Raw genomic sequence first — 134,440 nt, forward strand, 5'->3', positions numbered from 1 at the left:
ATTGTCTCTCTTCTCAGTGTTTGAATGTCTTTCTTTGGTTCTGCTTTATCTTAATTTACCCTTTAAAAAAAAGCTCTTTCAACTCAATTAAAAGCATTGAGCCCCAATATCAACATTCACACGAGAAAATGTGCTGCAACTCATTCAGTTTAATACATGCAGTCACTTGAGATGAAGTCTTCGACCCTCACTGGCTGCCAATCTCATCTCTGCTTTATTTCTTTCTTTGGATTGGTTACTCAGATAGTGACCTCAGAGGGTGACCTGTGGCGCCCCGGGGTCCCCCCTCGCTGGCCCTACGCTGGCCCCGGACACAGCTAAATACAGAGGAGCGTCCGTCATCTCGCCGGACAAAAGGGCAAACATACCATGCTCGCCCCTCATGAGTCCAGCCAAGCGCACAGGGAGCACATTAGGACCTCTGGGTTTTATTTACCCTTTCTTTTTGGCCCTGCAAAGAGTCGACTGGGGCGTCAAGTTTGTCAGGTGCCTCAGCTGTGACCGTCTGACCACATCACACACACACACGGCCTTTCACGTTCCCAAAGAGCTTTATGAAGCATTCTCCTGATTCATGTTGTCGGTTTTCATATTCTCCGATCGCCACTGAAGCGTTATGTTCGAGAAAGATTTCTGGCAGGAATAAACCGGCCTGAGTACAACCTAAAGACTTTCAAAAAGAAACCTTCACACGTGAATGCAGCCTCACAAGCACGAGAGTGATTGAAGCTGAAAGGACGGCTCTCCTCATTCAATCCCAAGACGGGAATTCTGCTGGAGATCTTGAGCTCGACTTGCAGAATAGAGGAGAAAGAGGCGACTTGAGTGTGTGATGCTCGGAAATGAAAAGTGAACTGACAACAGACACGAGAGCAGTTTGCAACTCAACACAACGATTGAATTGTTTCCCTTTTGAAGCAAAGACAAAAGTCCAGCTTCTTGTAAATCCTGCACAATTTACCTTAAATGCATGATGCTTGATCAGGAACATAAAGACAGTTTTTATGAACACCTGTTCCATCTTTTAAAGGACCGGTTCACCTAAAAAACAAGCATATTTTGTTCACTTACTCTGGTGGTGTCCAACGATGATGATAGTTATGTTATTTATCTGCTCCATCTGCTCTCTGCTTTCATCTTTGCTCGTCAAGATGTATGCTTATTTTCTTCTAGAGGAAGTATTAGTACCATAAAATTGAAGTACCTCCAATTTTTACTAAAATAACTAAACTACAATAAATATATTTACCTTACAATTTCAGCTTTTGGCCTGATTCACTGGGTTTTTCTTTTAATCTCTTTCCAGTGAAAACCCAGTGGGTTTATTTATTTAAACCAGAAAGGGTTCATTGTGTTACTTGAAGCATTTTAATTGTGTGTCTAGATTAATTTCGGTTGTCAAACCGCAGCAAAACCTTTCAAATCAATAATACGGTTTCAGATCAACTGTAAATTGTTTGGTTTGAAAAACATTTATTTACTAAAGAATAATCTGAAAATGTAGCAATATGGTCTGTCCCTATTCGTTGTATATTCAATTAAGAGTCAGACATTACCCAATAATGAATCTTTGTCATCTGGAGAAGAGTTGCGAGACGTGTTTTGCTCCTAACTGTGTGTGTTCTCACAGTTAGATACCACTGAGAGCAAACAGTCAACAAAGACAAAAGCAAACGGTTGCAGGAATTATTTAAAAATTGAATTTCTGCTGTTGATTTCTTGAGATGTTAGGGGGGGGGGGCAATAGGCTGATATCTTTATTAAAGGTTCTCCAAATATGAATAATGTATTGATGTTGTCCAACTTAATGCCATTAGTCTTTAACAAAAAGGCCTTAAATCATAAATGATGCCACTCTATTGCAGACGTCTTGTGAAATCACTCACATGGTGTTATTGTTACATTTGCCTCCTCTTAACACAAACTCCCTTTTATAAACGCACTCAGGAACTGGAATGTATGGCGCTCTTTGTCTAACTACCATGCAAAATTACCTGATTTATCTCGAGCACTTTCCGATGTCACACTGTCTGTGCTCGTGACAAAAGTGCCCCTTGTTGTGGCACACCAGATAACCAAACCCACCCTGGAACTCACAGCACAACATCTCAAACACGCTCGTTCAACCTTTTGTCCCCCAAAAACAAAGAACTTGGCAAATGATGCCTTAATTGTGCAAGTTAACAAGCTTGCTCTTTTTTCCCATGAATAACAAAGAGTTTGGTCCCAGTTTGTTTCTTTTTGTTTGTTGTTTTTGTTTCTTTTACTCATTTCTATGGTGTGTTGTTGCACGCTTGTTGGACTGTTCCCATGCTGCCTCCATATTTCTCAGATTGTCTTTGGCGGCTGTGCTCTTGACAGAAAAACTTGACAAAACAACAGAAGAAGACAAAGAGCGAGGGTGCGACAGAAATGATGGTCCACAGTGGGAAACTCTGTACAGTATTCATTATGTTTTCATTAATATCGTAGATGTCTTTGACCCTCCTTCTTAAAAACACTGCTTCTTTTATCACTCTATTCATTTTTGGCTCAAAAATCTCAGTTCTAAATGGAGTAGTGTTGAATGGGACATCACCATGGATTTGCATAATCTGGTGGCATTGCTGGTGAGCACATAGAGGGTTGTGCCAAGTGCAGAAAGGTGAAGCCCCCATCCCTTAGCAGGGGGCAGAACACTGTAAAGAGGCAATTTAGTCAGATTACATATCTGTTATATTGGGCCTAACATCATTTAAAAAAAAAAAAGTTTATAAGTGTGCCAGAGTAAAAAATCAAAAGTTGTCTTCAAATTAAAATTCTAAATTGTCTTGAAAATGATCATTTAAATATATTTATTTTGTGTGTTTATGCCCAGAAACATACTTTGAAAAATGCTCATCATCCCATCAAATATTGTCTCCTTTACACCCAGCTCAGTGATTTGCTCTCACCCCCAGACACTCAGAAGGCATTGATATGTGCTGTTTTCTTTCTCCTAACAGACTCCATTCATGTCTCTCTTCTTACAGTGCCCTTCTTTCTTCAGACATCGCTGGTGCCAAGGCAGAGAGATGGCTGCCTCTCTCTGATGGGAAACTGTTGCTCATGTGCTCTGGGTTGGTTGCCAAGTTTTGGCATTATTGTTAAGAGGGTGGGGGGGGGGGGGGGGGAGAGGGGGAAGAGGGAGGAGGAGGAGGAGGAGGAGGTGGGGGGAGGTGTACAGAAAGGGGGCCCTTTAAACCCTGTGAGATAGTGGTATCTGTTGTGGGAATGATCTTCATCCCTTTTCCCCCCTTTTTCTTAACACTCCCTCTATCGCTCACTGTTTCTGTTTCTCTCACTCTCTTCTTCTGTCCCCCCCCCCCCCCCCTGCTCTCTGTCTCTTTTCATGCTGGAGATCAGACGACCATCCTGAGGTGAGCCGGCAGAGATCCGATGCCACTGGAAGACTTTAAATTACCAACAGACTCCTGACTGTTGGATTTCTCACAGCTTGTGTACTTCTTCTTTGGCTCCAGTCCCAAAGCTTGACTGTACCCCCTTCACACACACACAGACACACACAAAGACACACACTGACATCACAAACACACTACACCATGATAGGAGATTTGCCGGTGCACTCTCAGAAGCTTAGCAAACCGTCTGAGCCTGACTTTGAGGCTCGTGCGGGAGCAAAGATCAGAACAGCACCTATCAGACATCTATCAGACACCTATCAGACACCTATCAGACACCGATCAGACACCGATCAGACACCTTATGGGTGTCCCTTTGGGTGACAGCAGCCAATCGCTGGGCTAGTGACCCCTTACATGATTAATTTTACATTTTGCCAAACAAAAACATTCTTAATTTCATGAGAGATAGATGAGACCATTGATGCCACTGTAATGCCTGTCCATTATAGATAATAATAATAATAATAATAATAATAATAATAATAATAATAATAATAATAATAATACACTTTATTATATTGCACCTTTCATGCTTGACGCAGCTCAAAGTGCTTTACAGAGTATGACAGAAAATGACAATAACAAGTGGGGAACATTATAAAAAAACAAGGTATAAACAGAAAGAGTCATATCACTGAACCATAAAAGAATAAAAGAATAAAACATGAACAGTGATAATACTAAACAAATTACAATTGCCCCAAATTATAAGCCAAATTAAAAAGATAGGTATTTAATTTACTTTTCCAATTGAGGTTGCTGATCAAATGGGATTTCCCCAGTTTTATTGTAATGCACTCTAGGTACTTCTAAAACTATAATAAATACAGCCATCAGGTGGTTAGCTTAGCTTAGCTTAGCATAAAAGACTAAGCAGAAGCTCCTGAGAAGATGAAACAGTATGTAACATAACATCACAAGATATATCACCTTGTGCAAATTAGTATGTTTTTGTTTTTCAAAAAATACCTACTTCATCGCAATGTTTGATCAAAGTCCAGATTGTGATTGTTGGCTATAATCACTTTTTTTATTGCTTAAGTGCAAGCAAAGGATCTCTTGGTTTGGTCTTCGGCTGCAGGCTTTAGACTCTGTGGTGTGATTTATTTATTTCATTTAATCGTTTATTTGAATAGGGACAATGCACATTAATGAACACTTTAGACAAATAATGCTTCAAGTGTAAATATGCAGGATTTTAGCTTTGAGCTAATTTCCATCCGTAGTCCCTGACATACAACATATAAGAACATGACATTTGTAAACATAGGAACAAATAAATACATGATATGCAAAAGAGCAAGAGCAGCACACACAAGTATTTACCACATGGCAGTACACTATAGCAGCAACGACATATTAAGTGCAAGAGAAGATACAAGAGATGCATAAAGTGACAGAGGAGATACCCCTGTGTTAAAGTGCATTTAGCGGTGATTGCACGTCTGGTTGTTTCTCATCCATTCTTTGAGTTGACCTTTGAAGCTATTGAGAGTGGGACAATCCTGTATCTCAGTTGGGAGGCTATTCCACAATGAGCTGCCTTTAATGGAGAGTACATTTTGTCCAAAAGTGGTCCGTCTACGGTGGACTTCACAGTCTCCTCTGGTTTCTGACCTAGTGCAGCGTCCAGTGTGTTTTTTGTGGATGAATTCCCCTAAGGGGGGGGGGGGCAGTCCATGTAATGATGAGGTTTATCCAACGTTACAAAGTGAAGCGTCAGAAGCGATGTGGTTCCTTGACAAAAAAAACGACACTTTTTTCTGCATTCTTTCTTGTAATAGTGGCACTTTGATCATAGAGGATGTTTTGCGGCATTATCCTAATCATTGTAACATTTGTATTTCTTTTAACTTTTGATTTTTATTACAGTTCTGTCACATTAATGTAGTGCAAGTACAATACTTGTGTAATTTAGTGCATACAATGGAAATGGAAATACTAGAGTAAAAATGCATGCATCTTAACATTATTATTGAGTAAATAGACTTAGTTACGTTCTACCATTGTCTCTTGCTCCATAAAATACAATACAACTTACAACAACATTTACTTTGCTTAAAAAAACAACCTTTTAACCTTTACATTTAGATGAGCTATTCAGAACCTTTAAGTGTTTCAGTAAGCACAAGAACCGAAGAAAATAAAACTTCTACTGTTTTTAAACTTTTTAAAACAAGAAGACTTGAAACATTATGAAAATCTACCATATATTAATAATATGGAGTGAAAGGTTTTGAGTTTTAATGAACAAATAATTACAAATATTTCTATAAACTGAACAAAGTTGGCAGGCAGTTTTAGATGTCTTGCAGATAGAAGTGCAGCTTTAAATAAATCAAACAAAAACATTTTTATTGTTAAAGATCAAATGTAGCTGGTTTTGCTTTGGTTCACCAATAAGAATGCATTTAGTTTCATAACAAAACATCGATGTCCCTCTTTCACACGGTGATGAAACTTGTGTTTTTTCTCATAACTCTCCAGACTTCACGCTCATCAAAGTTAAAGTTAGACTGGGAGTGTGAATTGCATTTCCTTTGACATTTCAGTGATGAATAATTTTCCAAAGGAGCGGATTGTTAATGTTCACCATGTGATATTAATGCGAAAGACAAACATTCTCAAAGTGAAGCCTTACCACAGCGGCTCAGTTTACATGACAATACATGTGCTTTAGAGTCTTTATTTATTATTATTCATGTGATGTGCTGCAGCTAAATCTTCTCATCTGGCTGAACATGAGTCTTTTTTCCCCTGTTCAGAGTCAGGATTTAAACCAATATTGGAGCTGCAGGGATCCGAGTATTCCCTGAAAGGCTTTTCTCTTTTATCGCATTGTCACTTTTCCATCTGCGTGGACACTTGTCTTTCATTTCTTTCATTTGCTCTCTTGTTGCTTGTCTTTTTGGTCAGGGGCTGGTTAATGTGGGTTTATCCAACCATCCAGGCGATTAATGTGGGCTAATCCATGCATCTGTACCCATCCACCCAGAGACGATTCCTCCACCCATCATATCTGTCCATACGTGACAACATGAGGACACCTACTGCACACCTTGCCTGTTGTCTTATAGTAAGGTAAGGTATTATCACTTAAGTTGACACAAGATAAGTGTATGTGTAATGATTGATTTAGTTGCTTCTGAAAGAAAACTGGGAGGAAAAGGTGTTTTCTTGAACTCCTCTGAGAGAGAAACTTGGATTTCATGGTGTTGATGATTTTTATTCGCAATCACTCAAGGATAAACCACAAGAGACGTAGAGATTGTTCCCTTTTCAGATACACAACAATGGGGCTCCTTGGTTAAAAAAAACACCCTGATCCCTTTTTTAACTTCTCCAACACTATACAACTTACTTAAAGAAAGACAGAAGGAGCCTGGAAGCAATTTAATGCATTCATTGAGACTTTGTGGTCTCACACAAGCTTGGCAAAAACAACTCCCTTTTGATCAGAGTAATTTCTTATTCAGTTGGAGGCAAAGTGCCCTTTCTATCAGTGACTACCAATATGGCTTCCCTTTAGAGAGTAAGAGAACATTTTAAAGGATTATGATCTCACAGATCTCACAGATTGTATGTAATGCTGCTCTCTAGATTACATTTTTTAATGAAGGAACTGGTAAGTTTACATATAAACAAGCAACTTTTAATATGCGTATATCTGTCATCCCTCTTTATAAATTGCCAACCTAATTTTCCTAAAATAGATGAAAATAAAACTTGGCTAATGTTCAGAAACTTTTATCTTGTTTCGACAATTTCTTCTTTGTCGCTTTCTCTCAAACCCATGAATTCAACTTTTTATAAAACAAGATGGATAGTAACTTAGTTTTCTTTATTGGGAAACCATTACCTTATTTTCCCTTGTGAGGTCCAAAACAGTTTTTGTATTCAATCAGATTTTTGAATGTCAATAAGGGGGAGTGTTGGGTGACTCAATGGTTTTGTTAACTGCAAGTTTGTTTAATAAGTCAGGAGCGGGTGGCCCAGTGGGAATCAGGCTCATGTCTGCCCCCTGGAAACCTGCTGTGACACCCATTAAACCCACAGATCAGCCATTAAACAGGTCTGTGGACCAGACTCAGGAAACTAGTGTTAGTCTGAAGCAAATAGTGTGGCTTTTGATAAAGCTTGAGCCCATCCTGCCTTGATTCACTTTAACATTTAAAATTACTCATTAAATGTAGTATATAGTAAACCTCTGTTTGAGCATCTGTAACATTAGTTTGTTTTCTGTATATTTCCATTAATCAGTAAATACATACATATATCACTGATGATTGAACATTTGAGATAATTTAAACAAGTTGCACTTATATTATATAATGTTCTCACTCTCTCATCTGTATTGCTTTTCTATGCACTTTTAGTACAATAAAACAACCGGACTGTTGGTTATCATGCTGATCTCAGGATGTACGCACTTAGAGCGACACATAACCACTAAAACTGAGTGTAAATGATGACATAAATAAGTTGAGTTTTAGTATGAAATATTTATTCACAACATGTACAGAATCCATTTCCATCATTCACAAATATATAAATAAAAACAATAGCAAAACTTTTTACATGGCGTGTTGCGCACTGTGCAAACTAAACGTGTTTGCGTGCGTGTGGCCGATGAAGTTGAAATAATGGTGATCGAGTCCCTGCACCGGTGACAAGTATCCACCGTGCTGCTGTGTGTGCGCAGAGAGCGGCACTGTTGGGTACGAGATGGCCGGGCTGCGGGTCGAGCTGTGCCAGGAGAAGTGTCCCGGGGGGCTCTGCTGGTACACGGAGTCGGACGGGCTGAGGCTCTGGTGCTCCGGGGAGGAGTGCAGCTGGCTCAGGAAGTCGCACGGTTCAGGCATCGAGGCGACAGAGCCGAATATAGGCTCGGTGATCACACGAGATTTAGACTGTAAGAAGGCGAGGATCCGTGCGTACTTGATGTCTTTTGTTTCAGCCCTGTCCTCTGTGGTCAGGTAGTGCACCAGGTTCTTCATACACTCGTGGTATCCGTAGTGGAAGTAGTTTGCAAACTCAGCCAGCAATTCACCTGGAATGAATCAGAGCGAGACAGCGATTACAACCCAGAAGATAGTTTGTGTGCGTAAAGCTGGACTTTCAACAATGTTTTACGAATATAAATTAGATTAAACAGAAAATACTTAACTACACAAATAAATTAGAGTTATATCTAATCAGCATTGTAAAAATGTTCACACAGTCGCTTAATAGAAATGTGAGGTTGGGGTGCGTAAAGTGCCGGAGCTCCGTGAAAAGTGTTCTCACCTTTTTCTCTCCCACGGGGGAAATCTGCTGAGTGGAGCGCTCGGAGGTACTGAACTGTCATTTCCAAGATTTCAGCTTTCTCCAGTTTTCCAGAATTCTACCAAAAGTACAACAAAATTAAAGATTAGACGATGCTTTAAATCAAAAATGACATGCCCAGATTCTTCGTTGAACATAATACATATGGTCTTGCTAAAGTATCAATGTTGCAAAATATATAAAATAACTCTTAAAAAACATATATATTAGACATTTGACAATACCTGTTTTGCTAGTGCCATTGGTACAGTTTTCCCCAGTTCATTAAGGCAGCGGTTAATGCGGTCCCGTCTGCGTTTCTCAATGACTTTGTGAGAGATGGGAGTTTTCTGAAAAAAAAACAGGGAGAGAGACAACATGAGCATTCAAAGATAATATAAAACATAACATTTACAGCTCATTCCTACCAAAAATATGAACAAATGAAGCATTGAGGAAGATATGTGAGTGCAGCAACGAAGTAAATATAGAGATTTAAGGTTGAGATATACACTATAACTCCCTCAGTTTTGCGCGCCGCGCGCTTTGCTGCTCCAGCGCGCGCAAAGGACATCTGCGCTCCAAGAAGTTTCTTTATACCTATAACGTCCTATAGGAACTGTTTGAAAACTCTTTTAGCAAACAAATCAAAGTAAAAGTATTTGTAACCCAAATAATGACTCTATGATTCCCTGATATCCAGTATCTGTCTGATAAGCTGTTTTAGTCAGTTTTGCGCGCGTAGTTATCCTGTAATGTGTGCCACAGAGGTTGTGGGCGATATTTTCCCTCCACTAGCATCAAAATTACTCCAAGTTGTACTTCAACAATTTTTGATATAATTATAAAAATAAAAAATTCCATAAAATGACCCAAAAGTGTTAAAAGTGCTGCCTCTCCAAAGTAGTTCAGTCCTCATAAAGCAGTGCGCACAAGGAGCGCGTACCTTTCTGTCTTTCATTTTAGATGCCATCGACGAAAGTCCAACCAACTTGTTAAAAATCAGTGCAGCTGGACGTTGGAGAGATGTGTTGCTCTGGATGAGATGAAGCAGACTGAGGTTCGAGGGGAATGATGGTCCTTATAAAGGGATCATCCAAGGGACTCTGGCATTCATGGTGTAAATTATTCCATGGGATTAGAGCCATGCATTTGGTAAATGTGTGCATTTAGGATCAGTTAAAGAAATAGTTAAAATCTAAAGCCATGGGCTAGCAGGGGGGCAAACCTGCTTTGTTAATCCACGTGGCTGTTCAAAAGACACGTGATTACTTTTGGAATATTATTTGCATAGTAACAACCCAGGCGGGAAATAAGAAGTGAGCGTTGGGATCGCCTGATCCGGCGGGGCGCACTGTGCGCACTGAAAACAAAGCCGGCGAAAAAAGAACCCCTCTTTCTTCCAACTCGCGTTTCTCACACGATCGCCTGTTTACAAATCCCAGCAAGCGATCTTAACTCTCATCCGAGCCCGGTCCGAGTTTTAAGGCCTGTCCAGTGTCATTAGAGTAATTAAGTAAGCCTTTAATAGGCTGTTCCGCCAAGTTCAGGGGAGATCTTTTGGAGACGGAGTCCCCCCGTTTGTTCTCGGCGTTTCTCACACGACTTGGTGACACGTCCATCTTTTATGAGAGATGGCAAGCTTTTTGTTTACATTCTTTATTTTGTTGGACTCCTCGGCAGGTGTGTGATTAGCCCTGGCACACGAGCGTCGTCTGCGTCAGGGCCAGCGTCTCCAGCAGCCTCTGGCACACGAGGGTTACCCACCACTGGAGACTCTTTGGAGAGGCTCAATTTGTATCCTATTATCCTATAAGAAAATGTCTATTCAGTCGAATGAATAGTTTCATTGGCCTAAATTTAATAATGCTGTGAAAGAAAGGGAGAAATAAAGAAGAATGCAGCTGGTGTGAACGCGCATTATGCCCCGTCACCTGCAAGATGGGTAGCCTGGAGACCCCTATTCATTTGCCTAATTTCGGTCAACTTAACAAACTTTGGGAGAAATTATACTGCCATTGTTATGAAGGGTGAAGCTTTCTGATCGAATTAAGAGCATGTTTTGATCCGGTAAATGTCATTAGAAAGAAAGAAACAATCGCGTTTAAAGGGGCCTGGGTAATGCGCCAAGTGGAGACGCCAAAGCGCAAACTGCACAAAGGGTGCTAGTAAATGCCACAGGGGACTTTTGTACCCTCACATTGCTCAAGTTTTTCCCCCCAAACAAAGGGCATTATTTTATACTTGAATACATTTCATACAACAATTGGCTGTTTTCTTCAAACATATTTTCACAGCAAGGTTAACAACAGGTTTATTGTGTGCGCTCCTCACAGACTCAAACTGCTCTCATGCGCCAAAACACTGTGCTCCGATTCTTTTTGTCACTGAGAACGTTTTAATCTCGAAACTTTCACCGTGTTTAGATATATTTGATCCTGTGAGCGATGTAGAAGAATAAAAAGCAGCGGAGGTTGAGAAAGAAAGGCTCACAAGACATCTGAAGCGTTTGGAGAGTTTTCAGAGCACCATGGAGAGAAAAGCGCGAGCGAGCGGGACGGGGGCATAAAATCCAATTACTCAACTGTGCAGTTTTAACACTTTTTATGTGTTTGTCCTTTGAAATATAGACAGACTTGTGTGCTGTTGCTTTTTTTTCAAACCTGAATTAAATACTGGAAGTTTTAACAGACCGACTTTGTAACGCCAAGTGTTGCGTAAGAGGCCTGGCTATGCGTCAGGATTAACTCTACAACTTTGTTTCCCTATTTGGTATCTTATTTTACAAAAAAACATTTAATTTATTTATAGTTAAAGGCTCCTCCGAGTAGTATATGTGTCTCCAGTCACTGCATATCCACATTTTTCCATTTATTTTCTATCTTTTTTTCTTCTTTTGGCAGCCACTATTAAGCTATTTCATTATTTATATGATTTAATAAAACATCTTATTGTTTGGGAGTTCTTGTTATACTTATATTATTCATAATATAAAGACATTAAAATATTTCATTATTGCTTAAATTTGACGGATGTATTCAGAATGGTGCATGGATTGCACATTATACTTCTGTATCGATTTTTACGACATGTATTGATTGCATTGGACTTATGGACACATATAGTATGGTACAGTATGGTAAACATTTAATAACATACTGAATCACTTTTTTACACTTGGCTTGGTAATAAAAGGTTACAATAATTGATAGGATTTACAGAGATCACAGCTTACCCACACAACCAATATGATGTACCAGAAAGAAATTAAGCTTTAGGGAGTGGGCTGTGATATGAGTAGGCTATATAGAAATACTCTGGTCAAAACCGTTCTTTCTCCTGCACATGTATCTGCTGTCTAAGCTTCTGCATGGATACAACTTGGATATTAATACCTTTTACAGTCTTATTTTGTATGTTTGATGCCTTCACTCTCAGACATAGCTGCACATTTAGCTTGAATGGTCCTTGTACCTGATGTCACTTAGGTATTTTGTGCTTATGGTTATATTGAAAATATCCTGAAATCAATATAAGAGCACATTAACATATTGCATATTGCTAGTTTACTTTTGTAAATAGCTGCAGCATTTGGTTTTGATTGGGGAAACAAAACCTAACACAACATCCGTATAAAATAACACTTTTAGAATATGACTGTGTATGAAAAAATGTCTCTGCTCAGTGATTTTGTGGTGACTAAATTGCTAGTGTAGTTCCGGAAGTATAACAGCACCTGCCACTTACAGGGAAAAATAAACAAGCCCCTAATTTGTGACAGCAGCTCAGAGTGTGTCAGTGTGTGTGTGATTTCGTGTGTGTGTGTGTGTTTGTGTTCGCTTGTGTGTTGTCAGGCGCTGCGCTCTGACCCGTGGTGACCTCTGAGGGTCCCGGACACAATCCTTTGGTTCGCTGCGCCACCCTCCGCCTGAACCGCAGCAGTTCACACGGTCCCATTGAGCCTGCAGCTGAGTGCTTCAGCTGCCACAGCACCCTTTGAAAAGCAAATACAGCAGCAACACAGGCTGAAGATTTACTCAGGAAAGCTTGTTAATATGGAGGTTAAAGTTTATTTCATAGCTCTCACAAAAAAAGTCTAGAAATATATCAAAGTGTCCAGAAATGATCATGCATCACTATAAACTAAATTAATTTAACATTTACAGGAACATCACATTGATTTGGTATCTTGGGAGCATCTTGATTTACATAAATATGAATTACAACTTAAAACTGTTTTACCACTTACTCCTGAGGTTTAGTGATGCCTTTTAAGCATTAAGAATGTATATGTAGTAAAAGCTGTATTATCCTCTCTTTTTAAAGTGTAAAACAGCTCCCTCTTGTGGTACATTTGGGAATGTTCAATGAGCCAAGTCTGGGAGAGATTTACAGATGAGCAGCTTCACAGAGTTATAGTTTATAAAAACGGACTTTACGAACAGTTATCTGCTTGAAAACCTATAAACTATAATACATATATTAATAATTTTACAGGGATATTCACGCAGATATTAGATCATAAATCTGAGGTCTCGGAAACAATAACATTAGTCACACATTTTAGGATCTTTTTTGGAGAATATGATTTTTGTGGCTTTGGGTAAAGGTTATAGCCCACAATAATATATGTCTAGATCAATATCAGACTGATAAACAAGACAACAAGATTTAGTCAATGTTTTTTCTGACAACATAAATGTTATATCTTCTCAAAACCTTATTGATCAATCTCTTCCAAACATATCACAGTGAAAATTAAAAAGGAATACAAATAGGAATGTGTCAGAAAACAAAATGATCCCAACTTTATGGGCAACATTTAGATTTAAAACAGGGTTGTGTGGAGCAGAAATGTGCACTTTAGGACAACAGTGTATTTTATAATTGGATAATTATAATCATAGAAGATAGATAGAAATACTAAGGTCAAAGAGAAAAAGTGGCACTCTTTTTATTTATTTTATTTGAAGTTCAGTTATATTTTTTTCAAATGCAGTAGACTAAACATATTAATAGCTCCAGTTGTAGGGGAAGAGTGTAGCAATACATTATATAAACTCAAGAAGTATCTCAAACGTATTCCTGTATATGTTACAACTTGAGTGAATGTACTTTACTCTTCTTCTTTTTTGTAATAACGGGGTGTACAAGTCCTGCATCTGTGTGATACAAATGTGTGTAAAATGATACCGGGCGCTGTAATCACGGTATCATTTTACACACATTTGTATCACACAGATGCAGGACTTGTACACGCCTGTTATCTAACCGACAGGTCCGCACGCACTCTCCAGCCGAAACTCTCGTTTTATTAATTTAAGCATTTTCTTATTAATTTATGCAGACACACCCCCCCCCCAAATGCAATACCAGCCGCTCAATGCGCAGTGCAGATTCGGTAATGAATAAAAAAGAAGCATTCATTCACAAAGTAAATCAGGAGACCTTTAAAGTTTTATGTACACATCAAAGTATCAGTAGGCGTGTATGAAACACATGAATTCAAAAACAATTATGTACAGAAACATTTGCATGCGATAGTCCACCTTCTCTTCCCTTCCCTTTCTAACACACGGTTATTGATGATGTGTTGGTATTCTTTTGCTTGTTGATTAGCTATACTGTATACGTCTCCGTAGCTTTATACATCACAGTCATTTGAACTGGCTATAATGTGACTGATGCTATTAATAGTTTTCAAGTTAGAGAAGATGAAAATATATGTAAGTAACTTTCAGTTTACTTTAAGATCTTTAACTTGAGTATATTTCCCTGCAGAATAATGTAAAACTACAAGTCTTTTTTTAACTTAAAATTCATACTGAAGTTGTATTATCAGCAGGATGTGATGAAAGTATTACAAGTTTAAGTACTCATCTTGCCAAAAAAAGCCCCTGTGACTGATATTCTTTTATGTTTTATTGCTGTTATTATAAATAGTGATGAATCCGCATGTTAATATAATTTTGCTATTATAAGTGGTTGATTAAGCAGGTTTTAACTCCTTTATACAGGCAGCAGTGGTAATACATTTACTGTCAGAATCAGAGTCGGTTTTATTAGCAGGTAGATTTACACATACAAGGAATTTGCTTTGGTATAAATTGTGCATACAGAGACACAGAAAGAAGGATACGTAGCTACAAATAAAAAGTACTGTTACAAATGTTATTTAGAAAAACGTTATACTTGAATACATTTCATTGGCTGTTTTCTTCAAACATATTTTCACAGCAAGGTTAACAACAGGTTTATTGTGTGCGCTCCTCACAGACTCAAACTGCTCTCATGCGCCAAAACACTGTGCTCCGATTAATTATGTGGGGAACTGAGTACAGTAAAATATAATAAAATATGACAATATGTACTATATTCAAAGTGGAGAGTTATGCTGATTTTAAAACAGGGTTGTGTGGAGCAGTTTAGTCCTGGATTTAAATGTGTTTGTATGTTTTATTACTCCATGATCTGGTAATCTACAACATTTATTTGAGTATTTAAAGGGGACCTATCATGCAAAATGCACTTTTGTACGTCTTTTATACATGAATATGTGTCCCCGGTGATCCAGGGAACTCACCAAGTGTCAGAAAACACAACCCTCTCTATTTTCCTCCATACCCAAATCTCTAAAAAAGGGGCTGCAACGGATCTGATAAAAACTGATCCAGATTTGAACACTGTCCTGACGTCAGGACAGTGTTCAAATACGGCTATTGGGCCAACTCTCCAACTATCAGGGGAAAGTGGGGTTGGGCCACGGCCGGCCATTGCCGCTCGAAAGCGCTGGAGACGCTGTAGTACATATGCCAGGCCTGTAAGAGGCGCTGTAGTCTGCCACAAAAGCACAGAAGAAGACTTCCCGCGCATGGTTACTATGGTTACCCTTCTGTTTATTCTCCGCTGTGGCTTTTTTTCCTCCCTCCCTGAGGCAAGCGTTTGCTCCCGCTGCTGTAATTCAATGCAATCCCTCCCCGTCGAGGCAAGCACTGTAATTCTCTCCGGTTAGTCCACCAGCAGATGACAAACACCCACCTCTCCGCCTCTTCCAAGGAACGAGGGGACCGTGCGGCAGAGTTTCAGTTTCAGTTTCTTTCGCCGGTCAAGATGTCCGTTAAAGTTTAAATCTTCCGGACAAAATTAGAAAGGTGCCGGTCAAAGGTCTTCTTTGTTATTTATTGAGCTTTAAAACAAATGAATAACGACTCTATAGGCCTATAATAATATAATAAAACACGGAGGACGGAGATCTTTTTTTCTCCCCCTCTTGACTTGATCAGAGCGGCTCCCCTCTCCTGCAGGGGGGCATGGTCAGCTGCAGCTCACAGAATCAGCCCCCTGCTAAAACAGTGCTGGAGAACAGCACATAGAGCGAAATGAGGCATGGCTAAAATGCATGATCTGTTTGGTATTTTGAAAACAGAAACGTATAAATATACCTTATATAGGTATGGCCCTACAATATATCATTTAAATATAGCATGATAGGTGTCCTTTAAAGTGGATCTATCATGCTATATTTAAATGATATATTGTAGGGCCATACCTATATAAGGTATATTTATACGTTTCTGTTTTCAAAATACCAAACAGATCATGCATTTTAGCCATGCCTCATTTCGCTCTATGTGCTGTTTGCTGTCTACGGGGCTGATTCTGTGAGCTGCAGCTGACCACGCCCCCCTGCAGGAGAGGGGAGCCGTGCTCTGATCAAGTCAAGAGGGGGAGAAAAAAAGATCTCCGTCCTCCGTGTTTTATTATATTGTTATAGGCCTATAGAGTCGTTATTCATTTGTTTTAAAGCTCAATAAATAACAAAGAAGACCTTTGACCGGCACTTTTCTAATTTTGTCCGGAAGATTTAAACTTTAACGGACATCTTGACCGGCGAAAGAAACTGAAACTGAAACACTGCCGCATGGTCCCCTCGTTCCTTGGAAGAGGCGGAGAGGTGGGTGTTTGTCATCTGCTGGTGGACTAACCGGAGAGAATTACAGTGCTTGCCTCGACGGGGAGGGATTGCATTGAATTACAGCAGCGGGAGCAAACGCTTGCCTCGGGGAGGGAGAAAAAAAGCCACAGCGGAGAATAAACAGAAGGGTAACCATGGTAACTATGGGCGGGAAGTCTTCTTCGCTGCTTTTGTGGCAGACTACAGCGCCACTTACAGGCCTGGCATATGTACTACAGCGTCTCCAGCGCTTTCGAGCGGCAATGGCCGGCCGTGGCCCAACCCCACATTCCCCTGATAGGTGGAGAGTTGGCCCAATAGCCGTAGCGCCACTTCTGTGACGTCATTGAAGTGTTCAAATCTGGATCAGTTTTTATCAGATCCGTTGCAGCCCCTTTTTTAGAGATTTGGGTATGGAGGAAAATAGAGAGGGTTGTGTTTTCTGACACTTGGTGAGTTCCCTGGAACACCGGGGACACATATTCATGTATAAAAGACGTGCAAAAGTGCATTTTGCATGAGAGGTCCCCTTTAAGTTACCAATTACTTTTCAGATTCAGAATGAATTCTGAAGGTATTCAGAGTACAGTATGTATTAAAGTACATACATATTTTCAGCAACATTGACAAAAGGTAAATTAAGTAGTATTTTATTCAAATGAATAATTGTAACTTATAGTAGTTAAAAAAAATTGTGTGATATTTTAATTACAATTCTGTTTGTACCCTGGGGTCCTTAAAAGTGTCTTAAAGCAAGTGAAAATCTAGATATGCACTTCATTTGAACATGTAAAGAACCTGTGTAAAGAAACAATGTGAAATGATACATTATTGTAGTATGATTGAAAAATATCCCAAAGTATAGAAAAGCATAACATTAAAGTAATGAAGTAAAGTACTTTAAACTTGCTTCTTGTCCAGGGGGGGAATGAACTGCAGTAAAGTTCTCAAGTTTTTTTACTTATGTACAATTTTAAGGTACTTGTCTTGTACTTTAAGATCTGAATATTTTCTTACTACTTTAGACTTTGACTCCATTACATTTAGAAGCCAATATTGTACTCCCTTCACTACCTTTTTTTTTTTACAGCTATAGTTACTAGTGATGTAATAGATTCACATTATTAAGTTACATAAAATATACATCAACAAATGATTATGGAATTGTATGCAGCAGCAGCAGCAGCAGCAGTATGCAAATTAATAAAAGTATCTCTACTTTTACAGGGATAGACAGTAATCATCAATAATCATAACCCAGTAATTGAATTCTGAAAATGGGCCATGTAACACAATAACTACTTTTACTTTTGGTACTTTAATTACATTGTCATGGCAATACTTTTGTACTTTTACTTAAGTACGATTTGGAATGCAGGACTTTAACCTGTAACACAGTATTTTGTCAATTTGGTATCTCAAAAATGTACTTAAGCGAAGGATGTGATTTCTTCTTCTACATGTGCTGGTTCCAGTTCAAATACACCTTTTTTCCCCTTTACATACATCAAACATTATATACACACAACACATTGACATCAGGGGTACATAGGTGCATATACAGAGTAAAACAAATTAAATAGACGAATATAAAGAAATAAATGTAAAGAAAATAGTGACCTAAGGTACCATTTCAAGTTTAATATTTATCAAATACACAATCGGGTTTGATAGCCTTGTTATTTTTAATATACGTGGTGCCATATTGTTGTAATTCTAAGGAAACGTTTGGAAAATGTGGTTAAGAGTTGAAACCATAGGTTAAAATATAACAATTTTGTATGGGATAAATGTACAGTTAGTGTCACATCATATTGACCAATGACAGCACGCCTCTCAAACTTTAGGCGATGCAACACGTGTAGCTGCTCCTGATTGGCTGAGAGCTGTACTGCTGAGTAAAATGTAGAGAGCTGCTGCTTCCTCAAGATTTAGGAAGTCTCCGGATCTGCTGCTGCTCACAGGTCAGTGCAAACATTTACACCGTCTGCCTCAAATATTCATAAACACACCACCGTTTACTAGCAGTATCTTATTCAGAGGTTGTTAAAAACGTGATGCTTTAACGAGCCCTCGGAGAAAAAGCTACTCTTCGCTAATATTTGCATTCCAATAGACCAGAAACAAGCCACGTTTTGCTTTTTTTCCCACTCATCATATCTCCACTTCCCTTTTATCTAATCATGTTCACATCCACAGTGCGTTCAGTTAGCAGTGTGTCTTTTGAAACGGAGTAATGTGTCCATCCCTTATCTGTCACTATCGAAACTGCGTGTACGTCTGAGGCTGATGCTCTGAAATAACAAGAGATATGGACACGTAGCATCAGGTCGGACTACGTATGTGCAATAATACTCTGCTTGGAAAGTTTTTTTTGGTTAATCTCCGCCTCACCTACTTAGCTGCCTTGCCCACTGACGCCATTCTGGGTTTAAACATAAGATTACAACAGGGGTAAAGAGGAACAATGTCACGATATCAGACGCAGGTTGTGGCTTGTTGTGGCATCCACGCCATTAGTGTGTGTGTGTGTGTGTGTGTGTGTGTGTGTGTGTGTGTGTGTGTGTGTGTGTGTGTGTGTGTGTGTGTGTGTGTGTGTGTGTGTGTGTGTGTGTGTGTGTGTGTGTGTGTGTGTGTGTGTGTGTGTGTGTGTGTGTGTGTGTGTGTGTGTGTCATCCAACAGTACTCATGTACACACTGAGGAGTAGACCTGCCATTTTCAGATGGTAGCCACTCCCATTCAGTGTTTCATTTATGAACATCTCGTTTGTAAACTTTATTGTGTGTAGTGCAGTTTGGATTTGTTTCTTAAGACTATTACATTGTCAATGTGATGTTTCATAGTGTTGAAGTGTCATATGCTTTTTTAGGACTGGGCAAAATTCAATATGATCAATATTTCAACAAATCGTATCGAAATTGATCCTATTGAGGTATCGTGATACGCAGTAACTTTTTCAAAATTAATGGTTGCAAAAACATACTTGCTATCATTTTCTCAGAAAATCTGATGTGAAATATTTGAGGTAATATAATTACTTTACATTTCTACTCAGTTTAACTTGATTTCTACTGTAGCTTCAGTTAAATCACTATTGTATTGTAATTGTATGTTTATAGGACATATTATATTAAACCATTGTCTTAATCTTATTACTCTGGATTTATCAGCAAGCATGTCAGCAGTCAATGTTCAGTATGTAACCAAGATGTGTACTGAGACACAATCAGCTTTATTTGCCAAGTATGTTGTAAAATATTAGCGATTATGTGAACATATGCCTGCCTGGACTTTAGGACAACATCTAATTTATTTGCATTTGATCAACTGTAAAGTACCTTATATATATTTAACTCACTAGCACATGTACTGTAGGGTCGTTTTAAACTTCACTGCGTAAATAAGAGAGACAGATGTTAATACTATTGAATGCAGGACTGCTTCTGTGATTCCCTCAGAAAACAGAAACTTCCAGAATGAAAATGGAGTCTGGCGAAGGTCTGACTCGTCGTGTTTCGGGATGAGGCCACTCTAAAAGTTAACACCATGCTTAAGCAGATCACAAGTCAAAGTCAACTTTATTGTCAATCTCAAAAATGTTTACTGTAACTGAACACCTAAAACAGGAGGCGTTTTTATGGAAAACTTCCTAGGAATGTATGGAATGAAGCTCCTGTGGGTGTTTGTCATCTCCCTCCCTTTTTTATAAACAGCCTTTTGAAAATGCTAGGTGATGCTCTTTTCCCCCTGCTGTGCACTGTGTGTCACATGAGCATGGGATGATCTTAAAGGACCATGCACAGTTGAATCAATCATGTCTTTTTTGCCCTCGAGTACAGGAGGAGCTTTCATTCTAGCGAACAGAGAGGGACAGTATGAGGTTTGTGATTCAGGAGCACACTGCCACCCTGTCACCACTCTGCTTTAGTCATTTGGGAATACCAGCATCAGCTTGCCAGCCTGTGTTGGGTTTGATGGCATGTGAACGACTTGTTGTTTACACTACAATCACTAGCGGCTCTGATCTGGGACCTTTTTTTAAAGCAGGAATTTCAGGTCAGAGCAGGATTTAGAAAAGTCATCCCAACTGACTTTCACTGATGTCACTAACTGTCTAAAGAGCAGTTATGAGAGTCATGTGAGCGCAGCAAGTGAAGGATCAGGCAACCTCAAATTCATCATGCTTCTTCATGGAGCTTTACCAGAAAAAATGAATTTATTTGAATGCTGTTTCTCTCAAAGGAGTTTTCATTATCAGAGACTATCACCCTGTTACAAGAAATCATCTGATTCTGTGGGAAATTAGCTTCAGTCGTCACCCCAGAGTATGATGACGGAAATCTTGAACAAGTTGGTGAATTGCGCTCCTGCTTGTTCCATTGACCCTAATGTCTGTTCAGGTGTTATGTGTTCACTGGTAACACCCAGGGCTACTGTTAATGAGCTAAACCTTCCCTCAATTAGTAATCCTTTATGCACATGATCTTCCCTAAAGTCGTATTATACAGTCTAATGCTACCAAATAATATGTTTAGCAACTCCAAATATCAGCCTGTAGTTTTTTTAGTCAACAAAAACATTGTATTATCAGATCACTATGAAGAACTTAGCATTATGTTAGCGCTAACTATGTTTTAAATGATATCGTATGAGCAGAGGGAGGCTCGTAAACAGCTGAGCAGCATGTTGTGTGTGGCGCACTAGCCTTTAACGTTACTCAAAACAAACAGTGCTGCTTCAGAAATGTGTCTTTGTCTGAGCTGCATTTATACTGTCAGTGCTGCGAGATCAACGTCTACTTCTGTTCTGACACGTCCGTGTGCCTCGGGCTGCAGATAGCAGGATGTAGGTATATGTAAATAGAGTGTAAACATGTTTGTTTACACAGTAACATTGGCGTCTGCATTGCCTTTTTCTATTAGCTCACAGCAAACATTATTTAGGTCATCCACAGATACTCTCTGTGATGATCATGATTATGGGTTGTTTGGACAAATAAGGCATTTTGCAACATTTGAGTGATGTGATTCTAAAAATAGAAATAGAAATAAATAAAGTGATAATTTTTCTGAAAGCACTTTTTTTTTCTAGCTTTGTTTTAACTGAAGAACTTGTGGTTTTTATTTTTCAAAGTCATTAAAACTGACCTCAGTGGAAGATAAGTAGTTTAAAGGTAACCTGTTAAGTTGTTGACCTCTACCAGCAGTATAAAGTGAAGTATAAATGTTACGTGTGTCAACACTGTTTGTTTATGTGCACATGGATTGATAACTATTCTTGCTGATAGTTTGACATTGTTCTTTATGATTGACAGTTGGTTGTAGGGCCGAATAAAACATATTATTTCTATTATTTTCACTGATATTGACAGTTTAAATATAATTCCGGATATTGGAGAGAATCATCGTTTATATATTATTATTCTAAGTTTCATAGAAAAACAAATTTACGATGGTGTGATTTTTGCGAGGATCTGAACCAAACAAATACATTTTTTGGACGTCTCTGCAGCAACCCAATATTAAATTCACATGGTATTTTGTGCCTCCTGCAATTTTTACATTTATGTAGGCCATGTTGCGATTTTGTTCAAATGTTTATTTATTGCCCTAGTTGCTTGTTGTGGTAAATGCAACTCATAAGGGCAATCTACAAGAAGGCTACCTATACTGTAAACATGGATGCAAATGGTGCACTTAAAGTATTTAGAGAAATAAGCTTTGCAAATGTTTAATCAAGAAGGACTTGCATCCGAGACATTCGTAAGACCTTTATGAAACTCTTAATGGAGCAACATTAAATTAATACATAACTTGTTTCTTAATATCAACAACAATCTGACCTCTAAAAAGATTTGCAGCCCACATTTCACTGAGACTCGTGCACAATGATTTCCAAATGGCAGCACGTTTTCTCTGACCTTCAGTGTAGAGGTCATGTGTCGTGATGCTGGTAGCTCTGTACGGGCGTGCAACCTTTGTTCCACTTCACAAATCCCATCCTCCCCTCCCTCTCCCTTACATTTCTCCACTGTGAGACCATGTGACTGGGAGTGTGCGATTTCACCAGGGAGTTTGGGACCTGCAGTCTGGAGTGTGGTCGTCTTGTGCAAGGTCAGCCCTTTGTGTCCTAAAACCAGGGTCACATGTCCCTGGAGGAAGATGGACATGAGACAGACAGAGGGGTGAAGCAGATGAAAGATGTCACAATGAAGCCACATGGGATTCAACAACCAGCCATTAAGCACACATTGAGAAATATATGCACTGAGCGGGCTTACATCGTCTCTTCCTGTTCACGCTTTCACGTAGAGTGTCGCTCATCCTCCAAAATAATCAAGAAAAAGCAGTCGATCAGAAGCCCAGGATCATCATACGCTATTTCCCTGTAAACTTATGATATCAGTTGTGCACAGGAATATATTGACTCGTCTTTCTATTTAAATTACTGCTCAAATATCAATGAGGTATTGCTTTGGAGCCGCACTGAAGCAACCGGATCAGATAAATCAATCAACACGTGAATTTCAGATGTCAACATTTTGCGTTTTTAGAACTGTATGTGTTAGTTACTTAACACATCTGGTTTCAGGTTTTTAAAAAAAGGTTGCGTCTACCTTTTTTAAAGAACTGTAATAGGCAGAAAATCTGTAAAATGGTGTCTGTCAATGACAAACGAACACGATGTGGAGGAGCCATTGTTTCACAGTTTGATCAGGGTGATACAATGATAATTTGTGTCCTCTTTTTATCTGCCCAATTGCTGTTCCGTAAACTTTCCTCTTGTAGCTAAAAAATGTACCACTTTCCTCACTTCTAACGGTCGACTATTGTTTTTGCCGGCTTAGAATAACAAATGTCTGGCAGATTTGACCTCTCAGTGCAAGCGAGCACTTAAGCTTGCATTACATCATGAGTTGGTAGAAAGCAGTGTCTCTGGCTAAATTAAAAGATTTCCAGCTGACTTCATAAGCACTTGCATGACATCGTGCTAAAAGTCAGCATCGTCACCAGTGGATGATGCATGGAGAAGACGTGTGCTGTAACAGTAATGCCTCGCTGTGCTCCTTAGCCTTGGAGGTACTTTCTTGATGATGGAGGTTGTGAGATAGCAAGCCAAACATGATAATATAGAACATTCCGTCCATTTTTGCACTTGTGCTTGAGGTGTCAGTAAGTCCTAGAAAGTTGACTTATCATAGCTGTGCATGACATGCATAAATGTGCAGATTTGTGTTACAGCTGAGAGAAAATAATCTGCAACTGAGATTTGTTGGTGATCGTCCGGTCTAGATGGGATTAAGTACAGTTTGTTTAAAGGCTCCCTGCGTTAACCCTGAGCTGATACGTTTGTAATGACGAGCTTAACTCATTTAAGCTAACGCTCAACACTCACTAGCTGTCGCACAGTTTTTGGATTCAGTTTATTATCAGTGCACTCTTTCACATGAGGAACTAAACATTTATTTAGCAGAAAATCCAATGATTGGCCAACCCTCTGGGTGCTTTTGTTACTTCCTGTCTGTGGTTTCAGTATTACAGCTGCAGACTGCTTCAAGCTGCAGTCGTGGTGTTCTGTTCTGTGTCAAACGGACCAGCTGCCCTCTCCCCCACTTCTTGCCAGTGTCTGTGTGTGCTGGTGTGGGGTGACTGGAGAGCGGGCTCTGCCATTGGCTTCTCATCTTCCCAGTCCAAGTATGGAGAGCAGAGGTGGTGGAGGAGGGTAGTGCGCCTGGGGGGGGGGGGGGGGGGGGGGGAAAGTTGCATTAACTTCAACAACTCTCTGTCAATCATGCAATTAATGGCATGTGCCCGATGTTGGCTATTTGACAGAAAGACACACAGCTGTGGGAGAGCTGGAACTAAAGCCCATTGATATGATTGCTTTGTCACTGTTTTGATTAATAATTGTTCAGTCTGTGAAATGTTGGATTGGATGTTTGAATAGAAAATATGTTACAAAGAAAGCTATTTCATAGACCAGGTTGTGTTGAAATTGAAAATGTTTTAGTGCTAAAAGAAAACTATTAATTTCAGCGATTTTCCAGTAAAAGAAAAGTGTGTTTTGACTCATGTTTACACAACATTTCTTTTTTTTAGACGTCATCTTGGGCTCTGTAATGTTGTGACTGCCAATGTTTCACACTTGTTCATATCCTTTGATATATAAAACAAAAAATTAAATAATCCAAAAAACTATTGTCAAATTGACTGATGGTGAAAATAGTTGAATCTCTTGTTTAATATAAAAAAACATAATTTTTAAAGCTGCAAAGTAACCAATCAAAACAAATCTTCTTGATATTTATTTACTAAAATAATTGGCTATATTTCTGTGGATTTCATTAGGAGTGGCAATATGATGATTGAGCATCTATTTGGGAAATATCTAGACTTTTGTCAGGTATTTCTTTAGGATGAATTCACCAAAAACTGATTTGACTTTTTTAGTATTATCTATAACATCCAGGTTGAATGGAATCTTACTGTATTATCCATGATGGGATTAAAACAAATATGTTATCCATACTGCCCTACGATACGTCTCAGCATCGCTATATGTTTTATCTACCTACACACACATCCATGTGTATTTTGCACACACAGCTGTTTACACTAAGTTCACTCTCAAGCTATACCTATTTTGTAGCTGACAAGAAATGTACGAATCACCCTTCATTCTCCTCAATTGAAACACAAGACATGGAAGTTGTAGATTGTACTTGAACTGTATTTAATTAACAGCAAATGAAAGCTTATTATTCATCTTAGACTCCAAGGAATCTGCAGATATGATCAGGTTTGTGTGTATGTTGGTTAAGTGCTTAGATACTGCGTGATATCAGTTTACAAATCGAGGGAATAGTCAACATTATGTGGAATACAAAGTCATTCTTTCTTCAACTAGTTTCATCAGTTTCGACGCTCGGCAACACATGAATTGCACACACTGTCTCCAGATAATATGTATGATAAGATATGCGTCATTTAGTCTTGAACACACATTACTGAGGCTCATTCAAACCAGATTGAGTATCAGTGTTATCTAATGAATGTGTGGCCACTATTACATTTAAAAATATTTGACACTGTTTGTTGTGTTTTTCATAATGTGAAAAAGCTTGTGTGTGTTTTAAATCGACATGCTACTAAGATGTTGCCATTGAGTGGGTGGGTAGCTCTGCCTCACGCGTCTGTGTTTCTGTTTAGGAGGGGCGTGTTTTTGCTATTCATAGTTGTGAGAACCTCAGAGGTCTATTAGAGGTCACTGTGAGTCCTTCTAATAGCAACTGCTGCAGCTAAGGGCCTGTCAGATAACTGCCTCTCTGCCCTCGGACACACAGTTTGTCTGTACGTTTCTTCATAATCACTCCGTGGGACTGTGAGTACAGAGATCTTTTATTTCTTAATCTGTCAATTATCAGTGCTGAAGCTTTTAGAAAATCCATTTAGCTGCATTTGGTGTGATCATGTGGTCTTTCATAGTGTCTCATACAGTAGGGACACCTGTAAGACGTACAGTAGAGGAGCATGTGTGAGGTTTCATGTTTATGAAATGTTTATTTTTACTTGAATTGAGCTCATATTGAATTCTTTCAATGAATCATGTTAGTGTTTTTATAGTTGAATATCCAATTTAAGGAGATTATATGAATGACTTTAAATCTTTTGGCATTTTAACAATTTATTTTCATTATATCTCAACACGTATGTTGTCTACAGTACCTTGTCCCAGTTGGCACGGATCGCAGTAGCCATGAGACTGGTGTAATAATAGAAGTAGGTGAGAAGTCAATTGTTGCCTACTGTACTGTGTGGCGGGCGGTCAGCTGTCCGTTTACCTACAGTCTGTTACCGTCTGATGTAAAGGTCAAAAGAGTTTCACAGGATGTACATAAAGGCGCCCAGCCGAAAAAACGAATCAAACAAAGCATTACATTTTGCAAGTTATTTAAATGTTTAGTGAAATTTCCCTAGATATAACCATCGAAATGTATATGCTACTTATCTAACCAAGTGCTTTGAGGGTTTGATAAGATTAGTTGGTGAGTCTGAATGGGTCTTTCTTTCCACAGGCTCTTTCTTTATGAAGTGTACATGAACTTGTCATTTGACTGTTCTATTCAAATGTTTGTGAAACAGAGCAATATATCCAGGACTTTAAAATGTTACTTTCCGGCCATTTCCAAAACATCCAGAGCAGAAAGCCTCACTTCCCTCCAGACATGAGGAGAGTTGTTGTCAGTGCTTAGCGTCTGTGGTCGAGACGTTGTATCTCCATGGAGGCTTGTGATCAGAAAATGTGTGCAGAGTCATATTTCCTTCCTGTGTCGTTGTTCCCAAAGCTGGTGGATGGGATAGCATATCTTCCTTTTGTGTTCATTGTTCATAAAAGTGCAGAACAAGAACCATGGCGAAGATAAGCAGCGTACCTCGCCCTACCGAGTCTTTAGTTAGTCAGTTTACCTTCTGGATTTTAAACGTAGACACATCTCAAAGAAGAACTAGTAGTATATGCTTTCTGCTCTGAGTAATCAAGTACTTCTTCTGTATGCAAATCACTTCTTAAGATCAAAACGAAATCAAATCCACTCAGTGTTTTATTATCTATAAAGAAGGACTTGCATCTTCAAAGCTAAGGTTTCGTCGTATCTAAGGATTTGAGGAATTAAACACTCAATATATGCCAAATAATCAATAATGCTGAAATGGGGGGTCATGTCTGAGTCACAGTGTGAACACAGCTGCTGCTGCATCGCTCTGTGATTCACGGGAGATCTATCCTTGGAGCTTTTTTTGGTTTTAAACCTTATGTTTCTCTTATTTTGTCATTGTGCCAGAAATACATATTCATACCAAGGCCGTATTAAATTCCAAATGTTCTTCCCTTGAAAGGGAGGAAATAAAGACTAAGATCAGATATAATACAGAAAAAGGAGAACACTTTCTAACATGTGGCTCTTACTGAGATTAGTTTAGCTGGGCAGCTGCTGTTGTTCAAATGTTTGTCCTCCGAGTGTAAACATTTGAGAAAAATGTGGCTTCCTGGCGGCCTTAGCGTGAAAGCACAACTTGTTCTGTAGTTTCTGCTGTCCGATTCCAGCCAGGGACCTTCGATACATGCGAGAGGCGGAGCTATCAATCAGTTTCATATTTGTTTAATCAGCAGACCATTTTTGAGAAATGCATTAATCCGTATAACAAAGAAAGGCTTAAAATGCCTCTTTCCTTGAAACCAAGGGACTAGACCGTCTTGGTTTGTCTGACCAGCAGGCTAAAACCTAACAATACAAGAATTGATACTTTTAAGAGCTCTAATGTTGGGATTTATTAGATGGAACATTGCTATGAATCATCTAATCGTTGCAGATTAGATGATTCCTATGCTTCCTGTCTGTACATTTCTGCTGTCAAACTATCCAGTAAGAGAAAGAAGATTCACATTCCATACAGTACCTCAGGGTATGTTCAGTACAGCATGTATTTGTGAACACATTGACACAGATGGTAGTAAATTGCGTGCTGCTCTGAATGGAACCACTATTCTTCTGCAGTGTGAGCGGCTCTCATGTCGTTGTGTAATTGTCTAACACAAGAGGCCCATTCATAAAAACATGGAAATATTACCTGCTGTATCCCCACATTCCATACTTATCCTATTCCATTACGAGACATGTTAAATAGCAGAAACATTTTTGATACTGATGATAGAAAATGTTGTGCTGAAATAAAACGTATATTTTCCTAATATATATCACACGTGCAGAAGCAGTGCAGACCTAACGTTTCCTAATGTACTAACGTTCCTCTCTGTTCCCTGCAGGCTCACTGCAGAACAGTCATGCAGGCTCAGGAAGTCCTGAGACAGCTGCGCTTCCCAGAGCTGGAGGATTTTCGGCATTACATGCGCGGCCTGCCCACCAACGCACTCATGGGCATGGGAGCCTTCGCCGCCTTCACCACCTACTGGCTGGCCACCCGGCCGAAAGCCCTCAAACCGCCCTGTGACCTCGGCATGCAGTCAGTGGAAATGCCAGTAGGTGATCTCTTTCATTTTCTTCTGGTCATATCGAAAGTCCTCTTGCAACACAGGAAACAATGATGCATCTGTCCCTCCTCCGCCTTGTAAGCCCCTGCGTTGGAGAGGAATAACAGAAGCATGAGCAACCTCTGGAAGGAAACTGGTCAGAAGACCTCATTCAGCAGGAATGTTGATGGATCCTTCCCACAGACTGAAATTACAGCTGAAGCTCTTTGAAATTACAAGCTACATCCTCACTGCTCGTCACATGTCAACATTGGCTTTTCCCTTTTGATTTGAGAATTGAATTTGAAAAACATTACATTGCATTTAGCTGACGCTTTTATTCAAAGCGACTTACAATAAGTGCATTCGACCAAGAAGATACAAACTTGAAAAAAACAGAATCATATAAGTACATCAGGTTTCATAGAGCCAAAACATTTCAAGTGCTACTCAACTGGCTTTAAATAAGCCAGTCCTTTATTAGTATATAAGTGCTTTGTTAGTCATTTTATTGCTCGAAGTGGAGTCGAAAGAGATGAGTTTTTAGTCACAAAACAACACTTACTAAATGCAAACCTGGCAAGCTGTGCTCAATTGATCTGTTGAGTCTGTTTTTAATTAGAACCTTTTTATAATTAGCTAATATTTGAAGCATATGTTGGGATTTGTTTCCCAAAGCTTCATTTAGGCTGTTGATAAGAACAACTCCTGAATTGCCAGGGTTTTGAAAGTTCCCTTGGCTTGGTGTTTATCCTCCTTCCTGCAGGACGACAAACCCTTTATTAATAATGTATTGACATTTACTGCACAGATAATGGCCTATTAGGAAGTGACTGAGTGACTTTTAATAATTTAGTCGAGAGTTGATTTTTCACAGCCTAGCATCACAGTGGTTCTTCTAACAGTATACATGATGACTGACAACTGTTATAGAAGGTCATAATCAAACTCATGAAAACAACATAGTGTCATGTGCAATGAAAAAAGTCTCAACATTTTAATAGTATAGTTTGTGAAAACAATAGTTTAAGTATGATAGTATGACGTGACATAAAGGAAGGAAAAAAAACGTTGTTCCTAAAGTTTAACTGTAGAAAATAGGTGTAGCTGTTTTTTATGGCCTACACGTGTCAGACTGAATCGAGAATCCTTGTAGAGTTGGGAATCACCAACAGCTTTCATTCCACATGAGCAACGATCGGCTTAACTCACAGAGTTTCCTCCGCCAGAAGACATGACGGGACACGTTAAGAAAACAGTGTGACTCCACCGCCTGTCTCGCGTCTTCTCTATTCACAGACCTACTACTGAAGTATGTGTGTCTCTTAAAGTAACAGTACAACGTTACATAGAAAATGTACAGAACAGGTTGTTCTAGATGGGTAAGAAAACACCTATAGTCACATCTCATTTAAAGCGTACTCCAGTATGATTCGTTTACTTTTAAAATCCTAAACTTCAAAAGAATTCCAAATATACATCTGTGGGAAAACTGTGGAAAAGATAACAAACACACCCTTGCCTCAAACATATTGTATGTCGTAAAAATGTCATAGCAAGTAGTATAGTAACAAAATAAAACCGTAACAAAATGTCATTAGTTTGTTTACATTTCACAAAAAGTCATTCTATAGTATGGACATGAAAAAAGGCATATTAATAGTATCATATGTCATAATAAGTCATAGTATAGTACTCCATAAAAAAACAAACATACACATACCGTAGTATAGTATGTCTTTATATGGAATATATAGAATTTAAAAAAAAAGTATACTATTTTATATTAATAAAAACTATACTATTTTATATAAAAAAAAGTCAGGGTCCCTTTTTCTGTCTCCTAACTGAGTTCCACAAAAATAAATAATAATAATTCCTCACGTGTGCTCATGTGGTAGAGGTGCTGAATGTTTGGTCAGTGCTGATCATAACTCCTCATGACTTCTTCTTGCAGGGAGATGAACGCGCACGCAGGTCGGTTCTGAACGACAGCGACGAGCACTTTGAATATTTCTACAGCGACGCACGCACCATGTACGAGGTGTTCCAACGAGGGCTCCGGGTATCAGGTGAGTGTCTCTCTTGAATCACCTTTTGATGTATTTATTTCAGTGAGTGTAGATAATAAGAAGCTTTATTTATTTCCTTTCGCAGATAATGGACCTTGTCTAGGAGCGAGGAAACCAAACCAGCCGTACGAGTGGCAGTCCTATAAACAGGTGAGACGTGGACAATGACGTGGAAATCTAAACTAATTCAACTTATCTATAATTCAAACCTAGCAGAGTCACAATATATTTAGAAACAGACTTTTGTTTTTTTGCGCAGGTGGTGGACCGAGCGGAGCACATTGGCTCTGCGCTCCTTCACAGAGGACACTCCAACACCGGAGACAAGTTCATTGGGATCTTCTCCCAGAACAGGCCAGAGGTACAACAAAATGCATCATCTCTAACGTTGCTTAAATCTAAAAGAATTTCAGATGCAAAGTATAAAAGTTTGTCTTCAATCAGTACTTAGAAGCAAAAGTTCATTTCCATCGTCCATAGCAAAGACTGAACAGCTGTAACGTGAGAAATGTGTTCATTAGTTTCACAATTTGAGACTCTACATGGAGACTGGTTCCACTCCTCTAAATCTCATCTCAGATTTATTTTAGTGAGTCAAATAGATGATTAAATGGATTCAGGATGAATAACAAACACATTATATTCCAGTCCACACATTATATTCCAGTCCACATTATATTCCAGTCCACACATTATATTCCAGTCCACATTATATTCCAGTCCACACATTATATTCCAGTCCACACATTATATTCCAGTCCACACATTATATTCCAGTCCACACATTATATTCCAGTCCACACATTATATTCCAGTCCACACATTATATTCCAGTCCACACATTATATTCCAGTCCACACATTATATTCCAGTCCACACATTATATTCCAGTCCACACATTATATTCCAGTCCACATTATATTCCAGTCCACACATTATATTCCAGTCCACATTATATTCCAGTCCACACATTATATTCCAGTCCACACATTATATTCCAGTCCACATTATATTCCAGTCCACACATTATATTCCAGTCCACACATTATATTCCAGTCCACACATTATATTCCAGTCCACACATTATATTCCAGTCCACACATTATATTCCAGTCCACACATTATATTCCAGTCCACATTATATTCCAGTCCACATTATATTCCAGTCCACACATTATATACCAGTCCACACATTATATTCCAGTCCACACATTATATTCCAGCCCACACATTATATTCCAGTCCACACATTATATTCCAGTCCACACATTATATTCCAGTCCACATTATATTCCAGTCCACATTATATTCCAGTCCACACATTATATTCCAGTCCACACATTATATTCCAGTCCACATTATATTCCAGTCCACATTATATTCCAGTCCACATTATATTCCAGTCCACACATTATATTCCAGTCCACACATTATATTCCAGTCCACATTATATTCCAGTCCACACATTATATTCCAGTCCATACATTATATTCCAGTCCACACATTATATTCCAGTCCACACATTATATTCCAGTCCACATTATATTCCAGTCCACATTATATTCCAGTCCACATTATATTCCAGTCCACACATTATATTCCAGTCCACACATTATATTCCAGTCCACATTATATTCCAGTCCACATTATATTCCAGTCCACACATTATATACCAGTCCACACATTATATTCCAGTCCACACATTATATTCCAGTCCACATTATATTCCAGTCCACATTATATTCCAGTCCACATTATATTCCAGTCCACACATTATATTCCAGTCCAACTATTGTTTACACCTTTTCACACAAAATACATTTAAAGTGTTTTAGCTCATTGAAACGAATGCACCAGCACTTACAATTGTTCGGCCTATTTGAAGTAAATGTACCTGCATGTTTCTTGCTGTATCTTCATGGTTTATCGCACTTATTGTAAGTCGCTTTGGATAAAATCTCTAATCTCTGGGTGTGTATGTCTTGTGAGTTTATCCCCTTCAAATGAACATTTAGTGATGTCTATCTGTTTCCTGTGTTTGTCTCTTAGTGGACCATTTCGGAGCTGGCCTGTTACACGTACTCCATGGTGGCCGTCCCTTTGTACGACACACTCGGCACCGAGGCCATCGGCTACATTATCGAAAAAGGTACACAAAAAGTTCACCTTCAAACAAACACACACCACTTGCAGCGCACTAGATCGTGGACACTGATACAAACTAAGTGGTTCAACTTGTGCCGTCTGTTTTCCCAGCTGACATCTCCACGGTGATTTGCGATGTACCTGAAAAGGCTGGGATGATCATGGACTGCGTCAAAGGGAATGGGCGGACGGTGAAGACCATCGTGCTCATCGAGCCGTTTGACAGCGAGCTGGTGACGCGTGGACAGGACTGCGGCATCGAGGTTCTGAGTTTAAGGGAGTTTGAGGTGAGAATACCAGCTAATCTTCTTTCTGTGTATTATTACAACATCTGTTTACTGAACGCCCAACATCAGCAGATCTGACACAGTGACTAGTTGTGGTTATAACTAAATGGAAATTAGGACCTGAGGCGCTGTTTGTTTGAAGCTAGATTGTTATCAGCTCCCTCTGCGCATGTTATATCTCACTGTGCTTTTAATATTTGTTCCAGGCCCTGGGTAAAGCAAACCTCCAGAAACCAATGGTGAGTAGTAACAGCACACCTCATTTGACCTGATGATGACATGCCGAAAAACTGAATTTCAACAAAAGAATAATCATTTAAAAGTAGATCATTCTCCTATAATCAGCAGCACTCTGTCAGACCCCTGTACTAAAACAAAGGATTGCACATTTCTAATGAAATAGCTTCATATGCATGAGTGTAGACCTGTGATCTGATTACAGCCCCCCAATCCAGAGGACCTCGCTCTGATCTGCTTTACATCTGGAACCACAGGTGATTACACAACTTGTTTACAACGTTAATCCTTTGGAAATGTTTTTCTCATGTATAATCACAATCATCGTTTTCTTTCCAGGGAACCCAAAAGGTGCAATGCTTACTCATGGAAATGTAATCTCCAACACTGCAGCTTTCATTAGAATAACGGAGGTAAACACACACACCAGCTAAACCTGAAGATACAACATTTACGCTTTGAAACTTCAGATAAATGACATAATAATGTCTAGTCACTGTGCTTGATGTTAGTCTTCTTCTTTGTAAGGTGGCGGCTTCTGCTTTTCCTAAATTATTAATTTTTTCATTAATGAAAAGTTACATTTCCACTGGTGTTCCCCTCTCTCTTTTTCCTTTATGTTTGTGTTCATTTTGTCTCAGCCTGAGAGTAAAACTGCAGCTGTTGGAGTGCTCCCGCCTCCTCTGCATAATCCCTTTAAACGGTTTTGCTTACAGTCTTTCTATCCCCCTATAGGGACATCCAACACAAAGCAGTAAAGGACATTCTTCTTTGCAGTAAACGAGCAAATACTATTTTCTGCATTAATGAAACATGTGATATTGAGTAGGATTTATTCATTAACTTTGCATTATTTTACACAGCACATAAGATAAGATAAAGCTTTATTGACTCCTGTAGGTGTGATAGCAGCAACAGATCACGAGTGAAACACAGGCAGTTCAGACAAGAGTTCACTCAAGGATAATACAATCAAAAAATAAGATTAGATATGCAAGTAACAGTTTGAAAACCATGATCAAAATACCAATTTAAAACACTGATCAGTTGACACTACAGACATGCGTTAAGATCGCTTTATATATTTAAATGTATGTGTGCACATGCGAGTGCAAACCTTATATTCATATAGGGCAGGTTGTGTATACATGGCTTACCTTTGATTGTGCAGCATCCTTTGCACTGTCAAATAAATCAATAATATAAAAAACATTTAGTCAAATTGTACTAACCCAACTTCTTAAACCATCATGAGATTTGTATCGCATCAAATGTAATCGTTAAAATCTAAGATGGCTCCGTTCAGGTTGGAGCTCCTCTTTTTGCACCTTTTTTTACATTTTCCTTTCCTCTCACATCTGTTTCTCTCCTCTCGTGTCTGTTCGTCGTCGCCGTCCTCCTCCTCCTCCTCCTCCTCCTCCTCCTCCTCCTCCTCATCCTCCTCCTCCTCCTCCTCCTTCCCTGCGTGTTGTCGTCCAGACCATTCTGAAGCCCAGCACTGAAGATTGTCTTATCTCCTTCCTCCCTTTGGCCCACATGTTTGAGAGGGTGGTGGAGGTACAGTACGCCCTGCCTGACCTGCGTACCTGCATGTGTTTTGCTCTGTGTGTCCTCCGCAGGTACACTGCATGCTGGACCTCCATGACATTCATGTGTCCTATCTCCCCCTAGCTCACATGTTTGAGAGGGTGGTTCAGGTAGGTGTTGGTCTTGTTTACATTCAAATGTTCTGTATAAGTGGAGTTTTAAGAATCAAAGCACTGCTGTCCCAATTACTGAAATGTTATCCTTTTAGGCTGTGTTCCTTTAGTCAATTCATATTGCAATGTATTATGGATGGTGAACTGTTTCATAAATAAATTGCATATTGAAAGGAACAGTGCTCTACTTGTTGTGTTAACACAGGTACCAAAGGACTTAAAATAAATAGGTGTTCCTAAATATGTTATGCATGTGGGACAACTTCATGTCTTTCTTAACTGTTTTAATGATTTGTGACGAGTAACAGCTTTTGTGGTGGTTTTGAATAACAAACACTGACTATATAGTGAGATCTTACCAACATTGCCCTCTTGTGGTTACATTGTCCCACTGATTTATTTGCAACAAGGAGTAACTTCCTCTTTCCATCAGGGTGTCGTCCTCATCCATGGGGCTAGAATCGGCTATTTCCAGGGGGACATTCGACTTTTGATGGATGATTTGAAAGCGCTGCAGCCAACAGTGTTTCCTGTAGTCCCACGACTCCTCAACCGCATGTTTGATAAGGTCAGAGTTTATCTAATGTCACTCATTGTAAAGTCTACCAAAGCCATATTTAGGAGAAGAGCATGTGTATTCACTATTTCCTCTTACATTTCTTTCAGTGACTTTCTTTTGTGACTGTAATTACTTCTTTCTTTTTTATGAATTTACTTATTTACACAAGTGCCATTTCTCTGGTTTGCTGCCCTGTTTGTTCGATATATGTTTTAAAATAAGGTGTCTCAATTCTCCACAGATATTTAGTCAAGCCAACACGCCGCTAAAGAGATGGCTGCTCGATTTCGCTTTCAGCCGGAAGGCGGCAGAGATGAAAACTGGTGTGGTCAGAAGGGACAGCATCTGGGACAAGATCATCTTCAAAAAAGTGCAGGTAAAGAAAGCACCTATTTAACTTACTCATCCACAAAATAAGTCTGATACTTAGATATTACCCTTGCTTTGAATGAGGCTTGGTCTTACAGAACTTCGCTTACCCTTTTTAAACATTTTATATTTGAGTTGAAAAGTCATACTATCTTATTAAAGGTTAGATAAACACCTGTCACAAGCCCATAAGATATTTCAACAATTGATTTACCATTGATACGATGTAATCAAATGATGGTCTTCCTGTGTTTGCTCTCTGCAGGAGAGTCTGGGCGGTCGCGTCAGACTGATCATCACAGGAGCGGCTCCGGTGGCTCCGACCATCCTCACCTTCCTACGAGCCGCTCTGGGCTGTCAGGTGAGCGGCCTCCACTCCACCATCTCACATTCGTTTGGCTAATCTTTATCAATTAGTTTTATGTTCATACATGTCACTAAAAACCCGCTCTGCTCTCCACAGTTTTATGAGGGCTACGGTCAGACTGAGTGCACCGCTGGCTGCTCCATGTCCATGCCCGGGGATTGGACCGCAGGTAAAACCCCCGTCTGTTCTCGTGTAGTAAAGCCTATGAGAGAAATGTAAACAATTCTTTCTGTGAACTTTGAAACTGAACTGTGATGATTTTGTGTCTCCAGGTCACGTCGGGCCTCCTCTGCCCTGCAACGCTATCAAACTGGTGGATGTGGCAGAAATGAACTACATGGCAGCCAATGGAGAGGGAGAGGTGAGGAGTGCTATTCAGTAACAATCAAATACATGAAGTCAGTGGAGGAAAAAAGTATGTATTGGCTTTGTAATTAACAACCGGTTTGGATAGAAATAATGAATGCAAAGTACAATTTATTATTATTAACAGAAACAACAGTGACTTCACTTGAAGCCTCAATGCCATACCAATTACTTTTAAGAATACAAAAGCAGAAATACGATTTGCACGTGCGTGACATTTATTGTTTCTTCACTATAATGAACATGGTCATTGAAGCTTACTCTACAAGCTGCATATCGGGCAGAATTAATACAATTACAGTGGAAAATGTACAATAAATCATTAATTAAAGTGTAGGATATGAATGACTATTATTATTAAAACACTTTTCTCTGCAGCAGAAAGATCTTAACACATGGATAAGCACATTTTTCATTAGGTTAAGAGTAAAGACAGCCTGTCAACCTACTCATTATGACAATGCTAACATGCTGATGTTCAGCTAATATAATGTTTACAATGTTCAAATGCCATGTTTTTGCAATGAGTCTTAAACACAAATTACACCTGCAAAATACCAAATAACTACACAACTCAAGTGTTGTACAAATATAACTGATGGTGGCGCCACATTAAAAGGGGATCCCTAAAATGATAGCAATGTATCCTTCAATAAATTCTATGCAAATCCATCCAGTAGATACTGAATTATTTCACAGGTTTAAGTTCATATTTGCCCTGCTGGTGGTGTTGGATCAAACGTCAGATGATAACCGATGTCACATTTATTCTCTAGGCATCATCAAATCTGTTTGGAAATGTCAGAAAGATTCCCCTCTTATATTTTGTAAGATATTGCAGCCTGTACTGAAATGGTGCTGTTAACACAGTAACCGTTATTGCTCCCTAACAGTTGATATAATCTGCATGTGTGCTTGCTTCTAAATATCTGTAAAATGTGAATTTCATGAACTCTATCATCTCTCCCTCCAGATATGTGTCAAAGGACCAAATGTTTTCCTGGGATACCTGAAAGATGCAGAGAGAACTGCAGAGGCCATCGACGAGGACGGGTGGCTGCACACGGGAGACATCGGGAAGTGGCTTCCTGTAAGTAGAACATGTTGAAGGGCCCATTCATCTTTAATTATGAGTACATGTAACACACCTCGTGCATTATATTGTTGTATGCAGTGAACTGGGGGCAGCAGCTAAACCTATGACGTCATCAAATTGTGAAAACAGTGTTTGTTTAAGTCATAACAAATATAGCACATCCCAGTATATGTAGTATGTGATGAAGATATAGTTAAGTCAGTATGTTGTAAAGAAAAGTTATACAATGACCATGGATAAGTGTATCTCATAAAACCCTATTTTTTGTGTTTTTTTGCAGAACGGCTGTCTTAAAATCACTGACAGAAAGAAGCACATTTTCAAGCTGGCACAAGGAGAGTACATCGCCCCCGAGAAAATAGAAACGGTGTATAATCTCAGTGATCCAGTGGCCCAGATATTTGTTTACGGCGAAAGCTTACAGGTGAGTTCATGAATGTGTAAACATCAGATATTCTTATCATAATGTGCAGTATCAGTTTCTAGTGTGGTTCAATGTGTGTGGCTCTGATGTTCCCGTTGTGTTTCTAAGGCATGTCTGGTGGGGATAGTGGTTCCTGATCCAGACTTTTTACCTATTTGGATGAAGAAAAAGGGGATCGAAGGCTCCTACTCTGAACTGTGCAGTAACAAGGTGAGGTGTCACTGTCCGCTGCTCAGACACACAGCCACAGGTGTGATATGTGAGCTAACGTGTGTGTGACTTTTTGTAGGATGTGAAGAGCGCCATTCTGGAGGACATCCTGAGACTGGGCAAAGAGGCGGGACTCAAGTCCTTCGAGCAGGTAACTGTTGCCACGTTTTATCAAAATGCATCATTTTTGATTCAATAATTATTCTTTATTTCAAATGACATCTGAAATGACAAGTCGATTCATTATTTTCATTGACAGACCAATTGTCTGAGTGTTTTTTAAGACAATAGTTACATCGAATCAGTTTCTGAAAGGATAATGAATATTTTTTTACTTTTGGACTACATTTTAATAAGATAAGATAAAACTTTATTGATCCCAATTTGGGAAATGTTTGTGTTGCAGCAGCATAACAAGACATGGCATTGTACAATACAAATTAAAAGACAAGAAAGGAGAAAATACTTTCTTGTCTTGACTGTAGTTGTGAGAATATACAGTGCAATTATTAAGTAGTCTTTATTGTTCACTTTATTATCCTTATTTGCAGACATTATCTTGTAAAACACTATTTTTGGTTGTATTAAAATAATTCACAAAGTAATTGTAAGTTGCAATTACTAATAGATGTTAGTTGTACTTGAGACACTGCATCAAATGTTGATTTTTGCCGCTTGTTGTTCCTCCTCTGCAGGTGAAAGACATTGCGTTACACACCGAGCTGTTTTCTATCCAGAACGGCCTGCTGACCCCCACCCTAAAGGCCAAGAGGACTGAGATTCGTAACCGCTTCAAAGAGAACATTGATGAACTTTATGCCAAAATTAATATGTAAACTGGGATCGAGGAGTAGAGAAGGTGACCGTTCAGAGCACACCGCCAGAACCAAATAGTTAATGGAGGGGAAGTATGTATTGTTCCTGTACCGCTAACGGTCCCTGCTGTCACCGACTACACCGCCACCATGTTACTGGAATCATTGATCTAAGGGTTGAGGTTAAAAACACACAAAGGGGAAATCTGACTTGCTCATGCCTTAAACTGCGTTCGACCTCTCCACCGTCAGAAGGTAAAAACATTTCTGCCAATTTTGTATTCTTGGGAGGCAGAAAGAAATCCTATTAACACGCTTTTACATCTGTGACTAATATTGAGGTCTATCTATTTAAGTCGGTATTTAATGTAATCATTCAACTGTAAATATTGTATCCGCTAAAAAGTCTATTTGTATGCAGAGTATTTTGCCTGATACTCTGCGGTTTAAATTTCCTTCATTCCCGTGTGTCTCCGTGCTGAAGGACTGATGAACCCCTTCCTGTGCACAACTTAGAAATTAGAATTTTGGGAAGCTTTACAGACTTTTTGTGCCTTTTTGTGTTTTTTTGTTTAACACTGCACAGGAAATAGGGAATGTTACTATTCTGAACATGATGTTGCTCTTATTTCACATTTGGTTGCCACAGGTCGCAGGATAAAGCTGCACTTCGTCAGTTGTATAATACACTTGAGGTTTCTGGGTAAATATTTGAAACAACAAAGATTGAATGGATCACTTTTCATTTGAAGAAGCACGTTTTTAAAGAGATTTAATGTTCTTGTCAACATTTCACGTTAACTTTTTTGTGTAAAACGGAGCATGAATTCAGATGTTAAGTCTCAGTTCTCACACACATTAAACACGTCGAGGCCACCTTGACATTTCAAGCCATATTGTTCTTATGTTTTTTTTTAAAACACTCAAATGAAAAGGACAAAGGTACAGTTTTCTGTTAAGTACAGTGTCTTTATTTTCTCAACTGTACCAAATAAACACTTTCTCCAAGAAGGGTAGTTTTTCTTTCATAAAGAGAGGGGAAAATAATAATTATGATCCCTAAAAAAAGACATCCCTCATGTCTATATAGCTGCCCACTGCTCCTAGTACTAGACTCCTGGCACTAGGATGGGTTAAATGCAGAGGCCAAATGTCACTGTGTGCTCTGCATGTGTGACCATTAAAGAGGGTTTCATCCCCTCCCATTCTTCTTCTATGTTTTGGTAGCTAGAAACCTATTTTTGAGATGTTAAAGAGCATTATACAGGAACTTTGCAAAGTCTTTGCTCCCCCTATTAATCATTCATCAGCACCATTTAAACCTTTTCTCTAAATGGTTAATCACTTGTATAAAAGGCAGCATTAGGGATATTTTAAATGTTTATAAATGAACAATTGACCTTTCCTCTAAAGGCCTATATTCAAACTGTTTTATTGTCATCCGGATATACAGGCTTCAATTACAAAAATACTTTTTGACAAATCAATAAACATACGTAGCTTGCAAAATATAGTGGCTTATAAACTCTTTATTACATGTTATACTGTTGGTCAATTATAAATAGGAGGACATTTGGTAAAGTGGGTAAAAAAAGAACATAAAACTCACCCTCTAATGGGAGTCAAAGTCTGCCATACATTTGAGCAGAAGCAGATCAGGGATATCCCCGCTTTTTTGTTCGAAGTCGTCCAGGCTCTGTAAATAGTCCTGGTCGTCCTGCCCGTCCCCCCAGCCGTCTGCAGGTCCCTGCTCTGCACACGCTGTCCTCTGGGGGGTCGAGGCCTGGCTGAGTTCAATGTTGCCGGCATCGTCCATTAAGTAGGCCTGGTCCTCCTCGTCCTGTAAGAGAAGATGAGACACGATCATACACTGCTGCATGTTGAGGAGAACAACATGGGTTTGAGATTTAGAAGAAGACAACATTATTTCATGGCAAGTTAAGCGTAGTTAGGAGTAAAAAAAAAAAGAAGCAAACCAGTGTCATGATGTAGCTGACGCAGATCTCCTGTGGCAGTGGGTAGCCTGCAACGTCAAAAGACACGTTCTCAGACACCATTTTGCAATCTGTCAATCCAAAAACATCACGTGTGCTGGAGTTGTTTGTTTTAAATGCGGCTCTTAGGATCATTGCTTACTTGAGGACCTGAAGTTCCTGCACTCAGGGTCGAGACACTTCTGGTACCACGCTTCCTCTTTGAGGTCAACAACAATCCTGCAGAGGAAGGTGAGACAGAATCAGAAGGGAAGTGGAGCGCACTTTAAGACTGTCAACAAATAACCTGAAACATACATACATGATGTTGTTGCTTTTGTGAAACCTTTCCACGTTTGCACACCAGCGGTAATTTGCGATGTCGTAGACAATCAGCTGTTCAGCAGCAAAGTAGTTCCACCGTCTGATGCCTGTTGAAATAAACATGAAAGGAAACTCCTGACAAAGTCCCGGAAACAAATATATTGCATCATATTTTTTGACCATATACTACGTTTTGATGTACATTTAGTTGCCAGGTACTGAATCAATCCATGTTCAATTACGTTTTTTCTTGTCAATTAAAATGATCAACCATGAATTTATTAAGAAGCGGCAGTTTGATCAATAATAAAAAAGCTGGATTCAGCTCTAGGTCTGAACCAAGACATGTAAATGTTTGGAAAGTGACCCACTTTTTCTAAAAGCATTTCATGTATTAGTCCAAACACTTACTTCCATGTACGCCGTCCTTTTTAACCACAGTTAATACAAAGTTGTCCACTTCTGGATAAGGCGATGACAAGTGGCCCGAGAGTGAGCCTGCCACTGATGGATGGGGAAATAAATATTGCTTTTTATAAAGAGACATATGAGGTCAATTATGGCTGAGCTAATTGTACAATACACTTTGCATGTTTGCATAGTAGAGACAAGGCTTCTGTCGTCAGTGTTACCTGGGTCTGTGGCTGATTCCTGCTGACAGGGAGATCCCAAGGTTTTGGATTTCTTTGTTTCAGGGATGTCTGACGTAAGAATTCTCTGACCTGTGAAGCTAATGAGACACAGTAACAAGCTCTGAGGATGTGGCTTTAGGAAAGTCATATTTATAGAACAAAGAAAACATATGAAAAGTGTTTTACCTTATATTACAGACTAAAGAAGCCAAGAACGCGCTTTCCTCCGCAGAAATTCCCTTCTCAGGTTTGTGAATGAACTCGTTGTCGTCTGCCACCGTGAACGCAGCGTTCTTTCCCACTTTTGATGACTTGTAAAGGCGGAAATTTCTGTTCTTGGTGTAAACACCTGTTTTTGTCAAATATAACGAGAAATATGTATTCATTAAAAAGGTACATACTGGCAATGTTTACAAAAAATCATCCAAAAATGGGTTTGCTGAGTATATCAAGAGAAGCATTTAACCCAAGTTGTTGATTTAGGTTAAAAAATGAAAAATAAAAGCGTATGATTTTCTTACCAAGATCAACAAAGAGACAGTGTTGGCCATCTTTGTTTTTCACCTGGAGGAAGCTGAGGTCTCTCTCTTCCTGCTTGCACCTCTTGGCCTCTGGACTCTCAGACGTCTGCCCTCTGCTGCCAATATGTCATTAAGAAAAGTTACACAAAATGATGCTAGCTAAGAAATGTATTAAGTTATTTTCACAAGTTAAAAACACAGACCCTGTTTCGCAGTTTTTCTCCTCTGAATTCATCCCAACGCTCAGGCTGCTTTTGGGTGTGCTCAGGACCGATTGAAGAATTGAATGGATAAACCTGCCTAAAAAACAACAACAAGGATATATGAATTGAAATTGAGGTAAACAAACAAGTGTTGTTACCTCAATGCAAAACACTGACCTTACCCATATGCAAGTTGTCTTTGAAAGCTGCATTTTTCAGATTAAAGATGAGATGCCGACTGAATTTGTCCTCCGTGCTGGAGTCGAGATTGAGGATATTTTTTGCAGAGCATTCAATCCCATAAACTTCCATTAACTTCTCGCAAACATACTGTCAACACACAAAACACAGACAGGTTCAAATACTGTATCTCCTTCATCTTTAGGTAAGCAAGCAACAAGATAAACTATGACACATAATATATCCAAATGATTTAAAAAAAAAAACCTAACTACTGCATTTTCTCACAAATTGAAAGAAAACTAGAGTCCCAACATTCTCTAAATCTAATAGACATTGGCCACACCCAAGTGCTGCAAAAACTCTCCTGCTTGAAATTAAAAGAATATGAGGGAAAAGGAAACGATAAATGCTGGGCCCTTTTTTATATTTTTGACATTACTTCCCCTTCTTTAACTTACTGAAATAAGGTCAAGTGGATACTTTTACAAAGCATTCTTTGGATATATAAATGTCAAGTTGATCATCTTAGTGGTATATATATATATAAATTATAGCTTACTTAAAAAACAGATATATAGTAAGACCTTTTGTCAATGAGGATGTGAAAAGTACCCCACCTGGATAAGTGAAGAGACCATGGATTTCCCATCAGCCCCTTGGTTTGAAGGCTTGTGGAACTCCAAGTCAAAGTAAAGTTTACAAACAGCGCCCTCTGGTATCACCTCGTAGCAGTGCATCAAGGACTGTGGGTAAGTCCTGAAAGAAAATCACAATTAATGCACATTTCCTAACACACGGAAGAAGATGGACCTCCTTTTGAAATGTTTATTATGTACCTGTAGTAATGCCACAGCTCACTGTAGCTGGTCACCAGGAAGATCCTTTGACCCAGGAATGTCTTTTCTTTTTCAAGTGCAAAAACATGTACAGCCTAGGAAACGCAAAGTGCCAGCATCAGATTTCCCCTGACACACAGGATGTACAATCTTAAAGGTGCAGACCAATGATAATAAGTCTTGTTTTATTACCTCCTTGCAGCTCTGAGCGAAGCTGATCGCCATACTTTGACGAGGGAAGAGCTTCCAGATGGAGGACGGCTGGCACGGCCACAGCCGAGGTTTGTATTGATCGACCAGAGGGTTCAGCTGGAAGGACTGAGCGAGCTGCTCCACCTTCTTCATCCGCTCTCCCCATTTACTCATCTTGAATCGATTAACAACCCTTTATTACAAGAACAGGGGCAACTTTTTCATTACAAACAGGGTCAGAGGTCAGCTACAATGCAGCACCTTCCTCGTACTGTTAGAAGTTTAGTGATTTGCTAAAGGCAACTTCAACAGAGTGGATGCTTGAACTCCGGTCCTCCTCTCATCCTTCAACCTGGAAAAAACCTGGTTTATATATAATACAAATAATAATAATAATAATAATAATAATAATAATAATAATAATAATAATAATAATAATATATAAATAGGTGTGTCTGTTATTTACCTTAATCCCTCACATATAAAATTATAAAATAATGTGTGTGCAATGAATAAAATCAAGACACTTTGAAAAAACTGTATATGATCACAATAATCCTATAAAATTTTTAAAAAGCCCTTAATTCGCATTTTAAAATGTGACATATTTCCCCAGTGTAGTAATAATGTCTGGTAACAATATTCATATAAAATCGAGAAAAATAATATAAATGTGGCCTTTATGTTCAATCTAGTAACAGTTCCCCATTGAGTCTTTTTGAGAAGCTTTTGTATACAACTGAAATGATCTTCTTTCAAATATTTATTCAAATGAGGAAATAATATAATTCAACGACCAGTAATCCATGTGCTACATAAAGCCAATGTATTATATTGTGTAAGAATAATTGTCACTAATATAGGCACAGAGATATTGAAATAACATTGGTTTTGAGACATTGAAATACATGTATTGATGGTCCCTAACCCTAACTGAAACGAATATCCAACCTTACACTAACTTCAACGCCCTAACGTTGACTTGTACTATTATTCACTTTAACGTTATCTTAGGTAGTGGGTTTAAGTTTGCCAGGAGTCATTGTCAGTAAAGAGTCATCGGAACAACAGTACTGTAGGTTACGTTACCGTGTTTATGTCAAGTGTCCACTCCTCTCTCACATGTTGCAGACGACACACGCAAATGTTTTCTGTTTGGCGCGTTTGAACCCGGAAATTGTGCCGTTTCCGGTAATAGAGAGGCGAAGTCCCGCCCATCTACTTCCGACCCATGGGACCTTATTTCGGGGAAATTATGGCCCAGTGAACTCCGTGGAGTGACACATGAGGCTCCCTCCTGTCAGATGGAGGGAGTAAATACAGCGGCAAGCTTTGGGACAAACTCCCCTCTCTCCGGCAGAAACAGGAAACACACACACACACTCACACAGGGGTTACATTGGGATTTGATATGTGGGGGGGCTCTGTATGGAGGTGCGAGAGGGGGGCGGAGGTCGAGGATCTCATTATAATGACCTTAAAGCAGGGGTGTCAAACTAATTTTCATCGCGGGCCACATTAGCATTATGGTTGCACTCAAAGGGCCGGTTGTAACTATATAAATATACATATATAAATATATAATATATATATATATAAAATAATGTATTATATTACACTATTGCCTCTGAATTGCATTATTATCGGATAGGATAATAACTTGGTAATTAACTACCAACTACGTCTGAAAGCAGAAGTCCAGGGCAAATAATTGCAAGTCTCTTCAGTGTGCATGTCACAAAACGAGATGCATTGTGGGACATGTAGTTTATGGGCAACCTGCTTCTGTAAAGTGGCATGTAACCGTTTAATAAACGTATTATATTCTTTGCAAGCTCTTGCGGGGCCACATAAAATGAAGTCGCGGGCCGGATTTGGCCCCCGGGCCTTGAGTTTGACACCCCTGCCTTAAGGGATATAGGCCTACACTGTGGCCCTAAAGCAACTGCTCCATTATCTGTATCAAATGCACACATTGATGCCACCAAATGTCACAATAAAAATAGAAAGTACTACAAATAAACTGGAATTAATTTACATCTTAAATTATTAATATATATACACAAAAAAAGGTTTACAAATATCCAACCTTCAAATTGCTTTTTTAAATCAACACTGCTCTGCACACTTGCTAAAGAACATTTGTGTGGAAATCTCAATTCATTTGTAGGGCTGCGTGAGTATGGCCAAAAGTATGGGAGTAAATCTCACTGTAAACTATTTAATCATCACCAAATTCTGTGTTATTATGACTGATCATAACTCAGCTTTATGCAGACATACATTTAGCATGGTGTACAGGGCCGGTTTTTGGCAAAAGCGACATAGGCAGTCTCCTAGGGCGCCAGATCTGGGGGGGGAAAAAAACCTTTTTGACTGTTTGCGCTCATCCTAATTTTCAGCCTTGATGTAACAACATTCATAATTAAGTAAAGGTAACACCCTTTTCACCCCGGTTACACTTTTCATTTGCCCTGTACGATGGGCGCTGTAAGTGATGAAAGTGGGGGGTGTTGGCTTATCAGGCGTCCGCAGCTCACAGCCAAATTGGGCGTGGGAGCGAGTAAGAGAGATAAATGCAATTTATGTAAACAAATATTTCCAAGGCACTCCTTTATAATTATTTGGATAAACAGGTTTGAAATCATTTCAATGTATACTATAGGACAGTAAACCAAAAATATCGTTTAAAACTTGAGAGATATAAAAATATGCATAAATACATTTTAACTAGGTAAAATAAGATATGAATGAACAACAAAAATAAAATAAGTTACATTTATTTGTTATTGGCTATGGTAGGTTATTGGTTATGTTCACATATTTGATTATTAAAATGTAAACCGATCTTTTTCATATGGGTGTTTAGAGTTGTACCCCCTAGATCTAGTCTCTAGTAATGTGTGCTTAAAGTGCACCAGATTGAAGCATTTTACTTTACATTTTCAAACATTTCTTCACACACACACACACCCACACACACACACACACACACACACCCACATACACACACCCCCCCCCCCACACACACACACACACACACACACACACACACACACACACACACACACACACATACACACACACACACACACACACACAAACACACACTCTTGCACTTTTCCTGATTAAGTTTACACCATTTCTTTCACAAATTACATGGACTTTTATCTCAATTATATTGCAAATAATTGTATGTAAAACACAGTGCTTTGGTGATATGATAAGAACATTTGTTAGAATTACAAAAGTGCTGTTACGCTTAGTTGAGCTTCTACTTGCTTCTGTGCCAGCAGGAAGGGGAGGAAGGAAGGAAGTAGGAGAAACACACTTTGCAAAGTAGCAAGTGCTGTCTTTTCTCGGGGGAGCACTAATGAAAACAGCATGAACAGTATTTTCAGGTTAGTGTTTGTGCAGTGAGAAAAGTTACTTTAATTTGTCAACAGAAGAGTATGCAATTGTCTTTTTTGTTCATCAAAACTTGTTTCACTACATTTTAAAGATTTCATTTAAAGGCAAGTTTATTTATAATGTATTAAAGGTTATTCTACTTTTACATTCAGTAAAGCATGTATGCATTCATTCCATACTGAATACAGCAAGTGAAAGCTTAATGCAAGTAATTCGTTTCCAGTCAAGCTATAGGTCAACTGGAACACAGCATGTTAGAAAAGGGGAACCCATAGGAACAATTTACAGTTTATCAATTAAAATGTGTGTGTGTAAAAATAAAATATAACCATCCAGCTTTAGCCATTTGTAGGCTGAACTATATCTATATTTGTTCTGTTGTTTCTTTTCATCAGAAAGTGCTCACTTCAGTAATTCAGTAGCTCTAACAGAAGGAATAGCTCGACATCAGCATGGTATTGTGATGGTATATGAATGGTATGTTATTTCCTTCCACAGGAAAGGAAAAGGCGTTGCTCAGCCTGATACGTTTTGACTTCGCCAGAGACAGTGTTCTGCAGAGAATTATTACTCCCCTGCAGTTTGATGAAACAAGACGTGATTTTGGTTCCAAGAAATTAATTTGCCTATCTTAAGGTATGTGTCTTTCAATATTTTCTTTTCATTTTAGGGTTGCAAACTTTTATCTAGGGTGCTTTTTTCCTATAGGGAGGACAACTATTAATGGTAGATCTAGGATGGTAGGCTTGTCCAAACAAAGTATTGGAGCAACAAGATAGATTGTTGGACTGTGTACAACTTTCTGTTCAAGTTTGGTCCTGCAAAGCTTTTCTGGGATTTCTGTTTCAGCATTCTGCGCAGACAGTGCACGGGAAAAGGCATTCAAAATGTTCAACAGAAGAAAAATGCTTCTAGCCTCAATTGTTTTCACAGCTCTCTTCTACAAAGTAAGTTTTATTGATCTTACTAATAGCCATCAAAACCTGTTGTGATGTTATGTTAGAATAAAATAATAATATTCTCCTCTCTATCCATACTCAATAAAGGTGACTGCAGAGAGCGCAACACTGCTGGACATGGCCCCAGATGCCATAGACGACATGTACAAAGGATGCCGTAAAGAGGCCTTGGAGAAGTTTGTCCACTCAGGGCTCTTAAAGCAGGAGCTAAACAGCAGTGAGGGATTCCAGAAAGCATGGAGTGCAAATAGTCCGTGTTCAGAGCCGATCCCCGGAGGAACAAAAGAACATATGGCTGCACTTTTGGCATATGTTGAAGGGGATGAAGATTTTTCCAAGACTTTTGACAATGCAGTACAGACAATGGGCGGAAATGTTAGTACCTATGAAAACCAGTTCCATTACAAGTCGCTTCACTTCCTGCTCATGGATTCAATGTCCCTGCTGCATCCAAAGAAGTGTGAGACTGTGCATATTATCAGAGATAAATACACAGCACAACAGGGCTCAAAGGTGAGATTTGGAAAATTCACCAAAGTTTGGTCAAGCTACAGTTTAATGAAGAGCATGATGGATTTTGAAGGGATGGTCGTCTTTAATATCACTTCTTGCTTCTTTATCAACCTGGGAACCAACATTTGCAGTGCAGACAAGGACATGGCCCTCTTATCTCCGGTGGAAGTGTTTACTGTGAATGCAACAAAGGAAATAACTGATAAGGATAATGATTCTGAATACACTGCAATCGTTTTGAAACACTCATCCCTGGAAAACACACACAACTGTTACTGTCTGTCACGGTAAGACATTTTTTGGATTAAAATATTGTATGTTTTGCTCAATCCCACGATAAGTAAGAGTGATTAAATAATAATGAATTCAAAATGTTCCTTAATCAAAACGTTGTTTCATCTATAAACGTTACAGAATTATGAATAATTCATTAAATATTACTTGGCGTCTAATATGTGAAATAACTCAAAAGACCACATCGTTTTATCTGGCCTCATGTACATTTAACAGCATTCTTATCCTTATATACATTTGAAAATGAGCAAATATGCAATAATCAAACTTAGAAGAGGAGTTTAACCCTCGATAGTCACACTTACAGCCTGTGTGAGCAGAGGTAAAGGTTTGGGCAGGGAGTGTTAAGACGAAGAGGTTCTTAGAAAAAAAGAAAAAACATGTTTAATGCTAATCTTTTAAGCAAACAATAGGTCATGATTAAATTGGTAAACAATAATGTTTACAATAATGTAAAAATGCCTACAGCCACATACATTGCTCTTTTATAATGAGTCTTTGACAATATTCATAATTTTCAAAATATCTAATAGCTGTCCCTTTTCTGTTGCATTTTCAGTGTCAATTTGAGGTTTTTTTGACAGACGACAACCTACAAATGGGGGGGGGGGGGGGTGTTGGAGGGAGCATGCGCAGGAACCACTTGGCTACCAAGACACTCCTTAGACTACATTATTCAATGTCCATAATAATTCACTTTATCTGAAAATAAAAAAAACATCAAACTGTTTGTTCACCAAAAAATGCAGAGGAGTTAGGAGATTATTTATGACCAGATTAGATTGAAAGTGGTGACATTAACAAATTACCCACGTATGTATAAAGAAAACTATTAACCCATTAGTGTTCATTCAAACAGTCCTTCGTGCATTTCACAACATTGGGACCCAATGATTAAATAATGTTTTTTTAAAGTGGACCTATCATGCTATATTTGAATAATATAGTGTAGGACCATACCTATATAAGGCATATTTATACTTTTTTTTTTTCAAAATACCAAACAGATCATGCATTTTAGCCATGCCTCATTTTGCTCAATTTGACCATTTCTAGATCTGTTTTTGCAAGGGCAGATTCTGTGAGAACAGCACCATCTACTGGCCTGGCATATGTACTACAGCGTCTCCAGCACTTTCGAACGGCAATGGCCGTGGCTGTCTCCTCCTGATTGGTGGAGTTGGCCCAATAGCCGTAGTGCCACTGTCTTGACGTCAGGACATTGTTCAAATCTGCATCAGTTTTTTTTATCAGATCCGTTGCAGCCCCTTTTTTAGAGATTTGGGTATGGAGGAAAATAGAGAGGGTTGTGTTTTCTGACACTTGGTGAGTTCCCTGGAACACCGGGGACACATATTCATGTATAAAAAACGTACAAAAGTGCATTTTGCATGATAGGTCCCCTTTAAGTAATAGGATCTTTATTCATCACAAAACAAATTATCATTCACTTATTTACTAATGAATTCTAAGTGTTTTAAAGTATTTTTGGGCCGAATGTTGTAAATGGTACGAAAGTTGTTGAGGTTGTAATTTCACAGTTTGCTCACCACCAAAATTGGTTTTAAGGCTCAGGGCTTTTCCTGGGGGCTTGTAACAACCCCCCCAACATTGGATTTTGATTATAATGTTGCTGTTTCCTGATTGAGGCTCAAAAGCTTAACCCTGTTCACTTTATACCAGGAAGAAGAGCACAGAGGAAACAACAATTCCAGAAATCTGTTAAATAAAATCTCTGGAATATCCAAAACTGTTCAAAGATTGTCAGACATTTAGATTTGTGTGTATGCCTTCTCGCTTGTAGTGAGAAACTGGTTGAGAAAAAATATATATTCCCGGTCTTTAAGATATTTAGACATAACAATATTACCCAGCATATTCATCACTCTCTCTTTGTCTCCATCTCTCTCTAGGTCCCCAGCTGATGTCTCCAGCCAGTGGCTTGTGTTGATGCTTGTGACTTTCTCTCTTTTTTTCTTTAACTAGACAGATGAAAAAGTAATCAGCAACTCAGATTGCATTGGGAGTTACTAAAACACAAAACGCTGCTTTGTTTGTAGCCGAACAACAAACCATCTGTGTGGTTGAAATGCTGACAGTTAAGGTGTCGTAGGCTTTTGTAGTTGCTTGCAAAAAATACAGTCATTTCAGTTTTTCTTTATGACTACCAAAACATTTTCTTCATTCATATCAGCAGAAGTATATACTGATGTCAACACCTCTCTGATGAGACCTCTGTGGTATCTTTTTTGTAGTTCTTTTTTGTGGATATTTTAAATGTTTGTTAGTGTGTGTGCAGTAGAGAGAGGGGAGGGGGGCTTTAAGATGAGTTGAGCTTTATATAAACACATACACTGGTTGAATTGCTCTTCTATTCTCTCAAAACTTTTTACAACTGTTTATACATTCACCTTTGAGAATCTTTCCATGTGACAACTAGACTTACAGCCGTTTGCAAACTGTGGATTATCTGGATCCTGGCCTATAACAGTTTTGTCTTTATTTGTAATTCTTGCAGAAAGAAACGACTGCATGACTTTAAATGACACTATGTGGTGATTTTAAAGGACATTTGGTTGGGTTTCTAGGTCAAATTGCATGAGGCCACTTTACTGCAGTCACCAATAGAACGGACAATATCATTGACTCAATGTGAATATATGTTTTTATAGAAGACTTCCCAGCATGCCTTTTTCCAAATTACATTTTTTATTTTGAAGAGAACAGACTTTTCATCTTTTTTTGTGGCTTTACATGTGAAATGTAATGGTTGTTTCTTTTTAAGATGAAAACAATAAAAATTATGATGAAGAGTTGTGGTGAATTTAATCCTTATAGCTGCACCAATATTAATACCAAACATTTCAAGTGGAACAAAGTAAGAGCAGCTACAGAGATCTGTGTTGAGTGATGAACGGACTATTCAAACTAAGTGACTTTAAATAATCTGGTTTTCTGTTTTTACAGCACTGAAACAACACCAAAACACAAATGTACCGTAAAGGCTATATTTACTTTGTGTGTGTGTCAAATGTGTGTTTAAGTCTGCACCGAACATCAGAATATCATAACACATACTGTACATACACTTATTATATACAAAAAGTAACTCTTACTGAGTTGACTGAACTACAGTACAGTACAAGTGGATTTGAACGTGGCTTAAATGGCACACGCTTTCTACGACAACTACAGCAACAAGCACTTGTGAATTTAAATCCAACCAGGATCATTTGAGTCAGTCACTTTAATGGATTCCAGGGCTTTATGACGATGTAAGAGCAGCATTAATACCGACCCTACAGTTCATTCAATCCACTGAGTAACTGTCTGAAGGCATTAAATACACGCATACCGTAAGTAGAGCATTATACCAAATGCACATACTTCCATGTTATATTAAAGCTTCTCGTTTAATATTAAATAAATAGTATTATCATTGTGATGTGTTAGATATCTAAATGAATACATTTTTTATGTTTGAACATTTGTATATAAATAAATACATAATAAAAATATGTACTGTGTGACTATTGAATGAAATTGAACTCAGTGGGATATTTTACCAGCAGAGATTTTTTTACATTTTGGAAAATTAGCACCATTGAAGTTATGCTGAATAAGCATTAAGCAGTTCCTTTGCACAACTTCTGCAGTTTTAAGGAGGGTTTATACTTGATAATAATATCCTTTGAAAGAGTTGGTTACACTTAATCAAAATGTCTGTGTGTTATCTGAGTGCTGTAATGCTTCCAGTGTGTCACAGAAACTGCTGCAGCTGTTGATAAACGGGTCAAATGATCGGGGAGACATGCCTCACAGCTAAAACAGTTTGAGGCGATCACCACAACTGAGTTAAGTAAATAATTTGAAATGATCAGCTCTATAAGTAAACCAAATAGTCCAATCAGCATTTTCTATCTCAACGTAATGTGCCTATTAAACCTGTTGAGCTGCATTGTGTCGAGTGGAGAAAACTAACTGTCTTTATGACTGGGCTCAGAGTTGAGTCTGAGACAGGTGCTCTTCTTTTTGCTGAGGATGCTGGGGTCCACCCGAGAGAGGGTGCACACGGTGCTCTGGCGACCCGGTCCAAGTCTTGTGTTTCGGAGCTCCAGCTCATCGTAGCTCGAAACGTGGACAAAGGGACACCAGCAGAAAGCCCTCTTGAAGCCGGCCCGAAACCTGCACCCAAATCACCCCGACATGTAATCACACTGCAGTTTATGGGAACAGTTCCTGGGTTGTTGTGGAGGCTTATTTGCACTCACCTGCTGTTGAGGCAGCAGTAGATGATGGGGTTGTACATGGTCGAGCTCATTGCCAGCCACAGCACAGACAGGTAAACCTGCTGGATGTACTTCCACCTGCTCAGACGCTTGTTGAGACCCGTCACCATGAAGTAGACGTGATAGGGCAGCCAGCAGAGGGCAAAGGTCACGACTACGATGATCATCATCTTTACCACCTGGAAGAGGAAGGAGGGAAATGACTAGTAACTCAACATTTCAAGAACTCTCCTCAGCATTCAAACTGAACAACTGCTGCTCAGGTTTACCCTGTTTGCATTGAAACAACAAACTGATTATATATTCTATAGGCTGTTTGGGAAAAGCGCAATTATCAGGCAAGGAAAATGCTGTTATAGTTGAGGCATGAAGTTAAAATAGAGAGGAAATAAAATCAGATGTTAACAACTAAATCGTGCTTAGTGTGGATGTGATCTGTAAGTAAAACTGAAAAGTTGCAGGCTGTCAAAAGGAGCAGAACGGCAGCAGAGCTTCGATAGAGTTGCCTGGTAATTTCCTGTCACTTCAAAGGATGTCTTCCAAAGGGTACTTTAATATTATTGTTATTAACATTTGATTGGTGCAGCTTTTAAATTATCCAGCTTTTTTCACACTGAATGAAAAGAAGAAAGCTTAAAAAAATTACGATTCGTCCCTGAGGTTAAAATACCCTTTCACTGGAGAAACATCAAATGAAGGAAGCAAAACTCTCTAAATGTCATTTCACTGTGATTTTGAATATCTGAAGCCATGGATAAATATGCAAATTGTCTCTGAAGTAGGGAGCATGTTGTCTGTTCTCCTTCATTCTGATCCCAATAACGTTTCCATTCAACGGAAGAGAGGGAAAGGTTGGTGATGACGCATCGGACCCGGCAGGTTCCAGGTGTGACAGATGAGAGAGCAGCCCACAACTCATCACCGCTTTGCAGCATAATGCTGTGGGGGGGGTGGGGGGTGGGAGCAGGAGGCCATTACAGCATTAGCAGAGGCTCATCTGGGGGACGGAGATGAGAGCGACTTCCTCTTATCTCTAGCCCAAATGGCATCTTGTCAGCACAGGCCTTTGAATCAAGCATGACATTGTCTTGAAACCTTTGTCTCCTGACATTTATAGATCTCTTTTATCTCCCGCCGCTCAATTTTGCCAGCAATATGAGCCTCTGATGATTTCTGTTTTTCTATAAAGCCCTGGAAAAGATTTTGAATGGCAACTTGCACCTGTTGCTGTCTCGATTTCTGCATAATGAATATTTGTGGTAGTGATGCCAAAAAACCCTTAACAATCCAATTTTTTTTAAGTAATTTGTTTTTGTAGTTTGTTTCTCACCTAACATGTATTTCACAAATTTAAAAAAAGGTGTATTAAGTTAAATTGATTGTAATTTTGATATTATCGGAAAAAAATGCAAACATTGTTTGTCACTGAATAATCCCCTTGTCCTCGAACTGTCTGCTCACTAATCCGGCAGTTATACCTGCAGAATTTCAAATGTATCAATAAATTCTGTATTTCTGTATAGTGTTGGGTGATAATCCTGGGGCTGTCTTTATAGATGCTCGTCATGACAGCTGTGATGACCTTAATCCCCCCCCCCCCTCTCTCACAGTAGCTGCTGCAAAGTCTGGCTGATGATGAGCTACACTGGGACATGATCCTCTGGATGCATTCTAAGTCTAGACAATTGGATAACATGTTTTCAGAAGTCAATATTAAAAATGACAATGTAAAGTTCTAACTGTTCTGAGGTAATTGTTCTCAGTTTGCACACAGCATTGAACTGTGTGCCCTGCAGCTCCACATGACACATTTTCCTGATGGACGCTGTAAGCGAGTTAGTGTTTTCTCACCCTGCAGCAGAATTGCATTTAGTTGACGATGCTACATTTAAGATTTTGGGTTGAGATATAACACACGTAGATCTGATGGTTGTTATTTGTTGGTTTAGGGTTAAGAATTTATTGAAAAACGGTTTCTTTCTTCTCACTATTTTTGAAATAAAGACAACCAACATTTCCTAGCCTACTGACGTTTATCTTTATCGTCAAATGTTTGCTTACTTTTATTTTGTATGTAAAGGCTCTCAGTGTGAATGCTTTACAACAGGGGTGTCAAACTCAATTTAATCGCGGGCCACATAAGCATTATGGCTGCACTCAAAGGGCCGGTTGTAATTTATATATAAATATATATATATAAAATAATGTATTATATTACATTATTGCCTTTGCATTGGATTATTATCTGATAGGGTAATAACTTCATAATTAACTACGTCTGAAAGCAGAAGTCTGGGGCAAATCATTGCAAGTCTCTTCAGTGAGAATGTCACAAAATGATTTAAAAAGAAAAACTGGAAAAAAAAAGTCAAAATAAAAAAAAGGAAGTGACATTTAAAAAAAAAGTAACATTTAAAAGAAATTAGAAGAAATAAGTCTAATTTGAGATGCATTGTGGGACATGTAGTTCATGGGCAACGTGCTTCTGTAAATCATCATGTAACCGTATAATAAACATATTATATTCTTTGCAAGCTCTTGTGGGGCCACAGAAAATGAAGTCACGGGCCGGATTTGGCCCCCGGGCCTTGAGTTTGACACCCCTGCTTTACAACCAATTCCTTCATCTCCATACATATTTTATCACACATTTTATACAACATTTTGTTTTCCTTTATTTTCAGATGGTATCAATTTTGTCTTGATACATCATTTTATACTTTAGAAGAAACCTATAATATGCCTACAAATACCCCTTCTTGCTTCCACCCGAAGACACACAGAAGAAAAAGTGTAAATAAAAAGTGTGAATGCATTAAAGAAATGTGGCGTTTACCTTCCTTTTAGCGATGAGCTGTCTGTGGTAGTTATCAGATGAGTCTCCTGGGATCTCCCCTCCCCACAGAGTCACACCTACGATGGTGTAAGTGATGCCCATCACCACTAAGGGCAGCACGTACACCAGAACTGTCACTATGATATGATACCTGCAAAAGAGCAAAAACACAAAATCTAGTATTTATTTTAATTGATTTGACAATGACTAGCAGGATGAAAAGGGGGCGACAAGCACATATCTGGAGTTAATGATGCACAGAGAAATTGCCATATAAGAAACATGATAACAGCCCTGCTTGGTTATGATTATGATGATGAAGCTTGACATCAGCTAGAGGGTTCGTCAGTGAGTTTAGTGTTCTCACATGAAGGGGTCGTCCGCCATGCGGGGCCAGGCCACGTAGCAGAGGGTCCTGCGGGGCAGAGCCCGCGTGGTGGAGAAGTAGCAGAGAGGGAAGGCCAGAACCACGGCCAGACTCCAGATACACACGATAACTCCTGTGGTGGCCTTTGCCGACAGACGGGGCTTCAGAGGGTGGATTATGGCCATGTACCTGCAGGTCAGAGGTCACAGCGTCCTCCTGAGTTATGACTGCACACACATGAAAGTCTACAGGAAATGGGTTTTAAGAAGAGGTTTCTCATTCTGTGACCCTTATCACCTTAGGTGGGTCGTTCCAAAGTCAAAGGGTCGTGATGGCAAAAGCATTGCTGCCCTTCAATTCTTAAAATCCCAGAAAAGCCCAGCCTTAGGATATGGGACTTTTAGTAATTTCAAATATTAGGCAACACATTTTGCATATTCTCTGATTCACTCAATGTATTGCTAAAATGACTTTCAAGTAAATTATTTTATTAGGTGATCCTTCCTTATTTGTTTTATAACTCTTCACTGTTTATCACGTAACTGATTAAAGCAAAGGTTTTCTCAATTGAATACTAGACCAGGTTATAAAGTAAAAACACAGAAGCAAGAGATTTATTTTCCGATATGGATTAATAATGGTCATCACAATTGAGCAATTAATCCTTCATAGAGAGGTAACAATCCCTTTAACTATCATTCATAATGTAATAATTTACAGATATCTATATATCGATATAGGCTATTCTTATATAAAGTAGCCTAAGTAAACGTACCCAAATGTTTGTTTATTTACCAAATTACTGTGGAATGTAAATGCGTAACATAATCTGTAATGCAAACACTAAATGGAAATAGAAAAACAAGTTATGATATATTATCAAGACATAAATATCACTTGCATTGCCTGCTGTTGGTATATTATATTTTCCCCCATACCTGTCGATGGCTATCGCGGTCATTGAGTAGATGCTGGCGAACACAGCAGTGACCGGGAAAAAGTTGTGAAACCTGCAGTAAACCTCTCCAAAGTACCATTCTCCGTGCGCCGCGTAGATGAAGTTGATGAGGGTGTTGAAGGCAGCCATGGAGACATCGGAGAAAGCCAAGTTCAGCAGGAAATAGTTGGTGACAGTTCTCATTCGCTTGTGTGCCAGAATAATCCAAATCACTATCAAGTTTCCGAAAACTGCCACCAACAGGACCGTGCTGTAAGCCACCGACCACAGCGCGATGCGCCACGCGGGCTGCACGAACTGGTTGGTCAGATTTCTGGTCGAGTTGGATTCATCGCGTTCAGAGGCCATTCCTCGAGTGTCCTCGGTCTGATCTGCTGCTGTCAGCTGCTGGCAGGCGACAACAAACACTTTGAGTCTGATACGCAACATACGCGCAACATGTGACCAGAGAGAGAGAGACAGAGGGGTCCTGATGCAGCCACTCACATAGATGTAGTGAAGGATAAAAACATAGAAAATCTATTCAGGGTTTTTTTTACCATCTTTTTAAGCCTGTCAAAATTCCTTATCAGGCTGCCAAGCTGATATAAGTAGAGCTTGTAGACTTTTTTAAACAACTTTGCAACTAGGTGCATTGTTGTAATTGTATCCCATCCCATGCGACTATTTGCTAGGCCTACTGCTACGGTTTTCTGCATTAAAGCTGTCTAAAGTCTAAACTTGATTTACTTTCAGTGTGATAGAGTTAATCCCTCATAGCTAGCCTGTGCCATCAAAACAATGCTTCAGAAATGTATAGCTGTGTTATGTTAAAGGCCATTAAGTGTTGGAAAAGCGTTTTGATGATGTAACTCTCTCGGAATATTTGTCAATGTATTGTTTGGGTGAATAACATTTAATTCAAAATGTTCTTTTCATGTTTCTCATCCAAAATTATTTTGTAATGTGTTTTAATTTTCAATTATGTTTGACTGCAAGAGAGATTGTATTTCTCTAAAATAACCACATCTTTTAAAATAACTACAAATACATTGCATTATATCAAACATGTATTTAAACAACACATTAAAATGTTTAAAGCTCTCAAAGTGCATGCCCTGAAAAGACAAAGCCACCAAAAGTTTTTGACAATGTGCATGTCAGAGATACCATAATTATCAGTTTCATGTTAACATATTGTTACAATTGTGAAGAGTTTATAAGCTCAGATAGATCCCATTTATTGACCCATCACTAACTAAACCCAAATGGTTACATAGTTTTAAAAACGTTGGTAAATCTTGAACTTGGGAATCTTTCCAATTGCCTCCACCAATCCCACATTATGTGATATCAGCATTTCCAGAGTGCCAAATATGTTGAAAATCAACCTTAAAAAAGCTTTTAAATGTACTTGCTGTGCCTATTTTTATAAGCTCCATTTTATTATGTGTCTTTATATTATCCGGTCCGGTCCACAATACACATTTTTCTGAAGAGGTGGTTAAGGGTAGATTCTGAGTTCATGGTCAGGGTCATCAGAGCACACAAACACAAACAAGCCTTAGACGCTAGAAAAAGACCACCAGAATGTCAGAAAGTCTGTATCCTCTCAGCAAGACCTCATTACCCAGAGGCCACCTCTTTTGGGCCACTCCCTGTTTCAAATGTCAATGTTCAAACCTCTAACAAACACACCCTGTTCCCCCTTACTGAAAAGGTCGCACGCGATTAGATAACAGCTGATAATATCATTAGCTGCATCAACAATTATTTTTCCTCTTTTCATATGAATAATTTAGCCATCACTTAATCCCAAGGGAGGCAACAGCAGTGGAGATGAGAGCGTTACTCTGTCTGGTTTCTGATCTGTGTGTAACAGGATGACGTTTGGGCTCCCATGCTGTTTAACTGCAAACATTTCATCGAGTGCAGTTTTATTGTTATATGTCTGAACCTATTTGAACCCCCTGTGAAAAGCCACACAGCCTGACATACAATTTATGCCCAGCTGGTGTGAAAAGTTGATTGGAAATCACAGAGAGGTGAGAGGAGTAATCACCGTTTCTCCTTAAGAAAGCAACTTTTACTTTCGAACAGTACAACAAAAAATGCGAAGGCAATTGGAAAGATTACCAAGTTCACGATTTACCAGCGTTCAGGTCATAAAGATGGTTTTAAAATGATAGACTATTTTGATTAAAAACAATTTAACCATTTGGGTTTAGTTAGTGATGGGTGAATAAGTGGGATCTATCTGAGTTTACATAAACTGTACATCTGAAATGTGACCTCAACTACATACTTGATTTTTGTGAGGCACAAAGCACAACCATTGTTTTTATCTTTACCATGAGCTGCCTCATATGTTTTAGCATGTACATTTAAACTTACTGGTTTTCAGATAAGTGTAGTATAGTAAAGGTACAATATTGATTTTTAAATTGTGGTCGAGTGCAGTAACAATTTAAGGACAAGTACTTAAATTGTCCTTAAATTGTTCAATTGTAATTTAAGCATGATTCTTAAATGCAAAATGTACTCAGGTACTTTCCACCACTGGAGGGCAGTGACTGTAAGTCATCCACTCATCACATTTATTCTTGGGCTTTGGAGCTTTTCTGCTGTCTTCTGGCACGAAACATTAGGGTGAATGTGTGTGCATGCATGTGTGTGTATTGTGACGGTCACACATTTGAGCATAGTATGAACACAACTCTGAAGTGCACGCATTTAAATATCTTTTAAACCGACAACTCAAAAAGTAAAATACTGACTGAATGTTTTGTGTGTTTGACATTGTAACAGGGTGGCTCTGTTATAAATCGTGATATTCAATCATATATTAAATGTTAAACAGGTTAGGATGCTACTGTATACTGACAGAAATGTATGTGTGTGTGTGTGTGTGTGTGTGTGTGTGTGTGTGTGTGTGTGTGTGTGTGTGTGTGTGTGTGTGTGTGTGTGTGTGTGTGTGTGTGTGTGTGTGTGTGTGTGTGTGTGTGTGTGTGTCAGTGAAAGGGAGAGAGCGGGAGCAGATTATGATCAAGTGACTGATCCGACTGGATTACACCTAAATGGAGCTCAGGACTTCCCTTTAGAGAGAGTGAGAGGAATGCAAGTGTTCGGAGGGGTCTTGTGGAGGGGAAAGATATGAAAGGTTAGAAGGTAATCAACATTTTATCATTTACTAGATTAGTGATTCCCAACCTCGGGTTCAGCACCCCTCCGAGCGGTCACAAGATGCCTCTGTGGGTTCAAGGGAGGATTTAATGGACAGGAAGGGAAATATATACGTTTTGTAGACATTCATTTTGACTCTTTTGGGAAATAGAGGGTTGTCAGCCATGGTACAAAGGTTTTCCTCTATGAAATGAATGATTACATCAACAGCAGGGCTTATAACTATTGCTTACTATTGTTTAATTCAGCAAGATACCTTTTACAGCCTCAACTTGTTGTGCAAGTAGCTAAAGTTAAACTATGATTTGTTGGATACTCAGCTCAACGATAGTTATGGTTCTCGCCAGCGGATTGTTTTGAAACTAGCACTTAATATGTGTTTTTTTGGCATTGTGTCCACCATTTCCAAAGCTCTTAATTGCGTGATTAAAATATGGACCCTAGTTACAACATTTAAACCTATAAATATAATATGAATGTCAATTAAATAGAGCTATATTATAATTTTGAGCCAATGTTGACAAGGTTAACACTCAAACTGCCCTAACACTCATGGTGCAAGCACCTACTCCATGTTAGCCCTATAACCCCACTGACACTGACTATAAACCCTTCACCCCTTTAACTATGAACTGCACATTCCTCTGTATATTTTTCACATTTCTAACACTACCTCATATAAAACTGCAGATTTCTCCAATTTAAATGATGATACCCTTCACATATTTGTTTGTAAGTTTGAGTAATTTGACATATTTATATTGTTGTTTGTTTATTTATTAATATTTCTTATAAGCATGTATCTTATTTTTTTTTATTAAACTTTTTTTTTAATAATAGTTGTATTTTTGCTCATTTTGACAACTTCATTTTCTGTACTGTGTAAACAACATTATACACCAATCATGTGTAAATCTACCTAAACCTTTTTCTGATTCTATTTCAGCCATATCAGTCAATTATAAGACGGTTCATTTTATGTCTACATACACTTGTGCCAGCAGAACTTTTCAGGTCCTTCGTCAGCTTTAAAGTTACCATTTTACCAAAACAATAAATCCACTGCTGCTTAACCAGGGTGCAGAGTTCAGCGAGGTCACAGTCGACTCACTAACCCCTGATTCAGAGCCACCTGTAATGATCAACCCTCAGCAGCTGTGAATATAAATCTGTAGGCTCTTGTATCAGTGAAGCTGCCTGACCTAGCATGGAGTCTAATTGTTTTTGGAGAACTTCAAAGTTGTACCCAACCAACAGAACGGCTCTGACTGGTTTAGAAACAACAGAAAGCAAACCACAAGTGGCCAACTGCCTGAAATTTGATCTGAAGAATAAAAGGAGGAGGGAAAAGAGTAAGAAAAACTCCCCAGGAAAGAGCGAATGAAACACAAGGAAGTAGAGGGCCAGCTAAAAACACTCTTTGTATCAATTTGCATTCATTTGTGTCTGTGTCTGCATGTGAACGGAGTGCCTGCATTCCTTTGCTTGCAGCTTATGACATACTACTTTCCTGATAGGGCTTGCCTTTAAGGTCAAAGGTTGCTGAAGTGGAGTGAGTACTGAGCAGAGCTGAACTTCGAAAGCAAGGTAAGCTGTGCAGGCGTGAACGTTGTGTCTTACATGTGTTTAAGTCAAGTTTGCTTTTAGTTTTCTCTTCTGTGATGAGGAGAGGGTTGAAAACTGAAACTGTGTACTAAAATAGAAAAGATATACGAAGTGTCGAGGTGCCATAAAAGCGATAGTTGTGTTTTAGTTTTGCCTCTGCAATCGTGAAAGGAGTTGCTCAGGAGGTTGTTTACCACAGGAGGTTTTGGTCTCTGCTGTGCAACAGCTGTTTCCTATCAGTGCAGAGGCCTCTCTGTCATCCTCGCTCTCGCTTCACACAGCGGCTAGTGAAATTATAATCTTTAAACTTTTGCAAGCTGTGACCCGATCTTCCAACTTGCTGATTGTATCATCTCTGCATTTCTCTGTAAGATGTACTCAGTCTGTGTAAAATCAGCAGGTCTCAGTGTTAAAGAGGAGGACAGTTGTAATACCTGATATACCTGACTAACTTTTAAATTATTTATGCACCAATAATGCCAATACTGCCATTAACTTCAACTTCAAGCACTTTAACAACAATGGCAGACCACATTTCCTCTATGCAACTTGTTGTCAGACCATTTCAAAACACAAGCACTTTCCAAATGTAGCAGCCAGACAGCAAACTAAAACAATAGAGAATTGATCAGTTTTTCACTTTCTAAACCCTTACAGTTTGAGCAGAGTTGTGCATTTGTAGACTTAACACTTATCCCCAACTCTAGAAACAAAGGACTTATAACATATATTATTATATTATATACATATCATGAGTAATAATTAGGTATTCTGTCCATTAGCTTGTCTACTGTGCTGTTTGTTCTCTGAAGCAGATGTTTGTTTTAAAGCAGCTGTTTCACCTGTTTCTGATCTCATTCAGTCAAAGCGCTTTCCTGCCTCAGGTTTTCTCTGAAACTACAGTTACAAGAACAAACAAGACTTCCTATTCACACATAAATTAAAACAATTTTGAATTAATTCCACAGGAACAGTTTTGGGGATATGTCATATTATTCCAACTAAGAATAACTATGGTACAAATATTTGTATTAAGAACATTACATCCTAGTAATAAGTTGGAACATATTCCTACTTCACAAAGATCAAATGATTGAAGAACAATTAATTGAAAATATAGACTATGGTGTTGTATTTAAACTCAATACATTTGAATTCCCCTTCATACGAATCAGAAAAGACAAATGAAAACTACTGCTTTACTTTAAAGAAAAAATATACACAAAAACCTTCACCCCTGTCATTGATTATCGAGTGAAATAAACAGCCATAAAAACACTTCAAGTTTATGACTTCCTCTGACCAGTTGCTGCTGTTGATGGGACAGAAGAGTAAATGGTCGACGGCAGTTTAATGTGTTCAAGAAGTCGTCTGCAATCATTCACAGAAAGTTCCAACAACAGACTGAAACACTTTAACCTCAGTTTCTGACCATCAGGTTGAACCTTATTTCAGCATCCGGTCACAGTACTGTCTGGTTTATGTATAACCTGTTAATTACACTTTAACAGGTTTGGGCAGACCCATGTGTTTGTACCGTCACGTGTGTAGGCATGGGCTTCATGAGAGGGCAGGGCAGAATAAAGTAAGAGTTTTAAACACATCTAACAATGTTACTTTTTGTTCCTGCCAACAGATGGAGAACGCCTCTTTCTCGCCAGTGTCCCGGGTTGCCATTTGTGGTGGCACCCATGGAAATGAGATGACAGGCATGTACGTGGTGAGAGAAATGCAGAGACAGGAGGCAGATCAGACTGGATCTGTTTCTATAACCACCGTAATATCAAATCCACGGGCTGTGGAGGTTTGCAGAAGATATACAGAAACAGATCTCAATCGCTGTTTCACAAAAGCCTTGCTGAGGTAATGTTGAAAAGAAAAGTAAAAGTACCAAACTTTAGCAATAGTATTTTAAAAGCAACTCACATTTGAAAACTGCCTTGTAATATAATTATAAAAACGGCTAGTTTAGAGGATGCATGTATAAGAAAACTCATTACGTTTTCCAACTACCAGTTCCCCCATCACAGATTCAACCCCCTACGAGGTGAGGCGCGCCCAGGAGATTAACGCTCTGCTCGGGCCCAAAGAGAGCCAGGAGGCTGTGGATCTGCTGTGCGACCTCCACAACACCACCGCCAACATGGGCATGTGCCTCATCTTTTACTCCTTGGACTGGCTCACACTGCACATTTACAAATACATTCAGGTAAGAGCATGGAGTCATCAAGACTAATATGTACAATTAGACTTCATGACATGCATCTGACCTGGACTGTAATGATGCCAAAGATTAAAAACCGCAAATGTAGACCATAAAGTGCTGGAACTGTAGGTCCCATAAGGTTCAAATTAAATTATGTTTGCATTTATAAAGAAATACTGTATTTTACTTACATGTATTATAAAGAATATCCTATTTATCAATGAGAAAGGGTCTGAAGACAGTCTTTCTTTATGTTCAGGAAAACACAAGAAGAGGCCTGGGCGGTGGGTGGCACTAGAAGAGAGGTTCAAAAAAGTCTTTACTATTCATACTGGGGACCACACATTTCTGTGCAGAATATCATCAGAAATCTTATATTGATCCCACAGCGGGAAAACCTACAGTGTTACAGCAAAAGGGATAGCATAGATAGAAAAGGAATACATAAAATGAGTTCACTAACCCATGAAATGAAGAGGCAATCACATACTGCAGGAAGAAAGGACCTGCCGTATGTCTCCATGAGGCAAAAACTGAATCTATGGTCAAATTCCTGATAAAAGGGTTATAAAATATTTTATGTTAAAACTCAAAGGGCTTAATTGAAGCAACTTTTCTGGTTTTCAGAGCAAAATGACCTCTGCGCCTGTGAGAGCAATGCTGCTGAGTTTACCCAAATCTGAGGCTTATTCCTTGGAGTCAGTGGGTAAACATGGCTTCAGTAAGTGTGTGCGTCTGTCTGCATGCATCCGAATAATTCGACTGATCAATGTGTAAGATACTAGAATAGCTTTTCTTGTTTTCTGCAGCGATAGAAGTCGGTCCTCAACCCCACGGTGTGCTCAGAGCTGATATCTTTAACATGGCGAAAGAGGCAGTGGATCACACTATAGAATGGCTTCATAAATTCAATTCTGGTAAGAAAGAAATATTTAAATAGAGAGGTTATCAACAAAAAAAAGTACATATTTTCAAAGGCACCTTCTTCATCTTTCCTTGTTTTGCTTACTGGGTAAAAATGCTATGCTTCTTGATGATTTAAGGAATCTGAATTTGAAGTTTTCTTTAAAAATAATGTTACTTACGTAATTACTTATCCATAGTGTTATCTAGAAATTAACATAGTTTAGTATTTATTTGCTCAGGTTTGAGATAAGTGACTCTGGGATTTCTGTCTAACCCAAGTACAACGGAGGGTCGTACAGCAGATATCTTAAAGCCTGGCCAAACCATAACCTTCTGCAAGATACCATCAGGGTTAAGAGAAAAAATGTTCTTATCATTTAATAAAGCTGTTATATTACCACGTTACCTCTGATGCTTAGCCACCTTGAACACACCACCATTACAACTCATTACTTTGCCAACAGGAAGTACTTTTGAAGAAGGTGAAGTGGAAGCATACACTGTCGTGAAGAGTGTAGACTACCCAAGGGATCCAACGACCAATGAAATTACTGCTACCATTCACCCCGAGCTGCAGGTAAAGGACAAGTACATCTGGTGGAGATACATGCAAACATAAGCCTTCACTGAAAGTGCCTATAATCTAACAACATATCAAATAACAATGCATAAGGGTCTCGATGGGTCAACAGACAATAATCGTCTGAATCTGCAGCTTCCCTTGGCTTCATTGAGCTTTATAGCCAGTTTCAGTCAGAACTCTGTTTGTCCAAAGGCAGAGTCATCTTTTCTTTAGCTAATCACAGGGTCAAAATGGTCAGGAAGCAGAAGAAATAGCTGGGAAGATACAGTATCTTATCAGTTTGTTAGCTCTCTTGTGCCTCTCATTCTCTGCTGGAGATAAAACTTGCAATGTTTTGTCAAAGAATGTAGACCATTCTCTCTGGAATATTTAAATATCAACAAGATAGCAAGAGAAACTCAGAGTTGGCTGGGCAGAGGCTCGTCAATTCTCTGGCCCACTGGCACAGTGATATGTCAATGTTGTGCCTCTCTCTCACTCTCTGTTGCCCCCATATTAGATATTGCAGGATTAGCTCTTTGCAAGAAATCGAACAAGCATAGTTACCAACATGTTAAACCATTCCTTTAAATAGTTTCACAGGGTAGTTTTAGTTACACAGTTAAATGCAAACATGCAAGATTGCTGTGATTTAGAAATCTATGAGGGTAACAGTTAACTTGATACTTGCATTGAAAAGCTGTCCTGATGCGTTTGACTAATCTATGAGAGGTCTCTATCTTCTCCAGGATAATGACTTCAAGCTTCTGCAGCCAGGCGACCCCATGTTCCTGTCTTTTTCTGGGGAGACGGTGAAGTACGAAGGAGAGGACCTCCACCCTCTCTTCATAAATGAGTGTGCTTACTATGAGAAGAAGATTGCCTTCCATTTAGCCAAGAAGATCACAGTGACCCTCCCGTCTATAAGTGTGAAGAAGGACTGAGACTACGGAGACAGAAGGAAACCAAGACTTAATTTACATACTTCAAATTATAATCACAGAGATGTGTACACTATATGTATAATCATGTTTTAAATCAACAACAAAAATGTACTCGCCTGTGCAGTGATTAAATATTCGACAGGTGCTGGACATGATAACATTATTACCTCCTTATCCTTATCGCTATACAATACAGGAGCAGCTGTGCAACAGTGCGATCTCTGGGAGGCAACAAAGGGTATTTTTGTATTAAATTAGAGTTTATTTTGTACTTAAGTGACATGTATACATGCTGGAATTATAATCCTGTACCTTCTGTATAATAATTAGACTAGGACATTGATATTTTATAAACTGTGGCAAATATGCAAAACACGAATTACTGTGAAGTTTTTGATGGTGTGTTCCGACTTTCAAATGATTAGACGCTGATGACTTGCTGCTAAAATATGTTTGTTCACAAACTAAGTTTAGCAAGTGAACTTTTGCTCATTGCCACGTAACACAAAGTTGAGTTGAGGTTTATGGGAATACCTGGGAATTTAATATTGCTCTCTCGAAAGAAATAGCAACAGAAAAGCATTTGAGTTTTTCTTACATCATTTCAGTCTAAGGATTGACGATTACTTTTTACTATTAAAGTACACCACAAGACAAGAAGTCAGCAAATGTCAATTTATCAATACAGAAACAGGAACAGTGTGCTTCAGAATACATAAAAACATTTACAAAAGCCTGTGTATACACATGAGACGAATAACAAAACATTGTGACACAAAAACATCACAATTTGTAATCTGGTACAAAGAAATGTGTAATATTGGTCACACAACAAAGTGACATATCATTCACTTTCCAGGCAAATGTTGAGTGTAGAGGCTTACATTTCTGACGATTTTCACTTGCAAGTGAATTCGGCAATTTCAACTGGTTTAAAACACCCGTCTATTTGCTCTGAAGTATCATGGAGCAGTATTTAAAAGGCTTTAACTGATGCAACATTTGGCTGTCAACCCAGTCAGTTGGGTAACTGAACAAACAGACCTTTAGAAAGGAACAGACAACCGACTGCAACCACGTCTAGAAAAACATTTCAAGTAGTTTAACAAATATGAAGTGGCAGTAGTATAATTTTGGGGCTGAAACATTAGAATTTAAATGTTACAAAGAGGTATCAAGTTTGCAAAAGTGGCGTCAAATCAACTCAGTATTTTACGTGTTAATAAATATGTATTCTATAAACACAGGTGCTAATGGGAGTGGTTACAGTTTAAGTGACATTTAGTCAACACATACCACAGGCTGAAATCAACAACTACTACAGATGACAGTAATGTCAGCTTAAAAAAAAAAAAGGCATGCAAAAAAGAAATCATAAAAAAAGGCTTTTATAATATTTGTCATGCACTAATAGAGAAAGCTACCCTGGCTTAGATAAAGACGGGTTTAAAATCTACCTATTACTGACTTAAGGGCAATGTGGTGAGCAGCTTTGGAAACAATGGCAAACAAAAAGAAGGCATTAAAATACAGCACACCAACACAGTTAACACCAGATAAAACAAATGACCCACAACATCTGGTAAAATACACTAGAGAACATGCTTTGGCTAAGATATAGGTTAGAGATCTGAGAAAAAACTAAAAGGTGAAATAACCTGACAGGTTTTAAACCTTATTATAAGCACTTATGATTCGCTGCAAAAATGGTTAGGTGTGTCCCTGCCTAGATCTATGATATCATGTTACTGATTTTTTCTATTTAAAGATTGTAACAGAGGAAGTGACCAGTACAGATGTGTTTTTAAGAAAGTCCTCAGAGCAGTAGTCTGATTCAGGTAAGAAGTTGTAGCAGTCTCTCTTTAGGCTACCCTGTACGCCGTCATGCGGCTGTAGTTTTTGCGGTGACTCCTCGCCGCCCACAGAAACAAAGCAGCTGCCATCATCTGCAGGGGGAAGGAGATGAGGGCGAGGTAGAGGGACCAGCCCAACGAGCCCACCACCCCTTCTGGGGGAGGGGAATACTGTTGGAGCAAATCCACGCCCGCCAGGAAGCAGCAGACGGTGCCCAGAGTGCACAGACCTGAAGAGGAGAGACGCAAAGATGAAACACAAAACAGACAGTTTGACGCACTGCTCGGTTTGTGGAGGTGTGAAGGCAGGAGGAGGAGAGAAACTAGAGAGTGAATGTATTATATTGAACAAAAACACATTAATGCTGAGGCAAAACAATTTTAACGGCAACAGCTGGATCCTGGCTCAGAACAACTCCACTAGCTTCAAGTCACTTGATCACTGTCAATCATGATTTTGTTCATACTGCATGTTGTAGCAGAAATATAAATAATTAAAGACCACCTCGGCATACCAAATATCACATACCAAATGACTGTGTATTCACAAGTCAACAGAGGTCAGGATCTACAACAATGATCGATGACATAAAGGTTTCCCTCATATTAATTATTCAAAGCAAAGAGAAAAACAGTCTGAGAAATTAAAAGCTAAAGGTTTAATTACTAGAAGTCAGATATGAATGTATGAAGAGAAAACTCACCTTACAAGAAGAGAGCCATAAGCAGCACCGCCAGGCTGATGTTAGTTTTAAGTTTGAGAATCATCAGCTGGACTAAGGCACCATGGCGCTGATGGCTAACATGTGTTCAAATGCCTCCAGCAATTATTTTCTATTCAAGCTCACACACTTGCACCATCATTGTGAGTGGGTCAGGACACTACATTTTAAAACGGTCCACAGTTGCAGCCTCTATCAGTACATACCAGCTACCGTACCTTTACTACTTTTAGTGTGTGTACTGATGCCGTCATGACACGCGTTAAATGCTTAAGTGTTATTAGATGTGGTTTGTTAGTGTTACACTTCACAAAATAACGTCTGCAGTGAGTTTAATTTAGTACAAGGTCTTCCCATTTAAATAAAACCAGCAGCCTGGTCCAAAAACAACCTATGGTGTATTTACCCTGTCCAATATAAATGATACATTGGGGAAGGTGTTTGCATAAATCCCAAGAGTCTCTTGCTACAGAACTTGCCACCACACCCCTTGAATTGTGTTTTCTTGTTTACATATTGCGAGATGGTGGAAAGCATCTTAAATCCAAATTTACCTTTTGAACATTTGAACAACTATTTGTTATTTATTCTGTGGTCCATGGGTGAAATAAGGTAATGAGCATGCATTTTGCTCACCTGCGAGCAGATGGAGCACTCCCACACCCAAGGTGGGGGTGAAGCTGCGGCACAGGCAGGCGCAGACCCCAACAAGGCCGCCAAGGAACACCAAAGCCAGGGACACCAGGGGTAGCAGAAATTGGCACCTCCACAAGTCTGGGAAAATAGAGAACATTAACTAAAAAAATACTTTCAACCCCTACAAATAAAACATTAATGTTAAAAAACATGGCAGCTACACATTAAGACATTGAAGGAAGAAAACAAAGAAAATTGTCACAAATGGATGGATATAAAAAAGCATGAGGAAGTGGAGACTGAACAGTATATTGTGACTAAAATTCTGTTTTTATGGTCTAGTGAAATTGGGTTCAAATGGAAGCAGGGTAAACAGAAAGCACAACACAAATGTGGATGAGGGGAAACAGGGTGGACTCACATGTTCTCAGCAGATCTTCCTCACTGTTAGGGTTTCCGAGATGTTTGTACTTTGGACTGAACTGCTGAGGAAGAGTGAAGCTCACACACTGCCTCTCCATCTTCGGATCTGAAGTCAAAAGAGAAAGCACACATTTAAATGAGCAGTCATCATTTGCTAAAACCCATGGTGCAATGTAAGCTTGAGCAGCACGAGCATAAGCAGTACATCATCAGATAATACACATTTGTTATCATTTTTACTGAAGAAGCTAGCTCTATCATTGCAGGTAACACTGCAAAACAATTGGCAATGAGTGGGCATTACACAGATAATATAACATTTGATTTTCAACTTTTACCCTTAAGTAACTTTCCAAGCTAGCCAAAAAAGAACCATTCTGTACCATTTTAAATAATCATAACTCTAAAAGAGGTATTCATCAGAGGCCTGTACTACGAAGCCGGATTTTCGCTTAGCCGGCTGACTTCAGGGAAAACTCGGGCTTTCCGGTCCTACGACGCTGGTTCTCTTTTTAGCGGGCTAGATCTCCATGGTAACTTATGCTGAGCAGCTAACCTCCTCCGGAGCAGGTTAGGTAGCAGGCTAAGAGATCAACTCAGTGAAAGCACCGCCTGCTGACCAATCAGAGCTCCGTGTGCGGAGTTTAAAGCGATCAATTCATATTACAGGATAGAGGAAATACAGAAAAACTGCCGTTGCAGGAAAGACGGCCGGCCAAAATCAACTGACTGTGTGAACGTGAAAATTAATAGAATATCCCCTCCCATCTTCAGAGCAATCTGACTATTATAATATTAGCGTTAAGAAAGCTTACTTAAATATCTGCCACGACATAAGTAACCGGATCAAAGTAACATTAAGTACAGTCCGCGGCACTGTGAGTGCAGACGTAGATGTGTCCCATTATCATTCATATCATATCACATCATAATGTATCATATATTTCCTTATTTGAGTCAGCTTCTTGAGCCGTATCTGGCCGTGCAACACTCACAGTGTCACATACTGTATGCAGAAGTATTATTTTAAGCAACACATTAAGTTGACGAAACACTCGAGTCAAATGTAATTAAAGTCAGATCCACTCGTGTCTTGGACGGGGCAGTGATTTCATAAACCTGTTAATGTACGCATTCAAACACTTTTTCTTTTACCAGCTGTATTCACCTTGCAGGTGCAGCTAGGTGACTTTTATCCTGGATAAAGTGTTTAAGTCATGGATGTTTAAAGTTTAACTTCTTCATATTTGACTAATATTAAAGTTCACTTTTCATTCAGGAAGTATGACGCTGCGCTGTCAGTACGCTTGTCCGTGTTTGAGATTGGTCGAATGCTCCAAATACCACCCCTTTCATGTGAACGCGCACCTAACTAGATAGGACACGGCTGGCTTGAGCGATCCACTTGATAACCAGCGTCGTAGTACAGTTTAGCCAGAGCGCGTATGTTTTGGATTGGGCCAACCGGCTAACTCAAACATATCCAGGTTAGGTTGAACCAGCTTTGTAGTACAGGCCTCTGGTGTCAAGAAAACAATCTCTATTGACAAATTTCATCAAAATAAAATGATATATGTCTACTCGCATTTCCCTGTATTGCAGTCAGACATTTGGTGTCTAAAAGTTTGTGATCTAAACTGCAATTTAAAATAAATCCCTCCCTAACCATGCATGCGTCTGCTTAACATCAGCTTATAATGTCAGTGCTTCCCAATAGTGTACAAGTACATTTCAAAAGTTTGTTCCCGTATCGTGCTTATGTTAGTGATCCTAATAAAGTATAAAGAATGAATTAGGGAGGATTCAAGAGGCTGTATCTGAAAGAAACCTGTAGAGATGGATAATCTGCAATAATGCACATTGAATGTACATTCTCATAATATTGAAGTGACTGTTATTTTGTACATATTGATTGTTGTGTTTTTATTTAGGTCTTAATGTGTGCACATGTAAAAATGTGTCTTTGACTGTGTATGTATATTGGCACACATCTTTTTATATACATTTGTTTTAATATTCGGGATTGTGGGAAAAGGTATTTCGATCTCTGTCTGTACACACAAACTGAAAGATTGACAATAAAGATGACTTTGATGTGATATATTCAAAAGGAGCTCATACCTGGCTCTTTAAACCAGTAGGACTGGCCTGGCACCAGTATGCACCTCCACCACAGCCCCAGGGTGCCGTTCAGGCGGAACAGGGTCTCGCTGTAGTTCTTCTCATCAAACTCTCCATTGATGAACTCATCTCTGAGCTCGGTGGCGTTGCTCCCCTCACGTTTCCCCGGTGGACAGCTGTACTGGTACCAGTGCTGAGTGCCCACCGCCACAGAGAGGTACACCGTGGCCATCAGGCTCAGCACCGAGCCGATCACCAGAGCTGTGGCATAGCGATTGTCTACCATGATCTAGGTCGTTTTGAGCTGGTGTATACAAGAATAAAACTGCAATTTGATTAAATAAATGTATGTAAATGTGTTGGCTTCCACTGTTTAATCTTTAAAACTGATATTTCCGCTTGGTATTAAGGCACCACGGCATGTCTGTTAACTATTGTCAGATAGTAATGGCAATGAGTATCTCAACATGATACTCTATTTAATAATATTGCAAGTGCAGCATTTTGAGAAATGTCCCAAACACGGAGGCGTTCAAATCCTGCAGAAAAAAACAAAAACACACATAGGTTAATTTAAACCTTTAGCTATTAAGTGTTTCTTGCTGTGTTACATCCTTTAGTTGGTTAGTTTCACGAGAAAATAGTAAGTTGTTGATGGTAAACACAGATAATAACAATAACAAGGAAGGTGGCTTCCTGTAACGTCGCATCTAATTAGCTAGAGCTAATTATCGTTAGCTACAGCTGGCTACATACGAAACATTTAACAATTACATTTGACAATTAAACGTTAAGGATTCAATTCATTTTATTTACCTCATCACGGGAACTGTCGAATATTGGCGTTGTTTCGTCTGCTCTTTACATTTTCAACAGGCCTCCGCCCTCTTCTTCTACGTGGGATAGTTTCTTCTTTTCATTTGTTTAGTTTTATCGGCGGTTAGCAACCAGCGTGTTAATACACTAGCGCCACCTTGTCCTCCGGCGTGTTACTGACATTATATTTACCAAACAGAAGAGAAGCAAATAGCCATTGAGGTGGAAGAAGAACTCAGATCTTGTACCTAAGTAAAAGTAGAATTAACAAAGAATAGGAATACTCTGTTAGAAGTAAAGATCCTGCATTTCAAATGTTACTCAATTTCAAGTATGAAGATCAAAATATACCTAAAGTACCACAAGTAAAAGTACTCATGCAGATTGGCCCATTTCAGAAAAATAAATCATGTTTTGATTATGATTGATGCATTGAAGTGTTATCAAAGCTGGTAAAGGTGCAGGTAGTTTGAATGACTTCGTATACTGCAGGGTAGCTAGTGAATTTAATCCAGGTGTAACTAAAGTACTTTTAAAGTGTTGTTCATATTTCACATCATTAATCCAATTCGGAAAACTAACTAAAGATATAAATAAATGTAGTGGAGTAAAAGTACACTATTTACCTCTGTACTTAGTTACTTTACACCACTGCAAATACGTTTTTAATTGTAATAATAATTATCATTATGAGAACATATTTATTTGTGAAAAAAACGTCTCCATCTTAATAGCAACACAAATATATATTAGGTTGATCTTATTTTCTGGCTAGAATATACTGACACAATAAAAAAGGAGATCCTTGAAGTATTATAAAATCATGCTTTTATTTTTTTTGTTTAAAAGGCAAATGCTCAACAGCATTACAATCAATGCAAACAATTTTTAAAGACAATGTAGATGTCAGCAGTGCCACAATGTATCCTCAGTTGAATGATAATATGGTATTTCTCTGATGTGTTTTTCACGATAAAATAAAACCTTCTACATAATAGAGCCTGATGTGATGTCTATCAATAGGCATAAAAGAAAAGAAGGCTTTGAATGAAAATGTTTTGGAGAATCAGTGAGGTAGAGAGCTCACAGTTATGTGATGGTTCAAATAATTGCTAAAAACACATTTCATCAATTTTGATATCATGTCCCAAATGAACTCTCTTTCACAAAACAGGTGCTGATTAAAAATAGGCAGAAAGTGCAAATAGATCCCTTTTAGTGCAGCTGTACACTTCCTTTATTATCACAACAAATCATCTTTAGAAAAGAGCCTCCTCTGCTGTCTGAAGTCAGACTGTACTGGGCCATTCAGGATGGGGGTGTCGGTAAACTCCACGCTGCAGGGCCCGGGGCCGCAGGGGGCGCCCTCCAGCTCCAGCACAGTCACGTTGTTGGGGACAGCGTTGCTGAGGATGGAGCCAGGAACATAAAGTGTCACCTGAGGGCCCCGAGACGGCCAGTAGCGTCCCAGGTTGAAGCCGTTAATCCAAACTTGCCCCTAAAAAAGAAATACTGATTATTAATGCCCTGTACTTAAACCGTACTTTAGGTCTTTGTCATCATTAAACTACAAAACCACAGACAATACTTTAGAACTATGACTAATGAGATCTGGGCCTGTGCTAAAGAAAGTCTTGACGAGATACACTTAAACAGCATGTATTTTATTAATTGTTTTTATCCTTTTCTCCACATTTAGTGAAGGCCTGAATTTAATAATTATTTGTATTCATTTATGGTTATTTGTAATTATTTAAAAAAATAATTCGAGTTAATCAGTGTTCAACTGTTATGTTAATGTTCTCAAATACAGATTAGATAGTAAAGTACAGATCAGAGGACTATGACCAACCATTATTAGAAATATTTGTTGATCCTATTGGCTAATTATTTTAGCTTTGTTTAGGTTCTGCAGGTTTGCTTAGTTTTTTCTTTTTAACCAACAGAAAACATGTAATGTAATGTAACCAACCAAAAGATATTCAATTTACTGGATTAAAAATATTTCAATATTTTTGTTTTCCCCTGATACTCCATTACAATTGTGCTAATATTCGTTTTGGATGGCCAAACATTTTGAATTCTAACTTAATAAAAAATAACTGGATAACATGCCTTCCTCCATTTGGGCAGCTTGATGTAGGTGTCCTGGGGGAGGTCTGGGATGCCGTCAGGAATGACGAAGCTTCCCTCATAGAAGGTGGGGAGGGAGAGAGCAGCGGGGGGAGATGGGACTGTTGGTTTGGTTTCACCGAGGAGGCCCTGACTGACCGCTTCATCGATGCTGAGGCTGTACATCGTCCAGCCAGTGAGCGTGTCTTTCCCCAGAGTCAGGTTGGACACCAGGCCCTGTGCAGGGGAGAGCAAAAAATATTACAAAAAAATATTACACTGATATCCTACTTTGCTCAAAATGTAAAGTGTCAAAGAAATGTGAAATTCAAATCTAAAATATAATTTGGTTGCAGTTAAATAAACAGTCTTTTATCTTTTGCAAACCTGCAACTGATATCCAGTAAATCTCCGTGACTGTGAAAAGCAGGCAGTCATATGTCAAAACACACAAAGTAACTTTAAAATGTAGCAGGGAAAAAACCTTAAAGTCATTGATGTGGTTTCCGAAGTTGATTCGGCCCATATTCTCCACCAGTATGTCCACCTGACTGCCGTCTTTCCCAGTCACATTGACAGTTAAGGCCTTGTTCCTTTCAATAATCCCCACAGCCACCTGAAAAATAAATCAGAATGGTTATATCAAAAAAATATTCAGAGTTTGCTAACATTTTTTGCTAGGACTAGCCATTACATTATTTATAGTAGTGAATATAATCTAATTCTATTAAAAAATCACCAAAACAAAATTCCATTTATACAAAAAACAGCGATAGGTTTCCAAATGTTTAATGTTGTAAAATGTACAAGAATATCAGCCTGTCTAAAATTGGTAAAATGGTGATGGTGCTCAGGACATTCTGATGGTACCAATAAAGTACTGAGCCTTAAATTGAACTAATCTGGTGACAAGCAATGATCAGAAAAGGCATGTGGTTGGAACTGCATATAACATCTGATAAGAAACGATGAATCTCACCCCGTCCACTGACACATACGCTCTGTCATGGACGCCGTTCAGAGGAGACGACAGTGGTGTGGGTGTGTTGCAGTTAGCAGGAAGTTTAGTCCTGTAGAGCACATAACCAAAGGCCTACAGTACATGAGATAGAGGAAGGAAATACACGTTATATATATATATATATATATATATATATATATATATATATATATATATCCACGAATGAATTACAATTATATGACAAAATATTGTTGGTGAACTTGAAAAGAATGCAACAATACATTTTTCACTACTGAAAACAGACAAACATGAATACCTGGTTCAGTTCGATGAAAGTCTGAGGATAAATGCTTTTGATGGGGCCAGAGAAAGAAAGCATTTCTAAGGCATCTGAAATTGTTTGGAGCTGTGGAGGCAAAGGGTTGCTTTTTAGTATTAATATTTTACTTTTTAAATCATGTGAACAAACATTTTTGATTGATGAGTTAATAGAAACAAAGTGAACATACCCTTTTCATCCCAACAGTCCCATATCCATACTTTGGAGTTGTAGGTGGTATTGGTCCCTCTGGTATCTTACGGTACTGTTGTCAAAAGATAAATAAGTTCTTCCAGGTGACATACACAACTTACACGCTTTTCTTAATAGTAATAAAGCCCCTTGATTTGATACAAAACAGCTAAAGTGATTTTAAAAGCAAAACTAGAGGCCTAATGTTCTTACCATTTTGATGACATCACGAATAGCAAAGTACTTCTTTGTGAGGTCTCCTGCTTCAGAGAGAGGGGCGTCGTAGTCGTAGCTCGAGGGCTGCGCGCCGTACGGTGTGTTGGCGCCTGAGATATCAAAAGGCAATCACAGGGTGAGGTTCATCTTAGCGTTATCATTTTAGCAGCACAAAAATCCCAGGTAGCTTTGTGACATCAAAGTCTGTTAAAGTTCACTCACCATTCCAGTATCCAAAGTTTGTCCCTCCTATGAACATGTACCTGTGAAGAGAGCAGTTAAGGTTAAATGAACAGAAATGAGGCACAAATACATTTAAATAACTTAGAACTGCAAGAACAAGACATTGCCTCTCGTCATTCTCTAACTTCAAGAACATGTATTTATATTTGTAAAATGTCACCCATCATAATGACATCTTAAGTGCAATAGTAAATGCCTTCAGGGTGTCTGAACCTGTACATCTGTAGACTCACATGTTGACGTTTGCTCCCATGGCCAGCATCTCATTGAGGGACTTGGTCACAGTGGCGGATGACACGACAAAGTGAGGAGACCCCCAGTGGTCCAGCCAGCCAGTGTAATACTCAGAGTTCACCTGTTAAAGCAGGAGGAAACCCTATGAGCGCGAGAGAAACACTTGTGTGGTTTGGAAATCACAAACCGTACGAGGGAAAATACTTGCCAAAGGTCCATGAGGTTCTGCGTGTCTCTGTGCATTAAAAGCAGCCGTTACATTACCTAACAGGATTAAAACACAAAGATAAGCTCACGTGTATTTGTATGATTTCCTACTGACTAATCCAACACATGACACTAAGTCAATGTGGAAAGAAAACCATGACCCATGAATCTCAAAATATTTCAGTTGGTTTGTAATGCATTTTATCTGAAGATAAATACAACTATACACAACATACTGTATCATCACATAACCGAACCTGTAAACCACAATCAATATTTGGTGTCATTTGCATTGCGTTGAGACCTGGGCCAAAGTCCACAGTGGCGTAAAGGCCTTGTATTGAGCCACACTTGAGGAATTTGAGTCCAGCTCCATCTGTGGTGAAGAGCACCACCTCCTCGCCCAAGTGGGACCGGAAAAGCTTAGTCAGGTGACGCATGTAGTTGTAGTCACAGGCGAAATAACTGCCATATTCATTCTCCACCTACCACACACAGACACAGCAGGAGGGAGATGTTATGACTTATTCATGAAGTACTGTAATTGTACGTAATGCACAACAACTAAAGACACAAACCTGCAGGAATCAGCCCAGGACTCACCTGTACAGTGATGATAGGACCCCCGTTCTGGTAGAGATATGGCTTTATCATGGGCAGTAACTTTCCCATCCACTTATCTACTGCCGCGATGTAATCTAAAATACACATTGAAATTATATTTATTTCATTAATTTAAGACGGTGATAATGCATTTGACATGGAAACAGGATGTGCTTCACAGATTTTTCAGATTGGTTCAATTACAACTTTTGTCCCTAGTTGTTTAAACCCTTTCAGCTTTCAGCTTTTCATAAAACCACAATGTAATACAAAGGGAGAAATACAATAAATACACATGCAGCAATAGACATGGGTAATTCAAAGTCAATCTCTTAAACATGGGTTCAACTCTGGGTTCCTTTTGGTCAGCACATCACCTTTTATAATTATTATAATATTTTGATTTCAGTTGGAAATGTGTTCCAGATTTTAAAGCATTTTATAGAGAAAGCTGATTGTCCGATTTTAGATATATGTGTTATTTTACAGTTTCAGCATACTTCTAGTTACACTGTACTGGATTTATCTGGAAAGAGGCTCGGGACTAGAGTGTTAATACCACTAAGTTGAGAAATAAAAAAATGGGTAAGCTATTAAAGCTATGCAGATGCTGTCTTGCTGGTGTGCAACACATTACATCGTTGTATGTACTGAAACCAGTAACCAATAACATTTGTCTTCCTGCATCCTGTTTTTCTCTGAAATATTCTCACCTGGATCTGACGACCGCAGCACGATGTCTTTCTTGTTGAGAAGCCAGGCAGGCAGCCCTCCCTAGTTGACAGAATAATGTAAACAATGGCAGCAGGTTTGGATGAAACTGAAATGGATATATAAATACATTGAATTTAAAGTGTTATTGCACCAGGAATCTATGTTTTGAGTTTCAAACACCCTCAAATGTATTCAAAGGGTGGTTATAAAATGGTTCTAGTTTTTCCTAATTATTGTGGTCCTTGTTAGTTTTATTAGGTTAGATGTTAACTAGTTCTTCTAGTGGAGACTAAATACCAAGAATTGGCAGATATATTGAAATGAATCCCGCATTATAACGCCCTCCGCTTCTGCTCATCCATGCTGCAAACGCTCATATTTTCCCCTAAAAAACCTAATACGCTACTTTGACAGTCCAAACTAATTGCAGTGTATGTTGCCATACTTTGTCCAAACTTTTGCAGCTGTCACCAATAAAGCCGGACTCATGGAAGTGTAAACGTATTACAATAATTGTGGGATAAGTATTTATAAAGTTATAGTGTATCATCCCTTTGTATGAAACACGGTAAGATGGAGAGGATTATAATTAGTTTATTTACTGTTGGGTAATTCAGTCTATAAATGCCCTAATGCCCTGTAACTAGTAACCATTGTTGTAAAATAAGTGTAGTGATATAAAAAGTACAACCATTTCTTATGAAAACTTTCAAGAGTTCAATACTGTAAGGTCAGTTTTTCTTAATTATCCCAGTATGCTATCAAAAACTGAAAAGGTGTACATTTACTAATAACCCACACTCACCATGTCCCACTCTCCACATATGTAGGGTCCAGGCCGAAGGATCACCATTAAGCCAATATCTTGGGCCAGCTGAAGGAAATACTCCATATCCCGCTCTCCACTAAAACTGTACTGGCCTGGAGACTCCTCGTGGTAGTTCCAGGGAATGTACCTTCAAATGGTAATGAAGTATGAGTATTATGAAAGCATATACTGTACACTCAAGTTATTTAAGCAGATTGTATGTTGGCTGACTAATATATTATATGCAAGAGACCAGGATGTTCCACTGTGTATCAATACTGTTTGTTAGAGAATACATATTCCACTGTGTATCAATACTGTTTGTTAGAGAATACATATTAAGTTAAATAAAAAATGTCGATCAAACATATCGAACTGTACGAACAATTGGTAAGGCGAGTTGATTAATTGCACTAGTGTGAAATACTTGCTCCTGATCGAATGCGACATAACATAACATTCCATGCGACCAATAAGGGGTTTCAGTTTTCAGTTTAGCATTTCTATCAGGTGTAGCGATGCAGTGTCAGGTAAAGATTTAAAGACAACTGTCAGTGCAGGCACTTTTATTCTGTCCACTTTACTGTCAATACCAGCAACCTTATGAGGTCTGTTCATCTTTATTGAAGCCAGTTTTGTCTTTCTTGTATGTCATTAAGGGACTACAAATCCTATTTTGTTTTGCAACCCTGCATTATATAAAGGGATGGCACGATATAGGATTTTATCTCAGATGGTCATAAAAACCACATACAATAAATGTAATGATGTGTGTAATTAAATATCTTGAAATGAGTGAAGTGAAAAAGTCTAGCTCACTATAAGCTTGCATAAAAACAAATAGAACCAGGTTTTTCACAAAAAAAAGACGTGTCCTATCTGTAATGCAATACAGATATTTGTTTCTAAATGAAACACTGGGAAGAGTGATGTCAGTAAGATTGAATGCCATTTTTAGGAAATCATTTAAAACTATGAATGGATCATAGTTGGTGTAGATTAATTTCCTGTAGCTTGTTTCCAAATATCTCTACACTGCAGCATGTGACTGCTGACATGTGTGTTGAGTGACTGCAACACAATCACATGCAAATGATTGTAGAGGCAATACCAATGTCAACAGGTCTCTCTCATGCGACACATTTTTTAATAGTTAAAACCCTCCTCCTGGATTAGTTTTGATATGGAAGTCAGTTGAAACATGACACACTCTCAACAACAACCTAAAAATGAAAAAAACAAATGAGAGTGAAGCATAATGAGAGCAAGACAACAGGTAAACGTACGTCTGGATGGCATTCAGTCCTGCCATGTACATCTTGAGCAGTCGGTCCTTCCAGTAGACTCTGGGGATCCGGCTGTAATGGATGCTTCCCGATATAAAACGAAACTCTTCCCCATCTTTTCGGAAGCAGTCCCTCTGGTAATCCACGCTGAATGAACCAGGTGCCCCGAGCTGCAGATCAACACATCATCAGTTAAATCCCAACTCATCACCATAATTCAGTTTATATTGTGTTCCATTATGAGGTTAAAGATTCATGTTTTTATGGTGCAGGGCTGACATCTCAGCTGACTCTAGGGATGTGTCATTAACACATACTAACCTTGACTGTATAATAAAGGTGTTGAACAATGCTTAAATAGAATAAAACTGTCTATACAAACCAACATGTTTTTAAAATGTTGTCATGTGGAAAGTTGTTTAGCCATATAGACCATGCATGTTGTACAGGAATTTACATATTGAAGATTTTGACTTCTAGATGAAATACATTTTGTTTATTGACCTGACAATAACTCAACCAATTATTTTTAAAAGCATAACTGATGTTAACATACCATTGGTGGAATCTAAACATTGTTTTCTCACATTAACATCTCTTGAATGTCGTGTATTTCTTTGTACTAAAAACATATGAATTTGACGCCACGTTCCAATCCTTTCCCTGCTGAAAAAACCAGCATAGACCAGCTTAAGATGGTTGCTGGTTTTAGCTGGTTTTAGCTGGTTTTAGCTGGTTAACCAGGCTGGACAAGTTTAATACTATTATTAAACATAAACTGGTGATAGATGGATGCTGGTGACCAGCCCAGCATACCAGCATACTATGCTGGTCTATGCTGTTTTTTTTAGCTGGCCAGGATGGCTGGTTTAGCTGGTGGCTGGTTTAGCTGGTTTAGCTGGTGCACCAGCTAAACCAGCCATCCTGGCCAGCTAAAGTGTCCAAAACCCCTCTAAACCAGCCAACCTATCTACTGGCTGGTCAGGCTGGTCAATTTAGCTGGTCAGGCTGGTTGACCAGATAAATTGGTCTAAGCTGTTTTTTTCATCAGGGTTGTTTTGCATTTCGGTGACATATAGGCTACACTGGTATAATATGTGTTTTAATGTCATGGGGATGAGGCTGCAGGTATAGCTTCTAACATGTCAACCACAGGCTATAAAAAGCTTTAGGAAGTAGGGTACTTACTGAATTTTCAAAAAGCAGAAGTAGCAGCAGTATGTTTCCAAATCCGAGCAGCGCCATGTTGGTCCTCACAGGAGGCGTGTTGTCCGGGTTAAGAACAAAATAAAGCAGCTTTAAGGCAGAATTCCCCACATCCAGCTACGGTCCTTACTTCCCTGAGTCCACTGATGTTTTGAATTAATGTGTTAGCACTAGCAGCATGAGTTGCGGAAGTGAAATCATGTGATGCTGTATTGTTGTTCTCTCTCTCTCGGTTTTTGGCGGATTGCAAACAACTTTAAAGGTGCATACCGCCACCTACTGTACATGAGTATGAATCATAATATCATTCCATCCATAACCCTAACCCCTAACCCTAAACCTATGGTCTAATACAAAAATAAAATAAATGAATAAACAAAAAACATGAAATAAATAAAACTATAAAAATCCATGATCTTTCCTGACCTAATGTTAAATTATTTTTCCTACCCCAGTTTCACTCAGGAAGGTAAACAGTGCCTTTCTGGTAGCTCTTACTCCCTCTCCTTTTGTTCCCAAAACACCAACCACACTCCATTCCCTCTCTGCCTCTAAAACTTTAGCCTTTAGTTTTTCTCTTTCCGCTTTATAGATGTCACAATGTAACAAGATATGTATCTTCTTTTACTCCACAGTTCCCACACTTGTCACTGTCACTTTTCCCCATGATATAGCGTACCATTCAAAGCTGTGTGATTTATTCTGAGTCTAGCTATCATGATTTCCTCCCTTCTGTTTCTTTCTTTATAAATATTAATTGTGATTGTCTTTTGTACTTTATGATACTCTTTGCCTTTCTGGTCTTTCTCCCACCTTTTCTGCCAGATCTCCATCCCTTTTTTCTTAATTACTGCTTTTCCTTCTCCTTTTCCAAGTTGAACTGGTAATGTTATTTCCTTTTGTAGTGCACTTTTAGCTAATTTATCAGCACACTCGTTCCCTTTCACCCCCTCATGTGCAGGCACCCAGCAGAACTGCAGATCTATACCGCCTCTGTGCAGTCTTAACAGGCTATGATTCAGTTCTATGAGAATGTCTTGATGTCTTGATGTCTTGACAGTTGTTGTTGATTGTATGCTTTTTAATATGGACAATGAATCTGTGCATATCACCACCCTATCTGGTCTGACCTCTTCAACCCACTGTAATCCTATTATTACAGCCAGCATTTCTGCTGTATACACTGATAATTGATCAGACGCTCTTTTTGAAATCGATATTTTAAAGTCTGGGATGTATACCAACTCCAACACACTCTTCCTTGTTCTTAGAACCATCTGTGTACATTTTTAGGTAATTGTAGTACTTTTCGTTCAGATACATACTTGTTTTAATTCCCACTTCATTTATTTGCCACTCTTTTTTCCTTTTTACAATACTCATATCTATTTTAGCTTCTGGGAAAAGCCATGGAGGAACACTACTAAATGGGGTTGCTTTGGCAAACGTGATGGTCTCCACTCCATATGCCCTCGTTCTCTCCTTACTCGTCCAGCCAAACCCACGTCCCTGGAACTTTGCATATTCCCAGCAATCCTGTATTATTCTGTTTGTAATATTTTCTTCTCCACTTCCTTGTAGCCTGACCCAGTATGACAGACTCTTCATTGTTACCACATAACTGAAGGCGGTGCTGGCAGTTCGCCAAATTTGATTAAACCACGTTAAGGATTGCTGAACAACTTGGTTTCCGATGAAAGGCAAGTAAGTGGATGATTCAGGCAACATATTCCTTTTCAAGTATACAATTTCTCACGCATTGAGATCCATAGAATTGCCCTCTCACCTTGTCTTTTATTCCTACAAAATGCCAGAGAAAAACGACTCTATAACTGATAAAACCTCAGGTTGCACAACGAGAACACTGACAGCAAACAACATACAAGCTTCGACTGGTTTAGTTTGCATTTTGGTTTGCTGAGAATGTATGTAATATAAATTACAATAAAAAATGTACTGTGCATTTAAATGCTCTGATTAAATAAGATTGCATTTAGCTGACTCTTTAATCCAAGACGATTTACAATAAGGGCAGTAAGCCATAAGGATTCATGCTAAGGACACCAAGAAAACTGCTGACACATTCAAATCAAACGAGCCGGACCATTGAAAGTGCTGATGCATAAGTAAAACTCTTAATGACCTTTTTATTTTTTATCAGCCAAGGTACAAGTGAAACAGGTGGGTTTTCAGTTTACAACGCAAGATGTGTAGACTCTCTGCTGTCTATACGTGAAGCTAAAATGCATGTATTTTTCAGCTGTACCTGGGTCCACTTCGAAGTGATTATCTTTTGTTATTATTATTAGTTCATATTTGTTTTTGTTTTGAATTCATGGGTAGAGAGAAAACACAGAGTCTGCACACTATGACAATGCATTTGTTGTTTTTTTGCCAGAAAAAAGTGTCAGCATTCTATTATTATTTTCACAATTCCTGCTTAAAAAAAGCCTGGTCTTCTGCAAATGATAGACTTGCTCACCATTGAAGAGCTGCAGTGTTCAGCCCACTGAAGCCATGCCTCTGGCTCAGAGCTTTAGATTAGAGATTTAGTTTTCATAAAAGACTTGTTTCCTAGTTTTAAAGAAACAACTATATCAAACCTGATACTTATGTTTCTGTCTTGCTTGTGTCATTTTACAATGATTACTTATCCAAATTGCATTATGCAAATAATATTTAGTAATTCTCTGAAAACCCATATTACAATTGTTTCTATCTTCATCTGATCTCTCATCACGTATTTCTAGTAGTCTCAATAGCCTCTGGCGCTGTGTGACCTTAAAGCAGAGAAGTAAGCGACTAATTGAACAATCTGAGCCGTGGTTGGCAGGACCAACTGGCAAGCCCAAAATGTTGTTATCCACATCCGGAGTATATGTAACCGGTGTGGTTAAGCGGTCTCTGTGCTGTGTTGATAATGGACGAGACCCGAGCCAGCGTAAAGTTGAGACGATCTCTGTTTAATGACTGACAACAGATAAAACGATCAGTTTTACATCAATTTCCCTCACAGAGACTCCTCTCACGTGGAACATTTTACGAAAAGGGCACGTACCTGACAACAGATAAAACGATCAGTTTTACTCACAGAGACTCCTCTCACGTGGAACATTTTACGAAAAGGGCACGTACCTGACAACAGATAAAACGATCAGTTTTACATCAATTTCCCTCACAGAGACTCCTCTCACGTGGAACATTTTACGAAAAGGGCACGTACCTGACAACAGATAAAACGATCAGTTTTACATCAATTTCCCTCACAGAGACTCCTCTCACGTGGAACATTTTACGAAAAGGGAAGAGGAAACATGAGGGACACAATATATAGGGGGGAAAGTCCTCCCAACAATAAACTCCTGAGCACAGCGACCACACTTCAGAGGTTCCGCCCACTGATCTCCGTCCTTGCCAGGTATTTAACATTCAATAGAATGAAGAACACAGAATAAAATAATATAAAACACAGCATTTGTGTGATTATACAAAATTAAATTAAATAAACTCCACTGCATATTTACATCTGTTACATATAGAGATCTTATTATTTATATTTCTGTGTAGCTAGGATATTTACTCAACTGATACCACCTATCCCTATTGTGTTCATGATGAAATAAATTGGTCAATGATTCTCAGGAACTTGTTCAAACAATCTTGGATAGTGTCCAATGAAAGGAAGGGCAGATTACGTTAAGGTATTCCACTTTAACAAATCTACAACTGATATCATGCCAGGTTGCATAAAGAGATCACTGACAGCACACAACATGCAAGCCTCGCCTGCTATTTGCATATTTGGTTTGCTGAGAACATATGTAATGTAAATGGCAATAACATTTTTTTACTGTACATTACTGTATTGGGTAGGTTAGCTCAAAGGACATTGTAACACTTTGGACCCGTCCTCCTTTTTAAACACTCACAAATTAAATAAAACAATGTCTGACAGTGACAACTAAACTTGAACATTACACACTTTGCAATGGCAGAATTCATGACAGTGCTTACATGATATTGTACAGGTAAATTAAATAAAGTGTCCATTTAAATGCTCTCATTAAATTACATAGCATATAGCTTCCACTCCTCTTTGAGGCTGATGCTTGGCATCTCGAAGCTTCACCTCCCTCCACAGATTTTGTATGGGATTAAGGTCCGGAGACTGGTTAGACCCCTCCCTCACCTAAATGTGCTTCTTCTTTAGCCCCTCCTGTGTTGCCTTGGCCGTATGTTCAGGTTTATTGTCCTGCTGGAAGACCCATCCATGACCCATTTTCAGTGTCCTGGCTGAGGGAAGGAGGCTATCGGCCAATATTTTTACGGTACATGGCCCTGTACATCCTCTCCTCGATGCAGGGAAGTGGTCCTGTCCCCTTAGCAGAGAAACACCCCCAAAGCACAATGTTTCCACCTCCATGCTTGACGGTGCGGATGGTGTTCTGGGGGTTATAGTCAGCATCTCTCTTCCTCCAAACACAGCGTTTCCAGTTTATGCCAAAGATCTACATTTTGGTCTCATCTGCCCAGTTCATCTTCTCCCAAGCCTTCTCGGAATCATTCAGATGTTCATTGTCATACTTCAGATGGGCCTTTCATGTTCTTCTTGAGCAGGGGGACCTTGCAGGCGCTGCAGGATTTGATCCATTATGGTGTAGTGTGTTACCAATAGTTTTCTTGGTGACTGTGGTCCCAGCTGCCTTGAGATCATTAATCAGTTCCTCCTGTGTAGTTCTTGGCTGATCCCTCACCTTTCTCATGATCATCAATACCCCACAGGGCGAGATCTTGTGTGGAGCCAGGCCGAGGGTGACTGATGCTCATTTTGTGTTACATCCATTTCAGAATGATCGCACGAACAGTTGTCTCCTTCTCACCAAGCTGCTTTCTGATGGTCTTGTAGCCAATCCCAGCCTTGTGCAGGTCTACAATCTTACCCCTGAGGTCTTCAGACAGCTCTTTAGTCTTGCCCATGGTGGAGAGGTTGGAATCTGATTGATTGATTCTGTGGACAGGTGTCTTTCATGCAGGTAACAAGTTAGTCATGGAATAATTTCCATAGATGTTTACCTTTTGCCCTCTGACGCTGATGCCCAACCTTTGGCAGCCGTTGTCTCCCTTAAGGAGGGGCTGCCCTAGCATAGTGTTGATGTTACCAGTTTATGACCGGGCAACTCTCGGTCAGAGATAGTTATTGTTGTGGGACACCTAGAACACATTCTTCTCGGGGTGTAGATGACCCCGAGCCATAAGCGACAACAAATGTGATTCAGTGTCCTCAGCTGTTTAGTCTAACTAATGAAGAATGTTGATTACCCTTAGCGAAACTAGTTAAAACATCATACGAGAGGAAGGTTTCTTCAGAATTGATTGTGGCATCTCAACCGTGTGGTCAGACCGTGACCCGTGCCTTGTCTTGTGAATTCTCCGGCCGAAGCTCCAAATAAACCATCAGTGTTTGCCATCAAAGCTCCAGCTCTCCTCGTGTCTCTCTGAGTCCTGTTTCCAATTGCTTCAGAAGTTTCCCCCACAAAGTTGATATTCTGAGTACTTTTTTAAAGGAAGAGGACTTATCTCTGGGAGCCAGAATTATTGTTGGTTGCAAGGGGATCAAATACTTATTTTACACAATTAAATGCAAATCCATTTATATCTCTTATATAATATATATCTCTGGATATTTGTTTTGATATTCTGTCTCTCATTAGTAAAATAAAAATACCATTAAAATAATAGACTGTTCATTTCTTTGTAAGTGGGTAAACTTACTAAATCGGAGCAGAGAAGTAAGCGGCTAATTGAACAATCTGAGCCATGGTTGGCAGGACCAACCAAAAGAACCAGAGCCGGCAAGCCCAAGATGTTGCTATCCACATCTGCAGTGTAGAGAATAGCCCTTTGGCTCTGTTTGACCTGAAAGCAGAAAGAAAGCCACTTATTGACCACTCTGAGCCAAACCAGAGCTGTCAAGCCCAAAATGTTGCTATCGATAACTGCAATGTACAGTAGCTTAATTCATATTTCTTTGTATCTAGGAAATTCCCCTGTCAGGCACTCAACTGATAGCTATCGCTAACTGTGTTGATTCGTTTTAATATGGTAAACAATGCTCAATGATTCTCAGGAAATCTGGAACTTGTTGATTAACCTTGGATATTGTCCAACAAAGCAAAAGTGACAAATTATCCTTTCCATCGTCACCACATAACTGAAGGAGGTGCTGGCAGTGACAGTTCGTCAAATTTAATTAAACCACTTTAAGGATTGCTGAATAACTTGGTTTCGATAAAAGGCAAGTAAGTGCATGATTCAGGCAACATATTCCTTTTCAAGTATACAGATTCTCAAGCATTGAGATCCATAGAATTGCCCTCTCACCTTGTCTTTTTTTCCTACAAAATGCCAGAGAAAAACGACTCTATAACTGATAAAACCTCAGGTTGCACAACGAGAATACTTATAAAACACTGACAGCAAACAACATACAAGCTTCGACTGGTTTAGTTTGCATTTTGGTTTGCTGAGAATGTATGTAATATAAATTACAATACAAAATGTATTGTACATTAAAGTGGACACATACAGTGTCCACTTTAATGCTCTCATTAAATAAGATTGCATTTAGCTGACTCTTTAATCCAAGACGACTTACAATAAGGGCAGTAAACCATAAGGATTCATACTAAGGACACCAAGAAAACTGCTGACACATTCACTTCAAACGAGCCGGACCATTGAAAATGCTGATGCATAAGAAAGACTCATAAGTACCATTTTATTTTTTTATCAGCCAAGGTAAAAGTGAAACAGGTGGGTTTTCAGTTTACAACGCAAGATGTGTAGACTCTCTGCTGTCTATACGTGAAGCAAAAATACATGTCTTTTTTCAGCTGTACCTGGGTCCACTCCGAAGTGATGGTTTTTTGTTATTATTATTAGTATATTTGTTTTTGAATTCATGGGTAGAGAGAAAACACATATTTATCTTTTTCAGATCACATACCGTTGCCTTAAAAAACATTATTTGTTTATTTTCCTGTGGTTTCTCAGTTGCAGTAACTGTTCAGCTCAGCTGACTAAAGGGATGTTTCACTCAGACAAAATAACCTTGACTGTCCAGAAAAGGTTTTGAACATATCGCTTCATTATAAGATAATGTCCAACATGTATTTTTTAATGTTTCATGTGAAAAGTGTTTTAGCCAGTACAAAATAAACTCACAGCAGCTTTTAAGTCATCATTTACTTGAACACAGTGAGCTACACTGATATTTTGAATGAGCGAGGAAGCTTCTGCTGATCTGGCGTGCTGAATTCTATACACAATCATGTAAGTATTTTTCCTCATTGACTTCCATGTCAATAAATATAAGTACAAGACTGCCTAATGTCTGCACACATAATGCATTTGTTGTTTTTTTGCCGGAAAAAAGTGTCAGCATTCTATTATTATTTTCATAATTCCTGCTTAAAAAAAGCCTGGTCTTGTAAGGACGTTTTTGTACATGAGTTTTGGTCTTAATATGCGCTGCTCAATATGGGCCTAATAAGGCAGTAGTACCACAAGAATAGTAATTCTCCCATAATAACACTTAATAAATATGATCTCTTCTTATGTAACAAGACATGAAAATACAAGTGTTAATTAAGTCTAAATAACTCAAAATTAGGTATTTCTATCTAAGAATATGTTCCCTATTTTAAAGTGAAGTCTTGTTCATAACCAATAAGCTAGTAGTTTGACTCTACTTGACCTGAACAGGTTCCCTATTCTAAAGTTGCCTCCTCTTCACACTTTGTAAATACATTATAGCACACACCTACTGAAATTAACCTCAACAGTACATGAACAAAGTAGGCACACGTTAAAATATCTGTTTTATTATGAACCACTAAAGAGAGGTTCAGACACATGTACCAAAACATGTCAACTTCAAAAGCAGTTAAAAATGATGTATTGAAGTCAATGGTGAGAGGAAAATTATCTTTCGATCCCGTTTGAATTGTTTCATGAATTACACATATGATGTTTGTTAAGTAAAGATAATTTTGCAAGTAAAAAATAAATAAATGGTCGTACAACTGTGAAGTAACACTTTTTTTTGTGTGTGAAACCGCTCAATGAACTACATCTCTGGTCTCGCACAATACACGTTACCAACACCAAGACGGCCGTCACGTTAGCACATTTCGCCTCTTTCTTTCAGAATGAGGCGAAAAGTATTAAACGAGGAGAAAATCACTACAAGTCTGGCCATGTTGAGAGCTGTACATACACAAAAGGGGAGTTAGTCGGTTCCGTATGCATTTTCTAGTTCTACTACTTCTTTCTGGACACTCCCACAAACTGTTAGTATAAATAGCAGAATCAGTGGGGATTACCTTTATCGAAAGAGCCTTTCTTCAGAGAAACTTCTCGCTCTCATTAAAAGGTAAGAAAGATGCTTTGTGATTGTTGATCAGTTAAGCAATGACTGGACAGTAACACATTCAGTGGGACATTTTATATTAGTTGTATAATACTTTTTGCTTAAGTCATTTTAATTATGATACCAGAATTTGAAGGGTTTCTTTGCACTGAGGTTGATGTAATCACAGTTACTCGTATTAGTACTGAATGGTTATTATAGTTCTCTCACAACCAGGATTCTTCTGCTTTTCAGAGTGAAAATGGTGGACTATAAAGTGACAGTATCCACTGCCTGCCTCGATGATGCCGGCACTTCAAACAAGGTCCACATTAAGCTGAAGGGAATATATGGGGCGAGCGAACGCATCTGGCTTGATGGAGACTCCTCTTTCATCCCAGGAGCTGTAAGTCTTAAATATGCCTTTCTATTTTTAAACAAAGGCTTTAACATGCTTCCTCAAACTGAACAAGAGATAACACACACACTTGTTCTAATTTACAGAAACTCAAATAATAGAAACCTTTAATTATTCCTGTAGGGTAATTCAGGTGTTTATTAAGCAACATGAATAAGATTGAAATACAAGATAGCACAGGTAAGTGTTCATACAAGGAACACTCTGCAGCCTTGACATCTAGTTGCTCTCTGGGAAGAGGAAGCAAAGACAGTGAACATATCTTCTGTATTGCGCACATTTTTATTATTTTCTCAACCCTTATACATTCAGTCATTTTGTGATAATCATTTGGATGTCAAAGCTTATTGGTTATCAAATACACTTTATCTCTTGTATCAATGTTTCCAAACAATTTCTGTCATTACACCAGGTGTCTTCTTTCACTGTTTCCTGCCCTGTCTCCATTGGAGAGCTGCATGGGATAGAGCTAGACAAAAAGCCACCAGAAATACAAGATGATTGGTTCCCTGTCAAGGTGGTAGTCAAATCCCCTGAGGGAGTCACCTACAAGTTTCCCATTTTCCGCTCCATCACTACCACTGATGTACAAAACTTCGATGAGGAAAAAAAAAAAAAAAGTTTGTGAAAATGTTTATTGTACTGTACGATGTTCACTTACCAGAAGACATTAAGTTACAACAAGTTATTCAAGCTGGTCTATAAGGAGTCCAGAGACAATTCTGCATGTTAAATCTTTTTTTGATTATTTTTTTAAGCTCCGACTACGCCTTCTAAGGCAAAACGCAGTCGGTACTTTATGGACCCGGATTGGCGAAATAAATACTATCAGTAAGAGCTCAGAGCGTATTCACATTTTAATTGTATTTATTCCAAAGATAACATGTATCCAAATCTCCTCCACCTTTGGGTAAATATATTCATGATATGTAAGGACAATGAATCACAATGTGACATTGTTGTACCAGGGGTTATGAGTATAAAAAAAAATTGTAGGTACAGTTTCCCCCTTGTTAAGCATTAGAGTGGTAGTTTTAACAGCTAATAACGGCCTCACCACTTTACCTTTTTCTATTTATCACAGCTGGCATTTGTATGGAGAAGGAATGCCCTATTGCATGAAGGCAAAAACGTTTTTGTCTCTGCCTTCGGAGGTCAGGTTCTCCAGGACCAAGACTGCGGAGTTTGCATATGATCTCGTGACAGGGTGAAGTCTTCAAAACACCTACCTACCTACCTACAAATACAGTGATTGTATTTTAATAAAGGTTTTTTTTCTAGTATGGGTGAGATGAAGCTATGGGGACTTGCTGATTCCAAAGAGAACTGGACTGATCTTGATCATATCAAGGCAATATTATGGACCAAGAACTCCTTATCAGGTGTACAATCATAGATTTTCTAATTATTAATTGATTTTGTAACCGAAAATGGTAAATCATGTGGAAGATTTTTATAAAAGAAAATCATAAACTCAACTAAGTGCAGCTCTTTTGTCCAGGCCGGGTCCAGGAACATTGGAAAGAGGACGCTTTCTTTGGCTACCAGTTCCTAAATGGTGTCAACCCCATGTTGATCCGACGTTGTTCAGCTCTGCCCAACAACTTTCCTGTCACTGATGAGATGGTCTTCTCCGGAGGTCTGTATACCTTGGTAGAGGAAATGAAGGTGAGTGTCTTGATACTCTCAGTAGTGTTTTGCCCAATGACATGGTGAATTAAGAATTGTCTGTCACAATGACATGTTCATTTAGTATGTGTAATATATACTGTGTTGATGTGATTCAAATTGTTACTCATCCTCTCTAAAACAGAAAGGCAACATATTCCTGTGTGACTACAAGCTTCTGGATGGACTGACACCAAACATCATTGATGGGAAGCAGCAGTACATGGCGGCTCCCCTCGTCCTGCTCCATAAAACACCTCATGATGAGCTGATGCCACTCGCTATTCAGGTGAGATTTGCACTCAAGTAGCTAACATAAAAGATCTATGCATTGATTGATTCAACTACCATTCAAACTGTAGAAGAAGTCGGCCTCTACGTTTATTTATTCCTGCTTGAGCCAGAGCCAGGCAGGAATAGTTGAGTCGGATCAACTTTTTTTTACAAGACACAAAAGCATTGATGTATAAAAGACAAAGGAACGTGGGGCTGCTACTCTAAAGTGAACCCTTTGGTCTGACATGGGCTTCAATGAAAATGTATATTTCCCCTTAAAGGTTCTATATAAATGCAGTACATATATATATATATATATATATATAGCACTTTTCCAGTCTCTGGCACCAATAAAAGCGCTTTACTCTCATGTCAGCATTGATCCATCCACACACTAATTAGGGGAGACTAATATACACCCCAATTGGCCATTCATTCCATCGGGAACAATTTAGGGATCAGCTTCTTGTCCGAGGGCACTATTGAAACCATTGACCCGACAATTGGTGGACGGCGCTCTTCCTCCTGAGCAACATAGTTGCTATGAAACTACTTTCTATGTAAAGATATAGGAGTATTGATGACCTAAGCAGTGAATTAAGTCACAGTACGTGGACTAACTTCCATATTTAAGCGATTAACAGATTGATTGAAAAGCAGAGAAAAGTTATAGTAAATAGGCAAAGAAACAACAATTACAGAAAATGGATCAATGGATTGAAGGAACCACATCACCCTTCCTTCTCCTGCAGCTGAAGCAGACTCCAGCAGGAGACAACCCCATCTTCCTGCCTACTGATTCTAAGTACGACTGGTTGATGGCCAAGATTTTTGTGAGAAGTGCAGATTTCAACCTGCATGAAATCAATGGTCACCTGCTGCGGACACATCTGCTGGCTGAAGTCTTCACAGTGTCACTGATGCGCAATGTGCCAAGAGAACATCTACTGCATAAGGTACCTGGAATAATAATACTTGATTAACTGTAGCTGTATTTTTTCAACTTGCTTTCTTTGTTAGCATTTAATAGCAACTAACAGAGTTCCCTCTTTCCAGCTGCTCCTACCTCACAATCGGTACACTCTGGAAATCAACGTACTAGCTCGAAACCACCTCATATCTGAGAATGGATCTTTCTCACAGGTACGGAAAGACCAACTTTTTTAATATCATGTACAGTATTTGTCTGTTTTGTCTGTTTATATCCCGAAATATTGACTGTTCCCTAGTTTGTATCTTCTGGTGGAGAGGCTTTGAAGACCATCCTGAAGCGATCACTGTCCTCATTGACCTACAGCTCCCTCTGCATACCAGAGGACATCACTGAGCGTGGCCTGGAGGCTGTGCCCAACTTCTACTACAGGGATGATGGACTCAAGCTCTGGGGTATCATCCAAAGGTATCATAGTGTAGGCAGTTTCTATTCTGCAATAATAATATGTGCTAGGGATGCAAATAATGTATATTGTAGTTGCCATGCGATAAAGACTCAGATGATGCTTAGGGGTAGGTTTGTTTGAAACAAACAAACAACTGAATCACATAAAACTAATTATGTCAATGAATAAAGGATAGATCCGCTGGCACGCACAAAGGCTATGGATCTGTTTTAATGCAGTTATTGCCCCAGCAAAGAGCACTAGTCCTGCAGTAAAGCAACTTGAAAATACAAATGCAGAATTAGAGTTTATTGTGTTCCATTCCCCATCTGCAGAAGTGTGCTCCATATTTTGGTTCATGAGGCCTGGCTACAAAGACTTTAAGAGAGAATAAACAGAAGTGCAGCCATGACAACCATTCTTCTTCGCTGCTTTTGTGGAGGAAGTTACAGCGCCACGTACAGGCTCGGCATATGTACTGCAGCTTTTCCAGCGGTTGGATCTAAACGGAGCTGTCTCGTGTGGCAAGACACTATCCGGTGTATATTGCGTGTGGACGGAAGCTTTTTGGCGATTGCGTTTGCGTTAATCCTATGCGTTTTGCCGTATGCGTTCCCGTGGAGCCTGGGCCTAAGATTCCTTAAAGTGTCAAACATACACCTATAAAACCAATTGGTTCCCAACACTTTGAGAAGGTTTATTTACATCTACCATCTTGAGAACCGTTTATTCGTTTTCAGTTGGTGGGTGTATTTCTGGGAACCCAGTGGTGTAGCTAGCTAGCAGAACGTACAATAATTGTGAACCCAGTATGACTATCCAGCGGCGTCCATGGTTACTCACATTACAATGGTCACATGACTGTTGTCAAACATGGATAAAAAATGGTGGGGCAGGAAAAACTAAAACAAAACGATATAAGGTTAATATATTGATTTGCTCTCTCTCTCTCTTGCTCTGTGTGTGTGTGTGTGTGTGTGTGTGTGTGTGTGTGTGTGTGTGTGTGTGTGTGTGTGTGTGTGTGTGTGTGTGTGTGTGTGTGTGTGTGTGTGTGTGTGTGTGTGTGTGTGTGTGTAGGATTAGTGGAAGAACCTGATAATCTTACAACTGTTGGTGGATGTGTTACAGTATGTGTTAGTGTGCTTATTGAGTAACCCCACTGTAGGCTGAGGCACCAATTTTCATAACAGAGTGACACCCATTGGTGGTATGCATCATGGAAGCCAGGTTAAGCTGGCACTCAGCAAAAAAGCTACATTGGCATGTCTTAAGAAATGTCAAACTATTCCTCAAAGTGAGGATCTTCTTTGTCAAATATTTCACCAAAATCTTCAAAAGCACAGACCTGACTCTTCTAAAGGAATGGGCCATTCAATGATGTCTCTACAGCAGGGCTCTTCAACACGTCTTCTTGCTATTTTCAGTTGATAAATACTTGTGTAAAGTTTGTGAAGGCAGGAGGAAAGCTTCCGCGATCACCGTCTCCTCTCCGTTCCTCCAAACCCCGCCCCCTCCCTGAAAATAATGAGTGACAGGCTGATAGTGACCCGATAGAAACTTTATTATTCACTTAATCACTGATTGAGATATAATGAAGCTAACTTAATCTCATACATTCATGGGATTTATGTAACAGTAAGACAGAGAATGTAAGTGTGCACCCACATGCACTATTTTTGTTTTTATAATGCTGTTGTAAATACTCCTGTTGTCTGCTGTGTTCAGACCATAGACTGTATATATAAAGGTTCAGACTCAAGTCATGTTTGTGATGCCACATTCAAGACATTCAGTGTCTTTTTTTAACAGAAGACCGTTGCTAGAAGCTGCAGCTAGACTGCAGAAGTATTAGTTTTTTGTTTTTGAGGATGGAACAATTTCACACACAGATATAGGGAGGCTAGGTTCAAGGTTCAAGGTTCTTTATTGTCAATCTGACATAGCTACAGAGTAATTATGTAGTTGAAAATCTTATGTCACAGGCTTCTCCAACAATGCAACATAATAACATAATAACAATAAGATAATAGGCTAGACCTATACAATTGATTTATTATGGATTATTATGGTTTATAATTTAATGTAAAGACGAAGAAGAAGAAGAAAAAGATGGCTGAACTGTTCACTGTCAATCCTGTGGAGATGGAGGTTATAAATCTCCAAAATAATGTTCAGCTTAAGTCTCAGCAAAACTCACAACATTTCTGGAGCCTTGTAGACCCAGAAAACTATAAGAACATTCACCAAGCAGCACTGAAAATGTCTACTTTATTTGGCTCTACATACCTTTGTGAAGCAGCTTTTTCTGACATGAATGTCATGAAATCTAAATACAGAACAAGACTGACTGATGAACATTTAAATGACTCTATTAGAGTGAACCTAAGTGGGTACACTCCAGCATACACCTGTATGGTGGACTCCATGCAGTGCCAGTCATCTCACTAACTGTGAAAAAGAGTGAATGCACTTATTTGCCATAAGATGCTTGTAAGGTGGTGATTAAGGACATTTATGTGAATTCTCAGTGATGTACTTACGTGGGCCATAATAATATGTGAGACATTTTCGTTTTCTTGGACCTTGATGTGAAGTTAAGATTTGTGATAAGCTTTAGGTATTGCAATTTCACACGTCTACAAAAGTATAGCTTAATTCAACTGATGAGGGCTATGTGAATAAATGTAAGCGATGTGATGCAAGTAGCTGTTGGCCACTTTCATTTTTTCAAAGTAGCTCTCAGATGAAGAAAGGTTGGAGACCCCTGCTCTACAGAGTGTCATACTAGTGCAGTGTGTATAATACACCAGCTAGAAATGTGTTTTACATTTCAGGTTTGTGCAGGGAATGCTCAGCTTCCACTACGAGAGTAATGCCGAGGTTTGGAAGGACGAACATCTGCAGGATTGGATTTCAGAAATCTTCAAATATGGATTTCTTTCCCGATCATCAACAGGTGGGCTAAAGAAAAGCTACATGTTTTAGATAATAACTGTGCACAGTTATGTACCATTGTAATATGATTATTTAAAAAAAGGCATCTTAGTAAAGCATTTACAGTACTTCCCTCTGGTTCTCAGGGATCCCACAGAGCTTCACCACTGTGGCAGAGTTGGTGAAGTTTGTCACCATGGTGATCTTCACCTGCTCAGGACAGCACTCAGCCGTGAACACTGGACAGGTAAAGCCTCCTAATATACCACAATTATTATGTTTTTGTGTGGAATGGGTAAATGAGGTTTTATTAGTATTTTTCTCTTCTGGAGAACGATGGATGAATTATGTTAAAACACATTACATTAGACTTAGAGGATTGTAAGCAAGTCTTTGAAATAAATAATATTTGAAAGCTATGTTAGCAAGTCAGCAAGGCTGTAGATAGACACAGTGAGGCTTTAAGCCAAAACCAACAAACTATAACATGCTGTTAAACTCACAAGAGCAACTGGATTGAACCCACAATGCAAAACAATGAGAACAGAAACAGGAGTTGTATTACTTAAAAAAGGTTTTATTGCAAAACGGGCAGGTACTGTGAGTTTGTGGATGTAGTAAGGCAAGGCAAGGCAAGGCAAGTTTATATAGCACCTTTGAACACAAGGCAATTCAAGGTGCTTTACAAGAATGAAAGACATTCAGACAAAGGCATTTAAAAACAGTAATTAAAAAGAAAAGATAATAAAATAAACATTAAAAGAAAAAATACATGAATAAAAAAGTTACAGTGCAGTTTAAGATGTGAATAGTTCAATTAAAAGCAGCGGCAAAAAGATAAGTCTTCAGCCTGGATTTAAAAGTAGTAAGAGTTGTAGCGGACCTGCAGGTTTCTGGGAGTTTGTTCCAGATATTTGGAGCATAATAACTGAACGCTGCTTTACCATAGTAGCAGAAAGAGCTAACACAAAATATCCAGGACACAGGGCTGAGGGATATATAATATAATATACTATATAATAAGAGCGGCATTGGCTCAGTCTCAGGGACTTGGCCTGGGAACCGAAGGGTTAGTCCGATCAGACCAAAAGAAAATGAGGAGTGTGCACTGGTAGCTGGAGCCAGTTCATCTCCTGGTAACTGCTCCCTAGCCTCTTCACTCTGCCACCTCTCCTATCCTGCATGTGGCTCTGTCTTCTTCTTCTTTTCTTTCTTAATAGTGAAGATATTTCTTTAGAAAAACATTGAACGTCAAGGAGGCACTACAGAAAACTCTGTCATCTCCTCTCCACATCCTCTCTGGACAATTAATGTCTGCACATATTTTGTTTTAAATGTAATGGCAAAAAAATATTAATTCATTGCAGTATGACTATGGTGGCTGGATGCCCAACGCTCCCTCCACAATGCAACTTCCTCCACCAACCAGAAAGGGGACAACAAGTGAGGAAACAATGCTGCAGACATTGCCTAACAAGGGTCAGACAGCTAAAGCAATGGTCACCTTGTGGCTACTCAGCCACTTGGGCAAGTGCCCAAAACTTCCTGTGAAATAAATTACCTATATCACCTCAAGATGTTCAGATGCTGTATCAAATCAATTAATATTATTAGCATTATATATATATTGCCAGATGTTATTTTATGTTTGATATACATTTAAATTTGAGCAGGAACATTTATTTTTTGATGTATAATTGATGTCATCAGGTACATCTTGGCCACTACCCTGATGCCGACTTTGACGACACGACCCCCTACGAGCTGATGAAGGCCTATCAAGGAGAGCTTCAAACATTGAGTGCACACATCCGTCTTAGAAACGTGCCCCTGAAGGTCCCATACACATACATCGATCCAGAAACGGTAGAAAATAGTGTGGCTATCTGAATATCAGAAGGAATATGTTCCAGAGGTGCTGGCCAAATTCACCTTCATATTAACCAAAGTAGAAACGGGGAAAAACTGCATGTTATTAAATAATGTTGGTGTGGTGGAAGGAAACAATACTGCGTTTGATCATTGAGTGATGATCTGGGAATTTTTTTTAACAGCCTGATTGATAAAACGGAAAATGTACAGTTTTAAATCATAATCGGCATGTTATTTCTTCTTATTAGCCAATTAATCAATACACAGGGTATCTTAACAAAATAAATAGCTCCTGGAAAAATATTATTTTGGATTACAATTGTAAGACTTAAATAAAATGTGCCTTATTACTTATGGTAATAATGAAAAGATAAATATTTGTAGAGGGAATTTTGTTTTGCCATATTCACTACATGCGTTTAACGTATCTGTATGTATAAAAAAAACAGTTAGTGAGAAGTTTCTTATGATATCCATCTTTCATGGACGAATGGGACAATTCCAACGTGTTTGTTTAAACTTGTATGTGATATGGAAAATGTAATAAACATGGTGTGGGTCATCTGAATATAAAAGTCATGTGGTGGGTTTTTGGTTCCCCGAGAGACGCAACTTGGTTTAATTACTTATACTTATTTATATGATTAATAATGATATTAAATATATTAATTAACTTTTTTTTGTAATGATTATTAATTCCTTCTGATAGCCAATTTAGTTCCCTTATTGAGCAAATGACCCTACTTCTTTAAGTGACTGTTTATGTATGTCAAAGCTACAGATTCAATAGGATTAAGGAAATGTTATTAGTTATTAATTGTATTTAACTATTTCTGGACACAGGTATAGTTATGTTGACATGTTGACATTACAGGTCCAGCCTTTATTATTAAACTAAAATTCAAATCTCTAAAACTTGCTCTAGAGGAACCTGTGCACTTGAAGCACAGCTGAAGTAAGAAACAATGCAAAGTGTGCAAATACAAAAATATAAATAAGGTCGAAATCAGAAATATGTCAAAAGATATAAGCAGGCATGCAAGTAACATAACATTATTGCACATAATGCATGTCCCATATTATCCCGTAAAACTAAAAAGGAGTGTGAGTGACTGACGGTTATTGTCCACAACGCTCCACATGTTGTGCAGCATCCTCTTTTAAATAATTCATTTTGTGTCTAATCTTTTATCAAATTAAAATCAATAAAAAAACGGCCTATATGAGCCAACATAACACTAGTGGCGAACCAACCCAGTCTCACATCTAAACGTGTAATAACTACGTTGGTCCACAACTTGGGACGTAGTATTTCTACAAAAACGCCTCTGAAATTGTAGGATCCCTACGTTTTGTTTCACCATTCATTTCCAATGGCTGGCGTCTATGTCACGTGATCTTCAACTTTCTCTCCGCAGAAATAAAAAAACATGGCCGACCTTCGTTTTATTCTCGGTAGAAAATGCCTATTTTAAGGTTAGTTTGGCCATTAAAATGCGTTTTGATGTCATTTGATGCGAGAAATATGAGTTGTTATTTCAGATTATGTGTGCAGTGGACAGTGGCGGCTGGTGGAAAATATTTTAGGTGGGGCTGTGGAAATGGTGATCAAACAATACTAGAGGGGTCCGGGGGGATGCTCCCCCGGTAATTTTTTTTTAGAAAAGACCCCTTAAATCATGACTTCTGGTGATGTTAGAGGGGGGGAGAAGGACAATTTGAGGCTTAAAAATATGAGAAGACTGATCAATACCTCCATAACTTCAGTGTGGTTAGCTATGAAACTTCCAAAACTTCCAAACACCTTGTCCTGGACATAGTTTCTACAGCATAAACTGTGCAACAGTACAGTAGGCCCACACAAACTGCAGAACACCGGGGCTTTGGGAACACTGATTTAATTCCCATTTAACCTGTTAAGGGGCTTTTTTCCCCCGTTTTTTTTCTCACGAAACTGTGTCTCAGGGCTTCTTAAAATGTAATAAACTATTCATGTGTCCTACTCAGAGGAAACGCATCTAACTGATGATATGAACCATGTTTACAGAAACAAAACACAAGTCTCACAAGAAGCGTCTAAATAAGCCCTGAGCGAAAAAATGCTAACGCACTCTAGGTATAAATCAATCGATATACTTATCGGATATGCACAAACAAGCTTACAAGCTGAGATTCCACATATTCTAGAAATATAAGTATCATCACTGAGCGATCAGAACTCGCGACAGGGGAAGCAAATACAGACATCACACGACGTAGCTTTAGGTAGCAAAACATGGAGATATGCTCACCTTTTGCAGAATAACAATTCTGATCAAAAACGAGAAAAACGCAGCTGAAGGTTAATCCATAGGTTAATCCAATGTGTCTGTCACTTTGAAAAATGATTGATGATCCATAATTCAATTTTTATGTAAAAAACTGAGTTTTCATTAGCTGCTAATGGTAGCTTCCAGAGTGTATGACAGCTTCCTGTTTTGTCTCCTTGGATACGAGTCCAAACAACTCACAGACCGCACCGGGAGCTCACGGAGGAGCCCTGTGACCATCAGATTTGACGACGCTGATTGGCTGAAATTATGTTTCGGCGGCATAGTTTAAAGATAGCAACAGTTGGCTTCTGCTGCACTTGCTGCACTCTCGTCTGGGCGCTATGCACAGCGCCCAGACGAGAGGGAGTAATGATACACGGGCAAGGCCAGGCAGGAAACATGTGACTTATCAGTAACTTTAGACATCGTAACACAATTTTAAACGAGATTTTATTGTAGATTATACATTTTACTGATACCAATTATATAATATTTACCTTGTTTATTAAAAATTAAAATTAAAATAAAAAATATATTTTTTAAATATATATATATATATTTTTTTAATGTGGGAAGAGGGGGGGCGGCGCCCCTAGCGCCCCCATGGGCCGGCCGCCACTGGCAGTGGATGTACATGATCTTTAGTTTGCTAGTTATTACGAAGAATACTTCAGGAAATTGTGTAAATACAACGTTTTCATTGTTACCAAGGTGGTTGCTAGGGACGCTGCTATCGATATTATGTCTGTTATGTTGTGTAACTGTTTAATGGTGTTATCTTTATTGCTACCCTTTCCCTGTCAATGTATAGTGTTGGTCCACAGCGCAAACGTATTAGTTTAACAAAATCTGCATCTAAAATTGTGGCATAGATACGTTATTTTCCATTATGCTCTCTATATATTGTCTTTATTATGCTTTAAACAGTGTCTCGGGCTTTGGCTATAGGGCGGCTCAAAGTATTTTGTCCGGCCGTTGTGAAGACTGCTTTGTTTATTGTCCTTGTTTTAGTTTTAAATAAAGCATATTCAATCGAGACATGCCAAACATGTGACGTCATATGACGCGTCGCATCTGCGCACAGGGAGCAGGGAGACCCCGAGATCCGTATTCCCCGTATTTTTATTAATACTTTTAAAAGTATTAAAAGAGGTGAAAATCACTACAAGTCTGGGCATGTTGAGAGCTGTACATACACACACATTTCATAGTCTTATATTTCAACAGTTTTACGACAAACTGACTTTTTTGACATGGAAATTATTATTTAAGATTGACAAACATCATATGTGTAATTCGTGGCACAATTCAAACGGGATCGAAAGATAATCTTTCTCTCTCCATTGACTTCAATGCATACTTTTTCCGAAATAAGATCCCATGGAGGAACCCGGAAGTTTGACGGACATTACCCACAATCCTCTGTAGCAACCATAGACTGTATACAAAAATTAAATAATACATTATTCCAAGTGTGCTTGCTTTTCTCTTTGAAAGTAATCACATAACGGCATTGTAATACACGTTTCGGCTGCATTAAATATTACATATCTGCCGTAGTTAACTCTATTTATAGAGCCCTGATGACAAGACTTCTAGACAAACAGGAACTGCCGCCAAAACTGAAAACTTGACGTGGATCTTAAATATATCAGCAATTAACAACATCTTACATTTCTTTTCACACAATACGTCTCCTTGCAGTATCAACACTAATTCGGCTGACTTTTATATTTGATCCAATTGGTAGATAGGCTGTATTTACGCCATAACGGTGCACAGCTGATAGAAAGGGACACCTACTGGTTAAAGCACGTTATTGCATTTTATAATTTTATTTTAACTACAGACACTTTGCCCCCTTTAATTTCTTTCTTGAGTTCTTCCATGCTGATTTCTATCGGAACTCCACTGATCACTCCAAGTATTTTCCGATTTGCTCCAGGAACATGGCATTTAATTCGAACTTCATTCAGGGTCTTCATTTTCAGCAACTTTTCCTGTTGTTTTGCATTTATCATTTCTACCAACATCCGTCCTTTGCTCAGAAATCTTGCTTGCTTTATCGATCCAATTTCTTTGTGAATCGCTTTAGTCAGGGCCACTGGATGTAGCTTAACTGCGGATTGCTCACCAAACTCCACAATCACTTTCCACTCTTCATTCTCAATCCTTTGCTTTACTCTTTTTATTTCATTCTGCGAATCAGACTCACTGAGACTGTCACTTGACATGTCTATCTTCTTTCTTGAACTCTTTGTTATTACTTCATTCCATCCTCCTTCTCCTTCAGATGCACTTTCCATATCCTCCTCTCCAGGACTCAAAGACGCCATTCCACCAGCTGCTCTCAATCTCGCACTCCCAACTTCTCCCGCTACGTCACACCACACGTCTCACTTTTCTACCTCTTCTTGATAGCAACAGATTCTGCACAAACTCTCTTCCACCTACTGTCTTTGTTGATCAAGTTTACACACAAGCTGAAGACCAGCAACAACAATTAGCAACACTATATGCAACAGAAAAACGTTCACATAAAACAAAAATGGAACAACATAAAATGGTTAAGAGTAAAAGAGTATCTTCTTGTTTATATGTTGTCTTCATGTGTTCAAAAGACAGTAAAACACATAACCTGTTAATAAACATGTTGACCAAAAAGCCATTGATTAAAATCTTTAAATTGCAAATAAACCCTCGGATTATTTATCAGATTGTTTTTAGAAAAATACTTATGAATAAGTGCATTTGTTGTTGTTGTAAATCACTGCTGAGTCTACTTTCAATGTCTACAGAGTGTGGAGGATGTTCTACCCTTTTGTTTAAGCCAGTTGCTGTAGTCTTCTTTGTAATGTGCTGGGGCGGCAGGGTGAGGGCAGCCCACACCCACAGATTTAACAAGTTCTCTAGGATGTTGGGCTCCTGAGGGAGGAGCCTGATTATATGTTTGTGTTGTCTTAAAAGAGGATGCTGCACAACATGTTGCAGCATGTGACAATAACCGTCACCCTCTCCATCGTTTGCTAGTCACTCACACTTTTATTTTATTATTTTATTATACGGGATAATATGGGACATGCATTATGTGCAATAAGGGTACCTTATTTATTTATATATTTTGTATTTGCACTCCTTGCATTGTTTCTTACTTCAGCTGTGCTTCAAGTGCACAGGTTCCTCTAAGCAAGTTTTAGAGATTTTTATTTTTGTTTAATAATAAAGGCCGGACCTGTAATATCAACATGTCAACATAACTATACCTGTGTCCAGAAATAGTTAAATACAATTAATAATTAATAACATTTCCTTAATCCTATTGAATCTGTAGCTTTGACATACATAAAGAGTCACTTAAAGAAGTAGGGTCATTTGCTCAATAAGGGAACTAAAATGACTATCAGAAGGAATTAATAATCATTACCAAAAAAAGTGTATTCACATATTTAATATCATTATTAATCATATAAATAAGTATAAGTAATTAAACCAAGTTGCGTCTCTCGGGGAACCAAAAATCCACCACATGACTTTTATATTCAGAGGACCCACACCATGTTTATTACATTTTCCATATCACATACAAGTTTAAACAAACACGTTAGAATTGTCCCATTTCGTCCATGAAAGATGGATATCATAAGAAACTTCTCACTAACTGTTTTTTGTATACATACAGATACATTACACGGCATGTAGTGAATATGGCAAAACAAAATTCCCTCTACAAATATTTATTTTTTCATTATTACCATAAGTAATAAGGCACATTTTATTTAAGTCTTACAGTTGTAATGCAAAATAATATTTTTCCAGGAGCTATTTATTTAGTTAAGATACCCTGTGTATTGATTAATGGCCCAATAAGAAGAAATAACATGTCGATTATGATTTAAAACTGTACATTTTCCGTTTTATCAATCAGGCTGTTAAAAAAATGTCCCAGATCATCACTCAATGATCAGACGCAGTATTGTTTCCTTCCCCCACACCAACATTATTTAAAGTGGACCTATCATGCTATATTTGAATAATATATTGTAGGGCCATACCTATATAAGGTATATTTATACGTTTTATTTTTCAAAATACCAAACAGATCATGCATTTTAGCCATGCCTCATTTCGCTCTATTTTGCTCTCCTCCACCCTGTCTTTGCATGCGCTGCAGCTGACCACGCCCCCCTGCAAAGGAGGGGGCCGAGTTACGAGCGTCATGTTACCATGCTGTTACCATGCCACGGCAACCTCTCATTCCCCTGATAGGTGGAGAGTTGGCCATATAGGCGGAGCTCCTCCGTCCTGACATCAGAGAAATGTTCAAATCTGTATCAGTCTGTATCAGATCCGTTGCAGCCCCGTTTTTAGAGATTTGGGTGTGGAGGAAAAGAGAGAGGGTTGTGTTTTCTGACACTTGGTGAGTTCCCTGGAACACCGGGGACACATATTCATGTATAAAAGACGTACAAAAGTGCATTTTGCATGATAGGTCCCCTTTAATAACATGCAGTTTTTCCCCTTTTCTACTTTGGTTAATATGAAGGTGAATTTGGCCAGCACCTCGGGAACATACACCTTCTGATATTCAAATAGCCACACTATTTTCTACCTTTTCTGGATCCATGTATGTGTATGGGACCTTCAGGGGCAAGTTTCTGATTTTGATGTTTGCACTTAACGCTTGAAGCATTCCTTGAAAGTGTTTTATCAGCTCGCAGGGATTCGTCTCGTTGAAATGGGCCTCTGGGTACTGGCCAAGAGGGACCTGATGACATCAATGACACATTGTTATACACAAGTACACTTTTTCCCACTAACATTCAAATGTTTATCAATCAAAGACTATGGGTAAGATATACTGCTGTGGTGGAAAGTGTACAAGATTTTCAGTAGCTAAAAGACGATATTTTGGTTTAATCACATTTGAACAAAATGTACACAAATCATGATCTTAATCTTACGTAGTCAGACGATGATTTGCTGAGTAGCCACAAGGCGGCCATTGCGTTAGCTGTTACACCCTTGTTGGGTAATGTCTGCAGCATCGTGTCCTGATTTGTTTTCCCCTTTCTGGTTGGTGGAGGACGTTGCATTGTGGAGGGACTGTTGGGCATCCAGCCACCATAGTCATACTGCAATAAATAAAAGATTGGCATGAAGACTGAATAATACTTTTTGAAGCCACACCATCCCACTTTGTTGGCCAGTGTGTCCACTACTTTTAGCCAACTAAACTACTTCAACAGCTATTCGATGTATTGCCATGAAATTTTGATTGGAACCAACATCTGCACAGCCCAAAGGATCTTATTGACTTCTGTTGCGATTCAATTAAGTTCATATATTCATGTCGACCTCAGGATGGACGTGATACCTTTCAAATCCAGCACCACCATTATATAAAATGTTTTAGTTGTCAAATACTTTGATTCATGACCTGCAGACCTAATGATATTCACATCAGTCTCAGCTTTACTCTGTATCTGTGCCTACAGTATAAGCTTACATTAAAAACTAAGATTTAGATCTTAGTAAAAATGATACCTTATGTATGTTAGCATCTGAAGCATATTTGAACCAACGTGCAGCCTCCCAGACCTGCTAACATGGTCGTTTACTCTTTTTAATGTCATGTAACTCTCTTTTCAGTAAAGAAACTACAAAACCTCATTGACCCATTCCACACAAATACATAATAATTGTAGTATATTAAGAGGCTTCACCTGTCCAGAGTTCACAGCTGAGTGCTGTCCTGAGCAGGTGAAGATCACCATGGTGACAAACTTCACCAACTCTTCCACGGTGGTGAATCTCTGTGGGATCCCTGAGAACCAGAGGGAAGTAAATGCTTTACTAAAAGATGCCTAACAGTTTAAACAATCATAACATAATGGCACATCAATTTGCACATTGATTATGATGTATATTCTGCTATTCGTAAAGCTCACCACTGGATACTTTGGAAAGAAATCCATGCTTAAAAATGTCCGAAATCCATTTCTGCAGTTCAGAGTCTTTCTTGACCTCGGCATCATTGTTGTAGTAGAACTTGAGCATTCTTTCCACAAACCTTTGGAAAATGTAGACATGTTTTTATAACACCTGCCTTGAGAATTCTACTTCTTTACACACTGTAGTTGAAAGACAACTAATGTCAACCTGTTTAGTGTCATGAGTTTATATAAATATATATGCCTACCAGCCCCTCTTGAATCGCACTAACACAATTTATCTCTTTCTTTCAAGCAATACATAAACAGACATTTAAAAAGGGCAATTCATGGTTTTACGTTCTGTGACTTTTTCTTGATTGAAGTGGTAATGATGAAGATTATAACGAAAGCTAGAACCGACAGCAGGATTTTGGTTTTGATATTTCTAATATTAAGACACTACCTTTGGATGATACCCCAGAGCTCGAGTCCATCATCCCTGTAGTAGAAGTTGGGCACAGTCTGCAGGCCACGCTCAGTGATGTCCTCTGGTATGCAGAGGGAGCTGTAGGTCAATGAGGACAGTGATCGCTTCAGGAGTTTCATCATATCCTCCCCACCAGCCGCTGCAAACTAGGAAACAATGTAAAAAAATGTAAGGAATATAGTAAGAGACAAATACTGTACATTTAAAAAGTAAAACATTGCTTAGGTAATGGTTTACTGATGGTGTGATTTTTCTTTCATACCTCGGTGTAAGTTCCATTCTTAGATATTAGTTGATTTCGAGCTAAGTAGTTGATTTCCAAGGTGTCCCATGTGTGAGCCAACAGCAGCTGAAGGACAGAGTGAACTGTCTTTAGTGAAATTATAATTATTTCAAATTAAGAAACGTTGTTGCTACTATACCATTTAGCTGTGTGTAATGCTTGAAATATATAGACACTACATCAATGTAATGAATTAAATTAGGAAGACACAAAAGCTCATCAACTAAAAAACCTTCAACAACAAAAACTGGCAACAATAAGTTTAGTTTTCTCTCTTCAGCTACCTTGTGCAGTGGATGCACCATGGGAATGTTGCGCATCAGAGACACCGTGAAGACTTCAGCCAGCAGATGTGTGCGCAGCAGGTGAACATTGAGTTGATGCAGGTTGAAATCTGCACTTCTCACGAAAATCTTGGCCATCAACCAGTCGTACTCAGAATCAGTAGGCAGGAAGATGGGATTGTCTTCTCCTGGAGTCTGCTTCAGCTGCAGGAGAAGGAAGGGGGTGTGGTTCAGAGCAGCAGCCCTACGTTCCTTGGTATTTTATGTTGTGGAAAGGAATTTGACCTGACTTGTGTTGGATTTCTTATTTTATGCAGGAATAACATTTACATTTTAAGAATTTACTATAGGTTTAATCTGCTTTTCAGCTAGATGCTCTCTTTATTTTTCACGTGAAATTCACATTTGCATTGAATCCCAGGTAACAGTAACACTGTTCAGTTTGTCACTGTCTAGTTCACCGAAGTGAAACTGAATATGGCTTTAAGTGGGAATGTTGACATGCTTCAGGGTCAGGCAATAGTGAATTAATGGATTTTTCTTGAATAGGGAATTCATAGCTGTCATCTAGACACCAGCTTGGTTGCTACTTAGTTTAATTGATAAACTACTTTACTCAATAAACCGAATCTTAACGATTGACTATACCTGAGTGCTAATCTCACCTGAATAGCAAGTGGCATCAGCTTGTCATCGGGTGTTTTGTGGAGCAGGACGAGGGGAGCCGTCATGTACTGCTGCTTTTCTTTGATGATGTTAGCTTTCAGTCCATCCAGAAGCTTGAAGTCACACAGGAATATGTTGCCTTTCTGTTTTCGAGAGGATAATACAGGATGATATTACACATACTAAATCAACATGTAATTTTGACATGCAATTGTTAATTCAACATGTCATTGGGCTAAACACGTTTCTAATACTGAGAGTATCAAGACACTCACCTTCATTTCCTCTGCCAAGGTATACGGACCTCTGGAGAAGACCATCTCATCAGTGACAGGAAAGTTTTTGGGCAGAGTTGAACAACGTCGGATCAACATGGGGTTGACACCATTTAGGAACTGGTAGCCAAAGAAAGCATCCTCTTTCCAATGTTCCTCGGCATAGTCTGGAAAAATGAAAGAGTTTAACTTAGTTGAGTTTCTAATTTTCTTTCTACAAAATCTTACTCTTCAACTATTATCAGCCTAACTACTCTGCATTTGAAATGTGTTACACTAAATTCAAAATCAGAGACACTGTTTTCTGGTTGTTTCAAAGTCACAGCTTTTCAGGAGCAAAGCTTAAAATCTGGAAACTTCTTCATGCCTGTCACATTTATTTTCAGTAAAAAACTAATCTATTAGACCCAGAAGGTTTTTCTCAGCAATAAACTACAATTACCACCTCCTGGTTGCATGCAAATCAAGTCACATTTGACATCCATGTCTGTCCAAAATGTCATCACTCCATCATTACCTTCAGCAACGCTGGTATTGTTTACACTTTTGAGTCCACTCAATGTGACTGTTCTCATTGGTAAATATGCTATTGGAAACACCTACGGTGGGAACTACCACGCTGTTTTGAGTAGTTTTCCCGGAGTATTATATGTCTGGCTTTAAGGCGGTCTGTGGACAGATTTTTACACAGGTGTGTAGTTGAGCCCCAAATAAAGGTCAATAAATGGACTATGTCTGGGAAAGGAGACAAAAGTAGGGGGAGCGGGAAGCCCCCCACGCTTCTTCACGTCCCGTTCCAGATTTGGTGTGCGGTTGGTGTTTTCAAAGTCTCTAGATTTATCCGGTGTTACATTTGTTTAATGTTGTCATAACTGCGGGAAGGTCCAAAGGCCTGTTCATAACTGCTTGCTGCTTTAATTTTTATCTTGCTTTTTATTTTGTGATTTTGTTTTATTTTATTATTTGTTTAGATTTTAAGTGAAATTGAAAAGTGTAATGTTATTTTTTTATTTTGTATTCATCCAATATAAGTCTATTAAACTACCATTAAGTACCGTAAATTTGTGTTGATCTGCAAGGGAACACTGTTTTGATATCATCAATCTTAGTCCAGTCATCCACGGAATCAGCCACTCCCTCAAGTTTGAGCTCAATTAGCCTAAACAAAAAGGAAAGAGTAACTTTATTATGAATCTTAAAGTCCTTTCAATAAACAGGTACATAAAAGGATGGATATCTAATTTGAGGACTTTACCCTGTCCCTAGAGTGAAGGCAAGCTCTATGTCCTTGGTGTAGGAGAAGCGGAGCGCAGAAGGCAGGGAAAAAAGGCTATCCGCCTTCATGCAATGGGGTAACCCCTCTGCATGATCATGCCAACTGGGAAATAGGAAATAGGAGAAGGTTATGAACTTTAGATAGTCTCTAATCTAGGGTATGCATGCTTAATATACCTCATATGTATTCAATATTGCAATTATGAAACTTATGCAAATGTATAACGCATTTTACTGATCTCTGGCGGGTGCAAAAATGTCATATCATGGTTATATTTATATATATTATATTGTAAGGGGTCTGGGCGCTCACCAATAGTCACTCTCTCGCTGTTTTATCTCCTGCTCCCGTATTGTCTTGGAATGTGGATCTTTACAGGCTGTCAGAGCTTAAAGAAAGAGATTAAACAAGGTTCAAAATGTGTGATTTATACAGTGTGGGCATGAATGTAATGAAGCCTTAAAGAGCAGATTGCAAATGTCTTCAGACAGGATGTCTGTCATAGCACATGACTACATGACTGCTGCCTGCAAATTCATAGATTTTGGCCCCATCTGGTGTAAGATTTTGTAATGACAGTAGGAACGTTTTCTCTCTGGTCTGTTCCGATCATGTGATTTCTAGTTTAGGGATCAATCATGATTAGACTATATCTCAAGAAAATCACCATGTGGTCGGACGAATAGCTTCTCTCCACGTTATGAGCCTTGCTGGTAAATTGGTTATTTCTTCTGTGTTTTGTGCAAATCGGCCTTTAAATTATTTTGAATTTATACTACTACATTGTGGTAATTGAATGAGCTAAGGTAAAAAACCATGAGCTAAATGTAGCTTCATGTTGTGTGCATAGAGGCTCCTTATTTAATGAAAAATCATGTGTGCTGTAATTTGACTCTGTAAAAAAAAGCTAATTGTGATTCTGTATTTGTTTCAGTTATCTTTTTTGAGGAAAGAGACAGAATATACAAATAAATCAGCAAAACACATTAACGTTAACTTTGTGTTCAAAGATCTCTGAATCCTGTTGTTAGGTAGTGTGTGCGTAGATGGGACATGCATAAGGGATAAAATAATGTCATACTAAGACATTTCCACAAACCTGTTCCCTCTCTGAAGCAGTGCACCTCGCTGTCATTGATCCAGCGGTAGATGGGGAAGTTGTAGGTGTCTCCCTCAGGGGATTTCACTTCCACCTTTTTAGGAAACCAATTGTCTTCAAAGAACAGGAAGCGCGGTTTGTCCAGCTTGATCTGGATCAGCTTTCCAATGGAGACAGGGCAAGGTACTGTAAAACTAGACACCTGGAGTAATGACAGAAATGATTTGAGAACATTAATTGTTTGGCAATTTCTTATATTGGTGGAAGCAGGACAGGTATCACATTAACATATATTCACAAACCACCAGATATGACTTTATAACATCATAATTCAAGAAGAAAACTAAACCCGACTTATCAGAGAGTTATAACAAGCCCGTCTCTATTTAAACATTGATTGTGATATAACAGACTTACTGCTCCTCTTATAAAGTTCCAGGTCCGAAGATAGTCCATCAGCAACTCGCGTTCACTATTCCCATCTGTTCCCACCAGCTCAATGTAGACATTGTTTAAAGTCCCAGCATAGTCGATATTGGCAGTGAATACTGTCACTTCAAAATCAACCATTTTCCCACTGGAGAGAGGAAGAATCCTGTAAGGGAGACAATAATAAAGATGTTGCTCAGCTCTAGTTTGGGTTGACTGTGACTAGATAAACCTGAATGCAAAATATAACAATATTTACACTGGAAAGCAAAAGACAAACCTGACGGCAGAACATTTGGGATTAATACTGGTAATACAATGAAAATGGCATTTGCAAAAAAGATAATATGACAAATACTACTATTTTTGTCAATTGTCACTTATTTATAAGTCTAATCTTTGCTAAAAGAAAAAGATCATATAGCATCTCTGTTACCTGTTAGACCAAGAATCCTTTGGTGAATGGCTCATGTCTGCCGATTCCTCTTTTTATATGTGTGTGTCCACTCCTTAGCGATAGAAATGGTTGGCTATGGTGGTGGAATGTTGGATACTTTCTACATACAAGGATGTAAGCCTACATTTTTCTCTTGGTTTTCTCTTTGTCCATGGGGGAGGGATCTACTTTACTTTCCAGAGCCAAAAGAATGAAGATATGTTTTGCATAAAGCCGACTTCCTGGTAGAAATCTGTTGTGTGCTCACCTGCTGTACACTTTGCCCTACATCAAAGTTACACACACACACACACACACACACACACACACACACACACACACACACACACACACACACACACACACACACACACACACACACACACACACACACACACACACACACACACACACACACACACACACACACACAAAATATATATATATACACATACACACACACAATATATATATATATATACAGTAAATATTCTAAAATGTTTTATATTTATTATATTTATATATATATATATATACTTTCCAGCTTTTTATCCCTAGCTTCTCATGTTCCTCTCTGCCTTCTGCTGTTTGTCAACCACAACGATACGTTTATTTTATCTTTGACCATGTATTGTTGGATACTTTATACCTGTATGGGGAAAGTCCTGTTAGAAAAGTGCTTCCTCATTACGATCTCTATTTTATAATGACTTTACGTATCTTGTGTATTCACAAGATGTTTATTGGTCGTGGGTTCCTGCATATTTAACTTGACAAAAACGTGGTTTTAGCATCTAGGAGTTTAAGACCTCATTGTCCGTATATGTGTTATCTGTATGTCCTAAGAAACTAAGGATATCCATACATATTTGACCCTTTGTACAACAATACCGGACATGGGTGAAAAGAAGGTTAAGTAGTAATGAAATTATTTGCTAAGATGCTACACAAAAGGAATGCCAGCTTGGCAAAGACAAAGCAACTATTCCAAAAAAATACACAAATCATGCGACTGTGTCTCAGGAGGTAGATGGTCTTCCAATTTGAAAGACCTGTCGTTCCATGTCGATGTGTCCTTGGGCAAGATACTTCACCCCAGGTTGATCCCTGAGTGCATGTTAGTTCCCTTGAGCAGGTGGCACCTTGTATGGATGTGTATGAAGGGGTGAACGATGAGTTATGTAAAAGTGCTTTGAGGAGTCATAACGAACGGTAAAGCCCTATAGAAATGCAGTTCATTTACCATTTACCATCATTTGACCTTTTGCCAGATTGAAAAAATGTTTGATGATTTGATTAAATCAATTTGGCCACCCACAGCCAGAAGAATGGGGAATAAGGAAGTCAACTCGTACAAACAAATGTACATACAAGGATGTAAGCCTACATTTTTCTCTTGGTTTTCTCTTTGTCCATGGGGGAGGGATCTACTTTACTTTCCAGAGCCAAAAGAATGAAGATATGTTTTGCATAAAGCCGACTTCCTGGTAGAAATCTGTTGTGTGCTCACCTGCTGTACACTTTGCCCTACATCAAAGTTACACACACACACACACACACACACACACACACACACACACACACACACACACACACACACACACACACACACACACACACACACACACACACACACACACACACACACACACACAAAATATATATATATACACACACACACACACACAATATATATATATATATATACAGTAAATATTCTAAAATGTTTTATATTTATTATATTTATATATATATATATATACTTTCCAGCTTTTTATCCCTAGCTTCTCATGTTCCTCTCTGCCTTCTGCTGTTTGTCAACCACAACGATACGTTTATTTTATCTTTGACCATGTATTGTTGGATACTTTATACCTGTATGGGGAAAGTCCTGTTAGAAAAGTGCTTCCTCATTACGATCTCTATTTTATAATGACTTTACGTATCTTGTGTATTCACAAGATGTTTATTGGTCATGGGTTCCTGCATATTTAACTTGACAAAAACGTGGTTTTAGCATCTAGGAGTTTAAGACCTCATTGTCCGTATATGTGTTATCTGTATGTCCTAAGAAACTAAGGATATCCATACATATTTGACCCTTTGTACAACAATACCGGACATGGGTGAAAAGAAGGTTAAGTAGTAATGAAATTATTTGCTAATATGCTACACAAAAGGAATGCCAGCTTGGCAAAGACAAAGCAACTATTCCAAAAAAATACACAAATCATGCGACTGTGTCTCAGGAGGTAGATGGTCTTCCAATTTGAAAGACCTGTCGTTCCATGTCGATGTGTCCTTGGGCAAGATACTTCACCCCAGGTTGATCCCTGAGTGCATGTTAGTTCCCTTGAGCAGGTGGCACCTTGTATGGATGTGTATGAAGGGGTGAACGATGAGTTATGTAAAAGTGCTTTGAGGAGTCATAACGGCCTACTGCTGTTTGTCAACCACAACAATATGTTTATTTTATCTTTGACCATGTATTGTTGTTGAAAATGTGAAAAATCTTTGAAAATTAGGATTAATATCATTTGACCTCCAAGGAGCGACAGGGCTCCATAGCTGAGATTGGTGCATTGGCATCTTGGCATCATCTTGGCCCCCAACCTCATTTTCCTTTTTCAATGACCGTTGCCGAGAAGGATCAAGCGAGAGAAGGAAAGACAGAGCGTTGGACGTCAGATATGTCAACAGAAAAAGACAGACAGGCGGTAAACACTAACATGAACACGGTATGGGTTTCTCTGGCGTTGTTTAAGGACTTGTTAGTTGAAACCGTCCTCAATCGTAAGGCTTTACAGAGGGTGGTGAAAACTGCACAGAACATCACCAGGACGGAGCTGCCATCCATGGAGGACCTCTACCTCTACTCCCAGCGGCTCAGGAAGAAATCCCTCAGGATTATAAAAGACCCCCATCACCCCAGCCACAAACTGTTCTGTCTGCTGCCGTCTGGCAGGCGGTACCGCAGCATCCGGACTAAAACCACCGGACTCAGGGACAGTTTCATCCCACAGGCAATAAGACTATTAAACACCTGAACTGTTGAAGCCAAATCTGTTAAAGCTCCCATGTCATGCTTTTCCGGTTATTACCCGTCCCCTTGTGTGTTATGAAGGTTTTTATGCATGTAAACGGTGTGCAGAGTCAAAACCCTCAAAGTACACCCTGTAGCGAGTAAAACTCTAACACAGAAAATACCTCCCCAAAACGCCTCGTTGGAGATACGTCACTGCCCATTTGAGTCTTCCATTTAGTTCCGGGTACCGCCTGATGTCATGCGGTACCCGGAACGAAATGGACCAATCCCGAAGAGCTATGGCCACACCAGCAGCGGCGTGTTCCTCCAGAGGTTCGAAGAACCGGCATTTCACAGACGAAAGCTTCCAAAACATTGCCCAGTTTGAGGCCGGATATGCACAGCTTGTTTGGACCGTTTGGAGCAGGGGAAGATCCGGGTACACAACCTGTAAGTTTGCATTGTTATTTGTGTATTTATCAAACAAGACTGTTTAAATGTGTAAACTGTGTTGGACTGCTAAGCCATTGACACAGTGCTAACTGTGCTAACTAAGTTGCTAGTTTCCATATATCAACTCTAATATCAGCAGATGGCCTTGCATACATGTATCTCATAGCAGGAGAATGTCTGCATTCACACACAAAATACCTATTGACAGTATACTCCGGGTGATTTGCCGTGCGGTCAGTCGCGAAACGTAATTACATTATAGCTGGCGTAGCGTGTATGCAACCGATCTAACACACGGAGCTAGAGCTAGGTTTGGTCGGAAAAACATTTTTGTGATGCTACGTTGCTAGCGTTTAAATATATCAACTACAATGTCAGCAGATGGCCTTACATGTTTGTCATGGCAGGAGAATGTCTGCAGTCACACACACGGAATACTCATACAGTATACTCCGGGTGATTTACCGTACATTGTGACAGTACATATACTGCATGCATAGCTAACGAGGCTAGCTGTATGCTAGCGCAAAACAATGTATTCATGCAAGTTACATTGTATGACCGAACGTAGCAGAATACCCGTATACGATTGCAATTATAAACACGTTATTGCTAGCCTAATATGAACCACTAGCTTTTGTTCATAGTAGTTTTATTACACTGCATTATAGTTGCCTTTCCTCCAAGCTAACGTTCATATCGTGTTAGCTACCAAGGTAAACAAAGCTAGGTTAGCATATTAGCAGGCAAGCTGTTCATTACACTCCTACCACAACTACTACTAACGAATCTAAAACAACTAAGTTTCTCTAATATTTTGTGATTTGCATTTGATTTCGTCCAGCCAGATCCTGGCGGACAATCCATGACGGGGACGGGACTTCTACTACTACTGAGGCCTCGTGCTAAAAGGCACCGGCTGTGCGCAGGCAAGATGCGAGGAGGAATGGATGATATACCGTGTGTATATATGTATATTTATGTTCATTTTGTACATTTCTAAAAATAAAGTTGAATGGAAATACTTAATTACTTACTTAATTATTTGCTCCTATAACATATCATTCATATATAGCAAACCATGATTTGATTTCTCATCAAACAGTAGTAGTTTATTACAGGTAAAAATAACTTACTCTTTGTTATGACCGGCTCGTAGGCCACAACGGAAAGACAAGGAGACATACACGAGTTTACAAAACCACGGCACATTTATTGTGGTAAATGCAGAGATAGGTGGTCGAGGGGAGAGGATCGCTGAGTTCGTCCTTCTGCAGCCGCTTTGGAGAGAGACTCCGGGCCGCTGGGATTAATAGCACCGGCTACGGAGGTGTCCGTGATCGCGCTGATTACCCTCTTCAGCTCCACCCCACCGTAAGCCCTGCAACACACCTGCACAAAGGCCCTGGGGCCGTCACACTCTTCTATAACAACAGTTGTAGGTTCAGTTCGGTTAGTTAGTATAAAATATCAGCTGTACCGACGCCATTATTACACTGATGTTCCCCGAAAAAAGCGGGCGGAGCCTCTCTGGTGGTTGACTAATCAGAACAGAGTGGCCGAGCTGACCAATCGGAGCACACTAGGCTCACATGGAGGGGGGGGCAAGAGCTCCAACGAGTCGTTTAGTGGAGAAAGTGAATACTGCTGAATACACATGCTTGACAGAGATGCTGTATGCGAAACCAATGTGAGTTTGGAAAATTGCACAGTATAAATCTATTTTAGTATACCTCAACAATGTAATTATGATCAGTGGAAATGGCCATGACATGGGCCCTTTAAAGCGTTTATTTGTTTTAATCTGGATGACTACAGTTTACACCTTTTTATAACCCAAAATTCAGTATCACATAATTAGAACATTTCACTAGACACATTTCTAGACAAATTACTAGAAAGATCTTTGATTTTGAATGTCAAATGTGAAGTTTTCTGTTGCCTCAAAAATGCACTTCTCGTAACTCAAGAATATGTGGAAGTTATTAAAAAGGTTAAAATCCATTTATATCTAAAAGGGGTGTCCTATCTTGTAAAAGCTTCATATTTTGGTACTTACATGTACTTCACTTTTACCTCAACTCATCAACAAAGTTTACATACGTCCTGTTTAATAATTAATAATTCAATCTCTCTTCCATCAGGTTCAAACAACTATTGCAAAGTTATTTTGTTCAGAAAAGACTTGCCGTATTTTAAATAAATCACAAATGGATCCTGACTTCTGAGATTCTGAAATTACCCTTTAATCACTCATTTTAACCATAAATCCTAATGCTCTTTTTTTCTGATTCACAGACATCTGACATTGCACAGCAACGAATGAGAATGTGTCTGGAAGGTCTGCCCTTATTTGTCCGTGACAGTGCACAGAAGCTTTTCCTGAAATGCCTGGTGTGTACAGTATGGTTGTCCATTAATCATAAGTCTACATTTAATGTCATACAAGTGCAGTTATTAAGTTTTCCTATAATCATAGATAAAACTGTTTTGAAGATGAAGCCCGATTCTCAGGATAAATACTAGACCTGCTACATAACTACTAGTGAACTAGTTGTAGAACAGAACAGTTAACATTTTCACAGTAATTATTGTGTCATTGCTGAGCAATCAAACCAGTGTTTTATTTGCAGTTATATATTATCCTTATTTGGTAAATAATAATTGCTTATCTGCTTTCTACATGCAGGTCACTGATCCGGGAGAAAAGCAGACTGCTGGTGTCAAGATGGGTCCTCACTGTTCTCGTAGATGATGGTGGACCTACCCCGTCTCAAATGGTCCACAGTATTGCTGTTGTTTTGGAAGAGACAATTGTACTCTCGGATCTACCAGACATCCCAACTGCATTTGTATACCTTTTTGGTCTACTCTATTGGCGCGTTTCCACTACACGGCCTCGCTCGGTATGGCTAGGCCTCGTTAGGCCTTGTTAGGACCGGCTCTCTTTATGCTGCGTTTCCATTACAGTTTAGGAACTGGGGTAGTTACTATAGTAACGCAGTGTAGGTGGAGCCGCGACGTCATCTTCAATGAGAACCCCAGAAAAACAACACAGCCGTTAGCTGTTAGCACTCAAGCTCACAGCTCCTTATATCTGTTCAGAAACTAGACAAAAGTTAAACAAGTACAAACCACAGAGTGTCTGTGTCATGGCGAATACAGTCGCTGGTTTATTTATGTCTGTATAGGCTGTTGTTGTGAGTGTGGACGGTCGGAGCATACACTGCGTTAGCTTAGCCGATCTCCATTAGACAACACGCATTTTAAAAGGTTTTTCACCTGCCGTCTGTCTGCAGACTTGTCAAAGCATTAATTCATGGTTTTTACTAACCGGTATCAGAATGTTGTTACTTCGGCATCATTTTGAAACGTGTATTACAATTAAATCACGGTCAAATATGTTCATTTTGTTGTAGTTGTAGCCCCCTTGCCAGCGATTCTCTCCATAGTTTAGCATACTCAGCCCGACTCAGCCCTGTTTGTTGGCCCCGATAGAATCACGATTTTGTCGGGCCAGAAAAACTGTGAATTAGGACCCGCTAGCCGGTACTAGGCCTAGTGGAAACGCAACCAAAAACGGGCCTCTGACGTCACAGCTCTCTTAAACGGGGCTCTGCGTGTCAGGGTTGAGTGAAGCAGGCAGGACCCAAATGCAGATTTCCAAGAATAATCCTTTAATCCAAGATACAAAGAAGACAATAGAACACTACCCTGTGACACACAGTCAAATACAAACAAGGAACCAACCATGACAGACAGAAAAACCAGAACTAAAATACACACAAGACCAATCACACAAACAAGACACAGGTGAGGAGGGAGGAGAAAACACAGGGGCACCAGGTGAACACAATCGGGCAATCAGGCAGGAGGGAACACAGAGACAGGAAGCAACAGGCAAGACGGGGTGAACACTTTTCAAAACAAAACAGGAAACCAAAGACAGAAAAAGACAAGACAAAACACAACACAGACAGATCGTGACACTGCGCTGCAGTGGAAACGCTCCATAAGCCCTGAACATTGAGTTTCCAAAAGAACACAAGTACACTTATGAGACTGTTCAGGACATCTTCAAGGGACTTTCCACCAATTGCTCACAGCGGGTCAGGAGTTTGAAAACAAAGCTCTTAATCTAAGTGAGCATTGGCAAATTGTCCTAACGGATTTACAAGATATCCCCATTTCATTTGCCTGCCTTCACCGCTGTTTGTGACTTTAACATTGAGTTCCCAAAACCACAAGTACTCTTTTGAAGCTGATACAAAATATTACAGAAACTTGAAAACCAAGTTCTCTCTCTAAGTCACAAGCTAATATTTTCTTTATTTTTATTTCTTAAGCTGGCTGGCTTACTTTGCGCATGTAACATTTCAAGGACTAAGTACTTTATCATATCCACTTTCTAGGCTGTGACCTTCGTTATTACACGATATATTGAAAACAAGGGACATTTGAAAGGAGAATGCTCCATCAAATTCCCCCTAAAACATGTTGTTTGACTTAGAACAAAGACGGTTTACTTTGGAAACTGCTGAAAAGTGAGACTCAAGTTTAGCAAATTCTTTATCTTTACAGTTAAAATGTTATCTAGTGACATGAACAGCTTGCAACATTTTCAAAGACATGTTCTCACTCTTAGGGCACAAGCACATTTTTTCTCTAACATTTTTTCACATTTTTCTTAAACTGGCTTGCCTACTCGTTGTTGTAAGATTTCAAGGACTAGTTACTGCCACAATTGTTGTCTTGCAGCTTTTTTAAAGATGGAGCTGTTTTTTTTTTGTATAAAGGGCCATATGAGCTTTTACTAAGTAATGGAAGAGTTGGAAATGGTGTGATCCCTCACAGAGTTGTGTTGGGAGAAATCACTGGCTGTTTACATGCCTTTTGTCTTGCAAGATCTTTGGAAGCTTCTGTGATATGTACAAACTTTAAAAAAGATACGTTTTACAGATTGTTCCTTTTACAATATCGTTGTTGTTGTTGTTTGGTAACTGTTAGTGAAGATGGTTTTATAACTTGGATAACTTTGCCATTTGTTATTCCATAGCTGCTATTGTTTTGACAGCAGGCTTAAGGGTGGTTTGCACATTTATGGATTTCATCCACATTTGTTATGAACCCTAGCCTTATGGAAGAGTTTTAGTAATGGGGTATTTTCAATGTCTAGTTAATGTTACACATTAGCATATTCAGTATCATTCAAGTAGTAATCGTTTCAATCGAAACATAAAACTTTTGGCAGGAATTTCCAAAATGTACTTGTACATCTATTTAGAAGTTTAGAAGTCTCACAAAGATGACCTCTAAAATTACTTTATCTGAAATATATTTATTAAATATATTATATATATATTATTATATTATATTTATACATATTATATAATTATATTATATATTAAATATATTAATTTTCTGTAGTTTCTACACAATGCAAGCAAATTCAACACTTTCGAACTTGAAGTAAAAAGATATGATTCTATACTGTATTGAAGTAAACATGTATTATTTTGAATTGTATTTTAGTGAACATGTATTGTTTGAACTGTTTTAGGTAATCACAACTGTTTTAGGTAATCACATATATAGAAATGATATTCTCTCTTACAACTCACTGACCCAGGGATCCTGTTTCACACACACACCTCTCCTCTCCTCTACACCAGATGTTGTTTTTAAGGTCGTTAAAGACATCATTAAATATGTGGACAAAGGTTTAAATGTCGGAGAAGGAATAGTTTATGTGAAAAACTCCCATGGGAAAGGAATGGAGTTAAGATCGAGGCAGAGATAAGGATTGACTTTTGACCTTGTGAAACTTTGGAATTTCACGTTCTGGTCAGAACTATTGAACCCGACCAGAAGTGAATCCAGCCAGTAAAAACACTTGGGGGAGGTGAGCAGTTCATACAGCTCCTCCTCACGGACTCTCTCATTCGCTTTGGAGTAAAAGGGGAAGGGAAAAGTCAACCCATCTCCGCCCCAAAATATAGATATGAATACTGTTGGTGTTATGTCAAGTCTTGGACCTTCTCAATATAACTATAATTTAATTACAGTTTCCAGATATTGGAAGAGGCCCATGAGTCTCTTTGCTAATTATCAATGGTCTTTGCAATTAACAGCAGATGTACCCATGTTAAGTAAATTGGCAAAGGTCAGAGGAACTCCAAGAGAGGTCTTCCTCAGATATAATACAGTTAAAGTCTTGTTAGTTAGTGGTTCATATCCAGCATGCATTAGCTAAGAAACGATAAGGATGTTGGTGTGTTAGTTAATGTAAAGAAATGTATGTGCGCTCATGTGCAGACGATATATATAGTTTGTTAATTGGATAATTCCTATCCTGCAAGGCTCCTAAAGACTTCATGAGATAATGACCTTTTGACATCTGGAACTTACATGTTGCTCTGATGTTGTTGCGTCCAAGTTTAGGAGACCTGACAATGTGTGTGCGTTAAACATGATTAGGGAACATGTTTGTGTGTCATTTAGGAAACCTATATAAACCCTGGGTTTTCTTGTGTTCGTGGGACCATTTCTGCGATTGGTTGCTCTTGAAGCAAGGTAATGTTTCCCCATTGTTGTTTGGTAGTGCGCAACTAAATAATAATGATTAATCTCAACTATTTCTGTGTTTGTGTTTCATTGATTCCTCTCTGTTTCATTCTTTCATGTTGTGTGAGTAATGGATCGCCACAACATTGGTTTTCTATGTAAACATGCTTTTTGGTTTGGTGAGTGGCTGGTCCCGACACCTTTGACCGCATCGCATCACAAACCTGAAGTCCGGAGTACTCTGTATAACTTGTATATGTGTTTGGTTTCCTACCAGTAAACTCAGATAATTGTTATAACTTTTGATTCTGGTGTTTTCAATTCCTTTCTTTATTTAATAGAGATTTCAGCCTCATCCAACGAACGGCGCGTAGCAGAGGGGGTGGCTATCAGCCACCACAATAGGTGTTCTGCTCCAACAAACTGGAAATAATTTCAACTTGAATGATACACAAAATAGTTTACAGTTTTAAGAATGTCTAATATTTGAATAAGAATTTCAACAAATGTAGTATTTGTTTTTTACAGTATTTTTATAACAGAGAATTTGTTGGCAATTCTAAGTTTGTAATACAAATCTGAAGTTTGTATACATTTGATACATTTTCTGAAACAAAAATATTAACTTTGCACAACTTTCACTTAATGGAATTGTTAGTATGTAGTAATCAATAAGAAGTTTCTATACATATGAAAGGTACATTTTCTAGACCAAAAATAATAACTTGGCACAACTTTAACTTACAGTATTGGAATTCTTTGTATGTGAAACTCAAAGTTAGAAGTTTTTGAAAGATACATTTTCCAAACCAAAGATAATAAGTTTGCACAACCTTTACTTATTTAAAATGTTTAGTATGCAGAACTCCAAACTTGAAATTGTACAAAATTTGAATGAGTTATCTCGACAAAATATAATTAGTTGACTCAATTGAAAAGAGAAACTTACACATTTTAGTTAGCCTCAAAACTTAAAAATCTTGTGCAGCCTATTGCCTTGAAATTTTGAGTTGTCCTAACTTTTTTTTTTTTACAGTGTGGCATCTCAACAATGTGGCCAGACCGTGGCCCGTGACATGTCTTGTGAATTCTCCGGCCGAAGCTCCAAATAAACCATCAGTGTTTGCCATCAAAGCTCCAGCTCTCCTCGTGTCTCTCTGAGTCCTGTTTCCAATTGCTTCAGAAGTTTCCCCCACAAAGTTGATATTATGAGTACTTTTTTAAAGGAAGAGGACTTATCTCTGGGAGCCAGAATTCTTGTTGGTTGCAAGGGGATCAAATACTAATTTCACACAATTAAATGCAAATCCATTTATATCTCTTATATAATATATATCTCTGGATATTCTTTTTGATATTCTGTCTCTCATTTGTCAAATAAACCTACCATTAAAATAATAGACTGTTCATTTCTTTGCAAGTGGGTAAACTTGCAAAATCGGAGAAGAGAAATAAGCGGCTAATTGAACAATCTGAGCCGTGGTTGGCAGGACCAACCAGAAGAACCAGAGCCGGCAAGCCCAAGATGTTGCTATCAACATCTGCAGTGTAGAGAATAGCCCTTTGGCTCTGTTTGACCTGAAAGCAGAACGAAAGCCACTAATGGCGCATTTCCACTACACGGTCGGCCTCGGCCACGCTCGGTACGGCTCGGTACGGCTTGGCCGCGTTGGCCGCGTTGGGCCTTAACAGGGCCGACTCACTTCATGCTGCGCTTCCATTACAGTTTAGGAACTGGGGTAGTTACTATAGTAACGCAGTGTAGGCGGAGCCGTGACGTCATCTTCAATGAGAACTCCAGAAAAACAACACAGCCGTTAGCTGTTAGCACTCAGAGCTCACAGCTCCTTATATATGTTCAGAAACTCGACAAAAGTTAAACAAGTACACACCACAGACTGCCTGTGTCATGGTGAGTACAGTCGCTGCTTTATTTATGTCTGTATAGGCCGTTGTTGTGAGTGTGGACGGTCGGAGCATATACTGCGTTAGCTTAGCCAATCTCCATCTAGAAAAACACGCATTTTAAAAGGTTTTTCGCCTGCCGTCTGTCTGCAGACTTGACAAAGCATTAATTCATGGTTTTTACTAACCGGTATCAGTATGTTGTTACTTCGGCATCATTTTGAAACGTGTATTACAATTAAATCACGGTCAAATATGTCCATCTTGTTGTAGTTGTAGCCCCCTTGCCAGCTATCCTCTCTCTAGTTTAGCATACTCAGCCCGACTCAGCCCTGTTTGTTGGCCCCGATAGAACCACAATTTTGTCGGGCCAGAAAAGAGGTGAAAAAGTGGCCCCGGGCCGGGCCGGGCCGTCACTAGGCCTAGTGGAAGCGCAACCAAAAACGGGCACGACACGGCACGCTTAAAGCGAGCTCCGCGCTGTAGTGGAAATGCGCCATAATTGACCACTCTGAGCCAAACCAGAGCTGTCAAGCCCAAAATGTTGCTATCGATAACTGCAATGTAAGTAGCTTAATTCATATTTCTTTGTATCTAGGAAATGTCCCTGTCAGGCACTCAGTTGATAGCTATCGCTAACTGTGTTGATTCGTTTTAATATGGTAAACAATGCTCATTGATTCTCAGGAAATCTGGAACTTGTTTGAACAACCTTGGATATTGTCCCAACAAAGCAACAGTGACAAAATATCCTTTTCATCGTCACCACATAACTGAAGGCGGTGCTGGCAGTGACAGTTCGTCAAATTTTATGAAACCACTTTAAGGATTGCTGAACAACTTGGTTTCGATGAAAGGCAAGTAAGTGCATGATTCAGGCAACATATTCCTTTTCAAGTATACAATTTCTCACGCATTGAGATCCATAGAATTGCCCTCTCACCTTGTCTTTTTTTCCTACAAAATGCCAGAGAAAAACGACTCTATAACTGATAAAACCTCAGGTTGCACAACGAGAACACTGACAGCAAACAACATACAAGCTTCGACTGGATTAGTTTGCATTTTGGTTTGCTGAGAATGTATGTAATATAAATTACAATACAAAATGTACTGTACATTTAAATGCTCTGATGAAATAAGATTGCACTTAGCTGACTCTTTAATCCAAGACGATTTACAATAAGGGCAGTAAGCCATAAGGATTCATGCTAAGGACAACAAGAACACTGCTGACACATTCACTTCAAACGAGCAAGACCATTGAAAGTGCTGATGCATAAGAAAGACTCATAAGTACCATTTTATTTTTTATCAGCCTCTCCTTTTGTTCCCAAAAACACCAACCACACTCCATTCCCTCTCTGCCTCTAAAACTTTAGCCTTTAGTTTTTCTCTTTCCGCTTTAGATGTCACAATGTAACAAGATATGTATCTTCTTTTACTCCACAGTTTACACTAGTGCTACCCCAGATCCTGCTCCTTTTCTGTGCCCTGCTGTCCTCGACCACTTTGAGCCTGTATCCCTCTCTTCTCTCTCGGATGTAGTCAAGCACCTGCGGCCGACAAACTGCACCTCAGACAGCATTCCCTCTCGCCTTCTCAGAGATGTTTTTGATTCAGTTGGAGCAAGTATTTTATTACTTTTAAACACCTCTCTTACCTCAGGATGTGTCCCAGCTGCCTTCAAACATGCCGTGGTTAAGCCACTCCTTAAAAAGAAAAATCTCGACCCCTCCATTCTCGCAAATTTTAGGCCCATCTCCCAGCTACCTTTTTTATCAAAAGCCCTGGAGCGAGTAGTCTACGCCCAGCTGCAGTCTTTTTTAACCATCCATGGAATCCATGAAAAGTTTCAGTCTGGCTTTAAACCCATGCACAGCACTGAAACAGCCCTTTTAAGAGTTTTTAATGATCTGCTCCTAGCCGCCGACTCAGGTAGCCCAGCTGTCTTGGTGCTGTTAGACCTGACAGCTGCCTTTGACACTGTGGACCATAGCATCCTGCTGTCACAGCTTGAACAGTCCGCTGGCATCACAGGCTCTGCCCTTGCATGGTTCAGGTCCTACCTGACAGACCGTAGCTTCTCGGTACAGCTAGGTGCCTTCTCCTCTGCCAAAGCCCCTCTTACCTGTGGGGTTCCCCAAGGCTCGATTCTGGGCCCCATCCTTTTCTACTGTACATACTGCCCCTAGGTTCAATACTCACAAAACATAACATTCCCTTCCACTGCTACGCCGACGATGTACAGATCTATCTGCCTCTCAAGCAAATGTCACACACTCACTACAGCAGTTGATGGACTGCTTAGCAGAGATAAAATCCTGGCTGAGCAAAAACTTCCTCAACCTCAACGAGAGCAAGACCGAGGTCATCTTTTTTGGACCGCAACCTCCAGCCTCTCCGGTTGATATTCTGGGCTCTATCAAAAAAAAACATCCTCCCCTCGGTCATGAACCTTGGAGTGACCTTCACTAGCACTTTTAAATTCGACAAGCAGGTCAGCACCGTAGTAAAATCCTGCTTTTTTAAAATAAGACTATTGGCCAAAACCAAGTCGTATTTATCTTTTAATGACTTAGAAAGGGTTATTAACGCCTTTGTAACCTCGAGACTGGACTATTGTAACGCTCTGTATGTGGGTATGGACCAGGCCTCAATTAAACGCTTACAGCTAGTCCAAAACGCTGCTGCACGTTTGCTGACTGGCCACAAAAAGCGCGACCACATCACCCCTATTCTGGCCTCACTACACTGGCTTCCAGTTCGGTTCAGAATTGATTTTAAAATCCTTTTATTTGTTTTTAAAGCACTAAATGGGCTGGCTCCGGCCTATATAGCTGAACTCCTCCAGCGCTACACCCCAGCCAGAGCTTTAAGGTCTGCTGACCAGCTGCTGCTGGTAGTGCCCAAGACCAGGCTCAAAACCCGAGGGCACCGAGCCTTCGCAGCAGCTGGCCCTAGGCTCTGGAACACTCTGCCCCTCCATGTGAGGTCGGCCCAGACCCTAGGGGTTTTTTAAATCTAAACTAAAACACACTTCTTCTCTCTGGCTTTCTAGTTAGAGCGGAGTACGACTCCTGACTTTTCCGTGTGTTTTATTTTTATTTTGTTTTTAAGATATATCTGTTGTAATTTATTGTCGTTATTGTGATTTGTAGTAATGTGTTTTTATTACATGTACAGCACTTTGGCTCGACCAAAAATCGCTTTTAAATGTGCTATATAAATAAAACCTGATTTTGATTGATTTGACAGTTCCCACACTTGTCACTCTCACTTTTCCCCATGATATAGCGTACCATTCAAAGCTGTTGTGATTTATTCTGAGTCTAGCTATCATGATTTCCTCCCTTCTGTTTCTTTCTTTATAAATATTAATTGTGATTGTCTTTTGTACCTTTATGATACTCTTTGCCTTTCTGGTCTTTCTCCCACCTTTTCTGCCAGATCTCCATCCCTTTTTTCTTAATTACTGGTTTTCCTTCTCCTTTTCCAAGTGAACTGGTAATGTTATTTCCTTTTGTAGTGCACTTTTTGCTAATTTATCAGCACACTCGTTCCCTTTCACCCCCTCATGTGCAGGCACCCAGCAGAACTGCAGATCTATACCGCCTCTGTGCAGTCTTAACAGGCTATGATTCAGTTCTATGAGAATGTCTTGATGTCTTGATGTCTTGACAGTTGTTGTTGAATGTATGCTTTTTAATATGGACAATGAATCTGTGCATATCACCACCCTATCTGGTCTGACCTCTTCAACCCACTGTAATCCTATTATTACAGCCAGCATTTCTGCTGTATACACTGATAATTGATCAGACGCTCTTATTGAAATCGATATTTTAAAGTCTGGGATGTATACCAACTCCAACACACTCTTCCTTGTTCTTAGAACCATCTGTGAACATTTTTAGGTAATTGTAGCCTACTTTTCGTTCAGATACATACTTGTTTTAATTCCCACTTCATTTATTTGCCACTCTTTTTTCCTTTTTACAATACTCATATCTATTTTAGCTTCTGGGAAAAGTCATGGAGGAACACTACTAAATGGGGTTGCTTTGGCAAACGTGATGGTCTCCACTCCATATGCCCTCGTTCTCTCCTTACTCGTCCAGCCAAACCCACGTCCCTGGAACTTTGCATATTCCCAGCAATCCTGTAATATTCTGTTTGTAATATTTTCTTCTCCACTTCCTTGTAGCCTGACCCAGTATGACAGACTCTTCATTGTTACCACATAACTGAAGGCGGTGCTGGCAGTGACAGTTCGCCAAATTTGATTAAACCACGTTAAGGATTGCTGAACAACTTGGTTTCCGATGAAAGGCAAGTAAGTGCATGATTCAGGCAACATATTCCTTTTCAAGTATACAAATTCTCACGCATTGAGATCCATAGAATTGCCCTCTCACCTTGTCTTTTTTTCCTACAAAATGCCAGAGAAAAACGACTCTATAACTGATAAAACCTCAGGTTGCACAACGAGAACACTGACAGCAAACAACATACAAGCTTCGACTGGATTAGTTTGCATTTTGGTTTGCTGAGAATGTATGTAAAATTACAATACAAAATGTACTGTACATTTAAATGCTCTGATGAAATAAGATTGCATTTAGCTGACTCTTTAATCCAAGACGATTTACAATAAGGGCAGTAAGCCATAAGGATTCATGCTAAGGACAACAAGAACACTGCTGACACATTCACTTCAAACGAGCAAGACCATTGAAAGTGCTGATGCATAAGAAAGACTCATAAGTACCATTTTATTTTTTATCAGCCTCTCCTTTTGTTCCCAAAACACCAACCACACTCCATTCCCTCTCTGCCTCTAAAACTTTAGCCTTTAGTTTTTCTCTTTCCGCTTTAGATGTCACAATGTAACAAGATATGTATCTTCTTTTACTCCACAGTTTACACTAGTGCTACCCCCAGATCCTGCTCCTTTTCTGTGCCCTGCTGTCCTCGACCACTTTGAGCTTGTATCCCTCTCTTCTCTCTCGGATGTAGTCAAGCACCTGCGGCCGACAAACTGCACCTCAGACAGCATTCCCTCTCGCCTTCTCAGAGATGTTTTTGATTCAGTTGGAGCAAGTATTTTATTACTTTTAAACACCTCTCTTACCTCAGGATGTGTCCCAGCTGCCTTCAAACATGCCGTGGTTAAGCCACTCCTTAAAAGAAAAATCTCGACCCCTCCATTCTCGCAAATTGTAGGGCCCATCTCCCAGCTACCTTTTTTATCAAAAGCCCTGGAGCGAGTAGTCTACGCCCAGCTGCAGTCTTTTTTAACCATCCATGGAATCCATGAAAAGTTTCAGTCTGGCTTTAAACCCATGCACAGCACTGAAACAGCCCTTTTAAGAGTTTTTAATGATCTGCTCCTAGCCGCCGACTCAGGTAGCCCAGCTGTCTTGGTGCTGTTAGACCTGACAGCTGCCTTTGACACTGTGGACCATAGCATCCTGCTGTCACAGCTTGAACAGTCCGCTGGCATCACAGGCTCTGCCCTTGCATGGTTCAGGTCCTACCTGACAGACCGTAGCTTCTCGGTACAGCTAGGTGCCTTCTCCTCTGCCAAAGCCCCTCTTACCTGTGGGGTTCCCCAAGGCTCGATTCTGGGCCCCATCCTTTTTCTACTGTACATACTGCCCCTAGGTTCAATACTCACAAAACATAACATTCCCTTCCACTGCTACGCCGACGATGTACAGATCTATCTGCCTCTCAAAGCAAATGTCACACACTCACTACAGCAGTTGATGGACTGCTTAGCAGAGATAAAATCCTGGCTGAGCAAAAACTTCCTCAACCTCAACGAGAGCAAGACCGAGGTCATCTTTTTTGGACCGCAACCTCCAGCCTCTCCGGTTGATATTCTGGGCTCTATCAAAAAAAACATCCTCCCCTCGGTCATGAACCTTGGAGTGACCTTCACTAGCACTTTTAAATTCGACAAGCAGGTCAGCACCGTAGTAAAATCCTGCTTTTTTAAAATAAGACTATTGGCCAAAACCAAGTCGTATTTATCTTTTAATGACTTAGAAAGGGTTATTAACGCCTTTGTAACCTCGAGACTGGACTATTGTAACGCTCTGTATGTGGGTATGGACCAGGCCTCAATTAAACGCTTACAGCTAGTCCAAAACGCTGCTGCACGTTTGCTGACTGGCCACAAAAAGCGCGACCACATCACCCCTATTCTGGCCTCACTACACTGGCTTCCAGTTCGGTTCAGAATTGATTTTAAAATCCTTTTATTTGTTTTTAAAGCACTAAATGGGCTGGCTCCGGCCTATATAGCTGAACTCCTCCAGCGCTACACCCCAGCCAGAGCTTTAAGGTCTGCTGACCAGCTGCTGCTGGTAGTGCCCAAGACCAGGCTCAAAATCCGAGGGCACCGAGCCTTCGCAGCAGCTGGCCCTAGGCTCTGGAACACTCTGCCCCTCCATGTGAGGTCGGCCCAGACCCTAGGGGTTTTTAAATCTAAACTAAAAACACACTTCTTCTCTCTGGCTTTCTAGTTAGAGCGGAGTACGACTCCTGACTTTTCCGTGTGTTTTATTTTTATTTTGTTTTTAAGATATATCTGTTGTAATTTATTGTCGTTTATTGTGATTTGTAGTAATGTGTTTTTATTACATGTACAGCACTTTGGCTCGACCAAAAATCGCTTTTAAATGTGCTATATAAATAAAACCTGATTTGATTTGATTTGACAGTTCCCACACTTGTCACTCTCACTTTTCCCCATGATATAGCGTACCATTCAAAGCTGTGTGATTTATTCTGAGTCTAGCTATCATGATTTCCTCCCTTCTGTTTCTTTCTTTATAAATATTAATTGTGATTGTCTTTTGTACTTTATGATACTCTTTGCCTTTCTGGTCTTTCTCCCACCTTTTCTGCCAGATCTCCATCCCTTTTTTCTTAATTACTGCTTTTCCTTCTCCTTTTCCAAGTTGAACTGGTAATGTTATTTCCTTTTGTAGTGCACTTTTTGCTAATTTATCAGCACACTCGTTCCCTTTCACCCCCTCATGTGCAGGCACCCCAGCAGAACTGCCAGATCTATACCGCCTCTGTGCAGTCTTAACAGGCTATGATTCAGTTCTATGAGAATGTCTTGATGTCTTGATGTCTTGACAGTTGTTGTTGAATGTATGCTTTTTAATATGGACAATGAATCTGTGCATATCACCACCCTATCTGGTCTGACCTCTTCAACCCACTGTAATCCTATTATTACAGCCAGCATTTCTGCTGTATACACTGATAATTGATCAGACGCTCTTATTGAAATCGATATTTTAAAGTCTGGGATGTATACCAACTCCAACACACTCTTCCTTGTTCTTAGAACCATCTGTGAACATTTTTAGGTAATTGTAGCCTACTTTTCGTTCAGATACATACTTGTTTTAATTCCCACTTCATTTATTTGCCACTCTTTTTTCCTTTTTACAATACTCATATCTATTTTAGCTTCTGGGAAAAGCCATGGAGGAACACTACTAAATGGGGTTGCTTTGGCAAACGTGATGGTCTCCACTCCATATGCCCTCGTTCTCTCCTTACTCGTCCAGCCAAACCCACGTCCCTGGAACTTTGCATATTCCCAGCAATCCTGTAATATTCTGTTTGTAATATTTTCTTCTCCACTTCCTTGTAGCCTGACCCAGTATGACAGACTCTTCATTGTTACCACATAACTGAAGGCGGTGCTGGCAGTGACAGTTCGCCAAATTTGATTAAACCACGTTAAGGATTGCTGAACAACTTGGTTTCCGATGAAAGGCAAGTAAGTGCATGATTCAGGCAACATATTCCTTTTCAAGTATACAAAATGCCAGAGAAAAACGACTCTATAACTGATAAACCTCAGGTTGCACAACGAGAACACTGACAGCAAACAACATACAAGCTTCGACTGGTTTAGTTTGCATTTTGGTTTGCTGAGAATGTATGTAATATAAATTACAATAAAAAATGTACTGTGCATTTAAATGCTCTGATTAAATAAGATTGCATTTAGCTGACTCTTTAATCCAAGACGATTTACAATAAGGGCAGTAAGCCATAAGGATTCATGCTAAGGACAACAAGAAAACTGCTGGCACATTCAAATCAAACGAGCCGGACCATTGAAAGTGCTGATGCATAAGTAAAACTCTTAATGACCTTTTTATTTTTTATCAGCCAAGGTAAAAGTGAAACAGGTGGGTTTTCAGTTTACAACGCAAGATGTGTAGACTCTCTGTTGTCTATACGTGAAGCAAAAATGCATGTCTTTTTCAGCTGTACCTGGGTCCACTTCCAAGTGATGGTTTTTTGTTATTATTATTATTAGTTAATATTTGTTTTTGTTTTGAATTCATGGGTAGAGAGAAAACACATATTTATCTTTTTCAGATCACATACCGTTGCCTTAAAAAACATTATTTGTTTATTTTCCTGTGGTTTCTCAGTTGCAGTAACTGTTCAGCTCAGCTGACTAAAGGGATGTTTCACTCAGACAAAATAACCTTGACTGTCCAGAAAAGGTTTTGAACATATCGCTTCATTATAAGATAATGTTCAACATGTTTTTTTTAATGTTTCATGTGAAAAGTGTTTTAGCCAGTACAAAATAAACTCACAGCAGCTTTTAAGTCAGAATTTACTTGAACACAGTGAGCTACACTGATATTTTGAATGAGCGAGGAAGCTTCTGTTGATGTGGCGTGCTGAATTTTATACACAATCATGTAAGTATTTTTCCTCATTGACTTCCATGTCAATAAATATAAGTACAAGACTGCCTAATGTCTGCACACTATGACAATGCATTTGTTGTTTTTTTGTCAGCATTCTCATATTATTTTCACATTTCCTGCTTAAAAAAAGCCTGGTCTTTATTGCAAGTAAGGACGTTTTTGCACATGAGTTTTGGTCTTAATATGCGCTGCTCAATATGGGCCTAATAAGGCAGTAGTACCACAAGAATAGTAATTCTCCCATAATAACACTTAATAAATATGATCTATTCTTATGTAACAAGACATGAAAATATAAGTGTTAATTAAGTCTAAATAACTCAAAATTAGGTATTTCTATCTAAGAATATGTTCCCTATTTTAAAGT

The 134,440-nt window shown here is 39.0% G+C and overlaps 10 protein-coding genes across 16 annotated transcripts; 4 read left to right on the forward strand and 6 right to left on the reverse strand.

Annotated features, from left to right (window-relative positions):
* Positions 1-8,017: 8,017 nt before the first annotated feature.
* helt (helt bHLH transcription factor) lies at positions 8,018-9,770 on the reverse strand. The gene is made up of 4 exons (XM_034130485.1): positions 9,694-9,770; positions 8,993-9,097; positions 8,730-8,826; positions 8,018-8,493 (listed from the first exon to the last, which is right to left on the reverse strand). Exons 1-4 carry the CDS (start codon positions 9,718-9,720, stop codon positions 8,018-8,020), a joined length of 705 nt encoding a protein of 234 aa, XP_033986376.1. The 5' UTR covers positions 9,721-9,770.
* An 8,822-nt stretch (positions 9,771-18,592) lies between these two features.
* On the forward strand, positions 18,593-40,270 carry acsl1a (acyl-CoA synthetase long chain family member 1a). 4 transcript variants are annotated; one of them, XM_034129522.1, is made up of 21 exons: positions 18,593-18,665; positions 28,526-28,738; positions 30,687-30,801; positions 30,887-30,951; positions 31,061-31,162; positions 32,851-32,950; positions 33,058-33,233; positions 33,440-33,472; positions 33,676-33,727; positions 33,810-33,883; positions 35,090-35,167; positions 35,604-35,738; positions 35,971-36,105; positions 36,364-36,459; positions 36,562-36,634; positions 36,738-36,826; positions 37,805-37,921; positions 38,208-38,351; positions 38,460-38,561; positions 38,641-38,712; positions 39,257-39,397. In XM_034129522.1, the coding sequence occupies exons 2-21, from the start codon at positions 28,544-28,546 to the stop codon at positions 39,395-39,397; spliced, it is 2,094 nt and encodes a 697-aa protein (XP_033985413.1). In that variant the 5' UTR covers positions 18,593-18,665; positions 28,526-28,543. The 4 variants fall into 4 exon arrangements, with proteins under 4 accessions (XP_033985413.1, XP_033985414.1, XP_033985412.1 ...); XM_034129523.1 differs by lacking the exons at positions 18,593-18,665; positions 35,090-35,167 and adding exons at positions 25,980-26,083; positions 34,950-35,027 and having other exon boundaries at positions 39,257-40,270; XM_034129521.1 differs by lacking the exon at positions 18,593-18,665 and adding an exon at positions 25,980-26,083.
* A 615-nt stretch (positions 40,271-40,885) lies between these two features.
* Positions 40,886-45,429, reverse strand: primpol (primase and polymerase (DNA-directed)). Of its 2 annotated transcripts, none has more exons than XM_034129525.1 (14): positions 45,330-45,429; positions 44,241-44,433; positions 44,049-44,143; positions 43,830-43,968; positions 43,212-43,359; positions 43,030-43,126; positions 42,827-42,939; positions 42,492-42,654; positions 42,306-42,403; positions 42,085-42,177; positions 41,672-41,780; positions 41,513-41,589; positions 41,353-41,399; positions 40,886-41,216 (listed from the first exon to the last, which is right to left on the reverse strand). In XM_034129525.1, the coding sequence occupies exons 2-14, from the start codon at positions 44,412-44,414 to the stop codon at positions 40,989-40,991; spliced, it is 1,581 nt and encodes a 526-aa protein (XP_033985416.1). In that variant the 5' UTR covers positions 44,415-44,433; positions 45,330-45,429; the 3' UTR covers positions 40,886-40,988. The 2 variants fall into 2 exon arrangements, with proteins under 2 accessions (XP_033985416.1, XP_033985415.1); XM_034129524.1 differs by having other exon boundaries at positions 42,827-42,942.
* A 2,039-nt stretch (positions 45,430-47,468) lies between these two features.
* si:ch211-145b13.6 (erythroblast NAD(P)(+)--arginine ADP-ribosyltransferase) lies at positions 47,469-52,230 on the forward strand. The gene is made up of 5 exons (XM_034129540.1): positions 47,469-47,641; positions 48,150-48,287; positions 48,501-48,598; positions 48,698-49,410; positions 51,331-52,230. Exons 3-5 carry the CDS (start codon positions 48,539-48,541, stop codon positions 51,401-51,403), a joined length of 846 nt encoding a protein of 281 aa, XP_033985431.1. The 5' UTR covers positions 47,469-47,641; positions 48,150-48,287; positions 48,501-48,538; the 3' UTR covers positions 51,404-52,230.
* Positions 52,231-53,392: 1,162 nt separating this feature from the next.
* tacr3l (tachykinin receptor 3-like) lies at positions 53,393-58,215 on the reverse strand. The gene is made up of 5 exons (XM_034129539.1): positions 57,848-58,215; positions 56,910-57,098; positions 56,543-56,693; positions 53,689-53,885; positions 53,393-53,602 (listed from the first exon to the last, which is right to left on the reverse strand). Exons 1-5 carry the CDS (start codon positions 58,213-58,215, stop codon positions 53,395-53,397), a joined length of 1,113 nt encoding a protein of 370 aa, XP_033985430.1. The 3' UTR covers positions 53,393-53,394.
* A 2,744-nt stretch (positions 58,216-60,959) lies between these two features.
* LOC117481706 (N-acyl-aromatic-L-amino acid amidohydrolase (carboxylate-forming) B-like) lies at positions 60,960-68,607 on the forward strand. Of its 3 annotated transcripts, none has more exons than XM_034129542.1 (8): positions 60,960-61,014; positions 62,547-62,616; positions 64,271-64,497; positions 64,651-64,843; positions 65,468-65,561; positions 65,650-65,757; positions 66,211-66,323; positions 67,058-68,607. In XM_034129542.1, the coding sequence occupies exons 3-8, from the start codon at positions 64,271-64,273 to the stop codon at positions 67,250-67,252; spliced, it is 930 nt and encodes a 309-aa protein (XP_033985433.1). In that variant the 5' UTR covers positions 60,960-61,014; positions 62,547-62,616; the 3' UTR covers positions 67,253-68,607. The 3 variants fall into 3 exon arrangements, with proteins under 3 accessions (XP_033985433.1, XP_033985434.1, XP_033985432.1); XM_034129543.1 differs by having other exon boundaries at positions 60,988-61,006; XM_034129541.1 differs by lacking the exon at positions 60,960-61,014 and having other exon boundaries at positions 62,383-62,616.
* On the reverse strand, positions 67,914-73,914 carry cldnd1b (claudin domain containing 1b). Its single transcript, XM_034129544.1, has 5 exons — positions 73,824-73,914; positions 73,008-73,546; positions 70,885-70,992; positions 70,464-70,601; positions 67,914-69,335 (listed from the first exon to the last, which is right to left on the reverse strand). Exons 2-5 carry the CDS (start codon positions 73,291-73,293, stop codon positions 69,115-69,117), a joined length of 753 nt encoding a protein of 250 aa, XP_033985435.1. The 5' UTR covers positions 73,294-73,546; positions 73,824-73,914; the 3' UTR covers positions 67,914-69,114.
* A 717-nt stretch (positions 73,915-74,631) lies between these two features.
* On the reverse strand, positions 74,632-83,182 carry glb1 (galactosidase, beta 1). Its single transcript, XM_034130347.1, has 16 exons — positions 82,907-83,182; positions 81,719-81,888; positions 80,430-80,580; positions 79,624-79,684; positions 78,911-79,005; positions 78,612-78,792; positions 78,309-78,364; positions 78,100-78,221; positions 77,846-77,886; positions 77,621-77,733; positions 77,406-77,480; positions 77,213-77,302; positions 76,915-77,028; positions 76,420-76,551; positions 75,939-76,172; positions 74,632-75,321 (listed from the first exon to the last, which is right to left on the reverse strand). Exons 1-16 carry the CDS (start codon positions 82,961-82,963, stop codon positions 75,067-75,069), a joined length of 1,947 nt encoding a protein of 648 aa, XP_033986238.1. The 5' UTR covers positions 82,964-83,182; the 3' UTR covers positions 74,632-75,066.
* A 9,852-nt stretch (positions 83,183-93,034) lies between these two features.
* Positions 93,035-99,899, forward strand: LOC117481933 (arachidonate 15-lipoxygenase B-like). Its single transcript, XM_034129869.1, has 10 exons — positions 93,035-93,134; positions 93,254-93,420; positions 93,566-93,709; positions 94,449-94,652; positions 94,753-94,839; positions 94,926-95,095; positions 97,910-98,031; positions 98,156-98,256; positions 99,377-99,556; positions 99,720-99,899. The coding sequence occupies exons 1-10, from the start codon at positions 93,035-93,037 to the stop codon at positions 99,897-99,899; spliced, it is 1,455 nt and encodes a 484-aa protein (XP_033985760.1).
* Positions 99,900-106,607: 6,708 nt separating this feature from the next.
* Positions 106,608-113,473, reverse strand: LOC117482284 (arachidonate 15-lipoxygenase B-like). The gene is made up of 15 exons (XM_034130348.1): positions 113,362-113,473; positions 112,914-113,091; positions 112,497-112,698; positions 111,710-111,785; positions 111,377-111,499; positions 111,177-111,280; positions 110,122-110,288; positions 109,846-109,989; positions 109,181-109,384; positions 108,876-108,962; positions 108,590-108,759; positions 108,142-108,263; positions 107,917-108,017; positions 107,155-107,325; positions 106,608-106,958 (listed from the first exon to the last, which is right to left on the reverse strand). Exons 1-15 carry the CDS (start codon positions 113,394-113,396, stop codon positions 106,779-106,781), a joined length of 2,064 nt encoding a protein of 687 aa, XP_033986239.1. The 5' UTR covers positions 113,397-113,473; the 3' UTR covers positions 106,608-106,778.
* Between the last annotated feature and the right edge of the window lie 20,967 nt (positions 113,474-134,440).

This window comes from Trematomus bernacchii, unplaced genomic scaffold, assembly GCF_902827165.1.
Source record: "Trematomus bernacchii unplaced genomic scaffold, fTreBer1.1, whole genome shotgun sequence".
NCBI classification, from domain to species: Eukaryota; Metazoa; Chordata; class Actinopteri; order Perciformes; family Nototheniidae; genus Trematomus; species Trematomus bernacchii.

Bases quoted from the DNA above. Each gene is read 5' to 3' on its own strand.
- helt (XM_034130485.1), bottom strand. From the start codon at position 9,720: ATGGCATCTAAAATGAAAGACAGAAAG. The intron at 9,098-9,693 runs GTACGCGCTCCT...TTTTTTTTTCAG, and splicing joins CTAAAATGAAAGACAGAAAG to AAAACTCCCATCTCTCACAA. The intron at 8,494-8,729 runs GTGAGAACACTT...GATTCATTCCAG, and splicing joins CCCCCGTGGGAGAGAAAAAG to GTGAATTGCTGGCTGAGTTT.
- acsl1a (XM_034129522.1), top strand. From the start codon at position 28,544: ATGCAGGCTCAGGAAGTCCTGAGACAGCTGCGCTTCCCAGAGCTGGAG. The intron at 37,922-38,207 runs GTAAGTAGAACA...GTTTTTTTGCAG, and splicing joins ACATCGGGAAGTGGCTTCCT to AACGGCTGTCTTAAAATCAC. The intron at 38,713-39,256 runs GTAACTGTTGCC...CCTCCTCTGCAG, and splicing joins GACTCAAGTCCTTCGAGCAG to GTGAAAGACATTGCGTTACA.
- primpol (XM_034129524.1), bottom strand. From the start codon at position 44,414: ATGAGTAAATGGGGAGAGCGGATGAAGAAGGTGGAGCAGCTCGCTCAG. The intron at 44,144-44,240 runs GTAATAAAACAA...TGCGTTTCCTAG, and splicing joins TCGCTCAGAGCTGCAAGGAG to GCTGTACATGTTTTTGCACT. The intron at 41,400-41,512 runs GTAAGCAATGAT...TTGACGTTGCAG, and splicing joins CAGGAACTTCAGGTCCTCAA to GCTACCCACTGCCACAGGAG.
- si:ch211-145b13.6 (XM_034129540.1), top strand. From the start codon at position 48,539: ATGTTCAACAGAAGAAAAATGCTTCTAGCCTCAATTGTTTTCACAGCT. The intron at 48,599-48,697 runs GTAAGTTTTATT...TACTCAATAAAG, and splicing joins TCACAGCTCTCTTCTACAAA to GTGACTGCAGAGAGCGCAAC. The intron at 49,411-51,330 runs GTAAGACATTTT...ATCTCTCTCTAG, and splicing joins AACTGTTACTGTCTGTCACG to GTCCCCAGCTGATGTCTCCA.
- tacr3l (XM_034129539.1), bottom strand. From the start codon at position 58,215: ATGGCCTCTGAACGCGATGAATCCAACTCGACCAGAAATCTGACCAAC. The intron at 57,099-57,847 runs GTATGGGGGAAA...TCTGACCTGCAG, and splicing joins ACCGCGATAGCCATCGACAG to GTACATGGCCATAATCCACC. The intron at 53,603-53,688 runs GTGAGTGCAAAT...ATTTGGGTGCAG, and splicing joins TACTGCTGCCTCAACAGCAG to GTTTCGGGCCGGCTTCAAGA.
- LOC117481706 (XM_034129542.1), top strand. From the start codon at position 64,271: ATGGAGAACGCCTCTTTCTCGCCAGTGTCCCGGGTTGCCATTTGTGGT. The intron at 64,498-64,650 runs GTAATGTTGAAA...TCCAACTACCAG, and splicing joins TTCACAAAAGCCTTGCTGAG to TTCCCCCATCACAGATTCAA. The intron at 65,758-66,210 runs GTAAGAAAGAAA...CTTTGCCAACAG, and splicing joins GCTTCATAAATTCAATTCTG to GAAGTACTTTTGAAGAAGGT.
- cldnd1b (XM_034129544.1), bottom strand. From the start codon at position 73,293: ATGGTAGACAATCGCTATGCCACAGCTCTGGTGATCGGCTCGGTGCTG. The intron at 70,602-70,884 runs GTGAGTCCACCC...CTATTTTCCCAG, and splicing joins GGAAGATCTGCTGAGAACAT to ACTTGTGGAGGTGCCAATTT. The intron at 69,336-70,463 runs GTGAGCAAAATG...TCTCCTCTTCAG, and splicing joins AGTGCTCCATCTGCTCGCAG to GTCTGTGCACTCTGGGCACC.
- glb1 (XM_034130347.1), bottom strand. From the start codon at position 82,963: ATGGCGCTGCTCGGATTTGGAAACATACTGCTGCTACTTCTGCTTTTT. The intron at 79,685-80,429 runs GTGAGTGTGGGT...TCTGTCAACTAG, and splicing joins TATGTGGAGAGTGGGACATG to GGAGGGCTGCCTGCCTGGCT. The intron at 76,552-76,914 runs GTGAGATTCATC...TTTATTTTTCAG, and splicing joins CGTATGTGTCAGTGGACGGG to GTGGCTGTGGGGATTATTGA.
- LOC117481933 (XM_034129869.1), top strand. From the start codon at position 93,035: ATGGGTGAGATGAAGCTATGGGGACTTGCTGATTCCAAAGAGAACTGG. The intron at 94,840-94,925 runs GTACGGAAAGAC...ACTGTTCCCTAG, and splicing joins AGAATGGATCTTTCTCACAG to TTTGTATCTTCTGGTGGAGA. The intron at 98,257-99,376 runs GTAAAGCCTCCT...AATTCATTGCAG, and splicing joins CAGCCGTGAACACTGGACAG to TATGACTATGGTGGCTGGAT.
- LOC117482284 (XM_034130348.1), bottom strand. From the start codon at position 113,396: ATGAGCCATTCACCAAAGGATTCTTGGTCTAACAG. The intron at 109,990-110,121 runs GTGAGTGTCTTG...TCTCGAAAACAG, and splicing joins CCTTGGCAGAGGAAATGAAG to AAAGGCAACATATTCCTGTG. The intron at 108,760-108,875 runs GTATGAAAGAAA...ATTGTTTCCTAG, and splicing joins AGAATGGAACTTACACCGAG to TTTGCAGCGGCTGGTGGGGA.